Raw genomic sequence first — 144,179 nt, forward strand, 5'->3', positions numbered from 1 at the left:
CCTGTGCACTTTCCCCCTCATTTCAAGCTCCAAAATCTGCTTAAAATCCACCTCAAGTACTTTACTCAGAAGAGCTCTCACAAAATCCCAAATGACCCATTTCTGACCTCAGCTCAAAACCAACACTCTCCTGATCCCCTTCAACATTGCCACCTGCCCACTACGTCAAAGGGCCTTTTTCTCCAAGTTTCCACTTCCTCGACCACAACTGCCTATTTACAGCAGCCAAAACTTTTTATTATTTCCTTGATGCTCCTCGTGGGACACCTGCTGTCCCCTGCAGGCTGGGGCTGAGGAGAAGAGCCTGGAGTTCTGGACGAGGCGGTGAGAGGAGCCCCGGAAGGGCCCAAACGCGGGGAGATTTCCCCGCCGCTTTTCCCTCAGGCCTCCCTCACGGCGCGGCCGGGGAAGGAGGAGGAAACGCGACCCGGCCAAGGCCAACGCCAGGAAGCGGCCGGCCCCGGGCGCCGCGGACCTGGCAGCCACCGCCCTCCCGCCTCGGGGGCTGGGCGGGCGGCGGCGGCTCCGCCCCGCTGCGGGGGCCGCCCGCGCCGGCAGAGGCGGCTGCGTTCGCCCCTGTGACGCCGGCGGCGCTGGAACACCTGGAGGGGCGGCGGCGGCGCCTCCGCCTCCGGCTCGGCCCGGCCCTCCCCTCCCCTCCGCCGCGGCAAGGTGAGTGCGGGAAGGGGGGACCCGCTGGGCTCCGTGCCGGAGCTCTGCCGGGGAAAACGGGTTCCGCCAGCGGCTGCTGCGGTCGGTGTCGGGCAGCCCCGGGTGGGCGCCGCCTCCCCCGCGGGCTGCCTGCCCGCCTCTTGGGGGGAAGGAGGCGGCGCGGCGGCCGGGCCTGAGGCGCGGGTGTGCGTCAGGGCTCGGCGGCGGGTGTAGCCAGGGCCAGACCTGTCCGGGGGTGAAATTTCCGAGGCACAAAATGGCATCTGCCCCTCCTTTTTGCCTTGTGTTCCCCCTCCCTCCCGCCGTGCGGTTATCTCGCCATGATTATTGCATTTATCCGTTTCTGCCTGCCTTCCTCCCGTACGTCCTTTCTGGCTGTCTGCCCGCTGGAAGCGGGGAGGATGGGGAGGAAAACGGCCGCGTCTCCTCGGCAGTTCCGGCTCGGCTGCCGGGCTGCGGGCTGAGGCGCAGGTTGTCCGGCCGCGGCGTGTGCCGCTCTCCGCGGTGGCGGCCCTGGTTTCTACCCGAGGGCTTCGGGCCGGCTGGGTTATGAGGGGTGGCAGGGCTTCCTGTGGCTAAGATAATGTCAGTCATCAAACCAGGCACCGAGGCGTTAGCAGCTGGTGAAACTGGAATTAAAAAACCCCAAACGTCCCATTGAAAGCTTGTATTTTGGGAAAGGTTGATCTTGCTAATCAGATTTGATCTGCATCTATCCACCTGGCACATGAATGTTGTTTATCTGCTCTAGTCGTTTAGAAGAAGAAGGAAAAAAGGAAAATTACTTGAAACATCAGGTTAGTGTTCAGTAGGAGGAAAGGGTGAAGGGCACTGTGCTCTTTTATTCATCGGTATCATTGTGTATATGTTCAGCGCCAAATGTAAATAAGTCTCCTGTTCCACACTGTTTTGCGTAGTGCTGATAGCTTCAAGGCCCTGCATGGACCCTCTTATTGCCTCAGTTCAAATTTATAAATGTGAACTGAATTGGGTAATCTCAGGGGTACGTCATTTAACGCCCTACCCGCAAGTTACATTGGGTATTTTGGAAGCTTGGTATTGGAGTTGTTCTTCTGTTCAGTTGTTTGTAATATTTTGCCCCTGCCCGCAAGCTTTAAAGCAAGGTGACCGTTTATTTCCAGGAAGCATCTATTTGTTGGGGTTTTTTTTTTCCCTCCATGTTTTATTCTGTTATTCTCTTTCTTTTGGTTTCTGGATGGATTTTATTTAATTTGGATCTTAGAAAGCAGCTGCGGCTCTTGTTGCAGAGCAGACTTCTTGAAAATAAACTGTTCCCGTGTGTCGGTCTAGCAGGGCTGTTGTAAGGAAAAAACAGTGTTTGATCACTTTTCCAAGGCGTTGGGTAGAGAAAATGGTGGGCTGGGTTTGGTTATGGTCTTTCATCTGATTTTTTCCGTTATCTACTCTTTTTCCACTTTGTCTATCCAGGGTTCCCAAGGAGTGAGTGGAAGTACTACTTGACAGTGCTATCTGCCTGGCACTGATCTAGGAGTTGCGGTTCTTAGTGGTACTTAGCATGAAGTCCAGGAACATCTCATTTAGACAGTAGCAATTTTTTTATACTGCCCTTTGAATAGGGTAGCCTATTGATTTAAACTGAGTAACTTTATGATTTAAGATTTATGTTAATGCCACTGAAGAAGGAATTTAGTGTAAAGCCACAGAGACCTTCTTTTGTGTAGTAAACTGCCGTAACTGGTATAACCAGTCATGCTTTTCCTATAGCAAGCTCTACTGGAAGATGATGTGGCAGTTAAATGCTGCCAAACTTTGGTCTAAAGGAGTTTCTAAAGTTTCTTTACTGTCAAAGCTTCATGGACGAAACATTGTTATTTCCAGAAAGGTTCAAACAATGGCGTACTCAAGAATTAGATGCTGGTAATTGGAATTTGCTTGCTTCTTAATTGACAAAGAATTGAGTGCTTTTTAGATAATGGAGATTTCTTCCATTGTGTTTGTGGGAGCTGAGATTCAAATATGTACATTAGTGAAGGTTTACAGGTTCAAGAAGACCAGTTATGACTGTATGGAAAGGCGAAGATTTCTTGAACATTTTTCTTTCACAAGATTATATTATTGAGGTGTGGAGCAAATCACATACTGCAAAATAAAATTCCTGTTGAACCCTACTACAGGGTTGGGTTTTTTCCCCTTAGCAGAGTTTCAAGCCCACCTATCTTGCCTGTTCTTCTCTGTTGCCCATACCTACAGGGCTGCTAAATTGTTCTGATGAATTCCCAAGTAACCTTTTCTGGAAGAAATTAATAATAATAGCTCTTTTCACTCTTAAACTAGTGTTGAAAGCTGTTGGTACGAGTTGGCAGAAAAAAAAGTGCTAATATCTCAGCTAAACTAAAAGTCAAGAAATGTCCTTGAAGACTCTTTTTAGTACTTTTTTCAAAATCTCCTCCAACAGTATTTTTTTGAAGTAGCTGATTCTTCAAGATGTTTTGCCCCTTCTCAACCATAAAATCACTCTAAAGACAAAATTATGCCATGTGATGCAGAAGCATTAAAAACACAAAAGCCTGGAGAGTGACAAATGTTAAACACAGAACCCAGCAGTCAAGAACAGTAGAAACATTTGACCTTTTATGTGTTGTTCCTAGTAATAGTCTCACGGTAGTTTTTCCTGTGGCCATTGTTAACCATGGCAAACCGAGGGGCGTTTTGACCCGTTACGCAATTGCTGACGTCAGCCTTGGGAACTGTCTGTTCTGAGTCACTGAAACAGTACTCAGGTCCATCTTGCGAGTAGCTTCACAGGGATCACCACTGCTCTAGGAACAGTCAGCTGGTGTGCCAGGATCTGAGAACAGTCTTATAAAAGTTGAGTGGACTATGCATCTATGAAGAGTATACAGCCTGTATTGATCGTGGTGTTTACTCAAAGGGCGGTGAAAGAAGATCACCCTGTATTGTTGTTGCTGTGCATGCTAAAACTGTTTTGTTAATCAAATCTCTTATCCATGGATGTGAAATGATCTCCTGAGGGAATCTAGAGAAAATTATTTTCCCCTGTTCTCTCCCCCGGCATTGTTTCCCCTCAGGTATAATAGCATGGCTTCCTGGCTTCTGCATGGATGAAAAGGGAGGAGGGAGGCGGGAGGCAGAAACTTGAGAGTGTTGACTGCGTCAGCAAATAGGGTATCTAAATAACTGAGCCATTCGTTTGAACTTCTAAAACCATATTTGTTCATATTTATTATAGTAGACATGTAAAGAGGGTTTAATGATTTTTTTTGTACATCCATTGTTTTTCTCATAGGTTCTACAAAGGGAAGGTTTCCTAAGGTTAAGACTCTAGACTGATTACGGGTAGAATGTGTCACAAAAACTATCTTCATATTGTCTTTTATAATCTATGCACAGCAGGTGTTCCATATGGCATTTTCTTTAATAGCATTTGGCTACTAAGTTTAAAAATATTGGTTTTTAAACTAAGAGAACAAATGTGTATTACAAAACAATTTGATAGTCATTTCAGAGAAATGAAGCAAGTCTGCATTTAGAACGAGATTCAATACTTCATTGTATATATCCCCAGCTTTGCTCATTTGCAGAGTGAGGTTAGACCTGCCACTCAACGACTTATATTCAAATTGTTCTTCCATAAAACACACACGGTACTTACAATTCTTACGTGATTCTCTCCTAAGGACATTCACTTAGTGTACTTCACAAATCTAAGTGGAAAACTAGTAGTCAATTAGAAGATGTTATGTGAGGGCAAACTGATACTATGTGCTGTTCTTGCATTATTTTACAATAAGCAGCTGAAAAAATAGTATAATCTGAAAAAAGCAATTTAAAATTAATTTTATGTGTAATTAAATATCTGTGTCTTTATGTAAATGATGAAGTTCTACATGCAAGTTAACTTACCTAGAAAGGACTATTGTTTGCTCATCAATCTTCTAACTGTGAGTCTACCAGCACTTATTTGAAATATTTTGTTCTGGTATTACATGTACTATGTCATGACTACATGTGCCATTCCTATCAGTGTTTTTAAGATAAGCCACTATTTTTAGGAATTTGTCATTCAACTGTTCAAAAAATGAAAAAAAAAAAAAAAAAAAAAAAAAAAAAAAAAAAAACCAACCAAAACAAACCCCCAAACCAGCTCCAAGTGTCTTTTCAATACATGTTATGCTCTAGAAAGAAGGAGATCACTTATGCCTGTAAGTTTATGACTTTATAGCCTTTGGAATAATATGACAGGCACATAGTACTGAATAGACACAAAATTGTTTTTTGGAGAGGAATACTAACAGTTGACTTGGTCCTTGCACTTCGTGGGAGCAAAACCAGGTTTTAAAAAACATGGTGACATAGTGCCAGATTTCAACTTTTTCCTGTTGGCTAAAACTTACCTCTGACTGCTCGAGTACTGAAAACCAGTGCAGTTCAGATGGATTGATATTCTTAAGTTCTAGGCATAAGTGAGCAATAAACTTCCAATGTGCAAATTTACTCTGTTTATCTGCCACTGTCTTCAATTAACTTGTACATATCAGAGTTGGGAATAGAAAAATAAAAGACTAAATAAAAGATAGCATAAGAAACAGGGCCCTGGATATCATCCTCTGTTTAGACTACACCAGGAAATTAAACAGAATAATTTCCTATGTTAATTGTGTATTCTGAAATAATTATTCCAGCTTAGAAGCAAGATAATTGTTTTTGGAATAAAGTAACTCTTAACAGTATTCTCTGCAATAGCTATTGGTCATCTGCCCTGCACAGAGAGTATCGAGAGTGAGTGTAAAATTCAGTGAAAGACAGGTCATTATATATTTAATGTCAATAGTACTACTCATTTTGTTGGATGCACTGTTTGCAGACAGCTGCCTAGGTAGTTCTACAAAATGACAGAAAGAAGACCCAGAACATCCAGATTTCTTCATACCTTGTACATGGTTTCTAATGGTGCAAGTCCTTAATCACACAATCTTAGTAATTTAAGATACCTGCTTGTATTACTGTGGTCTGTTCTTCATGCAGTTTACTAGCTTGAAGAAGTGAAAGGGTGTGTTATATTGGCTCAAACTACCTCCTTGAAAAACAGACTCCAATTTCTCTGATACTTCTGTTGTTTTGAGTACGTGGTTGGGGTTTTTCTGCATGTTGCATTTCGGTTTTAATATTTCTTTTTTTTTTTTCTTTTTTAATCCTTTGAAAGATCAAGATGAATAAATGGAATGGAATAAATGAACTTTTTGCTGGGGTGTCTCATAAACCTTGATAGAGAGGAGAAAGAAGTGGAAGAAATTGTGTGTTTAAATGTTAGTTCCAGAAGTGCTTGCAGTGAAAGAAAAATTTGGTTCCAGTGGGTTTATGTGATGTGGCTGTGTCCCGAGCACAACGTGTTACTCAGTATGCTGCTGAATCTTTTTTCCCCAGTAATTCAACAGACCACCATGAAATCCCAGTTCTAAGAGAAGTGGAGTAGAGAAGTGCTCTTACTGCATGATTTAGCCATGTAGTTCAGGTGCTTCATGCAGAAAACCATCACTTCTGTGCGCCCAGAGGACAGTGGTGAGGTGCTGGTTCAGGTGCTCAGAGTTGCTCTTTGGAGGTTCTATTCACTATCTGTGCAGGGGCTTAGTATTGAGAGGCTCATATGGTAATTTAAGCACCACAGTTAGGTAATTGGGGTCAAACAGCATGAATTTCTTTCCCCCTCAGCACCTCCCAGGTGTATGAATATAGCAGGAGTCCCTCTCTGTATAAGCAGATGCCAGTTTGCCCTGTGCTTCTTTTAAGAATGTATGAAACTTCTTTCTGGATGTCAGCTTGTGAAAGAGTAAAAAAGAAAGAGTAATTCTGTTGATACAACTCCCTTATAAGATGGCAGTATTTCTTCTCCTGAGAAGTTGTGGATAATCTGTAAGATCTACGCTTCCCTGGATCAGTAGCAAAGCTGTGGATCTGTCTGAGACAAAGGAATAAACAAAAAGTTGTAGTGGATGGAAGGAGCTGCTAATGCAGCACTTGCAGACCGATTCTGCAAACTTTTTGAATTAATAAACAAGTACATCAGTGAGTAGTCTACCAGAGTGAAAATACTCCTGGATTTAAAGCTAAGCATGGATGATTCTGCAGGATTAGAACATCATTCATGAGTGCTAAGAGCTTTAGAGGAAAAATTAAATCTTGTCATTTGTCATATTGATATAACTTAAACTCTAGATTCATTTTAGCTGCATTACAGTGGTAGCTATTCATGTAGTTAGAGTAGGAATACTTGTAAGTCTGTGTGTAATCTTGATGCAGAATGCCTATATAGACCCAGACTTCATTTTTCATTCTTTTCCTGCATTGATGATATGGATAATTCAGACCAATAGGCTGCTCTTTTGCTTGGCAAAAGCAAAGTGAAATGTGGTTTGAAGCTCCTGACTCATTGGGTCTGCATGTTTGTAGGCAGACCAGAGAAGATATAACTGTGTCCTGCCTAATCTTCATCTTGCAGTGAGACTGCTTCTTGCTTTGGAGGCCTATTTACTTGATTCAGTTTGATCACAGCTTCCAGGGAGCAGAGTGAGGGAGACAGGTTGTCAGCCAAGAGCTGTGGAAGATGCACAGATGGCATTGATTCCCTCACCTAAGCACATTTTCTTCCCTTCAGAGTATTTTATATAAATGAAACTAACTCTCTTATCTTTTACAGATAGAACTCCTTAAACTATTCTTATTTTTGTTACTTAGTACCACTCTACTCCTACTGTATTAAAAGTTTCTTGGAAGAGTATTCATTTAAAGGGGGCCTACAGGAAAGATGGGGATAGTCTTTTTAGCAAAGCCTGCTGCAACAGGACAAGGGGTAATGGTTTTAAACTAAAAGAGGGTAGATTTAGACTAGATATAAGGAAAAAATTTTTCACGATGAGAGTGATGAAACACTGGAATGGGTTGCCCAGAGAAGTGGCAGATGCCCCATCCTTGGAAACATTCAAGGCCAGGCTGGATGGGGCTCTGAGCAACCTGATCTAGTTGAAGATGTCCCTGCCCATTGCAGGGGGGTTGGACTAGATGACCTTTAAAGGTCCCTTCCATCCCAAAGCATTCTATGATTCTATGATTTTAATAGCACTGTTATATTAAGTAAATCGACTGCAATGCATGATTCTGCTGTATTTGAAGTTATAAGTTGTAGGATTTTTAAGGTGCAGAGAGTTTGTTGGGATTTGAAGAACCTCAGAACGTATTGGCTGCTTTGGAAGGATAGTAAACTGAGAGGACAGTGCTATCAGTGAAAGTGCAGACTCTTCTGTGTCTTTTTTGATGAACACATTCCTTTCACATAAGGCTTGCTAAATTCTGCTCTGCCTCTCATTCAGTTCCCTTTTGTTGTTTCTGGAAGCATCTCAAAAAATGTGTTGTTCAATCGACTGTCTTCCTACATAACTATGGTAGGTCATCTTTGAATGTTAAATTTGATCTGTCGATCAGCATTTATAACATTTTTGCAAGGATTTCAGCTCATCTCTTGGTTCTGAGAAGTTGTGATTAGATCAACAGTTTGTTTTAGATATAGTCTTCACAGTTGAAAAGATTCATGTTTGCTGTCTCTGGTTGCTTCCTGCTTTCTTCTATAAGATCTGTTGTCTGAGCTATTAAGAGCACAGTAAAAGCTGTGTAACCAATGCTCAGCCGAGGACAGATATTTGAATTAGGGGAAAAGATTTTTTTTTTTTTTAATTGATTTCCCCGTAACCTAGGAGAGCATTAAGATCTAAACTTCACCTTGCCACATGACACTTCTTATATTTACGCTCACTGGAAAAGAAAAAACTATCTGAGTGGAATTGATATACAGAATTGTTCATTATCAATTTCTCTGTTGGAGAGAAGGCACTCATACTGTCTTTTGCTTATGAATAATCTTCAGATACTACTCGTATAAAGTTGTTCAGCTTTTGGGAAACCGGACAACTTCTGCTGCAACAAAGTATAATATAATAAAGCTAAAAACAAGAAGCAAGCATGTACAAATGTTGTACAGAGCATGAGATGGAAGGTAAACCTAGGGTATGCTGGAGTTTAAATCACACAAAACACCCATGACAGCATTTTCCTATTTGCACAGAAAAATGTACATGGTGTATTCAAGTGGGCTTGGAGAATATAAAGAATCAGAGGATTTTCATAGGAATAGAAATGCCATTCACTAATGAAGGTGCCCTCCCATCAAGTTTCATTCCAGTATCATGGCTAATAAAATATCTCAGTAGGAAAACCGGGTGATGGAGTATGCCAGAAATATTATGAAGTTCTGTGTGCATTCCAGCTATTTTGGCTACCCGTGGAAATAATTTATGGGTAAATAGCCTACAACCCAGATAAACTCTGCCACAGATGCAGAGGTGCCATAGTTGGCTGTTTGCAGGGCCATCTTGGTTCCAGCATGTCTTGTTAGCTGTGGCAGAGCGCTGCGTGAGTGCAGCTGTACTGCTTCTGAAGCCAGGCTGCCTAGAAACAGTTTGGCTGTATTTCACAGTGTCCAGGCTGACAGGCTGTGGCAGTCCTCCCTGGTGTCAGTGTGCAAACAGGGAGGTTTGTGGAATGTGATGCTGAGGCTTCTTGGTGGCACGCCAGAGGGCCAGGTCAGGATTTTCAAGATTTCGGCAGGATTATTAACCTGGCTGTTCCATATGGAAACGGATGTTTCAGCGCTCTGGTCCCTTGTGTTCTGGGCAGACTTGTTATGAATAGGGCCAGCTCAGGTTTAATGCTGAAACTGAGGTAACATCTGTCTGTCCCAAAACACTGGGAAGCGTTTGCAAAATTACTGGAGCTGTGTGTGGGCTTCTTTGGGAAACCTCAGATCCAGCACTGTGCAGCAACAAACGTGGATTGGCGTACAGTCAGCTGTAATGTAGCATGCTTTCCCAAGCATGCTGTAGAGCACCTATGTTTGCTCCCCCCTCATATTATCTAGGGTATCCCAACCTTTTGTTAGCTAAGGTAAAGGCTGTTTGTCACAGAGATCACAAGTGTTGCATAACTCTTTATCATCAAAGATAATGGAAATTTTCCAATACAAATGCATTCCGATGGGGTGGTGAAAGCTATTTTTTTTTCAATCAATTTCAATAATAATATTATTTCTTGAAACTGTTTTTCTTCTTTTTTCTTCCCAGTGTATTAAGACTAAAAAAGTCCCTTACATCAACTGCCTGTGGCAAACTAAGCTTGTTTTTATGTTTAAAACTGTATGATAACATAGGATAATTTTGACTGCTGTTTTTGGGGAAGGTGTTGGTGGACTCTAGTTAGTGTCATGTGCTTCCATTGTAGTCAGCTTTGGCAGAGCAACTCTCTTGTTACTTCTGTTCAGGACATTTATGTCTTGTTCTTTGAAAGCATAACAGAGTTCAAAGCCTAAAGTAGTCAAAGGTGATGTGCTCATTCCTTGGTCTCTCTGCAGCCCCAGGGCCAGTGTTTCACAACTGTAGCGATTCTTTGTTACATGGTTATGAAGTATTCCTTTTAATTCCTTGATACTTCCCTGAGCTGTTTCCAGTCCGCTTTTATTCACCTCTCTCACTTTTTGTGGCTAGACTTATGACTTTAGGATTTCTCGTAAAAATCTCACTGCTTTCAGCTATCCCAGATGCTTTTAATAATGTCCTTTGTTGCGGCTGAACCAATATCTTAATCCTCTTTGGTTCCTGGACTTGGAGTAGATGGTCACAACACATGAAATTAGAGATTATAAAAATAAATAAATAAATTATGGCCCTGTAAAGTGACTGCAGGGACAATTTACATTGTACATGTAGCAATACCTGAAGAATGAAAACTTTTAATATTAAAAGTTTCAGCTATGAATGACAATAAACAATATGACTAAAAGCTGAAAATATCGTAGATAACTCTTAGAGATTAAATGTGGTATACTCTTTTTGTTGTTGTTGTTGGTTTGTTGGGGTTTTTTGTGTAACTACAGTGGTCACGGTGCAATGTAACTCTGCTGTCCATTTACACCATTCTTGTGGAAAGTCTTCTGTATTAAACCAATAGTGGCAGCAAACTCGCTGCTCTCCAACCTCATCTTCTTTTACATTGTACAGATTTTCACAGAATCACACAGGTTGAAAGGGAGCACTGGAAATTACATAGTCCAGCCTCCTGCTCAGCCAGGCCCAGCTAGAGCAGGTTGCTCGGGGCCATGTCCAGTAGAGTCTTTAATATCTTCAGGAATGTTAAAGACTCTTGAACAAGCTGCCTCATCTGGCAGCTTGTTCCAGTGCTTGACCATCCTCATGGTGAAAATTTTCCTGCTTATATTAAGTTGAAATTTCACATGTTCCTGCTTGTGTTCATGGCCGCTTGTCCTTCCAGTGTGCATCTTTGAGAAAAGTTTGACTGTTTGCTCTACATTTTCTCATTAGGTAGTTGTAGACAGCACTAAGCCTCCTGTTAGCCTGGTGGTCTTATAGCTGAACAAATATGTTATGGGGTCCAGACCCTGACCGGTGGACCCACTCCAGTATGCCAGTGTTTTTCTTGTATGAAGAACACAAAACTGGGCACTATTCCAGATGTGGCCCCAGAAGAGGCTGTAAGGATTCTGTAGGACACCATGACAAAGGCATTACTAAAATCAGCATACAATATCCACTGCTGTCGCCTCATTCACCAGAGGCAATCATCTCATAGTAGAAGGCAGCCGGGTTAGTGTGGCATGGTTTGCCCTTAATAAATCCATGCTGGCGGTTCCCACTCACCTTTTTGTCTTTCTTGTGGCTGGAAATGGTTTCCAGGTGGGTTTTCTCCATGATCTTTCCAAGAACTGAGGGTGAAGTTGGTGGGCCTGAAGTGTCCCTCATCCTCTTTGCTATGTTTTTTGAAGATGGATATGGTGTTTGTCTTTTTCCAGTTATCAGCCACATCTTTTGATCACCATAACCTCCAAGAGAACAGAGAGAACATTGTTGCAATGACATATGCCAGCCCCCTCAGCACTCCAAGATCCATCCCATCTGGTCTCATGGACTTGTGTATGTCCAAATGGCTTAGGTACCTCTTAACTCAGTGTTTCTGTAATGTGGGTAATGATACATACCCACACACCCTGACAGTAGGCTCAGAGAACTAGAGAGCCACAGGGCAGGCCTTCCAGTGAAAACCAAGGTAAAAATCTACCTCTGCCTTTCCACATTCTTTGTCACGCAGTGGGCCTGTGTCTTCCTTAGCCTGTTTTTTGGTGCCACTGTTTTTATACAGCACTGCTTGTAGCCCTTGGTGTCCCTTGCTAGGTTCAACCCCAGCGTGGCTTTGCCTTTCCTAACTCCATCCCTGCATACTCAGGCAATGCTTTTGCATTCTCCTGAGTAACCCGTCCCCACCTCCATCTTCTACATGTATTAGTTTTGCATTTGAGTTCATTAAAACTCATCTATCCTGGCCTTCTGCCAAAGGTGCTCAACTTTCTGCCCATAGAAACAGGCTGTTCATGTGCATGCTTTGAGGAAGTTGACCATGAAGATCACACGGTTGTCCTGAGCTCCTCCTGAAAACCCAGTTAAGGATATGATCTATCTAGTAAGACTGGATATTTCTTAAAAATAAAATCCTAGCATTATAAGCAAAAAATTGATACATTTGCAGTAGAACTTGAATACAAACATGAGAATTCCTGTAATAGCACATCAACTACATCCAGCTCAAGTAAATATTCCTTTATTATGTTCCTCTACCTTTGTTTCTGATTTTGATACCTGTGTTAATATATACTGTTTCCATTTCAGTAGAGCTTAACTGTGATGCTGAAACATGAAATATGAATTCGTTTACAGTGCTGCAAATATTACACAAGTGTATCTAATTTGAAATAAGGTCTGTGTAAATCAAAATCGTTTAGGGTACTGTTGAAATGAGTGGGACCCAAACCAAATGTACGTTTGTGGTCTAAATTAACAGCTAAAAGAATGGCATAATAGTACTGGACATCCAGGTTTTCCAGAGTGTTCTCAGTCACTGAGAAAGGTGAAACTCAGCTGGGAATTCTGAGGCATAACTCGTTTCTTTATGAAAGCTCCTTGAACAGCATCTGGAATGAATGGGATCCAGGAACATTTCTTGATGGAAATTGTAGGTGAAATACCGTAAGCCTCATCAAAAGTCATCTGATTCTTTTTGAGCAACCACAGTTTGTTTACTCAATGCTAGTGCTTACTAAGCTGTCTTTGTACAAACTGAATTCTCATTTGGGATCAAAAGCTAGCTCTGTACTGGAAATAAAATGGGCCCAGGGGTTGAGCTTGATCACTGGGCTGCTTCTCGATCCTGCTGTTCAATTGCTGCAATCTCCCTGGCATGATCTTTGTGTATACCACCTAGAACTCTCTGGGAGCTTTGTCTCTCCTGGCATGTTTTGGGTGCTACCACACACCAGGAACCATTTCCAGCAGGCAGTGTAGGTAAGACTTCACTTTTGTTTCCTTCCACCCTATATGGCCATACAGCACTATCCCAGCAGGCCTTGTAGCCTCAGACACCTCAGATGCCATTGTGTCACACAATGGGACATGCCCTCATTTTCATACTGTGAAAACACTGTCCTAATGGCTGTGATACAGTCCTCAGCTTGAACTAAAACATCCACACAAATAATATCTTAGGGATATAGGGGTACTATGTACGACTCGGAGGAGTATAACTAAGATGACCCCAGAAACAAAATATAAGGTCAGATGTTTAGGAAGAAAGAGTGTGAACTATGCTTGCAAATGAGAATTGTTTCACCATGACCCTGATATCTTCTTATTTTCTAGTTGTGGTTTAACCCCAGCCAGCAACTAAGCACCACAGAGCTGCTCACTCACTTCCGCACCCCCTGGCCCCCCAAGCAGGATGGGGGAGAGAATCGGAAAAGTAAAAGTGAGGACACTTGTGGGTTGAGATAAGAACAGTTTAATAATTGAAATAAAATATTACTATTATAATAATAATAAATTGTAACGAAAAGTAAGAAAACGAGAGAGAAATAAAACCCAAGGAAGACAAGTAATGCAAATGAAAAACAATTGCTCACCACCAATGGACAGATGCCCAGCCTGTCCCCAAGCAGCAGCTGCACCCCAGCCAACTACCCCCAGTTTATATGCTGAGCATGATGTCATATGGTAAAGAATATCCCTTTGGCCAGTTGGGGTCAGCTGTCCTGGCTGATCCCCTCCCAGTTTCTTGTATACCTCCAGCCTTCTTGTTGGCAGGCCAGTATGAGAAGCTGAAAAGTCCTTGACTGCTTAGCAACAACTAAAACACCGGTATGTTATCAATATTATTTTCATCTGAAACCAGGACAGTATCCACCTCTTATTCTATACCATCTACGTCATGCCCAGGTCCCACGCTTTCCAATACATTCCAATTAATCACCACCACTTTTCCAGTCTTTTGATATATGCACACAGATATCATTCCCTTAGCCTATGGGCCATCCCTCTAAAATGTCTATTGAATTCATTTAGTCCATGACTTTGGCCTCCATCTGTTGTTGCAGTCCTTCAGGGCAGGAGAGATGGTGTGTGGTGTTGGATGGTGGCATGCTGAAGCTAGTTCTGGTTCCATCACTGCTGTGCTTGTCTGGGTCTATCAAAGTTCATACTTCATTAATTTGGGTGATTTTTGCTGTGATCCCATTGATAAGGCATATAGCAACCATGGTAGTGATGACATATAGTATTATATAGCAATTAACATCATACAATTCAAATCATTGGCTATTCTCACTCAAAATCAAATCCCTTTGAGGTACACATTGGATTTCCCCATCCTTCCTCATCACCCACCAAGTGCACCCAGGTCCTTGAGCAAAAGCAATCCCACAGATGGGTTTTCTTTGCCCAAGACAGGAATAATCCAGACTGTCTTCCCCAGCATATTTTTTATGTGCACTACAGGAACTTTATCCCCTTCTACAGTACGTAAAAGTTTGGATTGGGCAGGGCCAGCTCGATTGGCAGATCCCCTAGTGTTGACTAACCGGGTGGCTTTTGCTAAATGTGTATCCCAATGTTTGAATGTCCCAGCACCCATTGCTCTCAGTGTAGTTTTTTAACAGTCCATTGTATCGTTTGGTTTTCCCGGAGGCTGGTGCATGATAAGGGATGTGATACACCCACTCAATGCTGCGCTCTTTGGCCCAGGTGTCTATGAGGTTGTTTTGGAAATGAGTCCCATTGTGTCACTCAGTTCTTTCTGGGGTGCCATGTCGCCAAAGGACTTGCTTTTCAAGGCCCAGGATGGTGTTCCGGGCAGTGGCATGGGGCACGGGATATGTTTCCAGCCGTGGTTGCTTCCACCATTGTAAGCATATGGCACTTGCCTTGGCAGGTTTGTGGGAGTGTGATATAATCAATCTGCGAGGCCTCCCTATATTTATATTTCAGCCATCGTCCTTCATACCAGAGAGGCTTTAACCGCTTGGCTTGCTTGATTGCATTGCATGTTTCACATTCATAGATAACCTGTGCAATAGTCAAGTCCACCCCTCACTCACGAGCCCATCTACATGTTGCATCTCTTCCTTGATGTCCTGAGGTGTCCTGGGCTCACCAAGCTGTCAGTAATTCACCCTTATGTTGCCAGTCCAGATCCACCCGAGCCACTTCAATCTTAGCAGCCTGATCCACCTGCTGGTTGCTTTGATGTTCTTCAGTGGCCTGGCTCTTGGGTACGTGAGCATCTACGTGATGTACTTTTACTACCAGGTTCTCTACCCAGGCAGTGATATCTTGCCACGATGCAGCAGCCCAGATGGGTTTGCCTCTGCGCTGCCAGTTGCTCTGCTTCCATTGTTGCAACCAGCCCCACAGGGCATTTGCCACCATCTGTGAGTCAGTATAGAGACGGAGCATTGGCCATTTTTCTCATTCAGCAATATCTAAAGCCAGCTGGATGGCTTTCACCTCTGCAAACTGACTCAATTCACCTTCTCCTTCAGCAGTTTCTGCAACTTGTTGTGTAGGACTCCATACAGCAGCCTTCCACCTCCAGCGCTTTCCCACAAGACAACAGGACCCATCAGTGAACAGGGCATACTGCTTCTCATTTTCCGGTAGTTTATTATGCAGTAGGGCCTCTTCAGCACGCGTCACCTCCTCCTCTGGTGATATTCCAAAATCTTTGCCTTCTGGCCAGTCCATGATCACTTCCAAGATTCCTGGGCGACTGGGGTTTCCTATTCAAGCCCATTGTGTGATTAGTGCGACCCACTTACTCCATGTAGCATCAGTTGCATGATGTGTACAGGGGATCCTCCCTTTGAACATCCAGCCCAGCACCGGCAGTCGGGGTGCCAGGAGGAGCTGTGCTTCAGTACCAACCACTTCCGAAGTAGTTCGAACCCCTTCATACGCTGCCAATATGTCTTTTTCAGTTGGACTATAGCAGGCCTCGGATCCTCTGTATCCCCAACTCCAAAACCCTAGGGGTCGACCTCAAGTCTCCCCTGGTGCTTTCTGATAGAGCCTCCAGGCAGGGCCTTTCTCCCCGTCTGTGGTGTAGAGCACATTTTTTACATGTGGGGGTCAGTCTCTTCTCCCAAGTAACAAGCGATAGGACTAGAGGAAATGGCCTCAAGTTGAGCCAGGGGAGGTTTAGGTTGGATATTAGGAAAAATTTCTTCACTGAAAGGATTGTCAAGCACTGGAACAGCTTGCCCAGGGAAGTCATTGAGTCCCCATCCCTGGAGGTATTTAAAAAACGGGTAGATGTGGTGCTTAGGGACATGGTTTAGTGGTGGACTTGGCAGTGCTAGGTTAACAGTTGGACTTGATCTTAAAGGTCTTTTCCAACCTAAACAATTCTATGATTCTGTCTTGTCTTGCGCAGACTGTCCCAAGGGCTACTGTATGAACTGTCTCCTGTTTAATTTGTTCAAAGGCTTGTCATTGTTCAGGGCCCCATTTGAAATCGTTCTTCCAGGTCACTTGGTAGAGAGGGCTTACAATAAGACTGTAATTTGGAATATGCATTCTCCAAAAACCCACAACGCCTAAGAAAGCTTGTGTTTCCTTTTTGCTAGTTGGTGGAGACACGGCTGTTATTTCGTTGGTCACATCCATTGGGATCTGATGACATCCATCCTGCCATTTTATTCCTAAAAACTGGATCTCCTGTGCAGGTCCCTTGACCTTACTTTCTTTTATAGCAAAACTGGCCTTCAGAAGGATTTTGACTGTTTTCTTCCCTTTGTCAAAAACTTCTTCTGTATTGCCCCACATGATGATGTCATCGATGTATTGCAGGTGTTCAGGAGCTTCAACCCGTTCAAGTGCAGTCTGGATCACTCCATGGCAAATGGTGGGGCTGTGTTTCCACCCCTGGGGCAGTCGATTCCAGGTGTACTGGACGCCCCTCCAAGTGAAAGCCAACTGTGACCTGCACTCTGCTGCCAAAGGGATTGAGAAAAACACATTAGCGGTATCAGTTGTGGCATACCACTTGGCTGCCTTTGACTCCAGTTTGTACTGAAGTTCTAGCATATCCGTCACAGCAGCACTCAGCCGTGGTGTGACTTCATTCAGGCCCCGTTAGCCTACTGTTAGTCTCTACTCTCCATTAGACTTTCGCACTGGCCGTATGGGACTGTTAAAGGGTGAGTGAGTCTTGCTGATCACTCCTTGGCTCTCCAGTCAATGAATCAGCTTATGGGTGGGAATGAGGGAGTCTCGGTTGGTGCGATACTGCCACTGGTGCACTGTTGTGGTGGCAATTGGCACTCGTTGTTCTTTGACCTTCAGCAACCCCACAACAGAAGGGTCCTCCAAGAGACTGGGCAAGGCGGAAAGCTGTTTAATTTCCTTCGTCTTCAAGGCAACTATACCAAAAGCCCACCGGTACCCTTTTGGGTCCTTGCAATACTCTCTCCTGAGGTAGTCTATGCCAGGGATGCACGGAGCCTCTGGGCCAGTCACAATGGGGTGCTTTTGACACCCATTCCCAGTTAGGCTCACTTCAGCCTCCAATACAGCTAGCTGTTGGGATCCCCCTGTCACTCCAGAAATACAGATGGGTTCTGCCCCTGTATAGCTTGATGGCATTAGGGTACACTGTGCACCAGTGTCCACTAGAGCCTTATACTCCAGTGGGTCTGATATGCCAGGCCATTGAATCCACACAGTCCAGTAAACCTGGTTGTCCCTTTCCTCCACGTGGGCAGAGGCAGGGCCTCTATAATCCTGGTCATAGTATTCGTTACTCATTTCTTGTAGATACGAGTCAGAAGTCCCTTCATTAAGATCAGAAGTAAGACCAGCCCTTCTACTCTGTCTCGGGAACTGCCCACTGGAAACTGGAGCAGCAATTTTCCTGGGAGAACCCCCTTTTGTGATTGTTTTTCCTTGCAACTCGCCTACCCGTGCCTCTAGGGTCAAGGTAGATTTTCCATCCCGCTTCCTCATGTCCTCTCCATGGTCACACAGGTAAAACCACAGGACACTTCTTTTTTTAGGGACATTGGTTTCCAGGAGAGTCAGGTGGACGTGTGCAGTGTGTAAGGTCAGTGCCTTAAACTTGTTCCCCGTGTTGGTCATTTACGCTTTGTTGCAGGTAATATGCATGTTATTGCATCTAGATACACTGTTCTTTGCTTCCTGTCAAACCAAGTGTGCTGCTGAATAACTGAGTCATGGATGTGTATACAAGCTAAATTCTGTGTTCTTATCTCACTCACACACACCCACAGTTGACTTAAGGAGGACCAGTATTAAAATAGTGAAGTCAAGCATAAAGGTGTTAGAAAACTGGAGTTAATGTTGCCTGTGCCTTATGGCTCTAGAAACTACAGCAAAGCCTTGATCTGTGCTGTCCATTCTGTATATTGTCTGACTCGGTGGTGCTATAATGCAAACAACGATCTGAAACAGTCTTTTCTTCCTCTTTGTTTGTTGTTTGGCTGTTGGCCTTTACATTTAAACTCTGCTCTGAAACAGAGTTATGAATTTTCTCATGGTCTCTCCTGCAGCGCTTATGAGCATTTCACAAAAATTCCAACTCAGGAAAATTTCCTGCTCTGATATAATCTTGCAGCATCTCATGGAACTTTGCCAGGAAGTTTCACAGGTACTGACAGCAGAGAGGTTCGAATCAGAAATCTGGGATTTGGCTCCAAATGGAAGTGCATGTGCTTCACAGTTGCAGGAAGCACTCAGGTTATTTGCATTCCCTTGTTCGGGTTCCTGCAATCTGTTCCAGTCCCTTTGCCACTCCAGGGCTAACCATACTGTCTGTAAGCAGCACCTTGCTAGATATGTTTCCAGTGTTGCATTTCCCCATTGCAGCCCCTATTATCTCTCCCAGATTAGTGCCAAAGTTCAGTTTCAGCACCATTACCTTCCTAACTGCTTTTTCCATTACTGTTTTCTCAGTCAATCAGCTTCATATCTTAGTGCAGCCTGTTGGCGTGTTCCTTCTGTGCCTGGTCTCACCAAAGGCCGTTTCCCAGCAGCACCATCTGACCAGCTTCTTTTTGGTCTCATCTGTGATCGTGCTGCAGTGCCTCCATTCACATGCTGGCTGTATGCTGGAGAAGAGAGTCCTCTCTGAAAGCAGTAGAGGAGAAGCCAGGTGCTCATTGTTTATAAGGAGTGTCTGGCTTCGCTTGTAAATTTGGCCTGGAGGGAGTGTGCTCAGTTACTGGTGGGAAGTGATGTGCATGCCATCTGGTCAGCTCAAAGTATGGTGGGAGACTTGAGTATCCAAGCTGGAGATATTAACTTACTTATAAAATACAAAGTCCAAATGCATACAAATCATATTCTGTCCTCAGGAACTGTGGTGTCCCTCATAGAAAAACCACCTGGTGGTTAAATTTAGCATCCGTGGCTCAAGACATGATGTAGCTAGTGGTTTTAAAAAATAGATCAGTGGGACATGGGCGAATAAAGTAGCTGAGTTGTGTTGCGGCTAAAACTTTGAGGAAAAAAGCTTGACGGAGGAAGATGCCTAGCATGGACAATTTTGGCTTGCCTCATCAAAAGTCACTGAATTTATGCCAGGTAAATTTGCTTTTGCCTGGAAAATTTGCTAACATATAATAATTGGCAACAGCAGCAACACCACTTAAATGTGTTTGTCATGGATTTAAGCGAGAATTGTGTGTTACATGAGGAAAACATTTGATCCACAGATTAAAAAGTTTTCTGTCCTAACATGGTAAACAAGGTGCTACAACATAGTAATTTTCTATGTGAAAAGGTAGAGGTTTTCCAGTGTTTAACTTGAAAATTATGTTTTAAAGATGTTTGTATTAACTGATAATTTCTTATTTTATTTAAGTGTCTGAAGAAAACAAGAAACATGGAAGGTCATAAGTAGTAAGTACCTTGATTATTTTTTCTTACTCTAAAGAGCTAATGGTGTTTAGCATGTTGATTTGTCACTGCCTGAGTCTATCATCATACATTATGTTCTGGCATCTAGTATTTATATGAAGTCACTGGTACACATTCTGTTTAAAAAGAATAAAAATAAAAAATGAAAAACTGCCAAAGAATACAAAACCAAGTGAATTGACTAGACAGAAAAATAGCACGTTATCAATTTCCTGCTTAACGGAAAGAAGTGTATGAACTGTTGTATTTCAAGAGGTTTATCCGTGGTCGTCAACTTCAGAGTAAAGTACATCCTTCTTTTAGTTACATTTTCTGATTGTTTAACAAAACCTAAATATGTCCACGATTGCTTGACATAAAATCCATTTTAAAAGGTATTGACAAGTGTCTACCAGTAAAAATTGTCCACCAAATAGTTCAGTAATGTGATCATAAATCTTTCATTGTCTTAAGCATAAACAGGAGCCAGTAAATTCTCCAAATGAAATTAGAAGCTGAATTTGTCTGTAGTGGTAAAAGATTATATTCCTCTTATTCCTTCAATTTGTTTATCCGTCTCTAATTCAGGAATCTGTATTAATCCCAGCATGGGGTTTTTTTGTGACTTCATATTAATAACTCATTTTTATTCCTCGCACCGTGCCACCCAAGTTTCTAGTGACCTCAAGTGAGGTAGATATCAAGGCTGGTTGACATCAGATGAATTACGGTGTTTTCTTCACTTGACCACTGAACTGAGATATCAGTTATTTACACAGCTGTAGCAGAAGTTAAAGCACACAACTAGCCAGACATCTAGGGTCTTTAAACTGCCTTGTGAGCAGTTTGATTTTTTTAATTATTATTTTTAAAGTAATACTATTTTTATTAAACTCTCATATTCTGTTTTCTCATAAGGCAGGGGGATCTTCTCATTATTTGTTAGAGGTTGTAGATGATGTATGCTGCACCTTTAAAATACATCAGGTCAATATAGGCTTCACCTAACTCAATAGGCTGCCTGTTGTCAGAGTGGGTAATGGTTTGTTTGTGCAGAATTCCACATGAAGTGTGGTAGGTTTTGCATCTGTTGTTTATTTTGTGCTGTAGCACCAAAAAGGCCTTTATTTTAATTTTAATTGTAATGAAATTCATAAATTCTTTGCTTTTAAAGTTTGGGGAAGAAGCCAAGAAGTGCTGTGTACAAGTGCATTTTGAACTTTGTCCTTCCTCACTTCCAGTTTAATTTCTTACCCTCTCTTTGGTGATTAAGGCACTGTCTCCTAACTCACTGATTAAAAATAACAAAAGCAAGTAACATATCCCTGTGAAACAAACTTCCTTTTCGGGTTAAATTGTGTCACTAGTAACTATGTAGGGCAGGTGTGCCACCCTTTTGTGGAACACGTGTACCAATGGCTTGTTGTTTCAGAATGGCCATAGTATTTCACAGCAAGCACATACATGTATATGTGTGTATATATATCTTTCTATCTTGCTGTGTGTCTCAATACATGACTTGATGTGTATGTTGGGTCTGAAGACCTCTTGGGGAAGCATCCCTGAGTTGTCTGTGTTGTGAACAGAGCTAGTGGGCAGTATCTCAGTAATGAACCACAGTTTGTCGCTACACAGGTGGAGGGTATCTATTTTTCAAAATAAACTCAACCTCTTTAATTTTCCTAGAGTATTTAATATAGCAAGTTTTAGCAACCGTGTACTTCGAAAGATTTGCAAAATCACTGCAGCTTTTTATATATGCACATAGGGGAAAAGGCATGTACTTTTGCAGAAACTAATAACGGAATAACGCTTCCTGAAAGAGATCAAGATTTCATTGTAAGGCTGTATTTTCTTGGTATGGTTTAAATATTGTGGAATATGGAGTTTGTCTTTAGATTGTACTTTTCATTAGGTCTGCTACATGGATGCAGAATCATATGTCAGTAGAAAATAATCCTTGAAAAAAATATTACCTGTTATGCACCCACAGTTGTCATGTAGTGATTGCATAAAGAAAGGCGTGAGCTGTGTATCTTTCATATAGCATGCTCAAAAGAGATGAGTGTTCTTCTAATTCTTTATTTTTCAGTTGTAAAAAAGGGAGAGCAAGAAATAGTCTAATTCCATTCATAAAATGAACTTTGTGGAATCCTGACACTGCTGAAATTGCATGAAAATTGCTGCCTGCTTAAGCGACTCTTCTGGTTCACTTGAAACTTTCCTATTAGTTATATAAAAATAAAAAGTTAATTCCGTGGGCTATAAATCATTCCATAATGCATTGGGAAGAATTCTTTGCAGCTGATTATTTGGCAGTACTACATGCTAAAGACATTCAAATTGAAAGCAGTGTATTATTTTCCAAAGTAGGATGGGAAATACAGTACTAATTTAATTGCTTTGATATTAATGCATAATGAGGAAATGCATGTAGAATATACGTGTCTGCATGCAAATGCAATATTCTTGATGGAAACATATTAGTCTAGCATGTTAGACTTATTTTTTAAGCATCCTATTGAAGTTATGTAATTTTGTTTCTTAATATTCTAGCAATTATCCAAGGGAATTTTATGACCAATATGCTCAAAGCCAAGAAAAATCTGTGGTCAATAAAATGCAACAGAAATACTGGAAAACAAAACAAACACTTATAAAAGTTACAGGAAAAAAGGAAGATGAACATGTTGTGGCTTCAGATGCAGATCTGGATGCAAAACTAGAGGTTAGTAATGTTTGCATAATGTGTATTCTCTGGTTTTTAATTTTTAAAATGTTTTCATTTCCATCAAGCCTCTAATACATGTACACATAATATATAATAATGTATATACATTTTTATAATAATTTTTGTGTAATATCTTTTCCAATTTTTGACAAAAGTACCTATGTAAATATGGGGAATATAGCGGCAGTTTGTAACACAAGAACCCATGTCCCTCAAACTTTATTTGGAACCTAACATCTCTTGTATTTATTTTCAGGTTTTAGGGGCAGGTTTTTTCTTTTTTGTTGGCAGGGGGAGCAGGAGATCATCCCTTTTGCTTATATCAGTCATCCTTTGCTTATATCAGTTTAAGATTTTTTAAAAAATATTATTCTATAGTATATACAAATGACATTCTTTATACAGTTATAAAATACCACATATACCAGAAAAACATGCAGCATACCAAGAAGAAGCAAGGTGCATAGTACGCTCTGCTCTCTGGAGCTTTTGTGCAGGTAAGTGGGTTTTGACATGACCAAAGCAGCCTCTGAAAGTCTGTAAAGTGTAATGAAGAGAAGGAATCCTGCTGTGTGGCAAATACAGTCCTACTGTCAGTATCCTCAACTCCACTGGAAAAAAAAAATATTAAGGTTCAACAAATTGAAGAGCTTGAACATCTTTGACAAAAAACAAAAGACAGAGAATGGACTTCTGAAGTGTAATAATCAAGTTAGTGTCCAGCTAAGTTTTATTGGTATTGTTTTGTTACATAGGGTAAAGGTTTTGCCTTACTGGTTTTCTTGCAGTTTCTTAGAAAATTGTTGACTTAGGATTCTCAGTTTATTTGCGTTTTAGCTGAAATACAAGAGACTTTCACAACAAACAAATCTTTGTAGTTCTAGCTATAATAGTGATAACTTAAAATGTGATGATTCTAACTATGGGGTCTTCATAAATCAAGACTATCGATGTAAAACAAGCTGGAAGGATGGAACAATGTTTTATAAATATATACCTGAGTTCCTACCATGCTTACTGTGTTGCAGATTCATCAGGAAGGATGCTTTGTTATCTCAGGTGGGATTGGAGATAGGGAAACTTGTGTTTACCAGATAAAAGACTATAAGCATGTTTTTACTTGGACAACTTCTCAACTGCAAGTCGCACTCTCAGTTTAAAAGGCAAGACCCATGTAAATGTACAGGAAGTCAAGCAGATGCAAAGGAAGAGAGTTACTATGCCAGTAGTCCATTTTGCTTATATCTGTGTAATGCTTGATACAATGGAGCTTAGGTTTGAGTTACAGGTTGGAGATTTTAGGTGGACAGATAGAAAGAGTAGTAATTTTTCTATTTCCTAGAAACAATCTCCAAACTTAGTCAAGACTGACTTTTTTTTCCCTCTACTTCCTTTGGAAACTGCTGCTTATAAATTTGGTTAGAAAACTGGAGCTACAGCAGTAAAAAGTTCAGTTTAAATCAATAGCTTTCTGTGTTGGCACACCAATGCAAGTTTGTTCCAGTAGACTTTGCAGTATTAAAAATTCTGTATGCATATTGCCACACGTGATACACATGATAGACATTTTGATAACTTTTTGCTCTACTGTGAGGTTTTTAGAAACAAAGATTTGTACATCGTCATGTGTATCCAAAGATATCAATAAAAAAAAAAAAAAACCTAACAAGAGTAGTTTGGTTAACTGTCAGCTACTTAGAATAGATCTGTTTCCAAAATTATTTTTGTCTTTATTTTCCTTTTGTAAGTTATGATTAGTCTGTCTGTAGTTTCAGTGGACAGCTTAATTGAAAGAAAAGCACAACTGATAAGGAAAAATTATTTCCAGCTGGAAAGATACTCATTGTTCAAAAAGAAAATAGTTATCTCTAATAATTTCTACAAAAAATCAAGTTCTTGTGTTTTAATCATCAGTGTTTCTTGCATGCACTTACAATTTTTTTTTGTGTATTTTGTTTCAATATCAGCTGTTCCATTCTATTCAGAGAACTTGTATGGAGTTGCTGAAAGCAATTGAACTGTATCAAAAAAGGATCTGTTGTAAGTATGATCAAATACAGTAGTTAAAATGATAAGGAGGTCTGCATTATGGAATCATCAAACAACTGAAAAAGTAAAAACGAAAATGGGGAGCTACTAGTTTCACCCTATTTAAAAATAAAGATAATATTCCTTGCAGACAACTAAAGGCAGACTTGCTTATTTGCTTGAAGATCTCCTAGTTCTTAAGTTTTATATTTGATATTATGCAGTGATAGGTAGCAATAATTATGGGAGAAAGCTTGCTTTTAAGTTTTTTTTTCCATTACTTGCTTGGCTTGTTTAAATTCAGAAGTGTCTTGTCTTAGAAATCCTAACTCTGTTCTGAACTGTTTTAATTTTTTTTTTTAATCAGGATTAACTATGAAGAATATTGGGCTTATTACTAGTTTTATAATTAAGTAATCCATGCTATTACGATTAATTTGATAATGCTGACTTGGCTGTAACAGGTGTACAGTAATTAGTGGCAGTCATTAGTGAGAGACAGGGACGTCATTTGGGAAGTTTCAAACAGCAGGTTGTATTAAATGACCTCTAAAGGTTCTCTACAATCAATATTGTTTGATTCTCTGCTGCTGTGATTTCTGGCCTGGAAAAGAGAATCCAGCTTTGGAGACATCTTTCAATTTACTTTCTTTTGTTGAATGCTATCCATATTTTCTCCAGTCTTTCCTTTTTCTTTTGCCTGTCCAAAGAGAGTCAGAGATCATGTTTCAGGATCTGGAGGTAAAATTAGAATACAGAATAGTAGTGTATTGAGTTCAAGAAGTGTTCCACGGTAGGAGGTGAAATCTCTGATGCAAAGATGTGCATGCAGCACATTCTACCAGAGTATGCTATCGCTCTGCATTGGATTTGACTGTCAACATTTGGAAAAATGACAAGAGGACTTCAAGAGATCTTCTTTCATTATATTAGGTCATTCTCACTATTGATAGCGGGAAGAAATTGGTACTATAGGAGACAGACACTTTGGAAGACTAATAGATGAGGCCATAATGAAATGTTTTTGTAAGGATGTGAGATCATGAAGACTATATGGTCCCGGTTTGGAAGTAGTCAACAAGTCAGTGTAAAAACACTTTTATTTTTCTTCATCTACTTATTAAAAACCAATCAGTTAATTTGAAGTAGAAATATTTCAGATATTTGAAATATAAATTTAAAAAGTGTTTGAATTGTGTAGAATGTTAAAGTTGTAAAATAATCCTGCAAGGTAATTTGAAAATAAATTTTCTTTAAAATGAAGTACTAGATTTTTCATATGAAAAATTCATTTCTGTAGTCAAGCATTAAAAATGGAGAGCAAGAGAAAAGCAAGTGAACGAGCTTTGGGTGGTATAACTCAGAATTGACTTCAGTGAAAATATGCTACCAAAGATCAGCTGAGGCAGTCCAGCTGGTAAAAAAGGATTAAAAAAATACCCCAAAACCAAAACCCAAACAAACCGAAAAACCCAAGACTAAAAGATACTATAATCAAGATTGGGCCCTTTGTGTAATCTAAACAACCTAATTCTTCTGTTCAAGAAAGAAATAACATGTTTCTCCTGTTGTCTTTTGGCACTGATGGAATTTTGTGATTCTTGTTAAGTATATCAACAAATGTCTCGAGTTAATCAGATCTTCTGTTTAATCAATGCAGGAATTCCATGAAATTATTTATTTTTTCTGTGCTGCTTGGATTTAGAGTGACTTAACCTACTTCATGTTAGGCCAGTTTTAAAGCTGTTAGGAACCTATTGAATAACGTGTTTGACCACTCATTTATTTTTCGTTAGTTCTGTCTCAGGAAGAAAATGAATTGGGGAAATTTCTTCGATCACAGGGTTCTCAGGATAAAACGAGAGCAGGAAAAATGATGCAAGCCACAGGAAAGGCCCTCTGCTTTTCTTCTCAGCAAAGGTATATGTGTCAGAATTACTGTCTGATTTACAAAGTACGTGGGATAACGCTAGTTGATTCACCATAGGTATAATTCATTTTGCCACTTGAAATGTGTGAGGAACCAAATAACAGGAAAGTTATTATTGGCCAAACCTGCTGTAGTATTGGCAGTATTACTGGCTTGCTTTATGTAGTTTTGCCTGATCCTGTTTTTTGTCTTATGGACCTGCTATGTCTTTGTATATCCAGATCCCCCATCTGCACCTATTCAGCTCAGTAGTTCTAAAGCTGTACAGGTGCATGGCCTCTCTAGCAGTGGGGTTGTAAAGGAGCTGATATCAGGTCCTTCTCCTGCTTGGTGGCACTTCTTACTTTGCTACAGAGAAATGCTACAGAGAAATGCTACAGCAGGCTCGTTGTGGAGGTGTCTGGGTCGTGGGAGGATGGGGAAATGGGTAAGGGAATGCCTTTTTCTGGGCCATGGCATCTCATACCTCAAGTAGGTGGAGGAGAAAGGAGGAGTCTGAATGCCATTTTCTGCTTTAACTGTATACCATGAAGTCCCCCAGGAGAAGATCTCAGATCCCCACTGAGCTCATGTAGGTTGGGTAGGACCAAATCAGTAAAAGGCAAGGAATTCAGAGGGACACACATACACACAAACACATGCTGTTACCCAGAGCCCTTGATGTCTTTCACTGACCCTGTGTTTGCTCAAAGAGTTCAAAAATAACAGTACCTGATAGCATTATGAGTATTAGGATGCTTTTTTTTAACAGTATTGGAACTATGAAAGTTTGAATTTCACCATCATTTGCAAGGGAAAATTCTATTCCATGATATTTTACAGGATTTTTGGGGGCTTTATTGTGGTACTTTCCAGCTTTGGCTTAACAGTGCAGCTGTTTGGCTCAAAATAAAACATTGCATACAGAGCACTGAGAATTTCATATGTTTATCTTGGGCTAGAGTTTGGTCATTAGCACATCCAGTAACAGCCATGAGTGGGATCTTTAAACCACATGTAAGGCACCTTTGAGCAAAAGCCCTGATGACTTGTTTCTTTATAAAGCTTAAGTGTTTATAGAAATCCCAGTGTATGACATGTCTACATAAACTGAATTTTCCTTTGAATGGCTGGGTAAGTATTTGTAAAATGAGAAAAAAAGTTTAAAAAAAAAAAAAAAAGCCACACTAAGAAGTTCACATTTTATTATATCTCTTACTCAATGCATTTTTACAGCATCTTTTAAAATAAACTCACATAAAAACAAAACCAGTTGCTTGTCTGTCTTCTCTTGAGACATCCTCAAGCTCGTGTTGAAGTTGGGACTGCTCTTATTTATGTTGCATACCAATAGCTAGCTCAGTAGCTGGAGATCAAGAAGACACAATTTGCTGGTTACTGGAGCTGAAATTAGAAATTCTCTTATGCCTACAAGTGCCTAAGTAGCACATTAAACTAACTCTACACTGGTGTGGAACTGATTGAACCCATTCCAGTGAGGTGGCTGCTGGCAACCAAGAGGAAAGGAGAAGCAGCAGGAGGAAGCAAAGCAAAAGTTGGAGTAATCCTGTCTAGTTCTGAGATCCCATTAGGAGCTGAAGTGATGGCATAGGGAAGACAACAGTGTCCCCTACTGCCTTTCCAAAGTGTAGTTGCTGGAAGAAACATTTAAGAAAATGCCTAAATCCTTCCAAAAGAGAAATGTCCTTTAAAGGAATTGTTCAGATTCCTTAAAAAAAAAAAAAAAGGAGAAGGAAAAAAAATCAGATAATTATCTACTTGACAGATGACTTCTTTATTTACATGTACATTTGAAGATTAAAAGGCTAATGGAAGTGCTTTTTCTGAGGCTTAACATGACAATCCTGATACATCTGTGGTATGTATCCAGTAATAAATTACCTCAGGTACATTTTTAGAGTTGTTAAATACAACTTGCAAAGAGGAATGTTAATAGCATACATACAAGCAGCTTGGCTAACTACAATATGTATACGCATTAGAAAAGGTTCCTTTTCCTCTCACACGTGTAAGTGAAAGGTCACTACTTATATAGGAAGGTTGCAAACACAATATTTATGCAAAATTACCCCATTCGTGTGTATCCCCAACAAAGCTGTAGAACCATCTGAACATACACTAGCACTTAAGTGAACTAATTTGACTGTGTATGTGTTTTTGATTGCTTGTAAAGTGTCAGAAGCTGTATTAATCTGTCTGCCTTTGTGGAACAACTTATTTAATATGTTTCTCTCCTTCCTGTCTTTCCTTCATGCCTTCCCCCAGATTAGCACTGCGTACTCCTTTGAGTAGATTATATCAAGAAGTGGAGACTTTCAGATACAGAGCCATCTCAGATACATGGCTGACAGTAAACCGAATGGAACAGTATCGGACTGAGTACAGAGGAGCTCTACTTTGGATGAAAGATGTGTCTCAGGAGCTGGATCCAGATCTTTATAAGCAGATGGAAAAGTTCAGGAAGGTATGAAGTTTCCTTTAGTTTCCTAGAAGGGGATGGCTGATGAATGACGGTGAAGCATGGGTTTGGTTCTTCTGAGGAAGATGTAATTCAGCAGCACTAAGGATGCTGTTTATTGTAACTAATCTTTTCCGTGTGACGGAACTCCAGTTAATCTGATACAGAATACAGTATCCTTCACAGACTGGGCTGTAAGGAAAGATACGGTAGTTAAGAAACAGCATTTTTCAGTAGTCTATTCAACTTCAGCCTAAATCTTTATAATTTAAATAATATATATTTTTAAAGAAGGTTATCTAATTTTAAATACTTCACTGTGATGCCTGAATGAGTAATGGAAGAAGATATGTCTGCTGTCAGCTGGGCAAGGGAAAATTGGTTTTTGCAACTAAAAAGTACAGAAGAACAGAAATGCCATAGTATCTACTGCTAAATTTTTGGGTGCAGTTAAAGACCAACATTTTCAAAATTGGCTATTGTTGGATTTTGAGAAGGAGCTGCAAAATTGGAATTTGTTTTTAAGTTCCTCGTGCAGTTCAGCATGACTTGGGCAACCACTAAACACTAAAGCTGCTAAGAATGCACTTTCCATAAATTGTCTTCATTCAGTGTCACTCAAGTTTGCTATACTCCTTCCATCCCAAAGGGCTTCCAAAAGTCGCAAGTCCTAGGTGATAGTCTGCAGATTTGCTACCAGGTGCAAGTATAGAATTTATTTGGACTGATCCTATTCCAGTCGGTTCAGGAATGCTCATGAGAACTTCACATTTGCTAGTGAGGCTCTCGAGACGATTTTGTTAAAAGACTGTAATGTTCACAATTTGCTGTTTGTAAATCTTGACTATGAGGGGGAGTTAGGATCCTAGGTATAACGTAATGGCTTGTGCTTTGACTAAAGGCAGTAAAAAAATTTACAGAAATTGTGTGATAATTGAAAGCAGAGGCCTAATAACACAAATTGTATTAAAGTGTACATGCATATATACATGTGCATGTGGCTTAGAGACAGATAATGTACAAAAGAGAATCCCTGTTCATCAATGGCTTGAGCAGTCTGTGACTGAAAGTGTTTGGAGATGAAAGATACTTAATTCGAGACATTAAAAGCTTGAATAAACCATCCTAATGGGAAAGGACTGGCATGCATCTAGGCTATGCCATTTTTTGTAAACTGAAGTGGTGACAATAGCAATTAAGGAAGGGGTGGAACAAATGAAACCCCAGCTAGTCATCTAATCTTTATTTAATGCTTCAGTACAGGATATTCCTGTAAGTCTTGTGGCACCAGACATGTATTTTATTATGCCTTGTGGGAAATGTTTATAATGGCAAGTTCTTGCAGGTAAAATAATTGGTATGGTCTTGCGCTCAGCCAATTGCTTATATATAATGTTTGATTTATTAGAAAAACACTTAAAAATGGAATGTTAGAATGAATAAAGCAGCACTGGTAATGGTCATACAAAATTGATTTATAGGTTTCTTGCAAAACAAATACTATGGAAGGTATAAATTACATAAATGGCAAAGTAATTAAAATAATGTATGCTTTGTATGGTGAGCTGCTGCAGTTAAAAAGTTAGATGTGAAATTTCAGCCATCTTGGGTTGCTGTGCTTCAAGGTCAGCAAAAATAAGGGGTTTTTTTGTTGTGGTTTTTTTTTTTTTAAAGCTCTCACAAAACTTAGTAGTAAAAATGTGGAAATACTAAGTATTTTGAAACATTTCTAGGTCTGAAATGAGTTATATTCTGACGTAAAGAAATAATGAATGTAGATTCTAAAATTCTGTAGCGTTACCTCAAATAGTTTAAGAAAAAAACTTGAAGAAGGTCTTTTGAACCTTTCTTTCTTTCCTTCAACTAGCTGTCAGCTGAAAACCTTTCAGATCACATTGTAATGCAGAGAACAAAAAGCTCTATATTTTGTAGCCAACAAAGTAAAGAAATGCCTTTGGTATCCACTTCCCTACATATCCCATCTGTGCAACAGGCATATCAAACAAGTCTTTGAAGATTTTAACACTTGCAGAAAGTAGACTTTTTCTTTTTTCATTTGGAAAAAAAAAAAAAACAATGTTACAAAAATAAAATCCTCAAGCATCACGTTCCTAGATAGCTGTTGCTGAACAAGACACAACAGTTTGGTTTTAGTGCTTTACAAATGTAGTTGGCAAACAAAACTAATGGTGGATACTGTAGTCCTAAATAATTAAAGTAGAGGAGTTACTTTTATTGTCTTTTTGTTCTATTCTTGCTTGCAGATCTTAATTGTGCCATAGTGTGGCAGTGTAATGCTGGGTTTTTAGAGCTTATTTTGGATCTGTAACAACAATTTAAGAAGTCATGCTAGTTTTGTGTTGAGAAAGATATAATTAGTGATGTAAGGGTTTTGGTTCTAAAATATACCATCACTGGAGAGAAGTGTTTGAGCCGGAGCTGCATATCTAGTGATACACCAGCAAGTAGCTAATGAAGCTGATCCTGTCAGAGCACTTGAAAGAAAGTTTTCTTCAGACTTCTAATTGTAAAAATCCTAAGTATTACTTCAGTAAACATTTTTTTTATTTCAAGTAAACAGTGCTGGTTTAGCGATCTTTAATGCACCTAGTGCATCAGCATTATTTATAACCCTTGGTTATAGGACTGTTTTTCAAGTATGTAGCCTTTCATAATGTAATCCTAAATGTATCATTCTGTATACAGATATGGTACTTTGTTTTGGAGATCAAAGCTAAATCAGTCCAGATGGGGTTTTCGTACCTTCCCTCAGAATAGCTCAGGCTAAAGGATCAATAGTTGAGTCAGTATTTTCAGAGCTGATAAAATCTGAGTTAAAACATTGGCATTTTTGTAGCTCTCTTTTAAAACAGTGAGGTACTTAAAAGAATTTTCTAGTGCTGTTCTCAAGGCATCAGTCTAAATATGCGAGACCCAGCAATACTACCACTTTGAAAGTGTCCCAGAACACTGCAGAACAGCCTTTTTACATTGCTGTTTGAAGATATCCATGTGATTGTAGCTACTTGAGTCAAACCAAAGAAACAGGTGAAGTATTTACTTTTGCCTGCAGAGTTCTATAAATGCTATGTACCTTCATTCTTTTCTTTTTCTGTCAACAGTTTTTATGGACACTCCAGTGCTGTTCTAGATATAGAGGTCTTCCATCCCAAGTTCAGAGTTTGAAGTGTTACTTGAGAGAATCTAAACAGTGCCTTCACAATGCTGTAATATTTAAAAGAATTTGAACGTGTTAATACCCCTTTACCTAAGTCTCCACCACTGCTCAGGTTTTTAAGGTTCTTAAATCCAGGCTGTTTTATCTAACTGGTGACTGTACACTGTAGCATGAGCTTTGCTGTGGTGTTGTAAAAATATAGACCAAATCGCCCAAGTGCTGATAGTCCCCCAGTGTCCTTCCTCCAGCTCTGAAAAAGTTAAGCTTTTCTATGCATTTCCTGAGAAGGAACATGCCAATGTGCAGAAGGAACATGCCAATGTGCAGAGTGATAGGCTATGCCACCAGGCAACAGTCTCCCATGTGCAGCCTACAGGAACACAGAAGAGGCTCTGCTGTTCAATTTTACTTAGCTAAGCTCTCTCAAATGCTTACAGAGTGCAATATAGACTTCTCATCAAACCTAGACATTACAGTGCCACCCATAACAAGTAAAAAGTGAGGGCTGAAAAAATTGTCGTGCTGACCTTTAGGCAAACTATAAGAAAAATTACATCTGTGACATGGCAGGATATATATCATGCTACATTGATAGAGCAAATTAATCCTTTCTATATTTTTTGCTTCCATCATTCTTCTATTCCTGTGCTTCTCCTTCATTCTGAGGCTTGAACCAAAGCTGGAGTAGCTTTGTAAATACCCACTGGCCATGCTGGGATCCCTGAGACAAGCTGCACTGCAGCAGTGTACTGAGAACTTGGGTACCTGGAAGGTTGGGCTCTGTTTCTCACTGTTGTTTAGTCCTCTCTGCTTTGCCAAAGCTGCTTTCCTGGGAGCTCTGCTTCTGTATGAACCAAACAAAACCTAGATGGGAGAAAGAATAGGTTGGAGCTGTGTAATGGGCTGGTAGCAGCAGAGCTTTGTAAATGCTATGAGATTCATCTGCTTGGAATACAGTGCAAGTCCTTTGTCTGTCTCTGTGATACTTGGATATTACAGCAATACATATCTGAGTTTGTAAAACAGTATGTATTAAATGGGGTACTGTCTGGAAAAAGAGTTGAGTTTTGATCAATATATTTGCATGAGATCTATGGGGGGAACAAGTAGCATGGTTTGTGCTGGGCCTCCTTGTTCTGGAAGATTAGAAAGGCCCTACACCACAGTGCAGAGCCCTGAACTACTTCAGTGGTGTTAAAGAAGTGGAATAGATCCTACCACAGATGAGAATTGTCAGAGTATTCCCTAGAAGATCCTAAACAATTACAGGACCCTGAATGCCTAGCTGTTACTTTGCATGCAACTGTTGAGAGACTTGCAAACTTGCAGCTGAGTTGTTTTGGGCACAGTTTATCTTCAGTTCTTCCTAGTTGTAGCACTCTGTATACTTGAAAAAATCACTGCCTTTAAATGGCATTTTAAAGATAAATCTTGCAAGAGAAGAGGAAAGGCAGTGAGAAAAAGGAAAGTTCAACAAGAAGAACTCATAATGATATAACAATAGCTTAAACTGTTGTTTTTATAAATATACTAATGTAGGGAGTGGCAAGTTCTCTGTTAAATGTCTTTTAAGAAATAAAAGTTAAAGCTTGTGTGGACAGCTGGGGAATGAAGATCTAAATAAATCCATTGATTAAAAGGTCAGAAGGGAAACACTGAAGTGTATGTATTCATTGTAAAGATCTCACCAAGTATGGATAAGATACATCTGCCACAGCCTTACAGGTAAGGCTCGGGACCTACGTCTCTGTTCCCCTGCTGTCCCCTTGCCTACTAGCACTGCCTGGTATGAGTGCATTTTGGCTTGTGTGATGATGAAGGGACTGTACCATGTTACAGCATCATCTGCTACTCACCTATCCATTAAAATCAGCTGCAAATAGCCCTGCAAACCTGGAGGTACTGTGGAAATATGCTGGAGGATTTTTTTTTTTTTTTAAATCTCTGTTACATTTGAAAACTCTTGGAGAGCTGAGAAAATGAAAAAAGCCTAGGGAAGGAGAAAAAACAATTATGATGCTGATCTTTGAAATAAGAACAGACTTGGCAGTTGCCATCCGTGTAAACTTAATTTCAGTTCCTGGTAAAAAAATGAAAAGGACATCTATAGGCATTTAGAGGCTAACAAACTGAAGAGTAAGTAAACAACACAGGTTTATACATAACATTACAGATTTTTTTTTTGTTATTTTGCATTTTTAATCAAATTATTAAATTAGTAGGAAAAAGTTGCGAATCTGGATTGTTGCAGTTCCTTATGAGTGATTACTGGAAAAAAGAATTTAACTGTGCTAGAAAAATAAGAGCTCTCAGGAGCTGAGAGTTGAGAATATTGGCTGAGGGACACTAAACAAAGTTTCAGAGGATCGTAGAATATAAAGATGGAAAATACCTTAAAAATCAACTAAACTCTCTTCCTGCTAGGGTAAAATTGTGCATTTGTAATATATTTTCCAAGTGTTTTTCTACATATAATAAATATAATCCATTTGAGAGTAACACTCTTAAAAGATTTGTGGATATTGGTGATGTTCTAGTTCAATTTTTAAAAAGTCAACCAAAAGAAAATGTGCTAATGATAATTACATCTGCAGACGATATTGAGCTGGAAAGTCTTTTGGTTTTCCAAGCAGCAAAGTATACCAGCGTCTCAAAGAAAAATGTCTTTGGCCGTTGCAGTCGCAATGGTGTAATCAATAGACTTTCAGCTGCCATAGTTACAAATAGCAGTGTAAGTAATTGATGTTTAGAGCCAGCTATGCTAATCACAGTTTACCAACTTTGGGTTTTGAAAATTAAAAAAAAAAAAGGAAAAAGAGAAGTTGTAGACAGCAGTTGTCTCTGTTTGGTTTTAGGTGATACTTCCACAATTATTTCCAAGGTTAACTTCATCTGGAAAACTTAAAGCGCATTTGCTTTTAGGTGACAAAAATGTAGGCCTTTGCATGTGAGAGAGCCAATGATGATTGTTGTGCTCTGGAGATGTCGGAAAGATCTGAGTAGCTTTACTAGACCACACATTAGAGGTGAGATGTGTGGCACTATAATGTGAAAAATAATGCTGGCTTTCATAATACCTCTTAGGAATGTGAGATGGTAGAATCAATCACTTTGACAGTCTATCTTTATCGCTCTTGATTCAAAATTTTCCTTAAAAAAAAAAAAAAAAGCCCCACCACCACCTCTTTGCTGATTTGGGTTGCTGCTGCTCATTACATGAATAGGTGAGATTCCAGGACATCCAATAATACTCGCTGCAAGATAGCTGTGTACTCTAAAATTAGTAAGATGGTGTCACACTGCACTCTGAGATCCACATCTTAGTGTAGCAGTGTGATGGCAGAGATAAAGAGATAACAGCATGCTCTTACAATATGATGATAAGCAACACCTACACATATCACTTCTTGTGACATGCCTGTGCCACCAAGAGTATGTTTGGTTTCATTCTGGTAGGGACCAGCAGTAAGAACATGATTTTTTAAGTGGTTTTTTAATATGAAAGCAGATGGTGTTGGAAATGTTATATTTAATGATTTACCTGGAAATTATGGTAGTGAAAAACAAAACACACAAGAAAGTGCTCTTTATACAAAATTGTAGGTTTTGCTTTGTCATTATTGTCTCTCCTTGTAAAAGCAGATGGAGTTTTAGTGCTGAGCATGTTTTCTCTGCCGTTTCTGCTGTAATGTTTTTTCCAGGTTCTCCAATGTCAAATTCAGTAAGGTGAAGTGGAGAAACCAAAACATTCCAAGATACTTTACATACAAAATGCTCAAGCATTTTAAGGCAGTTGTGAAAGATGCACCTTTTTTGAAAACGTGCCTGTAAGCAGAAATGTTCTTCACAGTGCAAGCATTTTATAGTCTTATAACTTTAAATTACCATTTCAAGTGCCATTTGTAAGAATCAGGGTAGACAATAAGATAAAATCAATGATTCTGTGAAGCCATTTCATGTATATTAAATATCACTGATGATTGTTACTGGGTTAAAAGCAAAGTAACAATCCGTGATGGAGATGCCCTTTTAAAAGCATAATAAGAGTATGCCACTTAAAAATAGAAACAGGCTTCTTGGAACAGATTACATCATCTTAAGAGGTATTGCTTGTAGAATATAGTTGCTCCCAGAGATTGATGCTTGCCCTTGAGAAGTGGTTCATCATCTGTTCAGTTATTTTTAAGAAAGAAGAGTCTGAGGTGAGACTCAGCAAATGGCTGTAAAACAGAATAAAATTAAGTGCTGGACTACAGATACAATATATATTTTTTAACAACCTTGTTTCATGTAACCTAGCTGAAATCAAAAAAGATGAACTTAGTTTAATTGTTGTGCAGTTGCAGAGTTCTAATTTATTTCAAGAAAAGGCAGGCAGACACATCCTAAAAATTTCTGTTCACATAATTAGTAGGACTTGTAATGTTTCAACAGAGGAGAACTAATATATAAAAAATAATGAGTGATTTAAATCAGTAGTAATGTTATGTCCAACTTTAATGTAATAATTGTTATTAGCCCCAATATTAAAAAGGCACTCTCAAATATGATGTGACAAAAATTGAACTCAAAGAATTTTTCTCACGTCTAATAATTATAGAAATGTGTAAGCATTAAACATAATATTGAAATTTAAAAAAAAAAAAAAGAACAACTGAACACTGTTTTCACTTAATTATTTTGCTGTGTTTTGGTCTTAAAATCACAAAGAAAAGATGATTACCTAGACAATTTCTGTTACTCGCATGAAGACTCTTACCCTGCAGACTGGTCTGTGTGGGCAAAGTCCCTAACCTATGTGGATCATTATGTGAATTCAGAACCTAAATGAAGTGTAAAAACGTAAACAGAATAGGTTGTGAAAGGAGAAATGAGATTTGGAAAATTCCCTCAGCCTTAATAATCTGAAAAGGCTAGGATAGCTAAAGAAATATTTTTTAAAAATAAATGAAATACAGATGTGACCAAACTGAGAGAATTCTGCAGGAGAGAAGAATAAACAGGAAGGGGAATACAGCTGTTGGGGAAAACATTGTTTACACAAGAGAACCAAGTTTTTCTATGGTCGCCACTGCCCAGGAATTCTTCTTATACTTTCCTAAAATGCCTGGGCACATACATAATGTAGTCCATCTGCTTTTACTTCATAAGGCCTTTGCTGTTCAGTTATGTGCTACATAGGCTCTGAATGATTACAAAGATGCTATGTTTGATATTTCTCCTTCACTTAATGAAACCAAATTGAAGATAGGATTAAAAAAACCCAAACCATAAAAGGTACTGTTTTAACCAGAAAAATGGCTAATATGCCATTTCATCTCTGTTTTAGGGACATTCTACCTGAAACCTGCTTAGATTTCAAATGTTGTTTCTTCTGTGATAGCACAATATGAAGTCTGAAGAGCACTACAGAAAGATTTGGTTTTGTTTTTGTTTTGGTTTTTTTTTTATAAGTACAATCTTTCTGAGTTTGTATGTGGACAAAATATAATTAAATTGTTTTGAGGGAAATAAGGCATACTTATTGATGTATTAAATGCGAGCCAGGAAACTTATTAATCATCGCGTATTTATTTTTCTATTTAACAGCATTTTCAGTTCAGGTAATATCATATAACTTAGTTGTGTTTATCACTGGCAAACTGGAGCAATAACAACGCACAGGATTATGTACAACAGACATCGTATTACAAATGAATCATGCTTGTTAGTGGGTGCCATTTCATATTCTCTGCTGAATGAGGTTAAATAGAAACCAAAACCCAAAAACTCAACTATAGGACTTCTGCATTAGCACTGTAGGCAGAGCGCCTTTGTGCTCAGGACAGTGAGAGCATCTGGGGACTAAATATTAAAGGCAACTTGGTCATCATGGTGATCTTGTTCAGGTATCTTTCTTGGAGTGTCACATCCAGCTAGGATTTGCAGCTTATGTGTCAATGGCATTCCCTGGCACTTTGTCCATCCACCCATCCCACCACGCCTTGCAATGGCCAAGACGATCTTGCAGGTCAGCTTACTGGTTTATGGTGCTTTCGCTGGGGAAAATGTTACTGCACCTGAATTTGAGCTTTTCACATCCCTTTACCTAGTTCCAGCTTATTCACTCCTCCCATCTGCCTACTCAGAAGGGACCCAGAGTCAAGTAACAATCTTGCTCAGGCCCTAAAGAATTTAATTTGGATGAAAGAAATGAAAAATATAAATGATGTTTTCTAACTATGAGGACATTCCACGTAAAGGATTCAAGACAACCCCCAAAATATCTTCAGTAAATGAGATAAACTGAACTGTGTAATTACTAGATGAATAAAATCATGGACATAGCATAAAACTGATCTCTCTACTATATTACAATTTTCTTTACTTCATCCCTCTGGTCTTTCGGTGTTCAAAGGTAGTAATTACCTGTCTTTGTTTCCTGCAGGGGCTAACTGTCTAATTCCTCTCCACTTGCCAGTATCCCTTCCTGCACCATGTGTGCCAACCATCCTTTGCTCTCAGGTTGTCTAATACGATGAACACAATTGAGTTATGATAAACTCAGAGCCATTCTCAGCACTTTTAACTCTAACTCAGGTTACTTCTGATTTAGAGCTGAACATGATCTTTCAGACCTGAAAGCTTCTATCTTTGCTTTTGCCATTTATTTTGGTCAGCCTGCTTCTTGCTACAAATCTTTGCAACCATTTTTGGCAACTTGTAGCCTTTCATCGTATTAATAAAATGTGACTCTCTGTTTTCAGACAAGTTATTTGCATCTGTGGAAGGAACTGTTGGATTTTATCAACTTCCTCGTAGTCATTTGAGGAGAGGAGACATTCTAAGTTATCAAGACCAAACTGTTCCCTAAAGAGGATATATGTTCATGCACAAAAATGTGCACCCGTTTGCAGTTTAGCGTAGTATATGTCCAAGCACGCTGTTGTGGTAATTACTCACAACTGCAGACTGACAGATGAGAGCTCACTATTAGAACTGCATTTGGGGCTCGTAATGTAAAAGTTAATCCCAAAACTCTGAAGTAATGCTACTTAGATGAATGTTGTCCTGGTTGCAATTTGAGTCTCCTGGTCACAAGAATAGAAAAATCATTGGTAATTATTTTCTTTGTATGTCCTTGCTTCAAGATCTGTATTAGTGTCAACATGGTTTTTTTCCTTTCAGCCTAGTACAGCAGACATCCTGGGTTTTACTAATACTGAAACTTGTTACCAGAAGAAAGTTGAGGCGTTATCTAGGCTTCTTAAAGCAGAAAAAAAGCAGACCTTCTAGCAAGGCTAGAAACTATATATTTATTGCCTTCCCTTCATTTAAATTGTCATTTCATGTTTGTTCCCTTTTTAAAATAAATTGCATATTGATCCAAGCTGTAAAAATGAATAAAATTACTGTGAGAAACCTTTCCATCTTAATAGCTTGAGGAGCATGTTATGTTCTATGCTGCCTGATAATGAGAGAGTAGCCAAAAGGTGTAAGCTCTGAGGGGTAGAGCTGCCCTCATACACAGTTTATTCCGGTAAAGACCCGATGTGGATGAGTTAGGAGGAGAGGCTGCATGTGCCTAGCTCTCAGCTGTCACATATGTGACTGCGTGACAACTCCCTCCTTTGATACAGTTTGAAGTTAAACAGATTAACCGTAAGTAGTTTGTCTTTATGCTGGAGAAAAATAGAGGACAAGTCTCATGCAGCCAGCAGTGGTGTCAGCTGGGATGTAGCTGCTGACTGCAGCCGTCTGCTTCCCCCCGTACCCTCCTTTGGAGCAAGAGCTACAGCTTTTTGGGTCTAAGCTGCTGAGGTTGGGTCCTCCCCTGCATACAGCGTGGACACGTTCATTTGGATCTGATTTCTTTCTGCACAGACAGGAGATAGGGAAGTTGGTAGGTAACACGTAAGGAGCATGAGGCTATGTATTTGAAGAGTGGGGGAAGAAGATTTTTGGAAAGGAAGAGCCAGGAGTACACATAGGCCTTTTTCCGGGGGAAGGTGTACGGCTATGCAGAGATGCTGCCTTTCTGAAAGGTGATGCTTAAATGGAGCTTAACTGGTACAGAACTCTGTGTAAACACACTGCGTTTTGAGAATAGCATCTATCAGTTTAGCTTAAAAATTTATTTTCCCCAGCTTAAATTCAAGTAAACAACTCTTAATTTGAAATAAGTCTTGTGTAAACATGCTTAGCATCTGTTTAATTCAAAATCATTTTTAAAACAGTTTAGTTAAGCTGCAGAAAAGTAACATACCTTCTCCATTTCTAGGGCTGTGGGCTCGGAGGCTCTTGAATCTTTTAAGATGGGGCAACTCAGTAACATTATTTTGCTTTGCCTGATTTTTATGTTGTGCTGTGATCTTAATTTCAATAATGACTTTGAGTGTAGTTCTGAAAAATTGAAGACTGTTGCTGCTTTCAGCTTCTTAAATTTAACAAACTTTCCTTCATTTTACGGTAAATAGTGACTGGAGTTATGAAAGTGATCCACATCTTATATTTGAGAGTTGGTTGCATCCTGTATTTGACAGAAATTTTTTTAAAAGCTGACATACTGTATTTTCTGTGTATGTTCCATTTTATGTTTTGTTGCAACGAACTCATCACTGCTAGAGCAATTGGATGCGTATTCTGGAACTGCACTGTGCTGCTCTGTGAAAGCTGTTGTGAGGCTTAAAGCTAAAAATTTTGTTGTCTGGTTTTTGGCTGGATGAACTTGCTGGATTGTGCTGAGAAATGTAACTTTGACCAGGGCTGTGTCCAGCTGCTGGGTAAATGGAAAGGATTCTGCAGAGGCTGTGCTCTAACCAAATGACGTGCTGTGTCTGCCTGCACTGGGCCATGCTAGAGGGGCAGAAATCAGGAAGGAGGAGGGAAACATCTTAATTCCTGGTAATTCCTTAGAAAAAAACTTCAGAGGTTTTTTGTTGCTGTTGGGCTGTACCTTTCAACCTGTTGGTTTTTTTTTTCTCCTGTGAAAGGACTAAATTATTTTTTAATAATGGAGGAGGAAGTGTATTCCTATTGCTGCAGGGCAGCTGTTCAAAAAGTTGTTATTTAGCACAGAAAGCAGTATTACTTGCCACAGATAGTTTTCATGTGTCAGAGAAGTTTGATGTGGATGTAACAAAACTTTGCTCCTGCAAAGACTCATTTGGATCCAGGTCTTTGCACTACTATAGTATTGATTGTTGGGAGGAAAAGATGTCACATTCAAGTCAAAAAAGTTAAACAGGCAAGGAAAAAAACACATTCTGTTGAGACATCTTCAATTAGAACACCTTGTTGATTGAATAGCAGGAAGACTTTTGGCATATGAATTTAGAGTATCTTCAATTGATGGGCCTGTTCTGATTAAATATCTAACCCAGTAGTAGGGAAGCTCCAACAATATTTATTTTTAGCGAAGTACCTTCTTAAAAATAAAAAAGAGGAAAAAAAAATTAGCTATATATACTTTTTCCCAGAGGATTCATTTAGACAATAACACTGTTCAGTGCACCACTCCCCTCTTAAATATCATGAGTAAAAGTTTCTCTCAGTAGACAAACTTCTAGGACTTGAACGAGGAGAGAGGAGTGTTGCCTGCATACTTGGGCAATGGGTGCTGGAAGATAAGCTGCGTCTCTCCAGGTAGATCCTGTAGGTTTTGGCAATCCATTTCCAAAATTCAAACCCCAGGTCTTAATATTTATGTAGACTTCTGTACAAGGGGGTACAAAATTTTATGAAAGTACAGTACTGAGATCTGAGCTTCTCTCTGTACTGCAGTTATAATTGTAGAAATGTTGGAGCATCTCAAAATTGCCCCCACCCCTTCTCCAAATGAATCTGCGTGAATGCAAAGCTTACATACTGTCATATAGTTAGAACATGTGAAGCATTTGTACATGCTTTCTGTTATTTAGACATGTTTGGGCGTAGGCCGTGCTTGAATACACCCTGGCAATTGAAACTGAGCACTCTTACAGTTGTAAAATTATATAACTCAATGTGCTTTTGAATTTTAATAATGGAAAACCTGGTGTTACACAGGTGTTAGAGAGATTACTACCTTATTGGAAAAGCTCATTTGAAATATCTGTGCTGCCTTAGACCACAGAACAGAGAGTTCTGCCACCATGAGAAGGCACTGAGCCAGTCTGAATCCAGCATAGCAAACTCACAAACCCATCTTGACCTGCAAACATGCCTCAGGGTTACCTTATTCTTAAGGATGGACATGTTAGTTCAAACAAAAATCCACTGTCCGTCATCTGTCTTCATTGGTGACCAATGCTAGCAATGTGGGAGTTGCATAGAGCAAATACATAGTGGCATTTTCTTGTAGTACTGTGGCCAGTGGAGGCATTGTAAGACATAGTGTTTTGGGTTTTTTCTATAAAATTCTCCAGTTGCCTTTTGAACCAACGTAAATTCTGGCCACCACAACAGATCGCTGTGATTGGAGAGCTGCCCTACTGACACAGATGTTGTGTAAAGATCCACTGTCCTTGTGCTGAGTTCAAACGGCTTGTTTGGTATAATGCCCTCTGGTTCCTGTGTTGGCTCAAGTCTGGTCTTTTACAACTTCTGTATGTGTGGTATGATGGACTTCCATCATAATCCTCCTTAGGCATCTCTTTTTTCCGGGCTGGAAAATCCTAATCTATCCTTTTTTTACAGAAACTAATTTACATCTTTGATCAGACATTTTGTTCTCGCTTGCTTTTTTTTCCCCTATTGCTAAGCCTGAACTGATCTGCTCTTGCAGATCCAACTTGGCTTTGGGTGGAAAAAAAAATAGAGAGTGAAAAAAAAATCTTCATGTCACTGTATAATATTTATGGAATCACATGCATAATGTGCGAGGAGGTTCTCATTTTTCCCCATCCCTAAAGAGACACAAGAGAATTGGAAAAGGTACATTATAAAGCAGCAGGATAAACACAGGGCTGGGAAGGAAGTGAGGCAGTAGAAAAAAAGAGAGAGAGAAAGGAGTAAGATAAATGTGTATGTGTTTCCATAAAAGAGAGAGGGAAAGCTACTTGGTAGGATTCAATTTCTGTGATAGCCATCATTGAAAATATCAGAAGATGGTACAACCAACCTTTGTTTTTTGGAGGGGGAAAAAAGGAAGAATATTCAAGCCAGCCATAACCTTATATCCTCACAGGGGTCAGAGAATTGCTCACATCTGCTGACTGTCAGTGGTTATGAAGTAAGCAGTTTTGACCATGGCTTACTCATTACTGCCAGGCTGGAGTTACGTGGTGTGTGAGCCAACAGGCTCAAGGCAGTAAAATTTTTACAGGCTGAGTACTGAAAAACTTAAGGAGCAAATGTGGCATAAATGTGACACAAAGAGCAAATTTCATATTCTACTGAATAAAATCCACAAAGAAGTCATGGTGCGTCTCCATGACCTGGCTGTTTGGTAAATATGATATTTGTATAATGTCTACTGGGATTTAAAAATAGCAGTAGTTAATTCAGTGTACCTAACAACATCTTTTCTTACCTTATTTTTTTATATTGCTGTTAAAGAAAAAAAAATGCAGCAATGCTCATTAAGCACTTTGCTCTTTAACATGACATTTTCCTTGACCCAGGACCATAGACATGGTTTTCAAACCAGAAAGAAAAAGTTACGCATCTGACCCAAAGTACTGAGAGGATAAGGACAGGGCTAGAAATGAGGACAAAGTTGCATAGGCAGGAGAAAAGAAAAGCGTGAGGCTCTATGGTCAAAGAAGAGAACAGAGAATGGAAGTACTAGTTTGTCTGGGATATATTTGTATCCCAAGCACGACAGCCGCATCTCCAGTGACTGGAGATACAAACAACACGACAGCGTATGTTTGGAGCTCTAGATTAAGGAGCTCTTTTGTATATTTAAGCACAATTTCATCTCTTTTGTATATTTAATTCTTTCCTCCTCCGAGGCAGCAAATTGCTAATTGCAGCTCTGCAACTACATTTGCAAGGTTTCTGCAACAGTTTTTGTGAAGATCTTCTGTAAAGATGTAGCTTAGCTGTCAGCCAGTGGCAGGAGTCTCTCGATACAGTTTGACTGAGCACAGATTGCAGTCCACATCTCTGACTTGAAAAACTGGAGAGTATCAAAAAGTGTAAGATGTAACTTGAGGACTAGGGGAAATTACTTCAGACGAGGTGTTTCTAAGTCAATCTGTCTCATTTAACAAAGAGAAGATGAAGAGCTGGCTTGACTGTGGTATGTAAGTTCCTGAGGCTCCTTAATCTACTTATCAGGGGTTTATCAAGAATCATGGCTTTGGAAGCTTGTCCTTCAAATGGTAAATAAGGCATGTATTTAAATACTTACAGTTACTATTGCAATAAAGAAATTTTTTTTTCCTAGACGTCACTTAAGTTAGGATTTATCAAACCTAACTTCAGACACCTGCTACATAGATGTCTGCACTTAAACTGATCAACAAGATCTCCCTTTATAGTCCAGTGGAGAGAAACGGGCTCTTTTAGGGTATCATGAACCAAACTCTAGTCTCAATTGCTTGCGTTGGACAGATCTCCACCCACTATAACAGATCACAGGATAACAATGTAGATGTCAACATCTGAGCTAGGCACACCTAGTGTGTCTTTCTGGACGACGTGCCTTAGGGCAAGTGCAGGAGTAATATTTTGTGATATTAATCTACTGATTTATTCTGGCCTTAAACTCTCTAGCCAAATATATGGCAACTGTCTAGGAATGCTTTTCTAGAAAACCTGCAGAGCTTCCCAAAGCTGGATCAGATATGAATGACCAAGGGGATGGGAATCCTGCTGTGCCCAGGGACAAATTCTGGCAAAAACTGAGCCAAAATAGTGACTACAATTTTGAAGATTACTACGCGAGTTATAATGGCTCTTCTCAAAGAACTGCTGAAATGGGCCATATCCTATTAGGATGTGTTGAAAATCACAGAATCAGAGAAAATATGGAATCCTTTTTGGTGCTTCCTGAGTTTAAAACTTTGTTACCCACAGATACCTGAATGTGTCTAATACAGTGTTTTTAACATACTGAAAAAAGTAAATTAAATGTAATTTTTTATATTTAAAATATTTTTTATTTAAAATAGTTTTATTTAAAATAGTATAAAAATTGTGGTATTCTAAAAAAGTAGTAGTTCAACTAAAACTAATGACATCTGATGTGTTTTTAAAACTGTGAAAACTTAATCCCACACAAATATACTAAGCTTTTCCTATTACATGATTATGTTGTTTTCTAGGTGGATAAGGTTTTGAAAGTTGTAATTGCTAATAGATTTAAAGTACAGAACATTATTATCCAACCTTAAAAGATTTTCAGGTTGTTCTGTTCCATTCTAGGAGATGGTACTGCAATGATAAATATATATATGAATGTATGTATAGTTTAGGGCCTAAGTAATGCAACTTTGCAAAGTTCCTTCAATATAGCTTCTTAAAAAGCTCCTGATTTTTTTCTTTTCAAATTATAATTTATTCAGTGCCTCAGGGCAGCAGAGCATGTTAGAGGCAGAAGTAAGAGCTATCAGCATATGATCACTTTCCTGATGAAAAAATAATTAACCCCCAGTTGTTCTATAGGATAATACAGCATCAGAGGCACAGATGGGAGTAGAACACAAAAACTATTCTTTTATTTCTGTTAATTTCATGGACTTGAGAAATTCTGTTGTATTATCAGTTGCATGCTACACACTAATTTAGAGCTCCGCATTGTATCAAAGCTATCACATGTCGGTGTAAAGTGTCCATGTGAAATTTAGTTCTGTCATATAATCCTATCCTTGCCTGGTATACAAATATTCTCCTGTCTATAGCATCTTAATTAGCCCTTCCTGAGGGGGACAGAAGGAAAAGGGAGAGAGGAGTTTAAAATCCAACGGCCTTACCCATGAGAAATCGCAAAAAAAGCCCCCCACAGAACTTGGAATTTTATGTAGAAGACTTCAATTTTATCTTCACACCAGTCAGGATATGTTTCTACTTTTATTATAAATCAGTATAAGCAGAAAAAAAACCTCCAAGCCCTTCAAATTCCCCAAATTCTCAGATCAGGAGGACAGGTGAAGGCTGAAGTTTGCTTCAATGTGTTATACCCAGACAGCCAGTGGCAACTGTAATGCCTTTTAGCTGGTAGGTGTTGCAATAGAAAAGTTTGTAGTAGACTTGCATGTGTGTGCACGTGCATATGCGTGTGGCACAACGGAGGTTTAAGAGAACTGTACCACACAAGTGACAGAATGGTGCAGGCTATGGATCTTTAGTTGTTTTATTTTGCAAAATGGAACAAGTGGCCGCTATAATGTTATAATGTTCTGGTGGGGTAGACTCTGCTATACTGGGGGCAAGAGTTACTCACCCCTGTAGATACCCAGTAAGGGCTTGTTTTCCCAGTGCAATCCTAATTTAAGACCCCTGTCTTTCAAACACTGGGGCTTCTGCTTAAGTATTCCATAACTCTGGGGCAGACCTGTAATTTATTCAGTGCTTTTTGGTGTCGAGGACAATGGGACCCAGTCTCATTGAACCTTTCAGGAACTGCTGTAATACAAATGTTAAATAATAATGAGCAATACCATTGAAATCAAAGGGAACAGTCACATATTCAAATGAAAATGTGAATTTTCATCAGAGGCTATTGTTCTTGTGTGTGAATTAAAACTATTAGAGCTGTTATTTTGTCTTCCATTCTGATTGCAGAGGTAGATGAAAAATCCTGGTTTTGACTAAACTCATTTTTTGAGAAGGAAAACTCAGTGTAAGAATGATTCTATCCTATGAATTCAAATAGGGTAGGATTGTGAAAATAGCTAAAATGTCGCAGGTTTGAATGACAAAGTTTGCATGAAAGGTGCCGTGTTTGGGGGAATAACGTTTCGGTTACAGTGTCATAGCGTAAGGAGAGCAAAATATATGTTAAAATCATGGAGATTTGATTGTTCCGACTAGAAACAAAAATGTTGTGATGAAAGGAAAGAAACTTTTACTAGCTTATGATGACTTTATGGTCATTCTGTTTGTGCCCAATTGATGTTTCAGATAGAGTTGTTTGGGAGAGAAACATGCTTGTTCTTTGTCCCAGTAAATACAGTGAAATGCTGCTACTGCTACACTAATATGTATGAAGCTACATTTCTCCATATTCTGTCATGGGGTGGTATAGCATTTCTTCTGCCTTCTTTTTTTTTTCTTTTTTTTTTTTTGTTTCTTTTTTTCTTTTTCTTTGCTGTACTTCAGCATTCTTCCTCTATTGCTTACATTCAGTACCAGGACTGTCATGAACATGCCACAGCCTCCAGTGAGATATCTGAATGGGTGAATTAGATGCTTCAATTAAATCTAAAATCTCTGGGTAATTATGGCAGGTAATTAGCTAGTAGATATTGCAGTTTTTTGAGTAGGTATTGATTTCATGGGATTAGGTTGGATATCACTGTGTTTCAGTTGAATATTTAGTTTGTTTCTCACCATGAATGTTTCAGCCACTAGAAGAATAGTCTTTGGTGGCTGAAAAGTCTTTGTGCTGTGTTATATCTTGTGATAGAGTTGACTTGATCAAGTCCGTATATAATGAGAGTTTTCTACCAATTTAGGATACCAGAAAGTTGTGCCAGTTTCCTTTCCAGAATCTTTGTCTTTTACAATGCAACTGGCCTAATACACGTTTAATTCAGCTTTCATTTATCTACTGTCTTTCCACATGAAGTTTCTGATACATGTAAACTACCTCAACACAGGACATGTATATTTTCGACAGCCATTTTGAAGTGTTGTTTGTTTGTACTGCTGTAGTGACTGGGAATCTGAGTCATAGATAGCAGCTCCACTCTGCTAGTCTTGCATAGGAAAAGAAGAAAAAGGCAGTCTGTACAGCCAGTGTACCTGCAGTTTTTCCTCTCCTCACACAGACACAACTTCCCTTTCAAAGCTGACATATCAGTTGTTCTTGTGTGGCAGAAAGGCAGATGGTACTTTTGTTGCTTTCCAGAATGAGACAGGTAGACATGCAATGGTAATTAAGTCCTTTATATGAATTGCAATGTGACTGCAAATTTGCTTAATCAAGCTTAATAGGATGAGGTGCATGGGGATGCGTGCACAAGTGCAGGTGATCATAATTAAGTCCAAAATGGCAAATTTAAGAAATGTATCATTGGAACTCATTATGCACTTTAGATTATCTAAATTCATATTTCAAGAATAGTTTGATTTCTTGAACAAATATGATGTACATCTGCTCGGCTTCAGACCTAAGAGATATTATTTGGATCTATTACAGTGTCCAAGTAGTTTTCCTTTTTAGCTAGGCATTTCTCACTTTATAAATTTCATCTCCTAAAATTAATTTTTATCCTTGTTTCTCATCAGATCATAAATGAAGATTTTAATAACCAGGGCTGAAGCAGACAAACAGAAGTACGCTACCTCTTCTTTAACCATTGTTCTTCTGTGTTATTCCTACAAGTTGATGGAGCAGAGATTAATGAATGCAATAAATACTATTCCAACCCAAGGGAATAGTTGAGTTGAAGTATAGTCTGCAAAATGTAGAACATAGCAAAGCACACTGAAATCAGGTTTAGTGCTGTGCAAGGGGTTGGAAGTCCTTTCATTGCACATGCAAAAGTTTAGTTACAGGCACTATTTTGTGTAAAACATTACCTTTTCTGTTCTCTGACTACCCAGCATCAATCTTGAATTTAAAAAAAAAAAAAAAAAATCAGTAAGTGCTTATATATGCTCGTGTAAAAGTGTAATGGGTGCTCCTTGTCATAACATCACTCAAGCTATGAAGTTATTACAGTTTTGTGGGAATTGAGAATCTAGTTCCTTATGCTTTCTGTGCTATATGCAGAAATGCTGTAAGATACGCTATACGCTAAATACTCTGTCCTCAAACTACAGCCTACTTCAGTTTGCATTTAATTTTCATGTAGTCTTTACAACAATCAGGTATGCCAGAAGGTGCTATGCTTATTTAATGCAGAGATTTGTGCTGATTCCATCTGCTGGTAGAGTTTACCCAGAGCCCCCAACAGGAAGGTTTGCTATATTCCAGGCATTTTTCCCTCTTGATTTACTTACCCCCCTCCTTCCAGCCTGTACACACGCTGTGCATGCTTTTCAGATCGAGTAAGTGAGAGGCTGGGTGACAAATTAGACTGGAAGCATCTGTTTCTGCTTCTATGTTGGAAATGCTGAGACAAAAATATACTGTATGTAAAGTGAGTTAGTGCATTTATCCGACATAAGTTCATTTTGGAGATGATGCTTCACTAGCTGAATTGTCCCTAAAATTGGGCTACTACTAAAAATAAATTTTGCATTATATGGTAGACTAAAAGAAACTAATTACACAGATGTACTGTAGAGGACATAAAGGTTCCTTGAAAATACATGACAAATCTGTATTTTAGTAATTGAACATATTGAATAGGGTTTTTTAACTGGGTCTGAACTTTTTTTTTTTTTTTTTTTTTTTTTTTTTTTTTTTTTTTATGTTAGCACTCTTAAAGATTGGGACTTTTCTGTTTGAATATAGGTTTAGGAACCTATGTTAGCAAGTACTTGCCCTTACAATCAAGCATACCAGAATCTGACTTTCAAGCCCCCAGGATTTAGGATTTTAATATTTATTTATTTATTTACTTACTTACATACATATTATTTTATTCTTTTAAAATTATTTCAGTTTTATCTGGTATCTTATAGTTTATCAAGCTATTGATTTGATAAGATATTGCTTTCCAAATTCATGTTTTCTTATGTGCTCTCTTTAAAGAATTCTGTTCCATAAATATTGTACTTGGATGTTTGCATTGGGAAATTAAAAGCAGGTTGCTCCAGGTTGCTGCTTAGAAAAAGAAAAAGATGAAGAGTAATCTTTTATGACAGTAGTATCATAAGATTATCTTGTACAGCATGAACCTCACAGCTAGCACCTGCAGTTTCAGAGGCATAGGAGCTATTTCATTGTAAAATGACCAAGTTGCACCTGGATCAGTGCAGTTCTCTTACAGTCAGTAAAATCCTGACACTTTTCAGACCAGGATTTTGAGAAGTTTTGTATGTTCAGCTTCAATAAAGTTAAATATATGAATAAAAATTTGCAGGACTGAGACCACAATGAGGTCCTGTTTCTCATGTCTTAGAGAGTAATTGCAGAGAAAGGAGAAGATTAGTATGTATTACATCAGCTTTCCCTTGCGTAGAAAACCAAAGGTTCATTCTGATAACTTGTGTGGTATTAAGTAGATTATACTTTGTAAGCACTAATGTTTTATACCTAATTCCTGAAGCCACAAGTAATCCTAACAGATGTCTAATAATAATTTGAATTGAAAATACATTTATTGGCACACATGAAAGGCAAAAGGTCCTGCTGATGTAGCATGCGGTGTTCTTTCTTGGCTGTCCTGCATTAGTGCTGCTAAACAGAGAGTACTTCTGCTCAATAAACTTTCAGTATATCAAAAAACCTAAAAACATCCTTAATTTAATAGTTCTCATAGTACCGCATCTTCCCTGGTTGGCAAGAGAAATACGTGGCATTTGGTAACACAGCATTAAGTATTTTGAATCATCTGTATGAGCATGTCAAACATACAGGTTTGTATTCTACATTGTGTTGTGGATCACCTCTTTCTCTTTGTGAATGCTCTAGCTTTTAAAAGAGATGCTAACTACGTGTTCAGTTAAGATAAATGCTGACATTGTTTCTTGCTAAATATCCCTGAAGACTGTATGCAGGAAGACTAGAACTCAAACTTTACAGGTTTTTTGTTTTCTGTATTTTTTCTCCTCTTTTAAGGAGTTAAGAGACATGAGGTAGACCCAAATCCCAGTCTATTGTATAAAATCCTTGTGCAGACTTGCAGTTGTAGAAATTTATAATTTCATTTATTAGTACTTTTTTTTTTCTTGTGGCCCACCATCTCTGACAGAGTATTTATATTCCCCAGAACTAACATTCTTTGCTCACTTCGACTGTCAGTCTACAAAGCCACAGCTGTTCTTACTGTGTTTTCACCAGTGCTATGATCTACTGAATAGGAAAGGGATTCTGATCTCAGCTGCACTGTTGTAAAATATAGTTTTATATTTGACACATTTCCACTGACATCAGTTGAATTTCTCTGGATTTTCATGGCTGTAACTGAGGTTAGAATTTAGTCTCAAGTCTCACTACGTTTTTCAAAGCCCTACAACGTCTCTTACTTAAATACCTTCCTGTTGTAGCAATTCTTGCTGGCAACAGATACAGGTAATCTCATGTTTGGATTTCAGTTAGAAGTTCCTTTTTGCACAGGCACATGGCTTTCTTCACAAGTCTCCTTTTTAGACTGTGCTCTCAGTCACTCGGAGCTAAAGCAAATAAAGGATTTGAGGACCTAATGCAGGACAAAGGTGTGTTACCCAGGACTTGATAAAGCCTCCCCGCTGCTTCTGCCACTGCTCCTGTCCTCCTCTGTTGCTGCCTAATTATAAGCTCTTTACCCACCTGCTGTTTTGACTAGACAGTTGTGGGTGGGATGGGACTTCTCCTGGCATGGATAGCATGGTGCCTCACTCGGCCTTCAGCCAGGCACAGATCCTCAAGCTAAAAGAAGAAGCGTAAAGTCCCTTGAGGATCCCAAACTAAGAGGCAGCCTCAGCTCATGCCAGTGTAGTTCCGTCTGGGTGAGGCTTTTCACAAAATATTGTACTTTGTAGGGGGATATCTTGGCAGTAGCTGCTCCATGCTTTTTATGTCATAGCTTAGCATTTGTCATACTTGCCTAAGGAGTGGAAGCCATGGGAGCAATTTCCTCCTTCCTGAGGGAATTCAAATCTGTCTCCACCTCACCAAATCATCTCCTTGTTGTCAAGGAACTCTTCCAGCTCTGGACAACCCTCTTTGGTTTGAAGCTCTTCAATATGCCAAAACAACAAAGCAAGTCATCAGTAAGATGCTGTAGTCTTGTGGTTAGAGCACTGGAACAGGTCGGAAGTTTGAGATGTAGTTGTTATTACCAGAACTCAAGATTTGTTCATTGATTGCTTGGTGTAATATGTGGAGTTATCCTGGAAGACTTCCCCTTCTAGATGAACGCACTAACCACAAAGCTATTTTATAAAGGTATATCTGTATCACTGCTGTTTCTTTATTTAAAAAAAACAAAAAAGTACTTTTTATAGGCATCATCTTTTTCTACAATTAAAATCTCACCTGTGAGATGCTGCATTTATCAGAAATTTTGAATTATGGTAGTTTCTTCATTATGAACATATCAGGCCTATGATATGTGCAACCCTATTATATTACTTATGCAGAAGCGATCTGATCAGTGAAAAAAAGTTGCCATACATCCAGCAACCCAAGAGTCCCACAATTTGTGTGAGTAGGTCATGTGATGAATTTGTGATGCAGATCTTTTGCTGGTTTTCTGCCTGGTTGGAAGTCTACACATACTCTAAGTGAGTTTGGGAAAATAAGATTAGAAATATGGTAAGCCTAATATTTTGGATTGTGTTATGAGGTATGTATCTGTCCTTACCACACAAGTTACACAGGCACTTGCTGCAAGATTCTGGATTCACTTCTGAAGATCAGGAGCATACAAGTTTGTGAGATCTTGTTTGATTGAGTCTGCGTATTCTGAACAAAATCAGTTTACTCTCTGAGTTAGGCAAGTAAAGGAAAGGAAATGTATTTAATTTGCATTCAGTGGGTTTTTCCACTGTGAAGGTTTTTTGGGGTAAACATTTTATTGTAACTGTGAAAGAGTTATAGGAAAATCATCATGTTTTGTGGTTTGATTGTTTCCCATTTCCTTGGAAGAAAACTAAATTTTGTATACAAATTTTGTTATAAACAAATTTGTTTTGTTAATATAGTATTACAGTAGTGTACAAAGCTGTCATAAAAATGGGGGATCCTGGGTACACAACACCTACATCAACATTCTACCCTGATATCTGATCATGAGAATACCAGTATTGTTGTCAAACATGTGCAGCTTGTGTAACAGACAGTGTCTTGTATATACTTAAGAGGTGGTAGAAGAGTAAATGGAAAATCTAAAACCCTTTGAAACTGAAATTGTTTGTTTCTAAGAAAGGGGGCCTTGATATTTTTATGATAGCAATAAACAGTAAAAGTGCTCTGTTTTAGAAGGAAAACTTTAATAAGCAAAATTTTTATAGCACTTCAAAGTTATTGAAATGCTATATTGTCAACAAGAGTTGCAAATCAACTTTAAAGTTTGTCAGTATAATTTGCCTCCTACTATAGGTACGTGGAGATGTCTTTGCCTGTGCGCCTGTATATTATGCAGTAAACTTTTAGTTCCAAATTTGTTGGTCAGGCTTTGACTTGGTATTGCTGTAAAGAGATACCAAAATGAGTATGTTTTCCAATTATTATCTTCTCAGTATATATTTAATACTAATATCCATCTTATAAACAGGGGTTAGAAAATGAAATTTCTTCACTGAATATATTAGGAAAATAGTAACATAGAAGATACTAAGAGCTGTATTTTAGCATTTATCAGCCTGCCGTATCTTAATTTCAGTGGGATTGATGCTATAATAAAGTTCTATTTAAATTTTAATTGAGTCTGTTTGGTTGTCTGATTTCCCTAAAAGTTGTATTAGTTTGCTCTTTCATGAAGCTGGGGTAGAAAACCGGAGAGAAAAAAAATAGCTACATAACAATTGTCCCTTTGTCTGAAGGTTCAAGCTCAAGTGCGACATGCAAAACTCAACTTTGACAAACTGAAGACTGATGTCTGTCAAAAAGTGGATCTTTTGGGAGCAAGCAGATGCAACCTCCTTTCTCATGTGTTAACAACATATCAGGTATCCAAAAAAAATGTTGACCTCCAAAACAAAGATTTCCTGTTAATATATGTTTTTGTAAGAGGTTACCATGGCAATATTCAATTGTAAGAATATATAACTAGTATTGGAGGGGAGATGTGAAATTTGCACTGAAAGCAAATTGGTGTTAAAGCTAACATTGCATTGAAATTTTATCCTACCTTACAGACAACACTTCTTCATTTTTGGGAAAAAACTTCGCACACGATGGCAGCCATCCATGAAAGTTTCAAAGGTTATCAGCCATATGAATTCACTATGTTAAAGGTAAGGAATATATAGATCTGTTTGCCCAGTAATAACAAATAAAAGACCATACGAGGCTGCAGAAAGCACACATTCATACTTTGTCTGTATATTGTCTGACAATTTTATCCCTGTCCTGTCTTTTCATTTAAATACACGTTTTCTGTTAAATGCACTTCTTGCTAGTGGGATCAAACACTGCATGTCGAGTGCAGTGACAAAGGGACCTATTTCAAAGAAAGACATTATTCAGGGCTGCACTTAAGTATGTGTTTAAGTGCTAACTGGGATTGTGTTTGATTGTTCCTAAAGAATCATAAAATCCAGCAGAATTAGGGATTTATGTTGCCCTCCAAAATCCCACAAGTAAATTAATACTACTTTGCCTTTGCATCTGTTTTTAAAAATTCACATTCTTTAAGAAGACCTTATAGGACTGAATATGACACGGATGCTCAGGGTTCCCACACCTGTTTTGAAGTACTCAGACTTACTACCCCTTAACTGCTGTGGGAAATACTATTTTGCTTGACTAGTGGTATTTGCTGATCCTTTTTGATCTTCGAATATGGAATATGTGCAATATGTGACTGAAATCTGAGTTCAGAGTTTCAGCGGGTATCTAAAAATAAGCACTCAGCACTGTGTATTTTCCTGGTCATGCCTTCCCCTGCGTATGAAGTTGCTTTGCCCATTGCAATTGAGGTTCAATAGAGAAATGGGAAACAGTGAAAATTTTCATTAACTTTCCAGTTATCCCCATAGACATTTTGTCCTGCAGTTATTTTCTACAATGTAATAACTACATGATTGGCTGATCCTGTTTGCATGGGAGAAAAATAACATTTGTCTGAAGGAGGTCTGACGGAAGTGTTACCAGTGGGAAGAAAGTGAGGAATGAACAGCTTATGGCAAAGCCACTGTTTTCTTGGAGAGAACACCCAATTTGAAAACAATTACAAGTCGTAGCCTCAGTCCATGAAAGGCTTGTGCGTATGACATGTAGAAGTGGAAGCTGGGCTGCACTGTGCTATATAGCCTGTGGCTACCCCAGAGCTCCTGGAAAAGAAGCACCTGAAGGTATAAGGTTTAATTCACCCGAGACTACCAAACTTGTCTGTACATGACTATGCTATATTTAAAGTTGTTTTCTAGAATGTGGGTTGGGAGGGAGCGGTTTTTGAACTTGGAAGTGCATAAAGAGCTTGTGGAGACTGTTACTCCTGCAGCTTGAAACATTACAACAGACCAAACAAACAAATTTCAAATGCAGTCTCTCCTGACCAGAGGACAAAAATAAAAGGAGGCTCATAAACTGTTTCTTACCCTGCCTCTGAAGAATCCTGTCTTGCAGAAGTCCTCATTTGCTATGAAGTTAACATAACTCTAAGCTTCTTTCTTGCATAGTCCACGTCATGGAAGATGGGTTTTATCCAGAGCTTATGTCCAGGTTTCAGCAGGAGACAGTTAAGCATGGTTGTCTTGACATTGCTAGTAATTGCCTACAGACTCACCAGTTAAACTCCAAACCAGAAAAGAAAGTCCCCTTTATTTCCCCACCATTGCCTGCTCAGGAGCCTTGGTCTTCGTACCATGCCGGTGGGCTGTTCTCCTTGTAACTTCCCGATGTCAGAAGGTTTCTGAGGAATTTTTTCTCTTTGCTTTGGTACAGACCAATTTCAGTGTAATTTGCATAGGTAGCCTATATTGTTTCTGGGTATTTATTTTTCATTCTCTTTTATATCTAAAAATGTGATCATCTGAACAAGATATCTGATGTTTCAAAATGTATAGTAACATTTGGACACACTTGTACAGAAAATGCACCTGTTCTGGAGTGTGAAGTACCCTTGTAATGGAGGATCAGAGAGATTTGGGGATGCTTATCTTTTGAACTTCCTCCATTCAGTATAAGCTAAATTTGAAATTAGGTTGGGAATCTATGATGAAGAAATACAGTCTATATTGAGTCCACACATGTGTAACAAGCACTCCCTTGAAGCAAAAAGTAACTGTAAAAATAGTTGTGAATATTGTAGTGTGTTTAGGATGCAGCCTAACTTTGTAATGAGAATCTTAACCGTTTTTATTGCTGGCCTCCTGCGCTGAAAAGATGCAATTTCCTGGTTTTGCAGTGATATGTATGCTGAGAAATGATGCTAATCAGGAGGTGGTCTTATACTACAGAATTTCATGGAAGTCCGTGCTTTCAGAAAACAGCTGCTTGGGAATAAGACTATGTTATTGCCTTTTAGTATCAGTTCTTTATTTCTTTCTGTCTCTAGAGTGTGGAATTATTTTCTATACCAGAGTTAAGTCTCCTCCATGACGTCTTTTCCCCCAATTAGTAGTTTCTGTTTGTTTATCTTTAAATCAAAATCTGGTTGTTGCATCAGGTGAGATTCTGTTGCTTAAGAGAATAGGTGCCTGCTGCTACCTCAGGTGCCTTCCTAGGGTAAGTCACCTCACCTCTACTTGTCATTTCTGAAGGGTGTGGGACTCCCATGTGTCCCGTGTCTCCTCTGCTGGACCTGGGTGTGGAATAACAATAGATGATTATGGTTAGGGAAGTGATCCCTACCCGTCATATCATATGTTCATGCCAGAGTAACTATATATTAAGGAGCTACAAGCTAATTCTTCATTGAGATTATATGGTATTATTTTTTTATGAAGTGTAATAAATGGCTATAGCTGATCTAGGGTAAGTGTAGTTTCTGATGGAGAAACTTTTGGTCTAAAAATGTACCCAATGCAAATGCCGTGTCTGCTGTTGACTTTGTGCATTAAAAATATACAATCCAAATATATAATTGCTTAAAGCATACAGAAAATATTTCAGTGTACCTATTTCTACGTTTAATTGGGAGTTACCGCTTTTAGAATATTTTTCCCTGTCTTACATCTTAAAAGGGATATTTTCTAAAAGAAAATTCTAAGTTTGGTTCTTGCAAATCATTTTTGTCTTTTATGTTTGCAGTTCTGATATTAGCAGCTTAATTTTGCTCATACAAGTGATCCTTCTGAATTAAACTAAACATACATGTATGTAGGATTAGTGTTTTACTTTAAAACAAGAATTTAAAGAAACTGTTAATATTTGACTTAGACGTAGATTGTCTTACTGAAAAATTAGAAGGTGCTATGTACTGGAAAATTACTATTTGTATTTTGTAGTATGAATATATTCATGTACCAGGTTTACCTCAGGAAAGAGACTCTTAAATGCCTCTTGGGATTGTTTCTGGAAAGAAAACATTGTCTTTAGAGATGTTTGCCAAAGTCCCTTAATGAAAAGCAGCCCATTTGTTTTCTTTGCTTCAGGGTATATGCTGAGAGTAGTATAATTGTGCTATTGCAGCTGTATTTCCTAACTGCAAGTTTTATGCTTGATGAAAGATGATTATTAATGTGCTAACAACTCTGTATCGTGATCTAAAAGTATCCGTTACTGCATCCATTGCTGTAATATTAAAGGTTATGGGCTGCTGTTTTGGTAAAGCCTTCAAGGTTTCATTGTCTTGAAATTACCGTATATCAAATGAATTCAAATTTATTTCAGGGGCTCCTTTTCATGAATGATACCGCTTTCTAATTTCTGTCACTGTTTATTTGGCTTAGTTACTTAATGAATATTTAGTTGCATTTTTTACATTTTAATGCTATAATACCAAACTTCCTGAAGAGTGTGCATGAGCCTAGAAATAATAATAGCCCTGGTAAGGGACTTAAAAGGCGCAAATCTCAGTGCATCCATTTATTTCTGTGCAAAGTGGAATGCTGCTGCCTGTGCTCCTTACGTGGTTTGGAGAACTCTGTCCAAATGGGTACTACAACACTGTTGCCTTCTGCTGACCTCTGCTATAGTCTGGTATCCTTGCTTGTTTCTGTTTATTGCACCATGACTTTACTCATAGGCAAGATTGCATATAATTTTTTATCTCTGGGGGGGTTTTGGTTGGTTGGTTTGTTGGGTTGGTTTTTTTTTTTTTTTTTTCCTTTGATGAATCTCTATGAGGAAATTCTGAGACTACCTGCTTTTCCTCTTCCCTTTCAGCTCTCCCCCCAAATGAAACATATCCAAGTTTTTGTCTCCTCAGTGGTGTTGCACTTCTCCATATGTGTTGTGATGTCCTGGGATGTATTCCAGGCTGCTGGAGTTGCCCTTAGCTGTGTTGCTTTAATTCTTTCTCAGTCAAGAGGAAGCGCATTAGTTGTCCAAGGCATTTGGTGGGAACTGTGGGCGAGCTGCGCATGTTGTCAACACTGGTGATTTAACTGCAGAGGACAGGTTTTGTGTGCAATTCAGATGACCTTGGCTTGACTTGAAAGCAGCCCAGATGTAGGTGAAGGAATTTTGTAAGTGAGTAGCAGTCAGCCTAGGAACAGTGCCTGAGCTGGAACCAGAGTTAACTCTGCAGCGGAGGAACCTCTTGTTGGCTTGGATATTTAGTCTGAGTATTGGGAGCAAATAAAATATCACTGGGTGACTTTTGGTTGTAGAGACAGACAAGATAGGCAGAGTGAGTGACTGTGAACTTGCTCTACTAGTGCATTTGATCTTACCCTGATTTTTATAGTAAAAGAGAAATAATGAAGCTAGGAAGAAAGCTTTCTAAATACGAGAGGATCCTACCTTCAGTCACATACTGGTGCAACTCACAACAAAGTCCATGTGAGTTCGCACGAGCATCCAGACAAGTGTTGCGAAGTTACACCTTTGTCTGCTCTGAGCCAACAAAGTCAGGGACGCTTCATACACCCAAGTGAAGTGTGCTTGCTTTTGTCTGAACTCAGTCTATATCTTTATAGCCTAGTTTAGTCACTACACTTTCTACATGATGGGACTTCTTCCCTTCTTCTGATGTAACCTGAAACAATTAACAGAATATCAGTTTCGTTTCTACACATGCTGACAATAGTGATCACATTACCGTGGGTTTAGAAAACAGTTTACGATGGCTTTTTAACATTTAGTTTTATTTCATACCCATTCTGTAGTTTATTTTTAATCTTCTTAAAAAGATATCTCAGTTCGTAGTGTACATTGAGATGTGGAATAGAGAGAGGCAGGAGAGATGAAAATAATTTCATTATTTGCTATCAGAGTTGGAGGGAATATTGTCTAAATTAAATTGATAAATTGAATTATTGCATTAAAATACAGCTGGTGATTTTTAACGGTTTTTATCATAATCTTCATTGAAACTGAAGCTATATTTCAGAGCTATATTTATTTTTCTAATACAAGAAATATTCACTGCCATTATTATCATGCTGCTTCCTTCCCAAGGTACTTGTCAACTCCACTTCTATATGCTGTTTCCGTGGGTTGATCACAGTCCTTTAAATATGGATTTCCTGAAACACTCATGAAGGAAGCATCATAAAATGTAGTTCCTTAAAGAAGGATGCTGATTTCTTTGTATTTTTCTGTGTGAAGATGCAGATTTGACTTCTGATAATTTTCATTAACTTGTATAATTAGGCAGTACGTAAAGTAGTCTGTTTGATGCTCAAAACCGTTACATCCTTCTTGGGGCAGGCTCTGTACTGCTATACTTAATGGCAGACAGAGCACCACAACTATTGCACCATCACCTGCTGATTACGGTAAACTGTGTGCCCTACTATGAAGGTGTCCCAGACAGTTCAAGTACCCGAAGCAGTACAGCCCCCGTAATGCAAAGCTCTGCTGTCTTTCTCTGCACTACACTTTTGTGTAAGTGTAGTGCATATTCTTATGTTTTTGAACTCTAATCCAGGGCCTCTTGGAGTCAATGGAATAATTCCCATCAATTTTAATAGTACAAGAAGTTCAATCTAATCAATACCCTTCAACTGCATTTGTACCAGGTAACATATTAATTCATAGGTGATCTAGCTGAGGTGGCTAGTGTCCATTATTCAGAATCCAAGAAGTACACTTACAAGTGGTTCTGGTTAGCACTGTTACAGCTTCCAAAAAAGTGGCAACCACAGAATAAGGTAAATTTTTTTAACGCCTCTATTTAGTATTGCTGCTTTTGTGATCCCTCATCTTTTGACGCATGTCTGCAGTGCCCTAGATGCTTATGAGAAATTAATCTGTGGTATTAGATAGAAGAATTAACTTACGGAGAGGGGAAAAAAATGCAACTGCAGTATACGACAGCTCCTCCATTAGTTTGGTTTCTAAAACACTGAAGTATACATTTCCTCATACAGATAAGTACTGAGCCAAGCAGAAACTGGAATGCCCCTTCTGGGGACTCATCTGTCCTGGATAACAGGGCAGTGCAAACAAGACCTGCGACACACCTGGGAATGCTCTTCTTGTAACAGATGGGCTGGGGACTCTAACTTTTATTCAATAGATGAGATGGACTTAGCGGCCCTGTTTTTTCTTTGCTTTACTATTCTGATGAAACCTTACTACTATTTTTTTAAAACTCCACATGCAAAGCCACTACGTTTTTGTGTTCATTATGTTTTGTACAAAACGTGGCTTATTTGTTTTAGGCTCAGCTTTTTGGGGGACGGGGGAGAAGGTGGATGAGGTGCACTGCTATGAATATCAGTGAGACATAAATAAACTTAATTACAAGTGGTCAGGACTAGTTACATGAAACATGGTTTTATTGTTCAGAAACTGAGTTGGACTTTGGAAAGAAGAACACGTTTTCACCTTCACAGCAAAACCATTTGTTAGAGCCAAGTATTCACATTGCTAACATCTGCGATTATTTAATTACTATCTTCAGTTATTTAAATTTTCACACAGAAATCCTAATTAATGCATAACAGGGACAACCAGTAGTGTATTTATCACTTCTGTTATCTCAAAGAGTCAGTCTGTAATGCTTTACGTATTGGTTTGTTCACATGTCCAAATTTTGATTATAAAAAATGCCGACCATGAAACTGTACATTGTTACCTTATAGCATGGTCTTTCAAATTGCAATGGGACAGCAGGGTTTTGTGATACCACACCTGGCCTCCATCTAACTAATCATCCAAGATTTTAACCCTTGTTTTCAGATTCAGGGTACAAGTAGTACCTTCCCACTACCCTGCAGTCGCCAAGGTTGTGTGAAGAGTTGTGTCAGGAAAAAAAAGAGAATAAAGTAGTAAAGAAGCAGTATATGAGGAACAGACAGATGTAAAGAATGAATTTTTCTCATCTTTAAAAGAAAAAAAAAAAGGCAAATCCCCCAAATGGCCAAGAAACATGCTTTTAGTGCCTGCTTTGCACATGGTATAGATGGTTTTAGTTAGAAATATTGGAAACAGAACATGAGTTTAGAAGTAGCCAAGAGTCACCTTCTTATATAAAGTGTGTTCACATGACTCAATTTGAATGAGTATCTTCTAACATTTTTTTATTTTGCTTGTTTGAGTCAGATATAGTTTTGTTACAGCTCAGAAACATTCTTGCTTAATTTACGTAGGTTCTATAGTCTGGTTTGGTTTTAAATGACGCACTTTTGCTTCCCTGATTCTATTTGGTTTTCTTCTCTTCATTTATATTATGGTTATGATCTAGAGCTTACAAGATCCTGTGAATAAACTGACAGAAAAAGCAGAAAAGGAGGACCTGCAGATTGAGAGCAGCAAATCAGTACAAGATCAGCAGAGTCAGTAAGTCACATGGCCTATATATTAAAATAATAAGTATTTTTGTCTATAATCTGGTTTCTGGTTGCTAAAGTCACCAAATATTTATAAATGGAAATATAGACACAGCTAGTCTGATCACACTAGCTAATAGTAAGCTTAATCCAAGAATTCCTGAAATGCTGTAATGTGTACATGAAAACTAGTAAACTTTATGGTGGAATCAAGAGCTTTAAGAAGACCCATTAAACCTTTGTATGTTTTTCATCTTTCCTTCATCAAGCCTTCTCTTTATTTTTCAGCTTTTGCTTCATTTTTTCTTTAGTAAAAGAAACGGTAAACAGCTACACATGGGAGAAGATACATGAGCATTGTATTTCTCCCTTCAGCAGCATCTCCTTTCACCTGGGAATAGGATATGGATTCCTGACTGATTTGAGCAGCGATTAGTTTTTGTAATGTATACAGCATCGGTTAGTAATCCAATGAAGCAGGAGGTACTTAGTAAAAAGTACATCTCAGTGAGCTGATGCTATCAAGGTTTGAGTTACCTGTAGCTCTGAGGTGAGAGAGACTTATGAATGGGCTGCTATGGGGAGAGGAGAACAGGAGAATGAGATGCGATCCCTCCCCAATGGGACCATCAGGATTCAGTTGCGAGGAGATGCAACGTTGATACAATCCTGCTGCCACCTGTTGTTTTGACTATCCCTGGTTAAATGAAGCACCCAGCGAAGGATCAGTTGAAAAAAAAAAAAGCAGAGCACAGCTTGACTGATAATTAGTGGATTTTGCTCAGCTATTTATAATAATGGGTTTTTAAGAGTTCAGTTTTCCAGTCCTTTTACTTGTTTACATTCAGAACCACTTACCAAAATCAGTTTATAAATTGGTCAGGTTTGGTGCTATTCAGATTAGAAAGGAGTCGGCCAAGTACCATTTGGCAGGTGGTTGTTTCCACAGCAGTTCCTTGAATCTGCTGCTTCTTATGTGACAATAATAAAGAATAATAAAGAATTTATTATTATTAATAATAATAATAAAGAATTTCATAAACAATTGTTTTCCTCAATGTTGAAAATAAAATTCTAGAATGAATGCATGAGTTATGCACAATGTGTGCATTGGCATCTACCAGCAAATGCATCAGATGCCATGTCATGGTTGTACTTGTTTTTATTTATGGATTATCTTTTTCTTTGTCTGTCATAAAACTAAGGGGAAAAATATATCAACATTTTGCTGTCTAAAACAAACCATAAACAAACATCTAAGATTCTAGAACAATTATAAAAAACAAAGCTTTTAAAATCCTCATGAACTTTCCGTTCACAGTAAACATTCATTGTGCTAGAATTTAGCCTGAATCTAATTTTTCTCTGCTCCCCACAAGTCTATCCTCAAGAGCAGGGGAGGTGGCTCCTCCTGTCCTATCGCTAGAGGAGAGGAGGAGTGTGACTACAGAGTCCTCTTCACCACCACATCAGCCTTGTGGCTGCTTCATTCCCTACTGATTGAATGGCTTTACACAAAATAATAGCAGTTAGAAAGTATTTATTCTTTATTGAAGAGGTTACCTTTGTGTAAGAATTGCATGTAAACCACAGCTTTTTTTCTATCAAGAGCTCTTTAATCAACACTGCTGATTTGGTTTTTTAGAAATCTGCTGACATGGGACAAACTCACCTGACTTGATTTTTAATTAGTTGCTGTTAAAAAGAGAAGTGCAAAGTGGGGGTTGGGGTTTGGTTTGGTTTGGTTTGGTTTGGTTTGGTTTGGTTTGGTTTCGTTTCGTTTCCAAACAGTTGTACCTCCTCCATGATAGTTATGAAAGACCAAATTTGGAAAAGCAGAATACACTGTACTTTTCATTACAGAGATTTAGTTAGATTAAAAATGGAAGGGTGGTAGGTTTTGATAGTTGGTCTTCAATCTAATTTTTGTTTTCAACAGACTTCCACCAATGAAACAATAAAAGTTAACAACAGACCAGCATATACAGCAGATGCAAGAGTCCATCTGAATTACTGTTTATTTGTTATTGATATGATTCTGTAATAATGTGACCAAAAAGAGAAAAATGTGTTACTATTCTATAGCCTGAGAATTATTTCCTCAATTTTCTTCTTATTCTTTTAAATTAAGGTTGATTTCATTAGATGAGGAGAACCATACCAAGGAATCAAACTATTCAGGTATTTTATTTCATGTTATCATAACTTCATAAATGCTGTAATACATGTTTTTTCATTTTTGTTTATTTCATATATGTTCAGCTTCACCCGGCAAATCCCTACAAATGCATAGAACTTAAGGCTAGGAAGATCTGTTTAACCTAATCTCTTATATCCTACTGCATTTCATTCCGTTACTTTCAGATAGGTCAAATATCTTGTCTGCCAAAGCATAATTCTTACATTGGGCATGGCCTCAAGGAAAGGATCTACAGATTAGTAGGTGTCGAGACGAGGAAAGTATGCCACTTAGCTTGCTAGTTTATTCCAATGATTAAACATGTACTCTGTTAAAAACTTGGTGAATTCAGTGGAACTTCTGCCTAAAAGCTAGGCAAAGTCATACTCAGCTGCTGCCAGTGACGTGATGGGTGGTTATTACCCAGTGACACAGCCAGGCTCTGATTGGAGGTGCACAATGAAAGAATGGGAGGCAATGGACACAAGTGACAGGAAGGAGAATTCTGATTACATACTAGGAAAGAAAGTGTTCACGGTGAGGGTCGTGAAGTGCTGGAAAAAGTGCCCAGAGGAGCAATGGAATCTTCATCCCTGGAGATCTTCAAGACTTGACAGGACACATCCCTGGGAAACCTGATCTAACTTCATAGCTGGCTCTACTCTGACAAGGGACTTGTCAAGATAACCCCCACAGGTCCTTCCATCCTAAATAATGCCATGGCTTGTAGAAACCTTTTTCTACTAAATCAATTGAGAATCCCTTTAATATGTAGTCTTTTATCCTCCACGAAGGTACTTAAAAGGTACTACATTAAAATCAAGATACCTCTCACGTCTTCATTTCGATAGACTAACCAGATTGATGTCTTGAAGACATCTTCTCTCGTCCTTTATTTTTTAAGTTTTTGTTTCCATTCCACTTTCCAACATCCCTTTTAAAATGTGAAATATATAACTGGACAAGGCATTTCTGTGTTGGTCTCTCCTGTTGTGTTTCTAGAAGGTAAAATCATATTCCTGTTTCTATATCCAAGAAGGATATCTCATTTTGTCACAACATCAAGTTAAGAAGCTCATATTTGTATTTGTTGTTTATCAAGACTCAGTTCCTTTTGGTCACAGCTTTCCAGAACTCAATTCTTCCTTTCTGCAGCATGGCTTATATTCGTTATTCCTAGAGATAAAACTTACGACTTAGTGGTATTAAATTCTCCCAGTTCTGACTACAAAAACTGAATGACTGGCCTGAATGACCACCTCTAACAGTCTGTTAGTTGCTTGCACATTTTTTTCAAGAGTGATTTTGTGTTTACTTCCAGATGACTGCTAAAGCCATCGAATAGCGATGGATATAACACTAAACCTTGCAGATCTAAACTAGAAACACTTCTACTTTGCAAGTATTTCTCCTAACAACTGGTTTTTGACATCTGTTAGTTGTCACGTTCCTAATCCATTCAATATGTTCATTATAGATATTACGTGGTGCTAACTTTTTAGCTGGAAGGCTATGCAGTGCAAAGTCAAGTTGTTTCTAAACAAATATCTTTACCAAAGAAAGCTCATAGTTTTATCAAAGAATGAAATTAGTTGGGCTTTTTTAACTAAGTCTGCCTTCCATAAAAACACCTTTTATTATAGAAGCATTTATTATGCTTGTATTCTTTTGCTGAATCCCATACTGACTGGGATTCAGTTAGTGTTTTGCCTAGGAGTAATGGTGAGCTACCAGCCCATAGTTACCTACAATTACTTGAGTCACCCTGTTAATTGTTGTTGTTCTTTGGGTGTTTTTTGTAATAATTACACAATATTAGGACTTTTCCAGTGTTTTGAAGTTTCACCCATTTTGCAATTAATTTGATCAGATATCTCTTTGACAAGATAATGTAATATTCTTGGATACAAAATCTGACTTATATTTTCTTAGCAGATGTTTTCTAGAATCTCAGTTACTTATGGGCTGTAAAATATTTCACCATCGTCCATAATATAAATACCTTGTTCTGTCTGTTTCTCCATCGACACTAAAAGGAACTGAAGTCTTTTGGAATACTTCTGCCTGCTCTGCTAAATTTTTCCATCTCCATACACTAATGGGTCTGTGCTAAGATTTTTTTTTTTTTTTTTCTTAAAGTACTCTGTATGTAGTAAAGTAAAGCAGATGTAGTGCTACTATTAATGGAGCTGTGTTTCTTCTTCGTTTTCCTCATCAACTACTTCTACATCATAACTTCCAATTTTTTATCATTTGCTCTGCATTTTCCCTTAATATACTATTGGTGTTTTTAAGATTGTTTTTAAGATTGGCTCCATCATGTTTACCACTGAACTAAGGCAGTCTTTCAGCAACAGTTGTAGTTTTTTCGTTATAGAATTGTGGCCATCCATATCACACCTTTCATGAACTTCTCTGTCTGATTTTTTTTTTTCCCTCCTCTGCCAGTCAGTTTAGGGTTGGGTTTTTCCCCTTTGGCTTTGTGCATTGTCCTTTTATGGAAGCATCATGTATATTTGTCCATGTGTGTTTATGCCTCTCCTATCTTTATCTATATAGAGTGTAATCAGATGTGATCATGGATCCTTAAATGACCAGCTGATTCTAGTGCTGGTAGCACATTTCTGTCATTGTCCTAGCAAAGCCTCGTTAAAATGATATGATTCAAACAGCAAGCTGTTCTGTTTCATTTAGTTCTGAACACACCTTGAAGTTTCTCTTGAAAGGGTTTGGCATTCAATTTTTATTCCCCTATAGGGAATTTTATTTCTCCTTTCCAGCCTCAAATTTGAGGCTTCCAGCAGATTTGCCTTCCAGTTCTGACTGAACCCTTCATTTGCCTTTAAAGCTACAGACTTGTCTAGAAGCTAGATTTCCTCAACAGTTAATAGGGAGAGAAAGGAGTGTTCAGCAGGTAACTCATCCCTCCTGTTTTGCTACATATCTTAAATAGGATTAATCATCTCAGGCACATGTCTTTCTCATCACTGATAGATGGAATCTAGATGATTGTTTTGACTCCACGTCTAATCTAAGAAACTTAATCAGAACTTAGGGTAGTTACAGTTGGGGGGCAGTGGTGTTTTTTCACCTCTGATCACCCATAACCCTCAGCTATATATTTTCCCTCCTATTGGTCTTAGCCCATTTATTTTCATAGAATCATAGAATCGTTAAGGTTGGAAAAGACCGTTAAGATCATCGAGTCCAACCTAGCACTGCCAAGTCCACCACTAAACCATGTCCTCGAGCACCACGTTTACCCTTCTTTTAAATACCTCCAGGGATGGAGACTCAACCACTTCCCTGGGCAGCTGGTTCCAATGCCTGACTACCCTTTTGGTGAAGAAGTTTTTCCTAATATCCAACCTAAACTTCCCCTGGCGCAGCTTGAGGCCGTTTCCTCTTGTCCTATCACTTGTTACTAGGGAGAAGAGGCTGACCCCGACCTCGCTACAACCTCCTTTCAGGTAGTTGTAGAGAGCAATAAGGTCTCCCCTCAGCCTCCTCTTCTCCAGACTAAACAACCCCAGCTCCCTCAGCCACTCCTCATAAGACTTGTTCTCTAGACCCTTCACCAACTTCGCTGCCCTTCTTTGGACACGCTCCAGCACCTCGGTGTCCTTCTTGTAGTGAGGGGCCCAAAACTGAACACAGTACTCAAAGGTGCGGCCTCACCAGTGCTGATTTTCCTGCAGGAGAAGAGGTGCTATTACTTATATCCTGACCTGGGGTCCTTTGGGGGAAGATTCCTTTTCCCTATTCCCAGAGTTGGTGTCATGACGAAGAACATATTGTCAAGGAAGGCGATGTAGGGAGTGACGAGGTTCTGGGCACTTTTGTGCTCTCTCCTGGCCTGTGTAAGTACAAGCTTCTAAAAGAAATGTCTCTGCTTCTGGAGGACAGCAGAGACCTGTCTGATTCTTGGAGTTGCCTCAGTTGGGTGCACTCAGCCTGAAGATGTGCTAGTGTGGCAGGTGGTGATTCAAAGGAAGATCGCCCCCAGGTTATTATTCAGAAATTTTCCTCACTTCTAAGAAATGCCTGTAGCTTGGGTCTTTCATCCATTGTGACAAGGTTAATTTTAAACATGAATACCAACAACTGTTGCATGTTGATCTTATAGTGACATTGGTTATAAGCATGGTCTTGTGCCCAGTGCAATTTGACATGTTTATGGATCTTGATTACAGCTGACGATGGCAAGGATGTCATATCCACGTTACAAGGAAATTGTAACCACAAGCAGAACTCAGGTGAAGAGACTTAAGAAAACTACCTTTAGATGTATACATACTGATTGTCAGTGTACTGCAGATCTTTCTTTGTTGCTTTTCTTTTTTCTTTTTTTTTTTTTCTTTTTTTCGGCTCTTAGGTGCCATAGATGACTTATTAGACCTGCGACCTGAAGAAAATGGTATGAAACATTTGTGCATGTCTGTTTCATCTGCTTTTCAATTACAGGAACCAAGTATAATTTTAATCTTAGATCTTAATTGTTTTTATAATCTGAAAGGTTGAATGAAATTATTCAGCTGCAGTATTTAAAGAGTGTTAAAGGAAGCTCAACTTCATATACATGCAGAGGCACTATTCCTGATGTTATAATGTGAAGTAAACCTTACTGGGGATAAAACCCATTGTAACAGGTGATTCGAGATTAGGTATACTGGACTATATTGTATTTGCCCCATTGAAGTACGTTCCACTGTAAACCTTACCCCTCCTATAACATTTCACAAACTTTTCTTTTTGGTTCTTTAGTTGTTGTACCACAACCCTTGGCAATACACTACTAACCACAAGATTTTATATCAGAAGTGTACATATCAGAAACAAATGATTTAGGCCTCTTAAAACCGTCTAAGAACTGGTGACTTCTTTCAGCCAGATAGTTAATTAATCTGCTGTGCTGTTCTCATACACACACGAGAAAGCAGTCTTTCATTCCAGGCTCTACTCCTTTCCTTGTGCTTTTGTTACATCAGTGGCAGCTCAAGGGGATATGCTGTTTTTTTCTAAAGGGTACTGTTTTACCATGTAACATGTGAAAGATCTGGCTAAAAGTTTTATATTGAGTTTTAGTATGCAGTAAGAGTATTGCCTATAATTTCTCATTTGCTTTTCACTCATATATCTCAGAAGAATGAGTAAAAAAAACCTCAACAACAACAAAAACAACTGTGGCAACTCAAAAAGCAAGTAAAGAAGCAAAGAAAAAAATCCCTTTGTGCGGTTTAGTTAGTCAGACTGAGAGTGTAATTTGGGGTATTTAAGTCACTGCCTTCATGGTAGGTAAGGAAGAGAGCATTTGGAAACACTTCGACTTTGGATTCGCCACGGGCAGTCTCTTGCACTGTGGGGAAATTACCCATGTGGGGAATCACCCATGAAGGCAGAAACGGGGAAAGTTCCTCAGCTGCCTGTGCAGAAGGCAGCCCTAATCTGTGGAGAGAGAAGGTAGTGATGACTTCTTTTCTGTGGTTAATAAAAAAGATCAGTGCATGGCTGATAGTGGCCTTTTTTCTTTTGGTTTTCCCCTTACTCAATTTCATTCCTTGTTGGACCTTCTTAGTGGAGGTACAGATAATGCATACCATTATCGGTCATACAAGTTTGGCTATGTCAGTTAGAAGGCTATTTTTTTTTTTTCTTTAGTCAAATAGTTAAATCAATATGAAAGCAGTTCAGGCTACATCAGATAAGGATGGCTATGTTAATGTTACAATATCAGCCATTTACCCTAATTTTACACACTGGCTAGCTTTAGGGTAATTAATATTGTATTATTTTAAGTGCAGCAGTATAGTTAGGGTACACTTTTGTGTGTGTTTCAGAAGGAAGTCTTTATCCTGTGTTTCCGATCATGTATCATAAATACTTTTAGTTTCTCTTTGCATTTACTTTTTTTAAATACCAGCAAAACAAGGCATGTTTGCAAAGGAATATGAGCGTTGCTAGAGGCTTGTTCAAACAACTACAAAAAGAATATAGTGACATTGTTTTTTCAGTGTTTTATTGGGAGTTTTGGGGGTTTTTTTCATGGCCATTTACAAGGTTAGGGGCAGCATGTGCAGACAAAAACCAGATTTTGACTGTGAAAATGAGCAGTGAAAACAGAGAAACAGGAAAAGAAGTAATAGAAGATTCACGGGTGAAGTGAGAAAGTCCATATCATTCTAGTAATCTAGCAGAGATACCACATGAGTAATATCTCGATAAGCAAGTCTGGTTTCAAGATAACCTTTATTGCAAACAAGAGTAGAACTTGCTGGTGCTTACTCGGGCAGCCTGAGCATAAGCACCACCCTATCCTCCCCTGCCCTGGGTGTGTTATCCCCGCAGGCAGACCAGAAAGGCTGCTGAGACAAAAAATGTGTCACTCCTCTGATGTCTGGTGGTCGTACGCACTACAGCAAGACCTAACTGCTCTTCAGATGTAAAGCTCTATGTTGTACTTTCTCCCCCAGTAAAAATGGGACTACTGCAGTGGGATACCCAGATGAAGTAGAGCTTTGCTCTGAGCTGTGCTGCTGCAAAGCCTTTGTTCCATTATAGTAAATGTCATTTGTGGTTAGGTACTGTGTTGGCGGTATGCCTTAGCATATCTGTTACTAATGATGCTCTCATTGCATCTCCTCCTGTAAGCCTTCCGAGTTCATGAAGGGGCCTCCTGAAAGCAGCTTTGAGATGGTGATGCCCCATAGAGATCAGAGTTCTTAAGTGCCTTTGAAATAGCAAGTGTCTTTCCCCTACGGAAGGATTTATCCCTCTGTCTCACCTGCTGAATAACTGGGGGGAATTGTAGGTGCTTGGACAACATGAACATTCTTTGCTGTTTATCTGAAGATGGGAAAGCAGCCTGGAAATGCATGAGAACAAATTGTTTTCTATGGTATTTTGGTTATAGTCCAGTGGGAACGTCAGGAGAGTTGACGTGTTTGTAATGTTTCTATTTCTAATTTTTGGGCCCTGTCAGGGAGTACAGAGGTATATAAAAATGTGAATTAAAAAGGAGCTGAATCTCAGAGCTGACTTCAGTAATGAATATAATCCCTATATTATGTATTGCTTTATTTGTTTCTTAGTACGTAGGTGTGTACGCTGACTCATCAGCCTATTTTAAAACACAGTTTTGTGCTTTTTCTCCTCCTCTGACTCAGCTTCAGTCATTTGATTATAAATTATTATAGCTATTAAAAAGGAACCTTCCTGAGAAGGCTGTTGTATTTAAATAAAATGGCCTGTTGTAACCACTTTGCTACTATCAATCTTTTATCCAAACACAAAAGGGTTAAAAACATCTTTGCAAGTTGTATTCAACACACAGAGTTCAGCTGATCTATCCTAACTTCGGAAAACTGAAGTTGCTTCTATGCCTTACCACAAGTTTGAAACGAGCATAATTAAGATAAACTGGTCTGGGTTTCAGTAATGTAACATTATCAACGTTGTTAACCACCATTTTTATCCTCTGCATACTCCCACAGTGGAACTCTAAATGTTTCCAAGTAAAATAAGACTTGGGGTTCCTTGACAGTTCTTTCACTCTCCAAATATTTTGTAAACTAGAGGAAAGGATTACATTTCTGGTTACAAGCTTCATGTATTTTAAATAACTATTTAACATTTCTAAAATTGGAAAAATTGTTTTTAAGGAGTAATGACTTGAGTGATATAAGAGCTTCTTCAGTTGCAGTTCTGGTGCTAGAAAAACTAGCAAGGGGAATCAAAAAGTGGCCCCAGTTATTTCTCAGCAGCCTAAGAGAGGGGAAAAAAGTTACTACAGCATTGAACAGTGTTGAAATCTCACTCTGTGTAGAGTAACCTGTTCTCATGGGGAAATACCCCAATAATTCAAGCATTGGTCAGAAGGTCATAAAGGTCATCTTAAGTACGTTCTCACAAAAATCTAGAATAATCCCCAACTCTTATTTGTTTTCAAGTTACACTAATCTGATTTTTTTGGACAGTTTTATATAATGCTTCAAAAAGCAACATAAAAGTAGTCTTCTTCAATGTTTTAAATATTAGACTATGTAATGATTTTTGTGTGGTGTTTAATAGATTTTTAAGCATACTTATTGTTTTTAATGAGAAATGCATCTTAACAGCAGTGAGGTTATCTGAGCTAACCAAGGAATTACTTGTTGCATAAGCTACAAGCCCAGATGTCCAAGAGAATTGGGTCTAAAAGAGAAAACAACAAATATTCATGCAAAAATATTCCATCTCACTTAATGTACAAAACCTAGATTGGATGTTTTAAAAAGGTTCCTTCTTTTCTTTGTTTGTCTAAAAAATTATTTATCTTGAATCCCTTGTTCTGAGACAGCTTCAAACGATCAGTTTGTGAGGTCCTTGGAGTCAGAACCTGGTGATAAGGATGACATGGTATTACTGAATGAGATCCTCAACGCTTCCTCCCTGGACGAGGGAGAATTCAGCAAAGAGTGGACAGCTGTTTTTGGACAGGTTGCACTTGCCGATCTCACCATGAACTCTTCAGCTGGAGATGTAGAGAACACTTCTTCATCTGTGGCACCAACACCATCAGGCTTCTTGCCCTCACAGCTGTTAGACCAAAACATGAATGACTTGCAGTCGTCTTTACATGGTGAGATCTCATCTTGTTCTGTTAGCATTTTGGGTTTGGTTTTAGGCTTTAGAGTATGGTTTTCTGCTATGTGGAACTGTGGTGACAGCTTATGTTGTGCCATAGCTGCAGAAACCCTGAAGTTAAAGGAGAGTGTGGCCTGGAGAAAAACATGTAAGTAGCATATTTGTTTTTCTAGCCCTGCTCATTCAGTGTTTGTGAACGAAGTACCCTAAAACCTTAAGTCAAAATTACTGTCTTGAATATTTTCATTGAGCTTCCTGAAATAAATGTTCTGTAGGCCTTTGAGACATTTTTTTTTCTGTAACAGAAAATCTGTTTGAGTGGGTTTTACTGTTTAAATCACAACTGCCGTCTCTGTTAAGGGGCCAAAGAACCAAAAATGATTACTGTATTTTGTCTGGGAATACTATTTTTAAACAACTTAGTGAAAATTGATTGCATTCATTAATTTTCTTTTTTTTTTCTAATGCATCCCATACTGTTGCATGTAGGGATATGGGTAAGGTAGAATGGGTTGTCTCATCCTAGTAACAATACAGGTGGATTCCTCTTGTAGGCAGGTTATCTACTGATGCAACTCTTTCTCCCCTTCTTTCTTCTGTGCAGTTCATTTTCTTGGGTTTTCCAAGCTGCTGCTGGGGGGAGAGGAAAGGGAAGAAGGGAACTAGGGCAGAGCTTTCCTGCTGCTGCTTTGGCCTTGAGGAAGGGAGGGAGGAAGGCAGGATAGTGATAACCAGCTGACAGCAACTACCTTCGTCCTCCCCGCAGTCCAGCTAGATTTGTCCTAGGGCTTTGCAGGCTGGAGGAGGAGCTTGCCTTTGTGGGCTCTGTCCCAAGTCATTTAAATATCTCATTTGGGGAAGAGTGATGTAGGAAAGACTAGCAGACTGATTCCATCCTGAAGACTGCTTCTTGGAACCCATGCAAGTGGTACAATCATACATGATGTAAAATGACCTGTGGCATTTCGGCAAGAATAAGGAAGTCAAATGTACCTTATAATTAATACAGTTATCACCACCACCCCTAAAGCAAGATATGTGGGTTCACTGACTTCACTGACTTAGATGGAAACTGGGGAAGTGACATTTGCAATGATGCACAGTTTTAGATACATTTTTATGATGAGGTACATGCATATATGAGTATGACTGATAGAGTGAAGAGGGATTGGAAGAGTGTAGGATTGGACCTCATAAAATATGCTAAAAAGTCATGAAGTTTAGTCATTGCATTGTCAAATTAAACAGTTTGTGACCAGAAGCAGACATGGTATCTACTGACAGGGGAAAAAGGAACAGTGAAAAACACCTTTCTTGATACAGAGACATAAACAGATTTTAAGCAAATTACTGAAAATAGCAGCAGAAATATTATGAGATTGATTTTTTTTTTTTCAGTGTTTTTACATGTTTTAAAATGTAAACATGTTTTTGAAGGAAAAATATTTTTGAGGTGTAAATGGCAAACAGGGCTGTGTATCCTTTCTGAGATTGTTGTTACTGCTCTCATTTGCACAAGACACTGGCACTGGCTGCGCTGTTAGCACTTCAAAAATCAGAACTCGGGTATGTTGCATTCAAGGAACACTAGAAATGGAAAATCCGTTCCAGTTAACATGGCATCCCAAAATCTTTTTGAATAAGAAAAAGATTAAATATGTTTTGAAAGAATAAAATATGTTGATGTTTTCAAATTGATTTCCAAGGTTTTGGCAGAAGATCATGGTAATTGATCTACTGGCATTTGAAAAGTCACAGCTAATCAGCTGAATGATTATATCTGATAATCAGCATGTTCCCAGCTGACTCTACTTGCCAAGTGAAATGCATTATTTAAACTAACTTTCATAGGATATTTTTAAGTTTTTTGTTTCTTATTTTTTAACAGAAGGTGAAATTCTGTCCGTTCTATGTCTTGTGAAATCTCAACTGTAATCTTAAACTGCATTTCATTTCACAGCACTTCTTTCATGATTTGACCTTGTCAATGAATTTGGAAACAGACTTTTTTTTTTTTTAAACAAAATACTAGCTGCAGTATAAACATATCTAAACATACAAGTTGAAAATATTAGAATATATGAATTATGGATATTTTTACTGAGGACTTGTGATACATACCCTACACTTTTTTCCCCCTAATTGGTAGGATTGCTTAATAATTATTCAGTGTGAGGTGCTACACTGGAGCCTCAATGTTGCATGCTTCCTGTGTGAATTTGGCCTTAAGACCATAAAGGTTCTTAAAACCCACATGCTTAACTTTAAGCACATTAACTTTTCTATTAACTTCAGTGGGATTACTTACTTATTTTACATTAAGCACACTCATAAATCTTTGGGGCTTTGTTTTCTCTCTGCCTCAGATCTTAATCTGTAAAACAGGCACAATGCTATGCAGGTTATAAACTGTTACGGTCAGGAATTCCCAGCTCGGAGTTTTCTCTGGCTGTATTTATAGGCAGGATCTAGCACAATGGGACTTTGAATTGCTATGGGACTACCAGGTGCTGGTTTAAAATATATATATAAGTGTGTGTGTGTATATATATATATATATATATATATATATATATATATATATATATATATAAGAAACAAAGCATGCTCCCAACAAATCTTTTAGATTCCCCTCCAGATACAGCTTTGTAGTTTGGTTGCCTTTCCACTTTTTCACTGAGAGCATTGTCTTTCTCGTTCATGATGTTTATGGCCTCATTTGTGTGCTTATTCATACCACTAAGGGCTTCTCTGTCTTACCTACATGTGCATATATTCTAGTTGGTAAGCAAATGTGCAGCTCATTGTTTGCATTTCTAAATTTAATTGTGGTAATGTTTGTGAAGATGCTAGCTGAAAAGTAAGCTGTTTGGTTTCCTTGCTGTCTCGGCGATAATCTTTTGTCTAGTCACGTAATGAAGCCATCCTGTGAACAGGCAAACCAGAACAGGCTTAGGGCCAACAACTGATTTCAAATTGATAGGCTGCGGTTTGTTTTTGAAAGGCAGAGTTGTTCTCTGTAGCTCACTGTGAGTGGACACTAAAAACATAATTCATGACAGTATTGAATAAAAAGTCTGTGTCCGTCTTTCCCAGTACCTTCATAGATGCATAAGTTCATTACGAAAGCATCACACATTTTGTAGAGCACTTTTGTTTGGATGTTTTTGTTGCTGTTGTTAGGTTCTTTTTGTTTTCTAAGTGGTACTTGAACTACCTGTGTTTCAATGAGCAGAGAACGAGACTGCATCATCTCTCACAGACATGCTCCTTCCCAAGCCTTAGTCCAGGGAGTCAAAAGGAGGGCTCCAAAGGAGTTAACTGGTCTGCGGTGTTTCGCTCAGTGGTCTGCCAGTCACATCAGTGTAAATGAACATCAGTGAAGTTTCAGGGAGCCAACTCCTGATCTCACTGAAGTCACTGGGACTTGCACAGAAAGTTTCCAGGCAGCATTCCTATTCATTTCTATAAAATTAGGATTTGGCCCTATTCGCTTAAGCTGCTCAATTTATCCCTTGTCATTCGTTGACATATTAAAACACTTTCTCGCAAGACATCTCCAAAGAAATTAAAGCATTACAGTTTTCTGTAGTTGTGTATAATGTCCTCTGCCATTCTCCTCTTTTGTAACACAAGCAGAGAAAATGCCTGGAAAAGTATGTCATACTGAAGTGTTAATGCCATACTTTTCCTTATTTATGATTCAGATTTGCTTATTTGAAAGATTAAACTCTAAAATGTCATTTTCAGGGGGCACATGCATATATGAGTATGGGTTGCCTAGAACAAATATACGCAAGCACTCTGCATCCAGATTTTGAAGATGTTTTTGGTGTGTTCCCTTAGTGATACAGAGGATGTTTGTGGCTTTAAATTTCCTTCCTATTTCATGTGATTTTATAGAAACACTCTTCTTGCCTCCTTTTAATAACACAGCTTGGGCTTCAGACCTTTTATAGTCAAGGTAAGATCAGAGAGTGATGAGAATAATCTATTAGAGAGAGGAAGGGTTTATGTGACTTACATGGCTGTTACAGTAACTGTCAGGACACTGGGTACCAATGTCTGACAGGGGTCTCAAAAGAGGACAAAGTAAGGGGACGAAGGACAAAGAGAGTAGAAAAGGATGTGAGAACATGAACTTGTAGAAAAAAAAGAGACTGAATAAGGAAATGCTGGCTGTGTGCACAGAGGAATATCCTGTTTGTGATGCTGCAGAATTAGGTATACTAGATCCCTGAGATGGATGGACAATTGATCAGGCCAGGAGATATTATTAAAGGAGATATTATTGAAGTAAGAAATACAACCTCCAGTCCTCTAAATGTGATAAAGCATAAGAATTTAAGTATCTTAAGCCAGGGACAAAAATGCTCCGTTTTTTTCCTAAGATGTTTCTGTGGTACGCCACCCCTAGTTCATTGTGCCAGCCTAGCTCATCTGGCCTCATCAACTGTATTTATTTACTCTTTTGTGGCTATGGAATATGCATGTAAGAACAAAAAATGTAAATACTCAGTTTCACTTTTTCCTGCATAGTTAATCTCTCCCTGCTGAGAAGATCCTTTCAAATGAAGAATAAAAAAATACTCCATTAAAACCTAGTTTTAAGTTAACTCGAAGTAGTGAATCTTGAATTTAATTCTTCAAAGTGTTTTGCAAGTTATTTTTTTCAGAATTAATTTCAAAATTAACTAAAAAATCTAGGGTCTCTAAATATTTTTTTTTTTCTGTAATAGTTGATGAAATGAAAGTCTTTGGAACTGTAAAAGTAAAGAAAGGTGGAAAAAATGTTTAGTCTGTGTGATATTTTTGCCCAAATACAAGTGATGTTCTTCTCCCTACAGCTATGCTTGACTTGATTACTGTACTGGCCTTTCTGTGAATAAGTATTAACTGTGATGGGTTAAAAGAAACAAGAAAAAAAATCTTTTTTAGCCAGGGTAAAGGTTTGAAAAGAGTACAGTTCCCTGAATCTAGAGATGATGAAACTGATCCACAGATATTCTCTTCTCAAGGATGTTGCTTGTCTGCAGCATCTGACTGCTGGTTTCTTGTGTATGAGGAAAGATGCGAACGGCCATAACCATAAACATAGTATTCTGCTCCATTGTCTGATGTGTGCATTGTGCTGCCAGACAATGGGGTGGCAGAGTTAACAAAGTAATTCTTCACGCTAATGCTCCTGTATTATTGAATTTTAGGATGGGCAGCTAACAGTGTGAGCCTACCTTCTATACCACAGCCAGCACAGAAACCAAACAGCCTGAATGTGAATGCTAACAAGACGCCCGTGAAAGGTGATACAGTCATGTATTTTTTCAGTTACTTTGCTTTTTCTTTTTAGCTGTGACTCCTGTATCTTTCCAGTCTTCTCAGTTACTCTATCATAATAAAGTCTATTTTTATAGTAGTTGCATGTCAAGAATCTTGTGCTTACTAGTGAATTACTCTGTTTCAGCGTTGATTATGTGTATGCATGTGTATTTTTTTGGTAGGCTTCAGTGCTAGTAGTATGTCAAAAGAGTAATTTACTATATAATGAGGGAGCTGAAACTACAGTTTCTTTTACTACTTTAATTTTGAGTCACACAGAATAGCATCTGCATGCACTTTGTCTAAGCTAAACAGTCTTTTGAAGCTCTAGGACGACGTTGTGGCTAAAATACAGGCTACTGATAAGGCAGAAGAGCCCTAATTGCAAATTTTGTTGATAACATACATCATATCAGTAATCATCTGTTTGAAACTTAATTCACTTCTTACAACTGAGCCAAGAGTGCATAGTCCTGCCATCTACTGAGACAAAGGCCTGCTGATTTTGACCAGGGTTTTCTGGATAAGTGAACCAGAAATATGTTGAATCCTTATTGCCAGTTTGTAGCCTATTCTGTGCAATCACAGTCGATCAGAAGCTACATCGAAGATGTTCAGTACAGAAGAAAGGAGCAACATGTATTCCTTCCTCTGCCTCCCAGGATTAAAAGACTGACATTTTTCAGCTCAGCAAAGAAGAGGGTTAAGGTGTTTTGGAAATGAGTGTGATACCACAGCCACAGTACCTTCACCAGAAAAAGGAACAACGTTCAGCTACTTTGAAATGTGGGTTTATGAAAGTGGTAGATACTCCAGATTTGCAGGCACCAGTCATGCCAGGCAGAGCCTATTTTGTCCTTAAATTCCTTGTGCCACAAAGAATGCTTTCATGTGACGTTATCTCTCTGAGTGGAAGAGCACATCTTATTTCACTATCAATATAATACATGTTAAGCATAGGGTTACAAAAAACAAAGCAAGTGGTGATGTACCTTCTTTATAGCAGCTAAAGTTGTCACTGCTTTAACCTGAACATCTGCCCTGTTGGAATAAGAGAAGGTAGGAGACCTCTGTGAAATCTGTATGTCAATATGGACTCATAGATGCAATAGTCCACCTGCTGTTGGAACATATTTCTGGTTCACATTTTTTTATAAAAAAATGTACCATCAAAAAATACATCCTAATACTAGAAGCTGTACTTGAAACTGGTTATCAAATGCAGCCCCTCTCTCTCCAGCCAGTACCTTCCCATTAAAACTTCATTCCAGATGAGTAATGACCTTGTGTGGTCGTATATGGGGGGGACGGAACAGTCACATGAACTGGATTTAGGCTAAGGAATTTAGTCCTGTAAGAGAGATTGAAAGTAAAATTTGCCGTCCCTTTCCTTTGACTTTTTTGCAGGCATGCAGGTGCACACACAAATAAAATACCTTTCATGAAACACAGCTAGACAGAGCGAGATTGTTTCTATTTTTAAGTAAAGTGTTCCTGTACTTATCATGGTAGGAGCCATATAAAATACACAGGCAGACAGATGTAAAACATTCATTCTTACTAAAGTTTCATACTCTGTTAAAGGTAGTGTTTTAAAATGCCATCACTCGTTCCGATTTTCTTGTCAGAAGTGCCCTTAGTAATAAATTAAACAATAGCGTGGCATTTGTTTGACCTCAGTCAAACATTCAGTCAGTTTTGTTTTAAAATAGCTGACAAGTCTGTCCTTTTCTTTTTTTGTTTTTGGTTTTGTTTTTTTTTTCCAGAACCTACAAAGAATCCTAAAGACTTGACTGCCTGGTTCAGTCTCTTTGCTGACCTTGACCCGTTATCCAATCCTGATGCTGTTGGGAAAACTGATAAAGAACATGAATTGCTTAATGCATGAGTCAGCTGCCTCTGGTAACTCACATTCTTCCATTCATCAACACTATTTTGGGGTTTAAAAAACTAAATGAAAATTAGTATGCTGTTGTGAAACTATAAAGTATGTGCCATGATAATAAAACTAAAGGGAATGAATCCCCTTTTATATAGGTACAGTTATTTGCTCTTGTTTTGTATAAAGAGTTCGCATTTATTTTCTACGTGGATTTACAAAAATGAGGTTAAGAATTAGGGCAGATTTCTTGCCAAATTAGATTATCTGCTGAAACACTGTCTTTGCCTGAGGTGATGCGGAGCTAACACTGGAGTGAAATACAAATTGCAAACCTATTTTTTTATAATGTTTCTTGAGTAAATAAAAAAAAAAATCATGTAACTGAGGAGGCTGCATGAGTCAAACATCTATCATGTATATAATATATATATATTACTGCTAAGTTAAGATGTCAACAAAATTTGTTTTGCTAGTACTCACAGTGAAAAATCTGTGCTAGGGCTAATTATTGAAGAAATACATTTGGGTCTGTGCAGCCATGGAAATTTCTGATTTAACTTATTAGACAAACTGCACTACATAAACAGAAGTCATGCCCAGCAGGCTTCTTTTCTGAGGTTTTTCTCCATTGCACCAACAGAATTTGCACCTGTTTGCAGAAGTTTCTTGCAACTGATGCTTTACCATGCCTTCAAAACATTCAGAGTATTTTTCATCCAGTTTATTTCTGAAGCATGTGTTATTTTGAGCTTGTTGTGACATTAACTCTTTAATAAAATGATTTTGACAAAAAAGACCTTTTATTCCCACTGGAATGCTGGTGTGCTGTTGAATTGGTATGTAACAAGCATCTGAAGATAACACATATGACCAGTTTTTAGATAGTATCTAATAATTCGTATCATTGTTTCTGAATAGTAATCCAGTAGGACAGTAAGAAAAATTGAACTCACTCGGTGTCCCTTTGCCTCCCTGCTCTCCTTTTACAGCAAAGGAAGGTGAAAAGGATGTGTCAGCAGCTGCTTATGATCATAAGCTCTGCATATTTGCTCTGTGTACTCTATAGGACCTGCTTTGCAATTTATTGTATTTGGCCTTTTTTAATTCAGTTAATTTTCCTTTTACGTTGGTGAAGTTTTTCACTACCAGTTAACTGTACACTTGGTTAGTTAATCCTTGCCTCATGGTCTATGAAATAACCTGCATTGGAAGCCTGAAAATAGCTATACAAATGTAGAAGTTAGCCAAACTGACCTGCTGCTTCTTGAATGCAGCAGAACATCACTTGATGGCCGCACTGAGCAGCATTAATGTGCATTTGATACGTCCTAGCTAAAAAGCTACATCCTATCAGTGGATGGGAGGGTTGGACTCACTGGAGTTCATCTGACTGAATCCTCAGCAAGTTTAAATACCTCTGTACAAAACTGTAGTGTTCAAAATCCCACCCCATAGCCTGGAAGTCTCAAGGTACTTCAGTTTTTGCCAGAGAAGTTCTTCAGGTGTTTAGCAGTATATTTTCACGGATAATGGGAAAGGACGGTCTGGTCTTCTCTTTGCGCAGTACCCAGCCCACGCAGGTCCCCAGCACTGAGGCTGGTAATTAAGACATGAAAGCTGATGTAGATGCCTAACTGTTTCTGAAGATAAAACTTGATTCCTTCCACAGTATTTCCTGCTGTTTGGTACTGGCAGCTTCTTGCTCAATAAGCTGTCGTTTCTGAGATGTGTATCTTTCTTGAGCATTAGGGGGGAGCCTGAACTCCTGACTTTGGGCTGCAGTCTCTGGCAGTAAATAAGGCATCTACAAAGTGGATTAACTGGGAAATATGTAAAGTTTATGCTGAGGTGCACTTACACTTCTGAGTGCTAGTTTGCACTCATAACACAGGATGTTTGCCCAAAATCCTCTTCATCTCGAACTGTAATTATGCCAAAAACGTTAGGAGCTCAAGGGATAGACAAGCTGCTTTTCAGCCCAGCTTGGTTACCACTGAAATCATTAAACAGATTCTTGCAACTTTAAGCAAGTCTGTGGTTGCTAGACTTGCTCTGGATTATGTTTGTCTTGATAGTTGCTAAAACACTTGTGGACAATCCACTTTAGCATTTTTAGTAGCTGAAGCAGTTAGGCTAAAAGCAAAGATGAGGCTGTATTGACTTCAAAACAGTTAATTAACTGCTCTTCAAGAATCAGAAAAATGTTTGTGTTTGGTTTTTAGGTCGCAGATTCTAGACTTCGAGGATTTTAAAAAAAAAATCTCCTGTCTTGATTGGGACAATTAATAGTATTGCACAAGTTCAGCTAAAGATGTTTTGAATACTCATCATGTTTTTAGGTAGAAAAACCATCTGAACGATCATCCATTTTACACAAAACAGACCATGACTGCAGGGGTTCCCCCCCCCCGCCCCAACTGCAATACTGATTAGTTCATGTTATGCATTAATTTCTTGTAATATGTAATTTTTTAAATTAACATTAGCTTTGAATTCTTAGTCTGAAGACTATGCAATTTTTTTCACACTTTCAAATGAAAAAAAGGAGCCAGAGGTATTTAAAATATAATTATTTTTGCTTAAAGAAAAGCAATTGAAATCCCTATGTACAATGCATTATTATCATGAACATTTATTGAAGTTGAAAACTAGAGCAAGAAAGCTAACATCCTGCGAATAGGCATTTTTCAGGCAAAAATCTTAATTACCGAGTTAGTTACAAACAATCCTTCGCTACTACTAATGAAGTGTGTGGCATGCACTTCTCAGCAGCCCGGGCTGCAAAGTAACTCCAAGCCCCCGCGCCATTGCGAGAGGATTTTCTGTGATGTGCGTACAGGCTCAGCAGTAGTCGGGACAACAGGGTCGTTCATCATCCTGGTAAAATTACAGATTGATTGTTCTACACACATAACGTTCATCTTGATTTAATATGCTTCATTTCAGTTGCTTATTCTGGTTTAGTAGTAGATTGTTTTAAAATAAAAACAGCTGCAGAACCCCTATGGCAGATGAAAACAGGGGTAATTGATTAAATGTCTTTATCGGGAGTTTTATTAAAGTTATGTAATTGATTTTGGTGAGTCGAGGTTTCTACAAATCTAAGAAGAGCTGCTTCAGGGGAATTGGAGTGTGCACCTTGGGAACTGAACAGCTCATGGAGAAAACTAACAAGTAACTTTTCCAAGTAACTTTTCTGGCCTTCTTAAGTGATCAAAATTTACTTTCAACATACATACATAGACTATGACTTACCTTTTTCCCTTCTGCTGTTTCCATATCCAGCATTGCATGGGCAATAAAGCCTTCCTTCCAGAGAAGGACCACTTTGCCACAAGCAGACACGTGCCTTCCTCCAACACCCTTTTTTAAATGGGTGCCCTTCAAACATTAGGGGCTGCGCATGCTAGAAGAAAAATGGGACCCCCTAAGCAACAAGGTGGCTGTGAGTGGAGAAGCAGCACCAGCAGCAAGCTTTGCCCTAAGTGGGAATAGCAGCAGGCCTACACGCCCTGACTGCTCCGGGATCTGAGCCTGGAAAGGCTGAGGAGAGCAGGAGGTTGACATGAGGACGCAGCACCCAGGCGGCATGCATCATGCTGAGTTTTCCTGGAGTCTCTGCCGCTACCATTTGCCATCTACTGTCACATCCCACTGCAGGTGCCAGGGGATACTAGATGAGCAGCACTGAGGAATGCATGGTGGTTGTACTGTCCATGCTTGCTGCTGGGAGCATATGGAGCGAGATAGCCCCAGGGCAAAGGAAGACGAGCTGGAAGGTCCTGTCTTCTCTCAGTGCAGTTCTCAAGGACGATTACTCAGAGTAGCAGCAAGACATTAACACAGTAAAGGTGCAGCTGCCAGGGTTGGGTTCCTCCTCACTTTTTCAAGCTCCCTTCCTTTTCTGCCCAGCATGCAGTTGCTGCTTCCTCCCACTCAGTCCAGTGCCCATCTACCTTCTCCTCCCTGGCAGAGAGGCAGGGGGGCAGGCTGGCAAGGACAAGCTGGGCAGCGGAGGGAGGCCCTGCCGTGCTGCGAGCTGGGCAGCCTGCGGCCACTCTCGCTCACCTCATCAGTGAGGAACAGTTGCAGGAGTTGGACTTCTGCCACAGTAAGCCGTGGCCAGCCAGGGACCCAGCGTATTTCTAGGTTTTTACCACTATGGGTGTCCAAGGAACATGAAGCTGAGCCCTCACTGCAACCTAGGCACACTACAAGTGTTTACTGTAAATCCCCCTCTGGGTAGCCTACTTTTACAATTTCTGCTCCTTGTAGATATCTCATTTTTACACAAGCCACCATATGGGAAGGCAGGAAGCGGAGCAACAACTCAGCTTGCCAACAGGCGAGCAGCAGAGGGTTTGCCTCAGCTGAGAAGCAGAAACGCTGAGACCGTCTAGCACCGCGTTGGCAAACTAGATACAAACGAGCTGCTGCCCGCTGTGGCGGCTGCCGTCCTCGCTCAGCACGTGCTTAGCACACAGCCCGGCCGCGATGCCGCATAGCAGATGAGCCCGATACTGCGCACACAGACACAGCGACTCCAGTGACAGCGACCAAGGGTACCGCGGCCAAACCGGCCCTGCAGGTTCAGCAAGTTTTGCCTTGGGTAACCATCCGGACTCCAGCTCCAAGGCAGACTGGCTTTGCAGTCAGTCAGACCATTACCCAGATGTTCATTAACAGTGCTCTCCTAAGCATAAAACTGACGTTTGCCTTCATTGACTAATTAGAAACCACTATAATCTTCCCTTGAAGTAACACCAGGTATTTGCCTGCACAGGACCCCACCATGGTAGACCTGCTGGAGCGGGTTCAGAGGAGGCCATGAAAATGGTCAGAGGGCTGGAACACCTCTGCTATACAGAAAGGCTGAGAGTGTTGGGGTTGTTCAGCCCGGAGAAGAGAAGGCTGCGGGGAGACCTTACTGCGGCCTTTCAGTATACAAAGGGAGTGCATAAGAAAGACTGAGGCTTTGGTAAAAAGGGCCTGAGGACAAGGGCCAACAGTTTTGAACTAAAAGAGGACAGGGTTTAGAGTGCATGTAAGGGACAAATTTTTGACAGTGAGAGTGGTGAGACACTGGAACTGGTTGTCCAGGGAAGTTGCAGATGCCCCATCATTGGAAGTGTTCAAGGTCAGGTTGGGTGGGCCTTTGAGCAACCCCATCTAGTGAAAGATGCCCACAGCGGGGGGTTGGACTAGCTGATCTTTAAAGGTCTCTTCTGACTCAAACCAGTCTCTGATTCTGTGTTGAAGTGAGGAGGCTGCTGTTCGCCAGGGAGCAGTGTACAACTCCCATCAACTTTTAACTCTGTTCTACCATAGCAAAAGCTTGATGTGCCCAACCTTGTAATTAATCCAGAGTGGAAGGGTGTGAAGTTTTGGCTGCTTTCAAAAAATTACAAAATTTATATTAAAAAGAGAGAAGCATGCTGTAGCTTGGAGGTAAAGGTCTGGCTCATTCTACCTGCCAGCTATTTACACTGATTGCTGTTGGAATCTTTATGGGGTAATGAATACCAAAAAAAAGGAGGGGAAAAAAGTAGATAAGGGACTTCAGAAGTGTCTGCAGACCTACCTCAGCTGTTAAAAAGTTACAGCCAGCCTTCTCTTGATACGAGTCTTTCATCTAGCCCAGAAACCTACTCTGCAGGGCGTTTCTTTTATTTTGGACTTCCATAGCTATTATGGCAGTAGGAAAGGCCGCAGGACAGGTGCTGGGAGCCATATGCTTCATCAACAGGCTGGAGGGAGGGGGAAAAAAAAAATTAAAAGAGCTACACAATGAAATCATCCACCCTGTCTCCACCTAGGTGGGTGGATAATAGCTGGCTGCAGGAAACAAGCATGCTGAACATAACAGGAGCAGGATCTGACAAGGAAAAAACCTAACCCCTACTATTATTCCAAGTGCAATCCTCAGAATAAAACCTTGACACATAAAATACAGAAATTAAAATCACGGCCCACTGAAGTAACTGCCTTGCTGTTACAGCTGCATATCTTCCTGGACTGTTTAGGCAGTCTGTGTGGTCTTCCATGATCATCTCTGCCTTGAACTTGAGTACCAGAGCTGCAGAACAACAAAGCCTGACAACAGAGAGCGACCCTCACCATGGCAGGGCGATAGTTTGATTTGATTTTTAGATGACAACAGAGATTCTGAAGAATGAGACAAGTCCTGGAGGGATTTTTCAGATCTACACTTCAGCTGGGCCTTAGGCCAAGCCAACCTTTCTGCGAGGTTGTCCCTGGATTTGCTGACAACAGCCAGAGCTGCAAAGGAGCCGGGGCACATGAGCGATTCAAGGCTTCCCCCCAGACACCAGCCTATGCTGTTAAGTCACAGAAGCCTGCTCAGGGCTCAGGTCTGCGAACATCCCAAACCCATCCAAATGTGGGCCACTGCCCCACGGTGTCCTAGCAGGCCCTTTCCAACTGTAAGAAGAGCCTGTAATGGCACTGATCTAGCTGAAAACTTGGCCAAGAAAAAAGGAAAGGAAAAAAACACACGTTTGAGGCAGCAGAGATCACACAGGCACACAAGCCTGTGCAGCGGGAAGACACCAGCAGCGGCCGCAGCTACCAGAGCCCTTGGGCAGGGCCTGTGGTCACCTCTACTTGTCACCAAACCACAGCCAAGCTTGCTGGCAACATATACACGTGGCTGTTACTGCTCTTCATGTAGGGAAATAATAATTACAAAACCCCTTAATCAAACCAAATCTTCCTTTTGTCCACCCTTACCTCTCCCTCCCCCTCCCACACTGAGCACTTTGCAGCTTTCGCTTTTGTTTTTAAGGGAAGTGACGCGGTCTCTTTGGAGGTAGGACAGCTCTTGGCTTCACCGGCCTTTGCCATATACATTAGTTATTATCGCTGTGCTTCAAAGGCTGGATGGACCTCCGAGAGCGCAGCTCCATCTCACAGCTTGCAGTTTAAGCCGTGAGAACGTTGCCAAAACAAAGTATGAAGGGAAACAAGATTAAAAAGCAAAAACAGAGGCATTCAGGAAGAAAGGCAGCACGGACACTGCTTCAAGCCCCTCCTCTTGCCCCCACCCATTTTAACAGCCCATCCTGTTAGCAAACATTAAATGCAATTGGAAAACACTAAAAATCCATAATGGGTCATTTTCCTACTTGAGATTTGCAGGAGCAGATTGAACTGTCTGTCCTGGGGTGGCTTTTAATGAACAGTACAGCTTGCCTGTAAGTGGTTTGGGTTCCCTCTCCATTCCCCATAAACACATGAAGTATCTAATGCAGGGCCTTAATTGAGGCTGAGGTACATAATATTGTTTTCTTTGATGGTTGTTATCCAAGTGAAAAAAGGAAAGTGTTTTAAGATACAGGAAAACGCTTTTATGGCCCCAAAATAAGTCCTCCTGTTGTGTAGCATCACTGAAACAAAACAAGTTCCTTTCTGCAGGGAGGACTGCCAAAATGAAGCAAGTGCCTCTCCGCAGGGAAGACTTAATCCAATGTACGCACCATCAGCATCGACAAAATCTCCATCAAGGTGCTTAAGTTTCTGCACCAGGGCATATAGAAAAACCACAAAACACAAAACACCTGACCCATGACAGCATCAAGTAGCTTGGGGCCAGTCTTCCTGTGACTCATGGGCTCATGATGGTTCCCATCCCCAGCTTGCTGCCAGAGCCCGAAACAACACCGTGATGCTGCCTGCCTTACGTCCTGAAGGCTGCAGGAGACCAGGTCACATCCTCTTGGTTTGCAAGGAGAATGAGGAAACCTCTCCCAGCCATCAGAGACAGCGGCAAGGAGTCTGCCAGGCAGGAGGGGCAGGCAGAGCCTGTGCTTACTGGGTTGGGAAATAGAGACTCCCACGATGGCAAAGGCTGGGAGCGGGTGACTGCTGGCACCAGGAGGACGGCTCCTGCTCCACCTGCAGATCTGCATCTACAGACCAGGGCCTGTGCCCTGGTAGCAGGCGGAGAGCTGGGAGCTGTGTCCCACAGAGCCCCCGCGCCTGCCGCGCCTGAGCCGTGCAGCCGCACGAGGAGGCAGCAGCAACTGACAGCAGCGGGCAGCTCCCCGCTGCCAGCCCGCCCCGTCATCTCGGGAGGTCTGCAGCTCGCTGGGGACTTGGATCTATGGAGAGACTGCCAAGGCTCCTCCGGCCCACGGACCCATCATCAAGTGACAAATGTTTGGCAAACAAAGTGTGCAGGGTGATGCGGTGAAAATAGACCTCAGAGAGCAACAAAATAGGGGCTCACCCCAGGTGAGCCCAAATAAGCAAAGCGCCCAGACAACAGCCCTGTGGGGAGCTCTCCTAGCACTTCTGGGAGATCAGGGTGTCCCCGACGGGGCTGTGAGCTAACGCCCACAGCCTGGGGAGCAACAGGAGGAATGAGAGGCCTGCCTGCAGTCGCAGGGCTACGACCTCACTGGGATCACAGAATTGTGGTGGGACGGCTCACACAACTGGAGCACTGCCGTGGCTGGGTAGGGGCTCTTTAGGTAGGACTGGCCAGGATGGTGAGGAGGGGTAGCTTTATGCGGGAGAGTACTGGGAAGGCACGGATGCCTTGGGATGGCCTTGGGATCTGTGGTGACCCAGCTGAGAGCTCATGGGTCAGGATTAGAGGGCAGACCAACACAGGCAACATTGTGCTGAGTGTCTGCTACAGACCACCTGATCACAAGGGAGTAGATGAGGCCTTCTTCAGACAACTGGCAGACACCTCACATTCACAGGCCCAGTTCCCTGGGGGCCTTGAACCACCCAGAGATCTGCTGGAGGGACAACCCAGCAGGAGACAAGCAATCCAGGAGGTTTCTGCAGTACCTTCATAACCTCCTGACACAGTCAGTCAAGGAGCTGGTGAGGGGAGATGCTCAGCTACATCTCCTGCCTACAAAGAACTGGTCAGAAACATGAAGGCTGGGGGCAGCCTTGGCTGAAGTTACCACAAGATGGTGAAGTTTAGGATCCGGAGAGGAAGGGGAAAAAGCAAAAAGCAGGATCACAACTGTGGGCTTTATGAGAGCGGGCTTCAGCCCCTTCAGGGACCTGCTTGGAAAAATCCCATGTGATACAGCCCGGGAAAGGAGTCCAAGACACCTGGTTGATTCTCAAGGATCACTTGCTCAAGCTCAATCCTTCCTCTCTACTCAGCATTGTAGAAGGCTCAGGGGGGAATCTTATCCGTGTGGATCAATATGTGAAATGGGAGGTGCGGGATTGGTGTCAAAAAAAATGGAGCCAGACTTTTCTCAGTGGTGCCCAGAGACAATGGGCACAAACTCAAATCCAGGAAATTCCATTTAAACGTACCAAGTTACTTTTTTTACTGTGAGTGTGGTCAAACACTGGAACAGGTTGCCCAGGGAGGTCATGGAGTCTCTGTCCCTGGAGATACGCCAAACCTGACCGGACACTGCCTGAGCAACCTGCTCCAGCTGACATTTATGACAATTACGACATTTTTGATCAAAAGGATTATATCTACAAATTGACTTCCCACATCCAGAATATTCTTACAACTGTATTCAACAGTCCCTAATCCTGAAGGCACATAAATCTTTAGACATTTAGTTTCCCTCGGTGCATTTCCACAGGCACCACAGGGACCTATGCAAGTACCAAAGGCCCCAGGCTGCTGGGGTGCCCCACACTGAACTACTCACAGGATTCCCAAACAAGTTTTTTCCCGAGTGTCTAGTTTGTTGTCCAGTCTAGTAAATACATTTTCTCGCTTACTGGATACATAAACAAATCATGCTACAGTGCTGCATTCAACAGCCTTTCAGTTAGGGTGCCACCAAAGAGACAGATTGCAATCTGTAGATGGCCTGATTTGGAGAACGAATGACATTTATCCAGGCTAACACTCCTCTAGAGTATTACGGCATCCACTGTCCTCCTAACTCCAAGAACATCCTGTACATACAAACATGCACATACAAGGTTACCCTCCAAATCAGGTACAGGTAGGGCCTAGGCTGCCTTTGCTTTCCCATTGCTTAGAAAGTGAAAGACCTACTACCATCATCTTCATCTGCCCCCTGCCCCCACAGGTTCAGTAGTCCCCTCCAGAAGAGGGGCAGAACAGAAAGTCCTCCCTAGAGGGAAGCAGCTTTCTGAATTCAGAAAGCCTCTAAACTGTCTCCTTGGCATTCTTCGCTACAACAGAAAACACATCCGCCATTGTACCCAACTTCATTTCATGAACGAGAGCCCCTGAATGAGGTGGCAATCGTTAAAATACACACACATGCCCCATCCAAAATAAAACCACGCAATGAAAGCCTGTAGTACGGTACCATCTCTGTACTGTCATAGAGACATAAGGCTACACCGGTAACTTATTTTTTCAGCAACTGACACCGAAATGCTGAATGTTTTTCAGTGTTCTCAGGAGGTACAATGAATTAGAATCCAAAGGAATCACAAAAGCAGGGTCAAGCATTTTTTTTTTCTCTATTTCCTATAAACAATGTTTAGTTTCCAAAGGCAACACCCTTTTTCACAATTTTTCACAAGAATGAGTTCTTCCTTCCCAATGTACCAAGCCCAAAGATACCACCAGTCTTATGGAAAGGGAGGCTGTTACTCCCTCAGAAACCTCTGTACCATAGAGATAGGGCAGGACTTGAAATTCTTATCCGAATAGAAACCAGAAAGGAGTAATTGCATCACCCAGCCTTTTGGCACCAAACCTTAACAGGGAGTCTAGTTTCTTTCAGCTTGCTTCTCCTTGGAGAAAGAACCTCCTTCCACAAAAATCTCAAGAGCTCTCAGATCTCATCTCCTCCTGCAGTAAGCAGTTAGACACCCAGAATTAGTTAACATGACCACTATGCCTAGCAGTCTGGATTTAGATAACGCTATTTACTTACAGTGTATTTTGAGAAGTAAAAGTAAAAACAAGGGTACAAGAAATAGATTACCATGGGTATTACTAAACATACATTGCCCTGAGCAAACCCTATTTCTCAACCAACAGCTGTACAAATCACTGCAAAGTTTAACGACACACTTCACTATGCACGTTCACAAAAAAAAAATTTTAAAAACTCCAGAACTTGTTTTTCTACAGGCACAGTTATTAGCTTAATTGTGCTGTGTTAACAAGCTCAGTCTCTAATTCGGGGGGGGGTGGGGGTGGGGGTGGGGGGGGTGGGGAAGAGATTATGCAAGTTCCTCTTCTCACACGCTTCCAGCTCCTCTGCATCTGAGCTTCCAGGCTACAGCTCAAGGCAGCCAATTTAACATCAGAACTTGTTACAACCCAAGATAAAATTTCAAGTTCTTCTTAAAAAAGGGGTCATCTCTCTATCCAGCTTCATCTGATTGCTAGTCTTTCTTCTTGTCAATTGAATTAGCAGTTTAACTTGCATGTTCACTCGCTTCCACTGTGGTCTTTACTGAAGAAACACTCTACCTTCTCGATCAGCGTTTTCCTATCAATCGACCCCACTTGAGTGACACACACTTTCTGTGACCTGTTGCACTCCAAAAAGACACTGCCTACTCTCCAGTTGCTTGCCATCTCCCCAGAATTACAGTGCTATTGAGGAGGTGACCAAAATCAAAACAACTATAAAGCTACTCAACCGCTTCTGCTTTACTAGAGACTTCATTCATGTGTGACACAAACCAGAAATTTTCAGAAGCCAGAAATTATCTTCAAAGAGCTATTCCAGACAGTTAAAAAAAAAAAAAAAAAAAAAAAAGTGTTAATTCCCTAGTTAAAAATATTGCAGCATGCTACTTTTTTTAGTGAGGCAAGAACGCTGAAGGTAGTTAAAAAAAAAACCTACCTCTTTAAAGTCAACTGAAATGTAAAAAGCCTTAAATAATCCTGAGTTAGTAAGGCTTATAAAAACACCTTCTTTGAGCACATCCTTTGTAAAATCATCTCATTTTAAACATATCAGTTCTTGAAAAAAATCCACCTTTGCAAGTTGTCCCAGCACCTAATTACCTTTAGTGCTAAAATAAATCCACATTTCTAGTGTCAATTCATATAGCTTAATTTTCTTACTCCTTGAGTTTAGTATTCCATGTCTGTTAAATTTAAGTAGCTCATTACTAAGTATTTCCTATGTAGGTATTTACTAACTGGAATGAAGTCACTCCTCAACTGTTAAGTGAAACATGTTGAGCTCCTACAAAACCTTGCTGTGTTTTTTCCAGTACCTCACTCATTCCTATAGCTCTTCCCTGAGCCTTCTCCAGCCTTTTACAGTCTCTCCTGAACTAGATAGTTTTCCAGGACCCGTTACACTAATGCAAACGGAGACAAGATATACATATTTTAACTGCATGACAATCTTTGATCAAACAGCTTCCTTCAGCCAAGCACCAAGTATGAATGGCTGTACGTGTACATCCCAGTAACAGATGTACTTTCCCAGCTTTCACTCACTTTTTCCTTGCATTTAGGGTCTGGAAACACATTGCAGGAACTATGGTTATTTCCTCCCAATTGTGTAGCTTCAAATTTGTGTTTGCATGGCTGTATTTTGCAAAGCAAGCCAGGCTGTCTTACAACAGTAATTGATTTAGACTTCTACTAGTCATCTGTCATCTTCAAGCTGCTTGGATTTTACCTCAAGTAACAGATGAAGGTATCAATCCATTACCATGGAAGAAGGCCAGGAGCTAGTTTGCTAAGCCTCAGTGGTCTTCGTCTGCAAGTGCGACATCAGTCAACATGGCTAGTCCATTCAATTTCTTGTGTTTATTCTGTATTACTCCAGGCTTATGTTTAAATACTGTGAAGATACCGAGGCTCTACCCTTGGGCCAATATCTGGCCCTTCCCAAGAGCTGGTTTCTCAGGAAGCCATAAATCATTTCCCTGACAGCACCCTGCTTCCTAAAGCAAAGCGGGTCACTATCTGTTGCCCCCTACCCTCAGCATATGTAGCCAAGGGCTCCCCTTACACAGTCCTCCAGTCTCTGAAGAGTCCATTTCTAGAGCCATGAATTGCTAGAAAATGCAACATTCAAAATGAGGAAGACCTTTTAGTTACAAAGCAGGGGCACAAGGCAAAACTATTTCATTAGCTCTCTACTCTCAGCACTTTTCGGACTGCTTGGCTTGGCTTTGAGGAAGACAGAAGCAGCGAATTACACCAAGCACACAACTTCGAAGTGTGGCTTATGTGGAAGCGGCACATTACCACAACCGTAACTAACCAGGCGAGGCCTAGGTTCCCAGGGATGGTGAAAAAGTTACCCACGGTACAAGCTGCACCACATCTTTTCAGGGCAACCTACATGCTTTTGTCAAACTCTTGAGAAGAGAACGCCCTCCCACACAAGGACAGCCCAAAACTGCTGCAGCCAAATCCATTTAAAGGACAGGGCAGTCACAAAGCTTTTCCCAGCAAGCCCTACAAGCTGATGATGAAATGGCTGAAGCCAAGCCATTCCTGACTGAAGGACATCAGGCATTTTCATAGCAGGGTGGGATACATCATCCTTTGAGGCTCCAGACTTTCAGCACTTTAAGTTAATGTTTTTAACATAGTCACATCAAAACCTTGTAATCTTTGGGATGCTGAAAAGTTAAATTTCCACTTACTGACAATAAGCATTAAACCATTCTTGCTGGCTATTGCCATAGTGCTCTTCAGTAAACACTGACTTTGGAGGATTTACATGTATTTAAATATTATTCTTCTTTCTTCCTCCCTCCCCCTCACCCCCCATCTGGAAAGAATTATTCTGCAAGTCAAATGACAATCATTTGACTCATACAAAACAACAAGAAACCAAGACTGTCAGTAGATTTATACCACATCCTTCAGGGGTTTAGTTTAGTTTCACATAGTGAAACATCTAATGGCTTTCATAATTTTCAACAGATAACTTGAAATTAGCCATACCACAAACACAGCAGTGGATACACAGTTTCCAATAACGCTTAACTAATTTTTTTCTATGCTCTGAAGAGAAAAAAAACCCCTCATCATATGCAGAAATAAAATACGCTATTTTTAAAGCGTATTTAAGCATTCAGCTATTTTTAGATTTTTTTCCTCCCTAGAACAGTGTTATGCAAAAATCAATAGATAAGAGTTTATCTTATAGTTGAAGACATAGCACACTAGTCATAAAGATACATGGTTGACATTATTCTACATGTAAACTTGGAACAATATTAAACTTTAATCTCATTCTATGGTGATTCATACACAGTTTCCAAAACAAATAAATGAACCACTGCTTTTGTGTGTCCCCCCCACCACTTTTTTTTTTTTTTTAACTATAATTTTTATTTAAATAAGACACAGGACCTTCTATACCAAAAAAATACAAAACAAAAGCCACACATTTCCTTGTGTAAAGCAATATTATGTGATAACTTGAATACTGTTCAGCACAGTGGCTAGAAATAACAGTACAACTATGTACAAAACTTTAAACAATATTTGACAAATTTCTACAGCTGGATGTAGAATACAATTGAGATAAACAACTGCTGGGAAATTTACATGGCAAAGCATAAGCTTTAACACATTTGGTTCGAAACCTTCAAATCTGCCAAGAACAAATGTGCAATTTAATTAATATTTAGTTTCTCGTGGAAAAAAATAAAAAGAACAATGTAATGGCATTGCAAATGTTGTACAGAGTTCATCACTGATCTAAAAACCACTCATCATACCCCCGGTAACCTAACACCAATAACAGACTACGATTTCTTATCTGGACGTAACCAGAGCATAAAAAGGTCATCATACTGCAATGTTAATCTAGAAAGAAAAATATTAAAAGGAATTGATACTTACATCATGAGTATTTTCTCCCCTTTATCTTCAGTCTATAAAATATATAGTGTTTTCACCTAGGCCTGAGATTAGTAGGGTTAAAGATGGCTGTTGTGTTTCAAGGTTTTTCACATGAAAATGGTTAGAGACAGATCTCTCTCTCCTTCTATATTTTCTGCAAGGGGAGTCAAAAAACAGTGACTGTTTTATAGGCTGCAAATTCCACCTTGTAACATGGTATTAACAAAACCTCAGTAATAAAAAGGTAATGATGTTTTATCTCCAAAGAAAGCACATATTTAGTGAGTAGTTATTGGTGGCTCACTCTCACCCCCCTCCAATCTCATCTTCAAAAGAGGAAAAAAACATAATAGAGCAAGTTTAAATGCTCAGTAGCTGCAGGCTACTAATCTCTTCAATTCCTGGAAAAGGTGAACCTTATTCTCTTAGGAGCAGATAGCATAAATGTAGTTCCACTGAGCTGAAAGCAACAGAGCAAGAACATCAAGTTTATTTTGCCTTTGGGGTCCTCTTTGTATCACAGGAAATTATCTCTGAAAGCAATGCTCCTCTTGTTCCAGTACAACAGAAGAGCACCACTAACCCATTCTTGCCGTGTACTATTTTGAGAAAGTGTCCAGCCTGCAAAACCAGGATTATTTTACAAGGATTTTTTTTTATTCACACTTAAGGAGGGGGGAAAACACACTTTTACACACACAACTTAAGTAACTGAAAGTTATGGGAGAAGCTTTGATTAAGTAACATGAACTTAAACTATCGTTTTCCCCACCCCTCTTAGAACACCCACTTGCTACTTTTGGACTTCAATCCAAACACAATTACTCACTACATAAATAAAATGCTGCTCATCTAACACTGCTTGACAAAATCTGAAAACCTATTTCCAACCAGCAAATGAATTTACATTTCCAAAAGAGAAACTAAACATTAATTTGACTTTTAGACGGTAACAGTAGCATTTCACATCCTTAACTGCCAACAAAAACTTGAGAGGAAATCCCCATGACCCCCTGTGAAACCTGAAAGAATTTCTGTCCTTGAACAAAAACATTCTTGTCTTTCAAAATCCTCTCACACACAACGTGGAATGTTTCTCATGTACAGCCTAGTACTGAACACTTTATTTGCAACAGTTTAACAGTCATTAACTGAGCAACACCTGAAACCTTTAAATGCCACATTTTTACGTATATTGAAATGACAGTAAATGCAACAGTTGTTTTGCTTGTAAGCACATGACAAAGTGATATACATCACAGATTTGCTGGTTCTCCTCATGTTCACCCATGTCCAGGGTCATCATTCACCTGGATCTGAATGCACTTATTCCAAGAAAGTGGAATGTAATGAGGATATATTAATGCATAAAATAAGGAAAGGCAAAAGAGTGATGTTCCCTCTTTAGCTTTGTAGCTGTAAAATATTTTATAATCCAATATGATATACATTCCAAGTTACCTGAGTTTACACTTCGAGAGAAGTACCTGAAGCTAGGCCATAGGGTGGGCACTGTGCAACTGTTGTGGCCATTTTTTTTTTTTTTTTTTTTTTTTTTTGCATTGTGTGTATTACAGAAGTTAGAAACATAAACACCTGGATCAATTGTAAACATAATCCTGAAGTACAGTATTTTCCATAGGACACAACACAGCAAGACATTTTCTATTCAGACAGGCAACTTTTTTTTTTTATATATATATATAGAGCTTATTTATACTGTAGAATTTGAAACAGAACACAGGACACAGTACTAATCTGGTCAAACATACTATGAAATGCATAGTCTCCACTTAAAACGCTTAATGATATATGGATTCTGCAGGCATTACTGCTTTCTCACAAAAAATGCTGAATGTGGATTCTGTCCCTGCCAAGAACAGCGTTGAGATATTTTTTTCAAATGCTGCTAAGTATTCCATGTTGTTCTGAAAGGTTGCCACCTCATGCAGATGTATCTGAACTATTATCTCCTCAATCCTTGTTTCAGGGCAGAGGCCTGCTCCACCTTGGTCTAGATTAACACATAGCTCTGAGGAGAGGAATGGTCTTCAGTCTGAATTTCTTGCAAAAGCGGCTGCTGCTGTTGGGACGGTTGCTGTACCGGGACCTCTGTAGAGTCCATTGTGCTGGTGTCATCTGACAGAGATGAGAAAGAGACCCGAGACGAAAGCTGCTCAACAGTCAGGGTGCTCAAAGCTGTGCTTTGACCAGAGTTTGGAGAGTTCTTCAGCGTCAGGTCTGAAGCGGGAAGGAGGGGGCCCAGAAGTTTTACAGGACAGAAAGCTGATCCGGTTGGGATGAAATTAACCTTGTTTTTGTCAGGACATGAAAAGAGAGGGGCTGAGACAGGCTGACGAGACCTACAACAAGAAAAAAGATTATATACCTGGCCAACTAAGATGTTTTATATGTCATGAACTTTGTGGTTCTACACGTTGCTAAAATGTGAATGACAAGGAATGGGATTAATTGGACAGAGGGGCAAACATCTTCCATATTGGCAGTCAGCTAACTGATCCACAGCATTAAAAATAGTACCGTCACAAAAATGACTTGATCGTTACTGGATAAACATGCAACTTCCAGCAAGAAAAGTCTGCAGTACATATGCACATGAAAAAATGCCGCGGTAATTTAGAATGGCACAAATTCTTCTTTAACAAAAACAATGCAGCAACAACACATTTAGTCATATTAAATCCCTTTGAGAACCTCCACGAAATAGACCTCTCCTTTCCCACATTCCGTAATTTGTCTGGAGGCTTCCTCCACAACCCAACATTGCTCCTTCACCATCCAGCAGGCAATGAATGCTGTTAGAGCAAGAAACGTCCCCTCCTTAATTCTTTCATCCACAGGAGCTAAGCATGCAACCTCGACACCATGTGCTCAAAGACTGCTGGGTCTAGGGGAAAAAGACATGATGTCCAAGAGTTTAATTTCCGATTTCTTGCTCAGCAAAAATGTTGAGCAAAGTCTATGCCATAAGTATACTACTGTCTATGAACACTTTACATAGGTTTCATTCCACTTTATATGTTTTATACGTATCAAAACATAACCTATGCTTGAAACTGATAAAGAATTATGACCAGGAGAGTTTTTGTTTTAAGCCACGAACATTTAAAAAGTTAATAAAATATATGGAAAGAGGTTTATAAACGCTTAGGAAATTAAATGTACCTTATCTTTTCTGCTTGGATTTTTGTTGCCTTTTATAAATGCACAAAAAGAGTTCAAGCATAAAAGACTCCATTTCCTCTTCAAACCAACGTGAACACTTCAACTTCTCTTCTGTACAAACTCTAAGAATAGTTTGCTCCTGAAAAACTCATCAGCTGGAATAGTTTATTCATCTGCAGTTGAATAGGCTCAGTAAACAGGTTTACTGCTTTGCAGATACCAGCTGATATAAAAGGCATTACTTACGACATTTCCTCAAAGACCTTCACTCGCTCACATCCCTCTGGGGGCTCTCGTTTGAACATGTAGCTGTTGTTTGGTTTGGGAGATGAGGCATACTTGGGCAACGGTGAGCTACTCCCACTGTCTGAAAATTTAAAGCAGTTATATTACTAGAGATTGAGAGTGCTTTTTAATTAAATTCGATTTCCAAACAAGATGCCTTTTTTCACAATTTAGCCACTATGCCGGTTTGCTTCTACCACAATGCTTCCTTTATTGCAGGCTATTTCTAACACCCTTGTATACCACATTTCTTCTGAATAAAAGCTTCAGTGCAGCAGTAATCTATCATATAACAACACATAACAGGAGGATATTTTTATCCAGAACACTGCAATCCGAACAAAGCAGAGCTGTGATCCTGGAAACAAATACGTTCTTTATTATGTATTTCAAAAAACATAAATGAACAAGGTAATATGCGTAATACATGCAGAAGAATTATGAGTGGTAATGATAATACACCTTCTCACTGTATAAACACAGCTATTGAAAATGTGTGTATACAGCATGTATCTTATTTTAAAACATAATTCTTCACTGGAATATTGACCTCATTAGTCTCATGAATAGTTTAGAAGCTACAAAGAAACAAAGCATGTTTGTAACACAGGTACTGATACCTCATTATTACAATGTCCTACCTTACTTGCTTCACAATTGTGAAGTTGCTTTAGTATCCAAAATAAAACTTCCACAATTCAATTCTCTCATCACTGCTAACTATATGATATAGGTATTCTTCATAACTCTAGCTGTCTGTGTATATTTTACTAGGCACGCTTACAACTGAAGGTGTGAGGATCTAGGACGCAAGGCAATAGGCAGATTTCTTTCCACTTCTCAGAAAATAGAGAAGGCTCAACTTTGGTAATGACAGAAGCACAAAGGTTTGAAAAATTAAGACGATGAAAGGGTTCACTTTAAACACACATCTTGACACAATGATATTCAGTGCATTAAGGAAATAAAGTAGGTATAAAAATAATTAGAGAAAACTAGCTTTCTGCAGTGGCTTCTACCTTTTCAAAGAGCAACATCTATCTATCTCAGGCTAGTATAGTGGCTCCCTATTCTCTGCTTGGGCTTACAATTAAAAAAATAAAATGAATCCCCCAAATTATAAACACACCTTATGTGGTAGGAAATAACTGCTCTCACTTTCCACTGATGTGAGGTACCTTACGATTTTTAACTCAGATACCTTTTTTTTATTCTGCTGTTGTTCATGTGTGCCTTTTCAGCAACAGTGGAAAACCAACAAAGCTTCAAGCACTATGATCTAGATTCACTGAAGCATATAAGGTTGTGTTTTAACAGCTTGCAAACAGTAACTACATAAACTTTTGTATAACCATGACTCAAATACAAAGGCTAATCATTAGAGGTTTTGAAACATCTCTGCTTCCTCTTACAACAAGACACAAATTAACTCAAATGTCACACTTCCCTTTGGAGATTTACTATGAAAGATATGACAAAAAAACCCAGCTGAAATGAACCTCAGTAGTGTATTGATTATTCAGCTTGTTCCTGCTGTAGAGTGAACACAGAACTTCTATTTACAGAATTTTAGGTGTTAACTGTATGAAGGCAGAAAAAGCTTACAGACAATACAGATATTTGCCAAGCTGGGAGCACGATGGTCCTGTTGGCATCTTTCCACCGTTGGCCCACATAGCTCATTCCAAACACAGAAATCATTAACAGAACCCAGACAGTTTGTTTCCTCCTTCTAATATTTAAAATTGAAGATCCAAGTTTCTATTTAAAAAACCTGAGACATAAAATGTGCTACTGTTCATTCCACCAAATAGTGGAAAACCGTAGAAGTACATCCAAGGAAAGAATCAAACTGAATTCAAAGTTAAGTCAGTTCTTGGAAGGTTTAGAGTCTTGTCTAGCCAGTTCAGTTTTCAATCAAGTTTTTAGTTTATTTAGCCCTGTCTGGCTGAAACTTTCTATATAAGACAGCTGTTAAACAAATAAAAAAAAGTACATTGTATAATTTAACCATTCTGTTTCTCACTTTACCCTCCCTGCTTTTAAAGCTTGCTAAGTTGTTAGCTTTTCATTTTGACCAAACACACACCGCAATACTATTTGAAAAATACATGTGGTTATTAGGAGGCTCACATGTACAAGCTTAGTGTTGGTTCTACATGTACAGCAGTGGTGCGAGAATGGAAGGGTACTGGGAAACTAGGCCATGAGTAAAAGTGGTAAGAGGTGGTATTTACAGCTTAAGCCAGTCTCCACTTGTGTATCTTGTAAGCTCTTAAGTTCTAACTTGCCACATTATTAATCCTTAATGACACTGCAAATGTGTATTCTCAAACTGTGCTATTTATAGATTTTTTTTTTTTTTTATTGTTTCAGATGCTGCAATGCATGAGCCTTCACGTCACAGGACACGTCTGCCATCTGCCACGCTTCCACCAGTAGGGTGTGCTCTGCTGGCGTATTTCAGCCAACTAATCAAATTTCATTAAGATGACAATGATTGAAGATTAACAGATGTAACCTTTAAAGTGAGTTTTGTTACCATAACCACATAGCAGACAATATGGAGCCTTATTACACAGAATTTCTAAACATAAATACTCAAAATGGATACGTTCTGTTATCTAGAAAATGTTTAAGATGGTAATTAAACATTAAAAATACTATTTTAACCAGAAGACTTAATACCACAAATTTTAGCTTGCATATATTAGAGCAACAAAGGAGACAAACTAAAAAAGAATCTGTAAAACAAATTTTTGAGTGACAAAACTTAAAGGAAACAAGAAACTTTTTCAGTGAGCCTTGGGATTTGTTTTGATACGTTCAAAAATACCTTTGTTTCTTAGGAGTATCCAAAGACTTCACATACAATTTTCATTTTAAAAGCTATGAACCAGATGCCCAGAAGTTGAAAAGTATCTTAAGTTCATCTTCATTAACATGTTGCTTTTAACAGGCTGCTAGCAACAGTGGGAATACACAATGCTACACAAAAGCACCTAAATCAAAATCCCTGAAAAACAGGTTATACTATCTATTTTTGTACAAACCCACCCCCAAATTTTATCTGCTTATACCTTAGGATGCCTTTGAACTTTACCTCTGTCACAGCTGCTAAGTATGCTATGTAGCACTCTGAATTATAGTCTCATGGACCAGAGTATCATAAAACAGATCTAGTGAAACCAGCAGCTTTAATGCAGCAAGGCAGTCACTTATCTTGCAACAGGCTGATATTTGAAAACAAAATCATAAAGCCAGGCGTCATTAAAATACCTTCCCTCTCTGCTCCAATCAATACCATTTAGTATCACTGCTCCATTCGGAGCAGTATTGTGCGCCTTTTCTGAAATTTAGCTTTCACTTTATTTTGAAAAATTCAATAGATTTAGCAGCTTCTTGCAGAAATATAAACCAAACAGCTGATACAGTCCAAAGAGCAGCTGTGAGGGCCTGAGGCCAAAGCACAGCTTTGCACAAGAAATAAAAGATGCTTTAGAAATGTAAAGCAGTGCTGTGTCTGTACAGAGCGCTGGCTCCTCTCACTGCTCATGTCTCTCAGTCAAACTACTAACCTTCCTTTCCGATTCAGCAACACACTCAGGAGCATTCATAAAGCAGATAATTACATTTTTTAATGGTAAAGCCAAGTTATTCCCATAGAGAGGAAAATAAAACCTCAACTTGAGAAAAGTAACAGAAAAATATCTTGGGTTTAAAATGTCTACATTTGGTTATACAATGCATTTTTCAAAACTTAACAGGCCTCACAGTAAACTCACGACAGTTTTATTCTACCAAAGACCTTTAAAATGAAGGTGCGAAAAACTTGGTGAGTTTTGTTTTATAAAGCAGTTAACATCCACAACACATAATAAACTGTCTCTCAAAACTTGCTATTCCCTTATAATTTCTACCTATATCCCTCATTTATCTATAATTTAACTACTTTGTAGATAACATTCAGAACAACTGGCCTGTGGGATCTTAATGATCTGAGAGTAAAAGGTGCCTTTCTGACTATACTTTTACAACCTCTGAACAAGTTACTTTCTCTTGGAAGACCGCTACGCATTTTTCTAGTTTCTATCTTGTCCTTAAAGAACAAACTTGTGATGAGCAGCTCAAGCTTTTATCTTTCATAAGCACAGTATTAAGTACCTTACTTAAACTAATTTGAAAATGCAATTATATTAACTTTACAAAGCTGGCTGTTTAATCACCATCACCTATAGGCTACTACTAAAGCAGACTTTTGATACAAACCGAGCATTAAAGCCACTCTTAAAACCAAAATCCACAAATAAGTATCTACTCATTGTGAAGTTCAGCAATAAATTTTGCTCCAAGTAGCTGTTCAAAAAAATCCAAGACAGGAGCTAAAAACCCTTGAAAAGCATTAAGAAGGTTAGATGCACTATTTCAAACTGTCTTCACTCACTACTGCCAATAAAGTACCATTGAAAATTCCAATTACTGTGATAACTGAGTACTAACTGCAAAAGGAATTATGCTTTTCATTTCCTCACTTTTTACCTTATATTTGTTATCAGGACACGTATGAACAAATTTACCTGTCAAGACGTTTCTTGTGTGCTAATACTTTAGTGGATGTCTCTATAGTGATTCAGTCTTGACAACACATTACAATTCACATGCATACTACAAGAAAGAGAAGTGTGGGGGGGGAAATAATATCTCTGTTATTTTTGGAGCATGGCCAACTATCATGTTGAGCTAAGACTTTTACTTTGATGTGGTTAACTTACACATGTGCACACACCCACCCCCAATTCAGGATTTGGGCAGGTGCATTTGTTTTCCACTACTTCCCTTTAAATCCAAGATGGGAAAGCAATACTTTTCAGAAACTAAGAAAAGCTAGTATTTCTCCTGCTGCCTTCCCCAATCTTATTCCCAAATTACTTTAAGAATTATTAAACAAAGAATATTTAGAGAAAATCTTAACCTTACTTATAACCTCAAAATACCGCTGTCTTTAGCTCACGAGTAAATCTACACTAAATCTTAGAAGTTTTCATTTCCTCTGTGAAACTTACTACTCTTAGCTTGCATGTCTTACCCAAACCCTGCACCCCTCCAAACTAAAGTCCATGTTTCCAGCTAGCTGACCAGAAGCCCAAGAAGAATTTCATTAGTAAACAGTTGTTAAAAAAAAAAAAACAAAAAAAACAAAAAAAAACCCCACCCAGTCTTTTTACATTGGTACCTATATTTTCATACTACATGTTCTGTCAGCAACTCTTAATTACTGAAACTTCAGTTTACTCCCTCTACAAAACTAAACGACATTTTACAGACTTTGAAAAAAATGTAGGATATTGACATATAAACACAAATTATTCAGAAATTTTGGGTTGTTATGCAACATACACAGACAAGTAATTACTCTCCATCAGACTGTTCAAACTCATATCTGAGCTCCTCACCAAATAGCTTCAAGTGGAATGTAAGAGTTCAGAAGCAGAGTACTTTCAAAAGCAGTCCAAAACTTCATCATCACCATTCTGATCAGCAAGTAGCTCACCCATGATGAATATACATAGTCTACCACAAACCTTCTTGAAACCTTTTTTAAACATAAACATGTTACAGTCTGAATTCTTCACATTAGAATCTTCATAAATAGTTAAGACTGTTTGCTGTGCTCCTCTGACATATTTATGGAAGATGTTTGTGAAGTTTCACAAACAAGAGGGAAAAAGATATGTAAACAAACAAAACCAATTTTAAGATAAATCTTCAGTCCCTCCACAACCATCAAACAAAAACAAAAACTGATGTAATGAGTAAAATGAAGGTAGTTGTAAAAGCAGGACATCACATGCCTCCCATAGGTAAAGGCAGGTCATTCTACTCTCACCTTTATCACGGTCATAGAGTAAATCTTCTGTTGAGCAAGGACTCCCATCCTGAGATTCAGGAGGGCAAAAGGGAGAGACACATGGTGAATGACTGCTGCAGCTGCTGCTGCGCTCCTGGACAGACGGAGTCTGAGTGTCAATGCTTCGTGTACTACTACTACGATAGTGAGCAGGTAATGGGGCCCTTCGACCATCAGGGATATCCAAAGGCTGCAAGACAAACAAGCAATTCAGGTTACAGAGAAAAGATCAAACTCCTAAGCAATGTCAGCCTGTAGCACTAATAACTGCAGTAATGAGGCAAGGCCTTAAGAACAGCAAACAAGCCATTTGTGAAAGAACAACAGTTACACGAGAAAATAATGCAATGTACAGTGGACACAACATACATCAATTACGCTGAATGCTGGCGCAACGTGCAGATGTTCCAAGCCAACTATATCCTCTTAATGCAAAGTTAACACCAGAACGCACTTCAACACATGCTAGTATTATGTTTTTATATTTTTGTGATAGTTTAAAAAAGCAAACCTCCACAACAAATAGATCTCTAATTATACTTCGTAATACAATTTTCAATAAAGGTCACTGTTGTTATGAAAGAAAAACAAGTACTCTGGCGGAGATCACATTTGGATAAAAGGGAAAGTAGAAAATGTCAAATACAATGGCATACTATTGCCATAACAACCAAATGAGTTACAATTACAAATGAAACCATCCAAGTTTTACCAGCAGGTCGTAATTCTCTAGCACACCTCTACATTCCTTCACTTCTATAGATGACCTCTGACAAAATGGCAACTAAGCAGATGATGCACAGGCGTACACAAGGTTCACAAGCTTTGTCTTGAACCAAAGCTAGTAAGCACTGCTTGCTCACATCAGCCTAGCTGGCACCGGCCAGGGTGATCTCGTATCCCATTCTGCAATATACTGCATAGGCTTGTTCACAGTAGTAGATTGGCATGCTCTACTTACTTGTCCTTCCCAGTGGAAAATTAGTTTTATCATAAAGACAGTGCTGCTTTAAATGTAAGAAATCAAATGAGAATTACGGTTTTGCTTAAAAGTGTCAGGGGGGAATGCCTGCAAGATTTAAATATCATTTTTATCCTCACTTCAGTGAGGATTGTATTCAAGCCATAGAGAACAGCTTAAATGTTTTAGCTACAAAAAATTAGTGTCTTTTTCCTTCTCACTTCAAGTGAACATTTTTATTTTATTGCTTTCCTCTTCCCCATATATTCCAAAACTGTAACAGCTTGTTCCAGAGGCTAAAATTCAACCCAATACTTTTGCTAGCAATGAGGAAATGCGACCTATTGGCTGAGTATCACATTGTCCCATTTTCAGCAATAGTCTATCCAGAAAACTACCACATATTATACAAAGAGGCAGACATAGCAGAGCAGGAAGATCCTTTTCTTCTTACAAGCCTTCCAGTTAATACCATTTCACATTTCAATTAAGAGCAAAGAAACACACTATGAAGAGAACATTACAGTTGCTACATCAAATGCTGAAGTTTGGACACAGCTGTGTCGTCTGCTCCAACAGCTCAGTTCACACTGCGTATACGTTACAACATGACTACATGTTGCTATTCCCATCACCCCCAACAGGCCATGACTCATTCCATGTACAAGATAGACCTGAAGCATTATATCATTTGTTACGCAGACAGAAGAGAGGTAGAAAACAAGACTGAAGCTGTAGAAAGAAAACAGTCTTATAATTAACGCAACCAACAAAATAACTGCTGTGCAGAACAGCATTTTTATTTCCATCTCTGCCACAAAAATTGTATGAGATGCCAGGAAGTCATCTGAACCAACCTCTCTCTTTTATGGTATCTTTTCTAGATGCCCAGTCTATATAGGACTGATTTGCAAAAGTCTTCAACATTCACAGATGCAGGAGGAGACTATGGAAGCTAGACTTTAAACTCCTAAAATGGCATGCAGTATCCTGAGTTACCTGAAGAATCACATTATAGAAGCCTGATGGATTTGTATTTCTCCATCCATAAAGCATAGATAATATCATCTTTCTTCTCACAAAGATGTGATAAAAAGAGAACAAAATTTCAGACACTCTCCTATTATATAAGAGCAAAAACTTCATACTCTGAAGCAAAAACTTCAGACTTTGAAGCAAGGTTTAATAGTGAGCATTAGGGCACACATCTAATGAGGCGAAAACAAAAAACACCGAACGGCTGCTCATTAAGAGCATGTACTATGCTCTACGCAACAGGTGACGCAAGGATTCCAGGCAAGGGAAAGAAACAGTAAGCTATCATATAATTAAAGACTTTAGGATAACACAGATATTCTTCCACACCTGGAGGAACAATGTAGTCTTATGTAGTCAGGAAGTATATCCCAAATCACATGTTTCAACCTCCACTGAATTAAAATTTGTGGTACAAAAAGTTATCTACATTTTTAGACATGCCTCTAAATATACACACAAGTAGAAAAAGCCAAATATTTATCAGTCTTTCCAACTAAAATAACTTTTAAGGCACAGAAAATGCCTGCAAATATTTCAGATTACTGTGCTTCTGTATTTATCTTTCCCTTAATATTGAATCCAAGTTTTGACAAGTGCAAAAAACTTCATGAAAATATCAACCAGAAGTATTCCACTTTTTAAAAACTTTATGTATTAAACCTGATCAACATAAAAAATACTTTAGAAGTTCCTTTCCATGAGTCATGTCTAAACTATTCTAAAAACTGAAGTCCTCACAAACTTCAAACATAAGAAACAGGGTAACTAATTTGGTACAGCTGCTATTAGTTTTCATAACACTCAATGCATGGAAAACACTAGAAATTACTGCATTCTATAGACTGGGTTTTGTTGGTTTTTTGGTTTTGGGGTTTTTTTTTTGTGTGTGTGTGTGTTTTGTTTTCTTTTCTTTTCTTTTTTGCAAGAGTGTCCAGTCATGTACTTATGCCAAATGAATTTTGACAGGACACCTGCCAACCCCTATGGGACAGTGTGTTCTTGGACATAGTTACATACTACCCTCATCTCCCTCCAAAGGTATGGAAACGCTCAATTTGACAACAACAGGCATTTCTCAATACACTGTTAAAATTCACCACATTGTTTTCAGTATTGATCCTTTCACTGAAAAAAAACCCCAAGAACACCCTATTTAGTAGCATCAGGAATGCTACTATGATATAATATACCAATGGGAGCCTTAAAAATAATCTGTTCTTCACAAGCCTTACATCTGTTTGGGAGGCAACTTCTTGAGAGCAAAGCATTCAATGCTTTTGATTTAAAAACTGTTCTCTAGACTGGAACACAAAGACAGACATAGGAAAATGCTTCTTCCTTCTAGCATCAATGAAGTCATCAATGCATTAGATAAGATGCAAGTACAAAAAACCATAATGTATCCTGGGAAGGAACACTTGGAAAAAAACACTTTTTAGATTAAGGATATGAAGATTTAAGTAAGGATCCTCTGCATCTGTGCAAATTAGAAGTCCTTTTATTACAGGATTAAGTTTTCCGATAGGTACATAAAACCATCTTGCTATCTATTTCCAGAAGCATTAGAAATCAAACAAGAAACACATTAATCATTTCACGTATATTGTGTGATAGTCCGTCAAAATAGCTTCATTTCTAATTACTTCTGTACACTTGAAAGATAGTTCCGGTAATATTTTTTTTACTCATAGGAGACCTGTGAACGTGTCCACGTCCTGCTACAGGGCACTTTTCATTATTTTTGCAATGTATTCTGTAAGAGGGAAGACCTCTTGCTCCCCACTCCCTACAGTAAGTCCATCATCTTATTGTACCAAAGTCTCCAACGTTGTGTTGTGGAGTCACAACGGGACAAAGAACAAAAGCTTGTCACAACTTCACAGAAAGCTGATTCCCTCTTAGAAGTTATGGTGGGAACAGAGACACACCATCATAGTTTCCTGGAAAGCCAGTCAACATGTTAAAAAAAAGGAAGGAAAATATATGCAGGATCTTTGAATAAATGCATTAGAAAAGGAATTAAAAGTTTATTAATAAATCTGAGGAGAAAGAGGCAATTAAGAAGTGACTCAAAAAAGCCAACTTTAACTTATTTTTAGGAAAGAAAAAAGAGAACACCTTCAGCTAACTTAAGCAAGATGAATGATCTGAAAAAATATACACATACATGGCTAAAGTGAAAGGAATGAAACATTTGCGATGTTTTGACCACTTACAATGCAATCCCTCTGAACTTTATGGCCAACTAGATTATTAAAAGGTAATGACATAATGACATTACCGTATCATCAACTACCTTTGGGAAACACAAAAATAACAAGACTAATGTCTACAATAATTATTTTTACTTGTATAAGTAATTGTACTTGTAAAAGTACAATTTCTATTATCATTAAAATATTATTAAAAAAAGGCAAAGAGCATTTCAAAGAACTAATAGAACTAAGTCAGCACAAGAGAAGACAGAAGACATATTCCAAATCCATTTACACATTTTTTAAGAAGTAGAATTACAAAAATTCAAGTCAGCAAAAGCGAAAACAGAAAGTATGTAATATCATACCCTATAAAACCAAAAAACAAGTCTAAAAAATAAATTAAATTTATTTGTATATCTGAAGACTAAGAAAGGAAGTATGAAACTGGGAGGAAAGTTTCACTAGTTACTCATTTTAACTGGGAGCTAAATTAAAAAAGTAATTCAAGTAATATCCATAAAACTATGCATAAAACTGTTTTAACCTTAAGCTTATTTTTGTCCTATATATCACCTAGTCTCATTTAAACATATGAACTAAGAAACAGTTTGTTTAACAAAAAAAAATCACAAGTTTATATTGAAGAGATGAGAGACTAACAGAGAAAAAAAATCAAGAACACTAGACTAAAATTTTAAATGTTAACAGAACTAAAATGCATTTTATTAGGACAGCCCAAATGTGGTTATTGAAATGAAATGGAAGAAATCAGAAAGCTAGTAATGTAGCACCTAAATTTGGAAAAAAAAAAAAAAAAAAAAAATTAGGTAGTGAGCTGCACCTAAAATAAAGGTAATATTCCTTCCCAGTGTTTTTAGCAGGGTTTATATTATTCTCCAAGTCTTTCCTGGCAAATGAATACAGATTCACAATAGGGCACAAGATGTTTTATGCAGCTGGATAGATCGATTCATATGAAAATTAAGGTTTGAACATGCACTGCTAAAACTGTGAAGTAAACATGGAAACAGGTTAAAAGAAACCAGCTGACAATCTAGATGCACACCAATTTACAAGCAGGTCTATAGAATAATTTATCTTTCACACATCACCCAAAGCAACCAGCTACCTTTGATTGCTATTTTAAAATACTTTCTAAAAATACAGAATGTTACAGCAAGACGGAATGGCAGAAAATTGAAAGGAAAACAAATTGTTTCACTAGCAGTGAGACTAATGAAGTTTGGTTTCCTATGGTTTATCTTTTGTTCAGTAATTCCTGACCTTTAACCTAGCTGCCCCAACTCCCCCAGGCTAAAAATAAGCTAAACTGTCATATTAGGAGAAAGTTCACCAGCAGTAAGATTGAGTAAATTACCCTTGTTATGATCTTCCATAAGTAAGCTATGACACCTAGTAAGCTCAAAGACAGTGCTAGGAGTCCCACTTTAGGTCCCACTAGGCCAGACTTCACAGAAATTAACAGTTACATAGCAGGAAGCAACCCTCTGCCCACAAAGATGGACTTGACTTCAAGGGCAATGTCTAATTTACGACTTTCTTTTGTGTCTGAAGACTCTCCCCAGCTAGATGTTTGGAGGAAGGGTTCACTATTGCCTTGGTTGCGTAAACTGCTGAGCACCTCTGGCCCCAATCCAACAATGCACTTAAGTTATGTGCTTAACTGTTTTGCTGGATCAGAGCCAGTACATTCAGTAACTTAGGAGACCGAGTTCTGCATCCCAAGTAATAAGCTGTTAAAGCCCAAGGACAACATTTACAAAGATGATTTGTCTGATAAATAAATGAAATGTCCTCTAGCCATAGGAGATTACAACCCTAGCCATAGCAACATCAATGGTGGCACTGTAGTACATAGCTTTCTATACTCTCTTTGGAGACGGTGTAACAAGGTTTATTGATTTGGGCTTTCGGTTTCGGTTTGTGTGTTTGGTTTTTTTCCTTATTCCCTTGTTACAACACACACCCCTTCTAAAGGGATGAGACCGTCTTAAGAAAGCTAACTTTACATAAGAATGAAATACTGTAGTAGTAGAAGTTTTAAGACTGCTTTGTGCACACAACTAAGTCTCTGGAGAAGCCAAGACTATTTCAAAACTTGTTAAGTTTACTGCCGAAATGAGGAACTACAAATATCAGGTCTTGGAATCTTAAACCTCTGATTAAAGCTTTATACCTTGACTTGTACACATGACCATTCACAAGAAAAGAACCTACATCTTAGGAAAAAAACAGAGTAGTTTATTCCACAGCAGAAAATTTTCATTGGCTATTCAGGAAACACTGTCTGTAAACCAAGTGTTTCACATTTTAAGCGTCATCTAAGCACTCCAGTGCTCCACAACGACAATTCCAATGCTCCAGTTCTCCCACATCAGCAAAGCTGCCCTGTTTGTCAGTATTTCCCATTCAGAGGTATCCCATGACAGATCACTGTGGTTTCATGGAAGCAAAATGGTGCACGTTCAGGTTATGGCAGAAAAGCATTAAAACCAAAAAGCAGGGCATAGCACAGGAAACTTAAGTCTTGCCTAAGAAAAAGAATGCAAAATGAACAAAATTAATTAATCTCCTGGTCTCTAATTACTTACTACTGCAGCCTGAAGTATCTAAATTTTCAAGCACTTGCATTTCCCGCAAAAACTTTCAAGTTCTCTACAGAAAGGGCATTACAAACTAAGTATGTTTGGCCAGAAGCCTTTAAAAAAAAAAAAAAATAAAACAAAACCCAAACACCACCCTAAACCACTGAAACAAAATTTTCAAGCAAACAGTTCTTTGAAGAAAATTATTTGTAATTTCAGCCACAAGGAAGGTCTCTCACGAGGAAGGTTTCCCACGTGTTTATAGATTACGAAGAAAAAACAACCATAACCACATTAACATAAGCTTACCTTGGATACTTCTTCTTTTCCACTGTTTTCCTTAATGAATACTTTTTCCAGTTCGGGGCTTATTCCTTCTACATTACACGGCACACGTGAAACAGTTGATTTTGGCACTGAAATGTTTGACAGTGGCATAGGGACTGATCTGGAAATAGAAGCCTAGAAGGTGGAGAGCAACATGATTTGAAGTTGGAAAATGGAACAAAGACCGAAGTCTGAGACCGGTACTAAAAATACTAAAAAGTAAGAAGCTGCGTATTAATTTTGCCATCTAGAAGACTTATCTTTACGTGGCAAATTTAAATGAAAAGAAATGCTTGCATAAATCACAAGCCACTAAGATCACCTCTACCTAACTCAAAGAAGTGTTCTATAATAAAAGCATTCTACTACTTCACTTATCAGTAAGAAGGCGGGTATATGTACTTTCCAGATGTATAGACTACAGAATACGCAGTAGGGGGATGGGGAGCATGCAGGTTGCTGATGGTGATGGTTTAACTGGGATCCAAAAGACATTTCATAACGTTCCTAAAGCTTAACCACTCAACTGAAATATTCACTTAATGCACTTTTATTCTCTTTTGGTTGGCTTTAGTGAATGAAAAATAAAGCATTCATTCTGAACCTTTAATTTCATTAACTTATGGCTTTTCAGAACTTCATGTCAAAGATCTTAAAAGGAATCATTTCAAGTTTAAGAATCAAGCATGTAAATAAATACAAGTATGGTTTTCAGAAAAACCTGTTGAAGTGGAGCTCTGTTACCAACATGAACCATTCACAAGAGCACACATGCATCTTGCGCAGTCAACCTCAAAAGCTTTACCTTGGCTGCAGCTACATAGCATAGATGCACCTACACTGACAGCCATGAACAGTGTTCACTTCCCAATATATGTTCTCCTTTTATTCACAGAATCACAGGATGCTTATGACAAAATGTAAAAAAATTTTTTTGAGTTCTTGCCAAATGAACCTTGCACAATGTGCAGCTCCAATGGTGCTTGTCACTTGTGTGGAGGCATTCTCTGACTCTGAGAAAACACACTACCTGCAGGACAGCTTCCCACAACGGTGCCAGAATTGACAACTTCATTGGCCTCATCAGAGAACACCTACTTGAGAAACCAAAATGTTGCACAAGCCACGACAAAGTGAGCCAAGTACTAAAAAATGTTCCTTCAAAGCCTATGTCCTAGGTGGATCTCAGTCTGTGTCAAAGACTGTTTTTACTGTGATTATAAATAGTGGCACAGGTACCTGCAACAGCTTACTTTGAGATGGAAAACAAAACCCTTTTCTAAGCAAAATGTAGTGGGATCCTTTGTTACAGAGGCATAAAAGTTTCAGGAAGAATATCAATTTCCTATATGCCTTCATCACAAGATTAGGTTTTAACCACAAGATTTTATCCAAACAGAAGTAGGAACATAAAGAATCAGCCATCACAGCTCAACCTCTTCTTTCTAAAACACTAGCTATTTAAAAAGGCAGTCAGGAAATACAATGACAGCACCAACATTTCAGGAGTTCAAATAGTGGCCTGTGAGTAACATGGGGTCCAAGTTAAGGATCCACTGCAGGTGAAATTTAATCAGGACTCAAATGTCTGAACTGTCAAATGAGACATGATTAACTGCTTTCTAGAAATGGCTTAAGGTTCACAAAGTCATTGACTGAACCTTGCCTGAGCTTTAGAACTTGTAATTGGGTTTCAGTTTTGCTGGCAGTTTGTAATGGCTAGAGCAGACACTGCATGGGGCGTCCTCCATTGCACCCTGCTGAGAATCTGGTTCATGGTCAGGTAATTTGGCCAGGTAATTTTGTCCAAAGCTATTCATCATATGTGTCAGCATCTTTATAACAGGAGAAATACAGATATACCTAGAGCACAGGCAAATTTTTATAACTTTGTGAAACATGAAAATGACCTGAAAACAAAAACTGTCTTAGCCAGGCTAGTGTTAAAATGATCAGCTATATTAAAATTCGCCTAAACCCACACTTTGAAAAATAGGTAAGTAATAAGACAACAGAAAACAGAAGCTGTCAGACTACGAGCCTGAGCTTAACCTCTCAGAGAGGATATCAAATCCATAGACGGATGGCTGGAGAGAAGTCCATAGAACATGCGAATGGTCATCAACATAATCAGGACATAATATTTTGCATCCTAAAGATTATGGCTGATTGAGGTTTTACATTAAGCCACAGTGTCTGGAACAAGAACAGGCTAGTGATGATAGCAATTTTTCCATTTAATATGATGGAAACTCTCAAAATATACTGGAACAACTGTACTGTAACATAGCCACTGCAACCACAAACTCTCATGCTGGAAGACAGGATCTTGTATTGACAATGATTCTGGACTACTGTTAACAACCAAGAGGTATGTCCTAGACAAAACCATGAGTAAAAAGACTTTTATCCTGCAGTGTGACAGATCCTCTAGTCACCAGTCACCAGGCACGGGGTATGGTGGCAAGCATCATCTTGATTTCAGTTGAGTTTAAATTCAAGGTGAATTATTACTTTCTTTTTAGAAAGTACACACCACAGTGTTGTTTTCCTTGATGGCATGTGGAAATTGCCTCTCTGGCCAGGAATCGACCAATAATCAAAGTATCAGAAAGATTCTTAAAATGGGACAAGGAAATGAGATTTTCCCTCAAATCTCTGGTGATACAGCCTTGCTGTCTCTTGCTGATGAATACATGGTAAGGGGAATTGCAAGTCTGTTCGTAACAAGCCAGTTAAGAGTTCTGCTTGCTGCTCAAAGACTGATCAATTGTTGGGCTGCCAACCCAGACTGCTTACCCTCAGTACCTTCTTTTTCTTACTTTTCTATTTTTTTTTTTTTAACCAGCCCAGATGAAATCGGGTTGTAAAACTGATAAGCAAATACATTCCAGAGGAGCAGAGGCTTGTGACAGTGTACCACAAAAATTAGTCTTGGAAGCAAGTACGTATTCCTGGAAACACAGTCTTATCACGCTCAGAATTTTTACAGCACCTTAATAAATTTTAGTTGCTACCCTGCTGCAACCGTTCTTTGTTTTATTATATGACAACTATCAGATAATTTCAGTGATGATGCAATGGTATCGGGTTGTTAAGCATTTCAGTGTACCACATAAGAAAACAAACAGAAGAAAGATGGGAAGAAACAGCAGGCTATTCACCCAACCCTGGTAAGGTAGGAGGCTGTTAATATAAGCAACTATCTACTTACCTGAGTCTGACTGATTGCTATATGGTTGCCATGGAGAGGTGACTGACGTTCTTTCTCTTTACTGTGACGACTACTCTGCTTACTGCGCTGAAGCTGCTGCCTCAGTTTGGCAATCTGCTGGAAAGAAGTTCAGGTGAAGTGATAATGAGTTATCGAACAGGTAACTGCTCAAATCTTCACATATAAAGTGAATCACAAACATTTAAAGTCCTCTTTGCAGAATTTTACAAGCATGTAGGATTGCCTTCCCTTGAAGCATGAGCATTAAAGCTTCTTTCTGCTTATTAGATACTTTTTCCAAAGTATCTGCCCAATTCGCCAATATGAATATGACAGCAGGCTTAGTTTAATTACTAAACTTCCTCATTTACAAACAAGCACTGTAATAACTGATACAAACAAAAGTAGTCAGAATGACAATTTGTAGCAATTTCTGGCCTATAAATGGTTTAAACTGGGGACTATGAAGCCTACAGTTTAATTTATTTGATCTTAAACCGAACCAAAGTTTTCCAATGATAATTCATCATAAAACCAAAGAGCCTTCACAAACAACTGGCAATCAATATGCATTGCTCATCTTGGAGAACTTATTTAATACATTTAATAGCATTTCCCTGCAGGCTAAATTACCACAGATTCCTTCAGGCAGACAGAATTATCTTTTCTGCTGTCTGCTGCAAAGATGTCTAATCAAAAATTACATATTTTAAAGGTCAAATACAACTAAAGCCATTATCCATTTGACCTGCTCCTTAACAAGAAACCAAAGAATTTCATTTGGGGATGCCTCCACTTATTTATTCCTCCTGGATAATTTCTACATGAAAGAAAGTATTTATCTCTATAAGCACTGTCTCAGAAGTTTAGACTATGTGCAAATTCACACAACAGGTACAGACACTTCCTTACGACTGGATAATTTTTTCCTTTAGGCTCAAGTCCCACTCTTCCTCATGCTCAGCACACTGGCATACAAGGCAAAGCATGCCCGGCACCATTTAATTTTTAACTCAGCTAGAGATACAATTTTTAAAAACCTGAAGGGAAAGTAAGGAGAAGTGAATACACACGGAATTCATATTTCAAAGAACATCATCTGGAAAGTAACCTCTCTTTCTGAGTGACAGCTTACAAGTACACGCACTCTGCGGTTAACGCCAAGTAGTTAAATATATCACTAGTGCTCTCGCAAAGCAACTCTGTGGTAGAGAATCACTTCACATCACTCTTCACAGTGTCAAGAGATGATAGCGCTTGGTGAAGAGGTTTGGATGGAGCTTTGCTCCAGGCTGTGGACTTTTCTTTGTGACGTTTCTGGTATCACTCACAAAAGAAGGATCCACCTTCAAGGCTTTGTATCAAGTCTTGCCACAGCTTGTTACCCATATTCAGAGAAATGCTACTCGGAAGCGGCTGAATACTTTGATCTTTCAACAACAGACAAACAGTTCAGACTTCCAAAAGGGTCTGTGTGTAGAATACATCAAGAAAGACAGAGCCCTAATACGACTGAGTTTCTAACACAGACAAGCTAGATTTAGAGAACTGGGAGACTAATCTCTTGATGAAAGGGGCAACTCAGGCACCATGTTGGAAGAAACTTTGAAGGAGTCTGAAGAGATACGTCATCTCTACAAACAAAATTTGTCCAGGACTTCCCCATTCTCCCTGTAGGAGTAATGGCAATTAGGAAGCCTAGCTCCATAGAGAGATGAAAAAGCAAGCAGGTAGCCAGTCTGGTAAGTATACATACATCTATAAAGATTTATGTCTTACATCAGAATGTTGGAGAATGGGGAGAACAGGGAAATAATCTTCATCTTCCCCTTTAAAAACTTAAAAACAAAAGAGAAAAATGATGCCCAGATCAGAAGACAGCTGTGGACTGAGATGGCTGGCTACAAGAATAATCAGAAAGCAGGGAGGGTGCTGTATATAAATCTTTCTTTTCTGCTGCCTCTCCTTGATGCTGTGTGCTTCCTCCTAGTTAAAAAGTTAAATACCCTATTTATTTTTATTTAAATGAAATCTGGCTTTCTGAGCTTTCCTCAGGAGCATGCTATAAAAAAAGATCTATACAATTCCACCTCAGAGATCTGGCTGACTGATTTCTGTTGCAAACAGCCTGCAAATCTTTGAGAACGTAGTCTCTCACTGTAAAATCCGGACAGTGGAAGCATTAGATGGGAGAGCACTGATAGGCTGGTATGTCTCTAGGCTGACCAAAACCTTGAAGCTCTGATACCCTGAAAGGAATCATCGACCCCTGGAATCTGAGGTTCTCTCAGGCACCTCAAGAGTATGTACATTTTGACCGTCAGTAGGTTCTTGACAGTAACAGAAAGAAAAGGCTTCTTGGGTCACTGGGGAGAAAGAGAAAGATGAAAACTTGTTGAGAATCTGACTGTGTATGTGGAGCTGATATGATCACTTAAGCCAAACATGCAATGCAGTGAAGAAATAGATATGCCTTCTCAGATTATCTGTCCTTAGCCCTGAATTTGAAGGACCCTAGCTTTCCATGATATGGTAGTTACCATCAGACAAAAAAAATGAGAAAGGAAGGACGGACATATAAAAAGGAATCTACCATTTCTTATTCATCCACCAGACATGAAAGACAGAGGCTTGCCAGCACAGACAACCCAGCTTCAAAGCAGCCATGCTAAGCAGGCAGTGGCACTGAGTACACAGACAGAAGAATCCTGCAAACCAAATGATGCTCCATCTCTTCACCATGAGGAGTCCACAGTGAAGCTACCACTTGCTAAAGCTAATCCTAAAATCCCAATAGCTTTTTTCTTCTACAAGATTATCTTTTCATTGCCAATTATTTTCCATCTGAAACTCAAATAAAGCCACTACTACTAACAGGAAGATGTAGCTGTGCTAGCTTCCTAGAAGTTTATCTTCATCTTCTTCCCAAGCAGCAGAGAAGCACAATCAGAGCATCAAACATAACCAAAGTGGGCTGCAGATAGGTATGAGGTACATTAATCCTAGGAAAGCAGATATAATTTGTGTAGTGAGGCAGGAGTCTGGAACTCATGGCACCTGTATCTCAAAGCAGCAGCAGATCCTGTCTCTTGGGCACTTGACTGATGCAACTAATATGAGCTAGTGAATTTGCTGTGCAAAGAAACTAGTGCCAAGTGATTGGTATCAGGAAAACATGTGCTTGAAAATCCAGCCATTACACTGGTGTAAATACACTCTAACACTGAACTCCATTCAGGGCAGCAAAACAGACATTTCAGTTAGGAAGATGAGGCAAAAAAGGAATAATGTGCTATGCTTGGGAAAAAGAAGTGCAGTAATAAAACACTCCATTTTAACAGGGCAGCTAAGAACAACAGAAAGGGTTTGGGACACCATTTCCCTCACATGCCCAAGAACGGAGCACGAAGGTGACTGGGGCATACACAATCATATTAAGGAACACATGTAAATCATCACAAAAAGATCTAATGTGCATCCTTTAAAGCATCCAGTTGTTGAAGACATTAAAGCCTTAGCCTTGCACATATGTGCACTTAGATACATAAAATGTGACAGTGATTTTAATATACCAATTCAAATGCTCTCCCTGTCTACCTAGCTTGAAGATGGGCAGAAAATTCTCATTATACAACACAGGCATTTTCTTAGAGGAAACAGCTGAAAAAAAATCAAGGAATTCCTCAAGGAAGACACGCAATTTGAACGCCAGTTCCAACGTTCAGATACAATTATTTTAAATTATTTTGCTACTTTACAAGTTGTAAAGATATATGGTAGCAAATTTCAAATTATATTTTTTAGTTCACATTTGGCAAGTACTCTCATGTGACTGTATGGGGGAGGAGCACAAAGCACACATCTATGCACATTTCAAAAAAATTAAGAAAGTTTTCAGCCTTCCCTCTTCCAGTGACTATTCCCTGCAATATTGTCAATGTGTCAGAAAGACTCTTTTCTTGATATACTTCACAGTTATTTATAAAAAAAAAAAATCCAAGAAAACACAAAGATCGGTGCACCATAAGCCTACAGTAACAAACCTACATCAGGTCATTCAGGACACAAACTTGCAGTTGGGCCTTGATGGTTTACTGTCATACAGCCAACTATAAGATGACCATCAAAGATTATTAAACAAACAAGAAGTCAGGAAAAAACCCTGTGTTTTTTGCTTGCTGAATATTTTTACAGGTAGAAGTGTACTTGAAATAAGTATGAATCTTGTCTATACCACTTGTAATATGCATGCAGACTAATATAACTAATGGCACAAACCTGAGAAATAAGCAAATTAGGTCGGTTCTTTACAACACTGGAATAATCTGAGTATCCTGATAACTTTTCATTTGAAGAGACCTAGATGCAGACTACTAATATGAAGGAACATGTCACATCTCACCATTCCTGTCCAAATGCTCATTAATATTTACCAGCTAATAGGCTGTATTTCTACAAATCAGGCTACACAACACAGTAACTTCCTATTGCTGAACAAGCCACAAACTCCTTTTAATGACAGCAAGCTCTAACTCATTCGTGAACCATTTGTTAATAAACAAGTTAACCAGTAGGTCAAAGAGTAAAACAAGCATTAGAAATTCACCCTAAACCTTTGAATACAATCTTCCCATTGGTATATGAAAGCACATAAAAAGTAAAAGCGCTCATATTCGATTCTCTTTTATTCCAACGTCCTTTTCAAGTACTCTGTTAGAGCAAAAGGAACCCTCCAAGGCAGGGTTGCTGGTGTCAGTGTAACAGATACAGCGGTGCTTAAGGGAAGTGAAAAATCAGCTGTCTGAAATACATCTTTAAAAAACTACACAAACTGAAAACTATTTGTTTTAAATCCCGTTTTTTTTTTTTTTGTTCCCAGCTTTGGGTAAATTCCAGTTCAGGGTAAGCTATAACTAAAATTGTCCCTATTCAGCTGCAACAGAATTTCAGACTAACTATTCAGGTTGAAAGGGGAAAAAAATAGCAGTGGTTCACACCACTACTTGGTTTGTGTCCAGTACAAAGACTCTGATAGCAATCTTTATCTCCCAGTCAAGACGTTCTATTAAAAGAATGTCAAAGCAGTCTGGCATTATCTTACAAGTTATATTCAAGACTTCATAAAAACAGGCAGTAGGTCCCTTCAGAATAAAAAAAAAGTTAATCTTGTTAGGAAGTGATAAAAAGGTACACTCTATCATTACAAAGTTCATATTGAGAACTGGGGAGTTGTAAAGTTTTTAATTGACCCACTACACGAAAGCAAGCATTGCCTATCTCACTGCTAGGCAGATTCAATCCTGACACCCACCTATTTCAATTCAAGGACAAAATAATTTTCAGCTACCCAAAGTGAAAATTTTTTTATGTGGTAATTCATTTGCTTGCTTGGGATCTTAAGTCTACAAACTAATTTTTAGGTTTTTTAAATGTAAATCTTTTTAAAAGAGCTCCCAGTTGTGTTAAATAAATGCATTTAATTGTAATAGCTCTCAAACTAACCAAGGAAAAAACAATTTTTTTAAACTTAAAAGCACATTCAATCGTCTTTTATCAAAACCAATTAAAACTATGCATACAAGTATTTGGCTAGTTTACAGTATCAACATAATAAAAAATACATGCCAGAAATCATTCCATTAATTGTTGGAACAAGAAAACATGAATCCAAACTGCTAATACAAGCCAAGGAAACTGTAAACAGCTTTCCACTTGTTTACTGTCAAATGCTATGGGAAACAATTCAAAACGCTGAGCAGAACTACTGTTACCTATGTTATTCATAACAAATGCAGTTGCCCAGGAAAGGTGACACTTTTATTTCCATTACTTAAGCTCTTGCTTTCAGCTGTCTACAGCTTTGTCAACTTTTCTCTGAAGTCCACCATACAACATTCAGCTCTCATATCCCCTTCCCATCGGAGATTTCAGTACAAGTATTAGAGTTGTTTTAAGAATGAGATTAAAATGAAAGGGGGGTGGAAATCATTGTACCATTTTATGTGCTAAAATACATTATTGTAGCTTTTTACCTGGGAAGCTCTGTTGTCCAATGCTTTGGAAGAAAAAGTCAAACATTTGCTTGGGGGTCCTTTATGCTGGAAATGTGCCCCTCTATTCCCCTGGAAAAACTTTTACATTTGGTGATGCTTTAGCACAAATTTCAGTTTGAACATGTTCAAGAAATATGTTTGGAACTGGCAGCTACGTTTGCTAGTAATTCTGTCTCTACTGGGCATTATAGTTTGAACAGAACTGCCCCAGAGAATTTCTCCTTCCAGAAACTGCCAACTACTGTGGCACAAAGAAACTGAATGCACAGATACTGTTGGTATTGAACAAACTCTCAACACCCACCACACAGGCATTAAGTAGCCAGACAGAGAAGCTGGAACCAGGACTTAAGGGTGAAGTACAGGAAAAAGAAAGGGATAAAATAGAAGCCAAATGATGGAGAGTCAGAACAGACAAGGAGCTGGAAGGGAAGTGAGCAAGAGCTCAAGTAAGGGAAGATAAACGAGAATTTGCCGGATGATGCATGCAGAATGACACTGGGACTATGAACCCAGGGAACTACAGAAGGGAAGAAAACTGGTTTGAGAAGCTGGAGAAAGGAAAACAGAGGAAGCAAAAGAACTATAAGCTGGAGAAGACAAGGGCAGGTTTTGGGGTGAACAACCATTGCAAAACTTGGACAGAAACAATTCCTTTCCACACACCCCATTTTTTCCATTAGTGTGTTATATCAGAAAGGAACCACGAAACCCATTGGTCACATGTTTCTTGTCTTTCTCTTGTGGTCACTCCACAAAGAGGATGGCAACCCAGCACAATGGATCACTGTTATCAAATGGCAGAGACTTGCTTACATGCTGCAGGTTTCACTATCACTGACACTCACAGCCCTGTGGTGAAGAAAAGCTGCTTGTTGCAGAACTTGATAGGGAACCGCCAGAAAATGAAGGATGGTCTCTCAGTAAAAGCAAGCCAGCGTTATCCTGGAAATACAGATGCTATTCCTGCCCCTGCTACAATTCCTTTGTGCTGGTAGGTAACTTTTAAGCCAAAACTTTTCAGACACAAAACTCCTTCTGTACAAATTTCTGGGCGCTTAATCTGTGATTCTGAGTGCTTCCTCACAGCTGCAGATGAAGTCACCCAGGCAAAGGAAGGCCCATGTACCAATAAATCAGCTATGATGGGTTTCATAACAGGTACTCAATGAGATGGGAATGGACAACCCTCTTTGGATTGACCTCTCTTTGGCCCAAGTCCTCATCTTTAAAAATGAGGCTTTTGCCACCACCGGAATGCAAGATTATTCTGTATTTGTCAAATCTGGTTTTAAAATTCAAGTAATTAAACTCACATCACTCCTTTTGACAACTGTTATTCCTATCAATGGCGGTCTGGAAGAGGACTATATATTGCCAGTAATATCATCTCCTCAGACAGCCTATACATTTCTTCTCATTTTTAAATGTCTTATTAAACAGGGAGCCAGGAGAGAAGACAGAAAAAGCCCAGAGTACTAGGGAAAAGTTCCACACCATGAGAACATGCTGCAAGATTAATTTCTTAATAAGAAAGCCGTAGCTCTTGAAGAGAGGCTGCACCCTTCCTGACAGGGGCATGAGGCTGACTGCAGACCAGTTATTAGGTACTGGCCAGAGCTAGAGTTACATGAACTCTGGACAGAATGGTTTACTAGCACAAAAACTGAAATATTGTCATTTCAGCTGAGTTAGAGATCATTTTACTGTATCTACTTTCTCATGATGCAAATCCACTTGACTTTTGGTCGGTTCTTTCTAGTTGTAATTGTAGTCTACAGCAAAATACATATGATTAAAGAGCATTTCAAGTAATCATACCATTACTGTATCAACAACTTACCCTCCCCTTTTTCCCTCGTGAAAGTCACGTCCTCTCTATCTCCACCCTTAAAGTTGAAGGAAATTGCTAAGCAAGAATATGCTAACATACTGACTTACACTTTGCCTTTTTCAGAAGAGCAGCATCAAAGAACAGAAAACTAGCTAAGGTAACTCTGAACAGAAAAATTAGTAAGCAACAACAAGCTTGTTCCTCAGCACTCACTCCTGCCACTCCTTCACAGTCAACACTGTGTAGTAGGAAGGGAGGAAATCCAACAGGCATAAAACAACAACCCCTCTTGAAACAACTCTTACGTTGGAGGTAAAACCTGTTTCAAAAGCAACAGAGGGGAGGGAAAGGGTGCAGTTTCCTGGACTCCAGATAGGGATTAAAAAATGTCTTGGGCATATCAAAACTTGAAAGGCTCCACTGTGCAAAACTTCTCACCTCTTTTAGTTGATCAGCACTTCCCCATGATGCTGAGCGCTGATGTGATCTCTTTTCTGCTCCTTCTTCAGCCCAACAGCTGGGTGTCTAGAAAGGAAAAAAGAGAAAATACACTGTACTGAATTCTCCAGATAAGAAAAACTTTTGGCACAAATTATTGCTTTACTCTTTCTGCAGTGTCAGAGTTCATGTATAATGCCTGAAGAATAAATTTCAGAATCTGATACGCAGCAGTAATAGTCCCAATACATAAAAAAACAATATAGAAAACTAAAACTTTGTAAACCTGCATTTGCAAAAGATGAGGACAATGCACATTACTGACAAAGGAATCGGAGGCCTGACAATCACAAAAACACCTTACCTGGCTACTCCCATCTGCGCTTTGGCATCCATTTCTAGTTTTCATTCAGTGGACAGTTTAGAAAACCACAAGATTAAAAAAATATACAAACAAACTCATAGACCAAAAGCCAGGATTCACTTCTCCCACCCGTATTCCTTAATCACTGGGCTACATAATCAATTCCTTCCTGCAAACTCTGACTTGATACAGAGTTTGATACACCTTTTATTATTTTTGGCTCCGACCTACATGAGCAGAGCAGTGAAGAGCAGGCCTTTTCCAACCTTGTCTGCAAGCCCAGAAGCTTGGGGGTTGGATGTAGGAGCTCTAAAGTTAAATCCCAAAGATTGAGAAGCGTTTGGAAGCCAGACCTCCCGACTCCTCTGCTATTCACAAGACTACTATGAAAACTGAGGGTATCCACCAGCATTTCTGAACAAGAGTCACCAGCTGCCAGAGGAGAAATGGGGACATCTAAAACCCAGAGAGAGTTTGGGGTATGAACCACATAAAACTCAGGGCGATAGGCACACATAAATTTGTGACAAGAAAAAAAAAAAAGTGGCTTTTTTTTTTTTCTTCAACAATTCCTACTAGTATTAGCTGAATCTTTCACAATAAGGCCACAAGAAATAAAACTATACCACTGAAAACGATGCGAATTTGGCAGTGAGGTTTTTCAGGGAAGGGACAACTGCTAGTACTTCTCCAGGGGAGAGAGGTCCCCAGCCCAGCAGGACAGGTAGGATCTGGGATCCACCTCCCTGCGGGACACCCTTCTTTTGCATGGAAACCCTGTTCCTCCACAGCTTTCCTTACTCTTGCTTCCCCTCTAGGGTCTAGAAACTTCTGTAGTACCCACACATGTAGCGGACACTGTTCTGCTCAGGAATAAGGCCAGGCACCGCCCTGGAGAACGCCACAAACACAACACCTGCAGCTCCTCACCCTCGCTGCCCTGGGAAGGGAGGTGGAGGCAGCCCTCCGGGGCCAGGCCGCTCCAGCCGAGCGCGCCAGGCCAGGCCCGGTACCATTAAGCACTGAACTGTAGTTTCAGAGCACAGGTTATACCTTTATAATCACTGCACTACCATAGTGTTATATGGCCTACAGCCCGGCACCTAACTCATAAGTGCTAATATTTAATGTGCCAAGTCACTTTGTGTGCACAGGCCTACGTATCCCACTTGTGTTTTCTGCCAGCCCTGCAGTTTCCATGTTTTTGGTGGGCTTTTTTCTCCGTTATTCTTACACCACCAGGAATACTTCCACCAACGGCCCAGCAAGCTATGTGGGCGATTAGAAAGCAAAATGGAAAAAATCAGTAACGAAGTTTTTGCTGCATGTTCCCAGGAAAGAAAAAAATAAGTCTTTTATAAAAGTTAGGGTTCTGTGTATTTATTTTATGACTCTCTTTGTGTGGGTCTGCGGAAGAAGCCAGAAGATAACATGGTTATAAAAAAAAATATTAACAAGAGTGAAGAGCTAAAACAGCTATTTAAAACTATGAGGAAAACATGGAAGTCCCTCAGCCAGGCAACCCATGACTCTCATCACCCAAAGCAGAGCCTCTGCCACATACGCGCTACCTGTGTGTGCATTCGTTCATTCTACATTTTAGCAGAGCCGTATTCTAAATAAATACTTGTTCTTGCAAATTTGGTACTTACCACCTCTCTGAAATTTGTGTGAAAGAGATTGTATTGCTTTAAAAATTTTTTTAAACACTGAAGTGGCTTGCAGATTTCTAAAGAACTAGAGAAAACAGGGGGGAAATTTGCTCCTTTTTCAAAATCATGAGCTTTCACAATCTCATACAAAACCAGAAAAACATCAATGCAAAGGGAATTCTTTGAAAATTTATCTTCCAGAGAGTGTATTCTGAATACAACACTGCCCCATAGTTTGGGGAACAACCCCAGGACAAAGTAGAAACAGGCGTTTCAGGTGCTTAAATATCTTCCCATGCTGTAGGAGGGTGTACCAGGGATCACTACAAGCTCATAGACTTTCAACTACAGCTTAATAAACAGAAAAGACATCGAGTATCTAAAAAGCCAAAGTGAGTTTCTCAACAAAGAGAAGTAAACTGTTAAAAACAAAACAAAAAACATTACATAGAAAGAGCTTGCCTGTATTTTTTAATAAGCACAAATATTGATCCAGATAGCAAGAATAAAAACAAATAACAACACCCTGAAGAACTTCATCAACAACACTGGTGACTGTTAGTAGAGAGAGGTGGGAATTCTTATATTGCAGTTGATTTAATCAGAAAACAAAAATAACAAATATAAACCATCCGTTCACTTAATACTAATTTTTGTACTTTCTCAAATATGCTTTGACACTCTCTTCCACTCAAATACTATCTCCGTTGAGACAAGGATTACACCGTAGCTTTCAATCTCTGGTAAATTGAGTCAAGTCACAACCTTTCAAAATATACATACAAGTATCAGTATACAGGGGGCAGACTATTGGCATCCCTCGATTTTATTTGCAGTATTAGGTTACAAATAATATATGATGTTCCTAGCAGAGTACTGAAGTCAGGCAATGTTATATTAATGTGCTACTTATATTCAGATGGAAAAAAGAAAAAAGGTTAAAAAAATAACACAACATAAGCAGTTACTAGAATATTATAGCAAGCCCATCTTCTTCAAACCCTAGAAATTGCTGGTTATAATATATTGTAACCCACATTATATGAAGATAAGTTTTGGGTTTGTAACCCAAAATCCTTATATTCAAAAGTTGTTGGTTTTTAAAAAAAAACAAAAAAAAAACCCCAAAAAACAACAAACAATAAAAAACCCCAAACAACCAAAGAACCCCACACTTGTTACATTCAAGCAGAAATTCCACTTTTGTAAGTTTAACTCATGTATGAACACCTCATACCTCACTTGAATGTTGTAATTTACATCACAAATAAGATGGGGGTCTACAGCACCCTTGATATTCCACAGACCATGAAAATTCTTTTCCCATCTTTATTTACAACTGCTACAAAACAGGCTTATTCATGGAAGCCTTCATTTGAAGCTGCAAGTCTACTTCCCATGTATTAAACATATCAAAAAAACCAATGAAACTCAAAAAGTAACTCAAAACTGTATTCGAAGAAAAATTCTGAATCACAATAAACGAAACCAAAGTTGCTGCACCTCAAGTCAGAAACACAGTAAAAGAGGTCATAGGCACTATCTGTGAAACTGGTAATATTTCAGAGCTGAAAAAAATTTACAGCACCACTTAAGTATGAACCGAACTTCATGAAACTGAAGGATTATTCCTGCAAGTCTATGTTCAGAAACTAAGAGTGAAAACATTTTAGGAGGAGAACCTTGAAAACATTAAGTAACGCATGCTGCAGCTTCAAGAGGAGGATCGCTGATATTTCGAAATGTGAAGGTTCATGGTCCCAGTTTCAGCTGACACAATGCTTAAAGCATGCGCATGGGATAGGACACGCTGAGAACACCACATCTGGTTGCTCTCTTCAGTCCTAATGTAAATTACAATTACCATTGTTCTAACTCACCCAAGCTTGTAGAGATTAGCATTTCTTCCAAGGCGCTTGGTAATTCTGCCTTGCTTTTCCACCCATGTCAGGGATATACACCTACATTCTTTCCACTTCATTTAGATCAGAATGACTGCATGGAATACCAACCTACCTAAACCTAAAATAAGACTGAATTACTCTAAATATCTCACATTTCATTGCCAGTCCTTCACTCTAATTACTATATCTAGCCTGCATTCCAGATTAACTACATTGGGGGGTGGGTGCAAACATTAAGAACACAAGACTAGGTTTTACAGGAGAAGCAATAATATTTGAAGAACTTCCATATTTAAAAGAAACGCAACAACAGCACTAGAAGATAAAGTCTGATGAGTCTTCAGATGTTTCTAAAGCATTCAAAGGCCGTCTAGAAATTTCACAGAAAGAAACAGCCTAAAGAGTTAGAAGTTAATTTGACTATAGGTGACGATGACTCAAACATCAGACAGGTTAAGAGAAGTTAGAATGATAAATTCATAGTTACATGACACATCTTCCTCCTAGTCCCTTCCCCCCAAAGTACATCATTACAATATCCCATGAAAGTAATGACAACTAAAATACACCAATAAAAAAGCTTCATATAATTGAGCCTCCTGGTTTATGACGTCAATTTTTAAGCAATGAAATTTCTACCCAAAAGAATACAAAACATTACTCAAGTGACTAATGAGAGGTAACTACATTAAAGCCTTGACCCCCACACAGGAAGAATAAAAACATATCTTAGCCAAGCATTCCATTTTAATAACTCTGCGTTATTCTTTAGACTAGCGAGAAGTAAAAATTCTGAAAGGCATTTTGCAAACTTTCTTTATTTCCATTTGTGTAACACATAATTACCATATACAATGAAAAAGGCATATCCAGGCATATTGGAATCCAGTTTAAGAAGTCAATTGGAGGGGGGGTGCTGCAGGAAATCACTGAATCATATTCCACATGGTCATTTATTCTTTTCTTTGTATTATTTAGATCGAGAAAGATTACATAGACGAACTTTGTTCGGCAATGTATTTGTTATGACATCAACGTCATATGTTTATCCCTAATCTCTCCTTTTTAATTTTATAAAAATCTTTTAAATAATTTAGCTACTGCCAAATAATTATATTAATAAACTATGATGATTATCGAAATGTTTCTGAAGATTCTAAGGTTAGGCATAATCATTTCAACACTGAATTATTCCTTACACTAGGAAGGGGGAAATACATGTATAGCATGAAGGAGAAGTATACAAAATTGCTCCAACAGTGCTCCCAACAGAGATGGAAAAAGTGGGGAAAGGAGCTATACCGAGTTTTAAATGGCCTTAATGAAAAGTTCAAATTTTGCTGAAAAGAAGAGGGAAGTAGGACAGTGGAGGAACTTGGGAAGGGGATCACAAAGTACATCAACACAGATAATTACTTCCTATAATAGTAAGTTTCCCTGCATTTCTGAAATACTTAAAACACTACTAAATATAATGCTGTACCTCTGATTATCCAAAACTTGCTGCTCCTTGAAGATCAGCTAGTTGCATGCATATGTACACATACACTCATGAGCATAAACGCATGGAGAATTCTTAGAATTCTGGAATTGTGTAAATGTCACACAACATATAGTGTCATAGAATATTTTTCCAAAAGCAAACATAACAACCTCACTTCTAGTAAGTGTTTTCAGTCAAAACACTTGAGGTGGGTAAAAGAGAAATAAATATGAACTACAGTTATGATTCTCCAAGATGCAACAGAAAGTAAAACAAACAAACAAAATTCTGTTTCCTTTATTTAAATAATAAGATATTACTGAATTCTTTTTGTTAAATCCTGGTTTAATTTTAGAGAAAGAAGAAACATTTTATTCATGAGCACTACACAGGTTCAAAGAACTTAAGTGGGAAACAAGGAGTTGGAATAAAAAGGTTCATCTGATCACAGTGAAGACCAGAATCTGACTTTTTTTTTTTTTTTTTTTAAAAATACAAGAATTCTAAGAAACTTGGAACAGCCATAATCACCACCTTCACAAAACTGCACAAAATTTGGATTTTAAATTACTGTTTAATTAGGGACAAAAAGTACCCCTGAAAGAGAAATAATTATTCCACCTACAATGTAAGTTATACTGACAGTATTGTTCATGAGTTTAGAAGTAAAACAAGAGATAATTTATTCTCCAATGAAACATGCTCACACAAAAAAATTGGTTTATTGATTTTCACTACCTTGTTTTTATTTATTTTGTTGTTACCATCTTCCACTCAGCTAAACTACCAAGTGTTATTATTTTTAGCTACCGTAAACTACATCAACTCCCATGAGCTAAACTGTTACTTAGCCAACAAACATGAAGCAGTGGAAGTACTTGTGCTAGTACTCAAAGAGCAGGGCTTTAATTTAATTTAACTTAATTTGCCATGCATGCATCCTATCAACAACTTGGAACTTATCCTTAGTTCTTGAAATTAGATATACTTCAAACTACACAGAGCTCAAACAACAAAAAACTCCACACAACCAAAACATAACTCAAGTCAATATTTTATGATCAAGTTCATCTACAACCCTCCCTAGTGAATATTTAAAAAAAAATTGAATTTGCGGTGCCTATCACTATGCTTGTTACATTTTACATATTCATATAGTGCTGAGTAGTCAATACACGTTTTCCAACTCAAACACTGCTAAATGCTTGATTTTTGCATAATTTGAATAAGAAGAGGGCTAATATAATTCCTTGTTAGAAGATATCCACACAAATCCAAACCATGAAACTTCCCTGCCCTTATCCCTTTGAAATAATACTTCACCTTGTAATGACAACAGTACGGCCTTTCCTCTCTGTTACATTTGGTTATGCTGAAAAGGTAAAACTTTTTTTTTTTTTCCCCCCTCCCTGAGCTTTGTTTCTGAATGAGGCAAAGGGTGGCAGCCAACAGGTCAAATAACCTAAACACTTACTTGAGCTCACTAGGAAAGCAATTTTACTGCCAAATGCTTGGAGCTCAAATATTTATAGAACAAGTTTGTTTCTCTTTTCTGTAACTAGTGAAAAGGTTTGTTTGTGAATGTTTAAATATTCTAAATCTTCTATTCATAAAGGTATTGGCGAAGTTTGATATGGATATATGTTTTATAAGAGAGAGGTTAAGAAATACAGCAACTACAAAGCGTGTTCCCAAAAGTCTCCTGAATGGAAATTATGGTTTCAGAACAGAAAGACTTTCAAGGCACAGTATTGTGAAAGGTAGACACCTTGGAAGTAAATCCAGGATTAAGAGCTTTTTAGGTGGACCTTTCACGACAGTAAAGATGACTGCTTGTTCTTCTTTTTTGCTAAAACTGGCTGGCTGGTTTCAAAATGAATGAGTAGGACATGAAGACAGCATTTTCTTAAAGGGTCCCACCACAGTTTCTAAAAGTTTCCTTGAACAATTTTAATCATCAGATTCCCAAATTCATTAAATCGGATTTCTGGATCAAACAGATCTTTTTTCTTTTCTAAGCATTCTATGCTTATCCTTCCCCCATCAGAGGGGTTCCTGCATTGCATTACAGTAGATTTTAAAGAGATGTGGAAAATTATTTATATATGCTAACTTGTCCTGATAAATTCAGTATTACACAAAAGACTAAAACCTAGAATCAATTTAAAGAGCTGCTGCGTTTGCTCTAAGCAATGGTGGCAAAATGGGTGACAAGTATGTTGTGAGTCAGTGGAAACTAACCAAAACCTGTACACCTACAAGTGAGGTTATGACAGAAAAATCCTTAATATTTTAAAGGTATCATATGCATTGTGAAACATAAGCTTCCATTAAAAACAATTCTTAATGGTACAAGAGAGTTATAGGCAAAAGGTAGGATGACAGAAGTATCATTTTTCTTTGCAGGACACCCATGATGACAATGGGCCAGAATCATGGCACAAGAGATAGAAAACTGATTTAACAACCATCCCTACATGACCTGTAGACTGAAAATATAACCAAAGGTAGATAGCTTTTTCTAGTTTCCAATTTAGTTTAGAACACAAACTCAGATTATTTACTCCATACCCTAATAACACTATGGAAAAAACAGGAATGCAACTCCTTTGCTAATAATTTGGGGTTTTTTTAGAATTACGTATTTTTTTACCTATTTGATAGTCATCATCTTTGTGGGCAACAAGCTCCAGCATGAGGAGGAATCAGGCAAGAAACAATGTTCAGCTTTCTAGCCCAAGAGCACTGGACCACTATGAATGCCACAGCAGCCTACCAGCCAGGGGTTCCTGCTAAGGACAGAGCCCTGAGGAGGATCCAAGGGTATATCACAAGGTTATCAGGCCATAAATAATCTCAGTAGCCTTCTCTTTGTAGCTGGTGGTAAGGCTCTCTTTCTGATGTCTGGCTTCAAGAGGCAACTCTTCCACAGAGCATTTCTGTTTGTCTTTCTTGCAACTAAGCAGAGGGAACATCTCAAGACCACATTACAGGCTCACTCCCAGCTTCCTCTTCTTGATTTCCCCTCCAGTGACGAACTGCTCAATTCTTCTTAACAGTAACCTCTCTCCTTCTCCTCCCCCGCACGCACCCAAATACACTTTTTGAGACTCTCAGATTTATTACCACAATTTAATAAAATCTTAGTTTGTCAGCCACTACTATTATGGAATCTGTTTTTTAAATAACACTCAGCACAATTTTGCATATAGCAGCTTCAAAATAAACCAGATACAAGGCTGAGATTGAAATCTGCTTATTTAGCCTCAACAGATCTGCCCACATACAGAAAATCATTTTTAACAACTGTTTTCTAAAAGCATAAAAATATTATCTGTTGCATACCATGTTACTGAGTTGACACTGATTAAAAAACACTACCGTACCCTATTTTTAGGGCTTTATATTTATAATAAAATTAAGTGAACCCACATTTCTTCAGAATTAAGTTGAGCTAAGATTCCCGATCAGGTGATAAAAGTATTATCAGGAAGACATCCATTATACGAAACATCTCTGTTGTCTTGTTTTACAGCTTTTTACCTGAGTAGATTTATCTTTCATACATGAAGGGTAGTGTACGTGGGGATCACGTGGCCACTGTCCTGTGAGGTAAGGTCCTGTTATTGTGTCCAAAGAAGAAGTTCGTCTTATGGTACCAGAAGTTCTGATTTGCTGGGATTTTGGCCTGTCCACTGTAGAAAACCAGAACAAAATCAACAAAAGAGTCAGGCTAAATTTGATATTAAATGTTAAAAGCTAGCTATGACACACAATGGCAAGAACACATCAGAAACCTTTGTCTAAATGCCAAGCTGAAAAGAATGCCATCACATCAAAGCAAATAACATCAGACAAAGGAGAAAAAATACAAAAGGCAAAACTTAACAGTTACAAAACCCAACACCACATAAAGTGTCCATATCTGCAAAGAACCAGGCTACTTATGCAATATATTTTCATCAACAAAAAACATCAAGCAAATTTAAATACAGTGATGATGCAACTCAGGAAAGCCAGACATATAGAAATAGAAAATGTAACATAGTATCAGTATTGCGTTACTTTTTTTTTAAGTCAGCTTGCTTAGCTTTCTAAATACTAAAACACAGATCATGACAAAAATCACGATTCTTAAGAAGATGCATATCCAATTTCTTGCTCTCATGTTCGTCATTCCAGATTATTTCCAAGATCCCAATACAGGCCTTAGCAAGCTGAAACCGTGGGAGTGTGTGTCTCCCTCTGACACAGCTCAGGTCAAGGCAGCTACCATGTTTGTCTTCACTCATCACAGCGCCTGCAATTGTTGACTCCTCCCTGTGCTTCTCTCCCCATACACCTAGATCATGGAACGCTTTTTCCTGCATTTCATTTGGAAAGCAGAGAGTAGGGTGATTCATGAGATTGTTCTTTCCCACATCAGAGTTTTACAGCATGCTCTCTGGATCATCTTGCTTTGTCCTTTAGGCAAAATTACTTCATATACTCATTTTCTAGACTTTACATAAGCCAACCTAAGGCCTACATTACAGCTACTCTCTATCTTGCTCACCCCTACTAAAAGACGTTTGCAAGTGGGATTACTTTCAAGTTAGTCACATGCTACGCACTGATCCGACCTACTGAAACCCTACTCACTGCTCAGAGCTGGAGAGCAGACCTGCTAGCACACTTCTGAGACCAAACATGGGCACTGACCTCCACATGCATTTTCTCCTTGTATATCATCTAGAATTGCTGGGTCTCAAAAGGCAGACTCCATCATCAGTGTTTTATACAGCATTCAGCACAATGATTAAAGTACAGCTTCCACTAATACAGCATGCTTATAGTATGATATATGAACAAGATAATGTTAAAACAGACCATTTTAGAGAAATGTAGAGCTGCTGAAACACTTCATTAACAACTAATTTTAGGTGAAGAGTTCTAAATAATGCCGTGAACTGGAAGCATCATAGTATATCATACTGCCTTTGTATAATATAATTGTTTTGATTGCAATGTTATCTATAAACGAAATCCGTACAATTTCAAACACATCTATCCTCATAGGATTCCAATTGTGACAAATTTGCATTTTAAGAAATATTTTTGAACTATTAAAAGTAAGAAAGCCTGAAATCCAAAATAAAGGTGACAAATTTTAAACACGAAAACAGTATTTACATTCACGCTGAAACACAGAAGTACCTAAAGGGCGCATACCTACAACGCGTTCTTCCAGCCTTCACTGCCATGCTATGGCACTACACTACTTTCCCAGGTAGCTTGAGTTTTGAAAATTCCTCCAAAAGCTCTGTTCATTAGAAATACATTACATGCGAAAAATCTATCAGGAATTTGTTAAATACATAAGTAGTTAAGTATGTTCTAAAAAAAAAAACAGACCACACCTTTTACAACAAGTTAAAGACCATGCAGAGACAAACTGGCAAGACAATGTCTGAAGACGGGGAAATAAGGACTAAGCAAAATTTACCTTTGCAAACTTCGTATTTAAAAACTCTTGCTGAAAAAGAAAAAAAAAAAAAAAAACAAAACACAAACAAACAAGAAAACACAAGTCCAAAACACACAAAATATATACAACCAGAGAATGATCTAAGGTCTGTGTCTTGTTCTACACCCAGAGGAAAGGCAACAGCAATCCTGGCATTAATAAGTCACATAATTGCCCTGCAACGGCAACGGACACAAACACCACCACAAGTTACTACATTTATATTTTTCCATGGTGATCTTGGAAGCGAGTGCAGGAGACTGTCAAACTCTGAAGCTAGGAGAAGGAAAATTCAAGACACAGTCTCCTAAGTCCCTACTACTCTTCACTATTTTTTTGAATCACAGGAAACGAACCAATGACACCACTTCACAACTGCATAAACCCATCTCAGTTAGCACTCGTGTAATGCCATCCCTGCTCCACTGCTCTCTGTGCTCCTTCCATCTACTCTGAGACAGCATGCACAGATGTATGAACCCACCTAGTAAGGTGATTCACTGAGTTAAACATAAAGAAAACTAAAACCTACCCAAAAAAAGTCATAAGCACATGGTTTTCCCCATTACAGGCAGGTTGGCTATGCTGGTTTTGGCTGGGGTAGAGTTAATTTTTTTTCATAGTAGCTAGTATGGGGCTATGTTTTGGATTTGTGCTGAAAACAGTGTTGATAATCCAGGGATGTTTTCATTACTGCTGAGCAGTGCTTACACAGAGTCAAGGCCTTTTCTGCCTCTCACCCCACCCCACCAGCGAGGAGGCTGGGGGTGCACAAGAAGCTGGGAGGGAACACAGCTGGGACAGCTGACCCCGACTGGCCAAAGGGATACCCCATACCGTATGATGTCATGCTCAGCATATAAAGCTGGGGGAAGAAGGAGGAAAGGGGGGACATTGGCAGTGATGGCATTTTCTTCCCAAGTAACCGTTACCCATGATGGAGCCCTGCTTTCCTGGGGATGGCTGAACACCTGCCTGCCCATGGGAAGCAGAGAATGAATTCCTTGTTTTGCTTTGCTTGCATGCATGGCTTTTGCTTTACCTATTAAACTGTCTTTATCTCAACCCATGAGTTTTCTCACTTTTACTCTTCTGATTCTCTTCCCCCATCCATCCTGCTGCAGGGGGAGTGAGCGAGCGGCTGGGTGGCACTTAGTTGCTGGCTGGGGTTAAACCACAACATTGGCATAATATAAGGGGCAGAAACAACCACAGGAGAGCCAGGAGGAACAACAGAGCTGCAGCAGCGCTGAGGTCTGTTCAATAACAGTTTCAGCTCTCACCCTTTTATGCTATATATCCTTAGACCATAAAAAAATAAAGGAGAAGGGATCTGCAAGCATGAAATTTGAAGGAACAGAGTTGAACTGGACCACAACAATGGTGGCTCAGATCAGCCTAAAATGTTTTCTAAATATTAAAACTGCCCTCAGGATTTATTTCTTAACTTTGCTTTTCTCACCTCATTGTAAGTCTGGCTTCTTGCTACTCTAGGAGCTACTACAGAACTTTCACTTCTCCCCAGACTTTCATCACCGATGGGATTTTGATGCTCCTATCATGCATATCCTTCTCCAGTCCCAATCACTTTGTCCGGATGGAAACCTCATGCTTTGGTTTTCTCACAGAAGCAAAAAAAAAAAGTGCAGCAAGTGCCATCCAATATCTGAAGCGCTTCAACAGCTCCTGAAGTTAGCCAACAGACTTCAGCATCCAGAAAGGCTTAATCAATATTCAGAAATTTCTAAAATTACAGAATGATTTTACCCAAGTTTCAGACTATACCACATCCGACAGTATTGGAGTGTATGAGTGGATTTTACTGCAGTGGTAAGTCAGAACAATTCTTTTCTGTTTCTCAGGGATGTCTGAGATACCTCACAAGGAGCTCAGCTCTACCTCCAGAACAAGTAAACTTTGGAACATAGTACTTGAGAAGCCTAATGTTACCTGAAAGAGTTAGCTAGAAATTACAAAAGCAAGATGCATGCTCGTAGGAAAGCAAAATACGCCATGTTATTTAAAATATGCCACAAGTTTTAATGGTATGTATTTAGGGGCTATTGCTACCCATTTCTAGTTATAAATGATTTTACGTAAAATGGCACAAGGGTCCACCTGAATACTACAGCTGGTGAAACCTAGCATGATCCTACCTCCCAGCAGGAATCAACTAAAATAAACTGCATGAAATCGTGAAATTATGGTTCTGCATGCTGCATTGAGAGCCAAAAGAATTCTAGTTATACCACCTAGACTGACTGAAAAAAGGTTTCCATTTCTCTGCCAGCAAAATGTAATTTAGTAAGAGACTAACACATGACAGCTCTTTTGAAAAGGACATAGGGCTCAAATAAAACCATCTGCTACAGCTCTAAAATGAAGAGATTGCCTTCCCATCCAACACAGAGGCAGCTAACCTGCACATAATCTCAAAACCATGTTCACAGTCCATTTTAGCTTAAATAATGCCTTCTGCCATGCGTGCAATGAGGAAAATCACCTGCAGCAGAAGAGCAAGATTGACAGCTAGCATTGGTACCATTATAAAAACGGCTTCCGCTAAATCCACCAGAGCTCATCTGTCAGCATCTTTTCTTCCCATCTCTCTTTCAGCAGTTAGCAGATGCAGTTCAAATTTGGCCAAAACTTTTCTACTCACATCTTTGCATGGATATATCCAGCTTAAAAAGACTAGAATTATCCTAAGAACTTCTCAGATGACACAGATTCCTCTCAAGTTGAGTGAAAAACATGAAATAAAAATAAAATTCACTCTTCCCTAAAACTAGGATTATTAATATTGTCATCTAATTATCAACGTCAGCTAACTGTGACACTCTCCTGCAAAAGGCTAGACAACATTCTTGCAGTAATATCTTGATTTTTTCTTGAAGTTCATCTATAACTTAAACTATTTACCCAAGACAGCCAAGTCATTACACTGTCAAATATCAGTACTAAATTCCACAATAAAGTTTCATGAGATGCTGTTTCTCTTCAGTGCAGTTGCTAACACTCTGCAGAACCTTCTGGTTCACCTTCAGAGCTTCTAGTGAAATGAGTCCCAAGCTTAGGTCTCATCCGTTCCTAAAAAATTTCAGATTTTACCTAGGAATTGAACACAAACTTCAAAAGAATATTCTCCAAAAATACTGAAGACTTTTGGAAGGATTCACTTTGATGGATATCCTAGTCTGCTTAAGACTCTTTTCAAGAGCTCCAAAGTCAGAGTTCAAGGAGTCTGGCTCAAAGGAGATGTAGAGACTAGATACCACATTATGAAGGAGTATCAGGTATTTCTAGGACATTCCTACTATAGATAATAAATTTACAACAATCTGCAAAACCAATGATTCAGAAGTGCCTGTGTGAATGCCTCTTAAATAATGAAGTACATGGGAACACAGCATGGGAAATCATAAACTAGAAATGGAAAGCTGAATATTAAGGAATGGTGACCCACAGCAACTACTAAGAATGATGGCCCAACACTTCTGTCGTGGCTACCACAGCAGCGCCTGCTGCTGACTGCCCCACACATGTCTAGTCAAAAGTCCCCTCTTCTGTTACACCTTCTACAAGCATGAAAAGGGACACCTCTGCTCTTGCTTGCTTCGGACAATGATTCCTTGAGTACTACAAAAGTAGACTTTCAGATACAAGAGGAGGAACATTCTCTGAGGAGTCTGGTCAAGGTTTTTTTTGCCTTTTTGTTTGTTTTTTAAGCAAGTATATAGTGAGACTGTACTGATTCCTGAATGCATGTTTGGTCTTTCCTGCTCTGATTATGTAGGTAGATGGACAAACCGGTGCATGTTTATTTGCAGAATTTGTCTCTATGACATTGCATGGAAAAAGATTGAATAATGGGGATTTAGAGGCCACTCAAAAAAAAAATATTTCAGTCTTCATTCTCCAAAAGGCTTTTCTCTTGTAACTGGAGCCAGAATCTCTCAAGAAAAGGATTAACGAGGGATTTGGGGTCCCTAGAAGTTTTACTCCACAGGATAGATCTATTGGCTCAAAAGACGTTTCCCAGTTGCCAGTGACTGACGGACTTGTTTCTGACCCAATCTGCAAACTGGCTGAATGACTGCATTAACGGTTTAGAGTGGTGCAGAACAACAAAGAGCATACTGTTTGCCACGTACTGTTCATACCAAATAACAAAAAAATAGGACTTTAAATAGCAACTTAAAAAAATACAACACCCTAATATGTAATTGAACAGAAAAAATATGAAGCTATTGCAGTCTTCCTTCTATAATTTCAAATTAAACATCTTAATCTCTTTAGTAGCTTAAAACAAAGCAAAATACTAGCTTTTTCAATCATTTAAAATGCAGTACAGTGTTTTGCTACCAAAAGGATATTTCTAAGAGGACATAACAAGAGATGGTCATTTCAAGTTACCTTCTGATACATCTCTAAAAATACTGTACGTTCAGCTCCATAAAATGTCTGTCTTCATTATGTGCACCACATTGGTTTTGATTCAGTTGTATCAACTTCAGAAATTATTTCTAAGCTTCTATTTTTAGAAACTGAGACAGAGGATGACTAAAAATGAAGGGTGATGACATTCTGAAGTAACTACTCTGAACAGACTGACATAATCCACTCTAATTTCTTCTCATTATCCATAACATTGAACCAACCAAAAAAAAAGGCACAGAACAGCACCATAATCTAACCAAAGCTCCAACAAGCAAACTGAACAAGCAGAAAGCAGTCTACTTCGTGAGATCTGAGACCTTTTCAGAGATCCAGGTCCATGAATGATGTGCTTTCTACATTCAAGATTCTTCAGGGGAGGAAGAAAGAAAAAAAAAAAAGGTGGGGGGGGAGGAAGAGGAGAACCAGTCTTCCACATAGGCCATTTTACAGTTTAGTAGACAGGGCAAATTCTGTTTTGTACCTGACGAGGCTTACAAGAATTCAAACTGAACTGCGCGAAACAGCAAGTCCATCAATACAAGAGGTAGCCTATACTGGGAAAATAGAACAAAAACAGTTTGCTCTTTCAAAGGAAAACTGTAGACAAAGACCCACAGTAAGGGTTTTGAGTTATCTTTTATAGCCATGACTAAGCCACCTAGAAAGGGAAGAGGTCTTCCAATTAGTCACTGAATCCTACAGGTAGATCAAGGCACTCCCTTCCATCAAGGAGGTTTTATGCACGACTCTTCAAGGACGTACAGCTCTACTCGCCTAACTGCACAGAAAGGCACAGCGCTCGGAGCTAGGCTATAGGTACCTGGAGGAAGAGGGACAGACGGATGAATCTGTAGGCACACAAATTTCATTGGACCTACAGTTGACTCAAAATCTTGGTTGCCTATGCATATATGTTGAAACATGGTCTCTGCCTCATGTCCCTATTCCACCCAACTACAGGTCAAGTAAAACGTGACTATGCATATCTTTCAGAAGTCAGATTTTGTTCACAGCAAAACTCCTCTGTTTAAAATCAACAGTATCCTTAGAGATCAAGCATAGAAAGAACACTCTAATCTCAGTAAGAAAAGTAAACAAACTATAAGGAAGAAAGTTTCAGCCTTCTAAAGGTAAGTTATTCTTCTAACAAAGATTACTGCTGGCATGTATAGGACCTGTATACAAAAGACTAAGCATTTAATATCACAAAAGGCTGCTTTGTTCAACAGATATAACCTACACATTTGTCCTCTAACAGGACACCAGGTAGGTAAAACGCGAATTCCAAACCTTTCAGATTTTTATTTGTTTCACATTTTTAGAATATATTTTTCTTTGTCAGGTTATCACTTCAAACTTAAAACATTATGCAAATACCTAAACTTAGTATCATTTAATAAAGTACCTCAAAAATGTTCCTACTTTAAAAAGTTAAAACAAGTTAAAACAAAATTGATTGGAGCTCAACAGCTAAGTACTTGGGAAAAAGAACACACTGAAACACACAACGAACCATTAACTGTTGTGCACTTCTTCAGGAACAGAGAATTTTCTTCATTTTAGTTCATTAATTTAGATCTGTTGAATGATAAATTTATTCAATATTGAGAAATGAACTAGGAACCAAAAAGAGCACTAAAACTGTGGGTTTTTTCTTTCCAGTGTATTAATAATTAAAATCTTGAAGGTAATTATAAACACGTGCAATTACTTCAGTAACTAAAGATAATACCACCTTTGTTGAATAAACTTGATGACTCTGAAGGGATTGGTTTTTTTGTTATAATACTTACAATTTAATAAAATATTGTAGAAAAGTGATGCTTTTGTACACCTTTAATCTAATTCCACTTTCCATCAAAATGCAGCTGGACATAATTGTGAATAAAAAAACCTTAAAAAATCAGAAGGCATGATTCACCATTTTCACAATCAAAATACACAAAGAACTGTAATCAATCCACTGTAGGCTATACAATGCCATCGTAATGATCACCTGCGATTAGAGATAGAAAGCATTCTTCTAGCTAGAGCTAATTATACTAAACAAGAATAATATTTTTTTCTGAAAAAAAATACTGAAAAACAGAAATGTAAAACCAGATTAAAACTGATTGCTTAAATCAGGCTGCCCAACTTTGCTGATTAAATAAATTATCTTTTCATTATCAGTTAAATCATAGAAACAAAGGACTAGAAACAACTTCCTAAATCAGGAGCCCAGTTCTGAACTATCACTGACAAAACACATATAATCACTTAAAAACAGATTACAAACTCAGTCCTACAGCACCTGGGTATTTTGCCCCCACAATTCCTACTGGAAAAATGTTCCAGGAAGATTTTTTTTTTCCCCTGATGGTTTCAGGCCTTCTTATAGTTTTCCACATAAACATTTACATTGTCAAACCAATCCACCCATTCATGTCCTAGCACTACATTACAGTTCTTCCTTCCCACCTCTCCATCCCCTTCCCCACTCACTTGGATTCAGAGAAAGCAACTGTATTTTTATTCAGAGTAGATTTTCTTTTATCACCGTGTAGTTAAACTCCTAACCTAGTAGTCCTTCTCTGACTCTAGTCCAGTTTGATTTTATCTATCTTAAATTGCAGAGCACCAAAATCGTGTGCAGTATCCCAGACAATGTCTCAGCAGGCCCCTATGCAGCAGGTTGCTCATTTCTGCAAGACCTGACCTGTGCCCAGTACTTTTTCCAGTCACTTCATGTTGGCACTTTAGAGATCCTACCATCACCCAACTCCACCCTCCAGTGTTTTCAAATTACATGTTCCCACTTAGAGGAAAAGATATTCTGCTCAAGTACAACCTCACATACATAAATGTACGTAACAAATTATTATTTCAATTCCCAAGGTCCTTCAACCCTTGTTGCATAATCTTCCTGCATACTAATTAAACCTCTCAAAATTCATCAATGGTTTCATCACCCTAATTTTAAAATTTGCCTAAGCAGATAAGATCTACTTCCCGTCTAGAAAATCAGTTCTCTTATCAAAACCACCAGGTTAGCATGACACAATTTAGAAAGCTCATTTTGCACTTTGACATTTCTCACTGCTTTCCACCATCTTTTAAAATTTCTTTTGAAGTTTCACCTATAGCTGAATTTAGACCAATAGATCTCTACATTTTAGAACTGGACTCAAAATTTTTCCTATTTTAGAAACATCAGCATCATCTCTGCTATACTCAGGTATCTATTCTCAAATGGTGTCACCTCCTATTCAGAATAGCGCCTTAGAAAGTTGAGGGTAAGCATGAACTTCTGAGTGGGCTTTTCTGGAATCCTGCAATGGAGATCACTGAACTGACTTTATTAAAATCTGCAATCTGTATTTATCATAGTCTTGGTAATTCCTAATTCCAAATTACCCTCTCCCTTAAATTTTTTTTTTTTATCTTCCTGGGTTAAAAAAAAAAAAAAAAAAAAAAAAAATCACTGTCCTTATTGAAAGTTGATTACTTATACTTCGTCCTGGTGAGCACAAAGCATTGAATAAATATCTGTGCTATTTCCTCTGAGATTTTTGCTACTATTCCTTGGAGCTGATTTTGAAACCATACATTCCAGCAAATGAATCTCAGACCATCCTTAATCTCTTTTTTCTTGGTACCGAACAGCTGCAACTACTTTGTCCTTATTTTTCTATTTGCGTGTTTCTGTTGTCTGTCTTAAAGCATGCAAAGTCCAAATCTGTTCGGGTTTTAACAATTCTCAGCTAAGATTCACTTTTTGATTGATATTGTGACATCTTTTTCTCAGTTCTTCCTGCTATTTCTTGCAGGCTCTCTGCTTATTCCTAGCAGCCTTTTTGAGATAAATGTCCATGCAATCAGATCACATCCTTGAGTTTTTCTGATGTCTGAAAGACTCCAGTAGTGTTAACATTTTTCAGTAAAACAGATTCTCTCCGTATTCAAGTCAGAGCAACCCTGTTTAGCCAAATTTTCAAACTATTTCCTTCTGAAATCTGAAGCTTTACTCCAGATTTATGAATTTTAGAACATACCCTATGTAGGATTTTTTGCTTTGCTGTATATGCATGTAAATTTGCATGATTAAAAAAGGCCTAGCTGTAGAAAACATCTAACATTTATTGTATATACAGTGCCAGCACACCCATTTCTTCTGCTTCTCCCAGATTCTGAGTTGTCAGGCTTGGTAATTCCTATCTTCAATGGAGCCAAACTGAGTTTCTACTATAATTCTTGCAATCAAAAGATCTCCCTGCATCCTCCAACTTGTGTTAAAGGTTACACACACCACGAAATAAAATAATGATACTCCAATAATCTTAATAGGCTAGTTCCTTCTTCGGAAGAATTAAGGTAGATGTATACAACAGTTTCACAAAATTAATATTTTAAACAATACATGGACTGCACATTTCAATACACAACTTGGTTTGAAAGCATGAGTGTCGCTGTTTCTACAATAATGCCCAAAGGTTATCTGGATCTTCAGTGTAGACAACTTCTTAAGTTGAATACATGTCTCTGGTCATTTCTTTGTATGGATGTTTCTCAAATACACTTTACTTTTGAACATGCATGAGTTAATCACATTTTTGCCCATGAGAAATTTTTCCCTACAAGATTAGGACTTTTTCTTGTTCCCCTTGAAAAGAACATCAAGTATCTAAAATGTATTTTATGGTTTCTTTGTGAGGAAAGAAAACACCGCAAAGGTGATAATTCAGGGCAGGGTATCCAGTACAACAAAGGTGCCACTGAAGGCGAAATACCAGAGAAATCAGAGTATGAGAGAAAGGATGTGTAAGGGTATTCCACTATCAATTGCCACAATTAAGTAAGCACAGCTATCAGTTAAGAAGGAAAATTTGAAGCCCTTAACTGAAATTTACTTCTGTGAAGACAGCTTCTCCTTTAACCTGGCAGCTTCCCAACTACTGTGTAAACCTAAGTCTTATTCTGCATTCTTCAGCAGTTAGCTGATATTTTTAGAGTCACACTGTTCAAAGTCTGTTCCGGGACACTCAGCATAAATCTGGGTTTAATTTTTAGTGAGCAAGTCAACTCTCCATTACTTTGAATAACAGAAAATTAAGATATCATGTATAACAGAAATATTCTGAATTATATATGACATACTGGATACAGAGGTATAACACCGAACTGCACAGAGTCAACACTGCAAAGCCACTCGGGTTTTGCAAAGTACTTTCCAGCAGTCCAGACTCCAGTTAAGACTGATTAGCTGGCATGCCGCACTGAATTTAAGCTGACTCCATGCGTGAGAACTGCACTCACCAAACCCTTCCAGAGCACAGACCGCACTGATACCTGCTATGATCATCAGCATCTTCTAGTCCTACTGGCCTAATGAGCTCTGCCGCGACGTGCAGAAGGAGCGGTAGTGAGACCATGTTAAATACCTACTGAGACCTACAGGTCTTGTAGAGCCGCTCACTGGCTTCTCCACACTGTGAGTCAGTGGCCTGAATTCTGGGAACACGGTGCAAAATTTTCAAGGTTTATCCAGAGACGTTTCTGATCCAGCATGGGTACAGCACTTCATCTAATGAAAGCAACTGTACTGTTATCCTTGGAAGCCATATGTTCACAAGCCTAGGCATTTTTATTTGCACTTGGGTAACCTGCTCCCAAATAGCCAATGGCTGACTGCATGTCATACTTTGAAGAAGCAGCCTTTGTATTTACAGGCTAATTTCTGCAGACTAGGATTAACAGAATTAGCTAGTGATCGTGTACTGAATAACCAGAATTTGTTTTCTGGTAAGAACACATTATTTCCAAATCACAGTTTGGTTTCCAAATGCTGACAGATGTCAACAAATTATTAGAGTTTTCATTTTTTTTTTTTTTTAGCACTGCAGTCTAAGCACCTATATTAAAATGTTTAGTTTTTTTCTAACCATGAAGCCTTTTCAAAAA

The 144,179-nt window shown here is 38.9% G+C and overlaps 2 protein-coding genes across 11 annotated transcripts in view; one reads left to right on the forward strand and one right to left on the reverse strand.

Annotated features, from left to right (window-relative positions):
* Positions 1 to 547: 547 nt before the first annotated feature.
* ICA1 (islet cell autoantigen 1) lies at positions 548 to 80,843 on the forward strand (the record flags this gene model as incomplete). 5 transcript variants are annotated; one of them, XM_082303971.1, is made up of 14 exons in its annotated part: positions 548 to 672; positions 19,993 to 20,030; positions 22,584 to 22,755; positions 24,726 to 24,798; positions 26,583 to 26,706; positions 28,982 to 29,180; positions 54,061 to 54,186; positions 54,376 to 54,474; positions 61,980 to 62,074; positions 64,196 to 64,245; positions 68,437 to 68,499; positions 72,579 to 72,860; positions 78,070 to 78,165; positions 79,948 to 80,843. In XM_082303971.1, exons 2-14 carry the CDS (start codon positions 20,014 to 20,016, stop codon positions 80,067 to 80,069), a joined length of 1,518 nt encoding a protein of 505 aa, XP_082160097.1. In that variant the 5' UTR covers positions 548 to 672; positions 19,993 to 20,013. The 5 variants fall into 5 exon arrangements, with proteins under 5 accessions (XP_082160097.1, XP_082160098.1, XP_082160099.1 ...); XM_082303972.1 differs by lacking the exon at positions 68,437 to 68,499 and adding an exon at positions 68,619 to 68,660; XM_082303973.1 differs by lacking the exon at positions 68,437 to 68,499.
* Positions 80,844 to 95,164: 14,321 nt separating this feature from the next.
* The window catches only part of GLCCI1 (glucocorticoid induced 1), a 57,756-nt gene continuing 8,741 nt past the window's right edge, over positions 95,165 to 144,179 (reverse strand). The window contains exons 2-9 of one of the 6 annotated variants that reach the window (XM_082323209.1): positions 131,837 to 131,988; positions 122,891 to 122,977; positions 114,566 to 114,682; positions 111,334 to 111,486; positions 104,201 to 104,411; positions 98,275 to 98,395; positions 98,029 to 98,150; positions 97,122 to 97,205 (exon numbers count right to left, since the gene is read on the reverse strand). In XM_082323209.1, coding sequence (XP_082179335.1) covers positions 98,030 to 98,150; positions 98,275 to 98,395; positions 104,201 to 104,411; positions 111,334 to 111,486; positions 114,566 to 114,682; positions 122,891 to 122,977; positions 131,837 to 131,988 — 962 coding nt within the window. In that variant the 3' untranslated portion in view covers positions 97,122 to 97,205; position 98,029. The other 5 variants (XM_082323210.1, XM_082323207.1, XM_082323208.1 and 2 more) reach the window with 5 other exon arrangements.

The sequence above is a fragment of the Platalea leucorodia genome (genome assembly GCF_965183815.1).
Source record: "Platalea leucorodia genome assembly, chromosome: 1".
In the NCBI taxonomy this organism is placed as follows: Eukaryota; Metazoa; Chordata; class Aves; order Pelecaniformes; family Threskiornithidae; genus Platalea; species Platalea leucorodia.